We start from the raw sequence: 144,179 nt of genomic DNA on the forward strand, positions 1-144,179 counted from the left end.
CAAGCATCCCAGCCCTGGTCCATAGACCAGTTCGCCGCCCAGCGATGACTGCCCGACCCTGCGCACCCAGACCTCAATGCTCACCTGCCGCCACCAGCGTGTCTCCAAGAGGGCTCACCACGTGCCGGACCAACCTCCTCAGCCGTCGCAGGATTTGGCGGCACAGGTCCCCAGCGCATCCTGCTGCACCGTGCCTAGGAGTCATATCTGTACAGCTAGCTGCCTTTGGCGTACACGCGGACCAGCCGAGCTCACAATTCAAATCAGGTCTTGATTGCCAGGATGGTGTATCGAGGCCTACGCATCATTGCAGGCTGCACACCCACTCTGCTCTGGTGGCACTAACTCATTGCAGCTCAAGTCATCGCCACGTGGCTGGAGGTCCGTGTTGGCCGAAATGCCTCAGCTCCCACCAACTCTGTGCACCTCAAGTCATTGCCACATGGCAGGAGGCCAGTGTCGGGCAAAGTGCTTTGGCTGCCACCAACTCTGTGCAACTCAAGTCATCGCCACGTTGCGGGAGACCCATGTCAGCCAAAGTGCCTCGGCTGCCATCATAATAACCACAGGGATACACCCAGATAGAGAGTGGAAATGGCGTCGAGCACATGCGCCCGGCCCTTTTTATTGGCAGGGTTACATGTCCTGTGATGCCTGTGCTGCATGGGTGTGGTGTGGGTGTAAACCAGCCGTGAGGGAGTGGCTGTGGCATGCTGACAACAAGACCTGTGATCAGCAGATCACTACAGGGAAGACCTGGGACATGTAGCGTTGTAGTTCCCTCCCTCTAAGCGTAGGCGGAGTGGGCTGGCTGAAACGCGCATCCTTCACAAGCTTTACCAATATGGCGGTTTGAATCCGCACACCCACCGAGATAGGTACACAATGGGTGCGCGACTCCACTTTTTCCTCAAAAAAGATATATATATATTAATATTTAAGAAAACAGAAGACATTATATTATTTTAATAACAACCAAAAAGAATTACAAAAACTATTTTTAGGATATTAATGTTACAAAATTTCACAATTTTTTTTTCAAAATTACTGAAAAACCATAGGTTTGATGAACATTATAACTCGAAATTAGCATTTACAAAACCTTTGAAATTCACTGAAAAAACCATAGATTTCAGGCACGTTATAGTTAGAAATTAGCATTAAAAAACCTTAAAGATGCTCCATAGGCTATGTCAACGTACTCTCCAACCACTTACGCTGCCGGGTCTCACTGCTGGGGACGGAGTGGCGATTACTGACCTAGCTGAGCTGGCGGCGAGTTTTGCCCGCTACTTTACGGAGCAATATGCTCCGCAGGATTGTCTATCTGCGGATGAGGTCGCTAAATTTGTTGATGACTTACCTCCGAGGGCGGTCTCGGATGAGACCAAGACAGCGCTAGACCTTCCCCTTTCGGCGGAGGAACTGGGAGACGCACTGGGACAGCTCAACACGGGGAAGGCACCTGTGCCAAGTGGCTTCCCGAGTGAATTCTATAGGAAATTTCAGCTCCAACTGGGGTCCCATTACCGGAGTGCACTGGAGGCGGCGCGAACACGGGGTAGGTTGCCATCTGACTGGCGTCATGCCGAAGTTGTGGTCTTTCAGAAGCCGGGCAGACCCCCAGACAGACATGACTCTTATCGCCCAATATCCCTGCTCAACATAGAGGCTAAAATACTGGCTAAGGCGCTGGCGAACCGCCTACTCCCATATGTGACAGACCTGGTCCACCCGGACCAGGCCGGCTTCATGCCACATAGGGCGACGCGGCACAACATTCGACGGGCACAGGCGGCGGTCGATGCCATGGGGGCTACGGGGGAACGGGCGGCTCTGCTACTAGCGGATATAGATAATGCTTTTGATTCGGTTAGTTGGACATACCTGTTTGCGCTCCTGCCTCGTCTCAATCTAGGCCCGGTGTTTATTTCCTACATCAAACTACTATATACCGATATCACAGCATCGGTGCGGGTCTCCGGGGCGGTCTCAGAAAGGTTTCCGATTGGCCGGGGGACCCGACAGGGGTGTCCACTCTCCCCATATTTATTTGCACTAGCTATGGAGCCTCTGGCCTCTTGGGTGCGCATTGACGCGCAGATGCGGGGCTTTGAGTGGAGTGGGAACCTCACTGATAGAATTGCATTATATGCAGATGACGTCCTCTTCTTTCTTACTGATTTACACAGATCGGGTCCCGAGTCTTGGAAATTATGCGTATTTTCGGGGAGGTATCGGGCCTCTGTCTAAACCCGCGTAAGTCCACTCTGTGGGTGTTGGGTGGCGGGATAGTGGCAGACCCCTGGGCGTCCGCATTGCAGGTAGCAGCCGGGGGTTTGAAGTACCTGGGGGTGTTCCTCTCAGAATCCGTAGATATTGCCTGGGAACGTAACATGGTACCAGTATGGGGGAGGGTCCAGACGGACGTGAAAACGTGGTCCCGGATGCCCCTAACTATTTTTGGTAGGTCCGCGATCTTCAAAATGGTTGCGCGCCCGCGCCTTTTATACCAGCTGCAAAGCTACCCACACATAATTAACCCCCAGTGGTTTCGGCAGGTCAACTCCGTCTTAGGCCGTTTCCTGTGGGCTGGGGGTGCCGCCAGAGTGGCGCTGCGGACATGCTTCCTGTCCACGTATTGTGGTGGTTTAGCCACGTCGGACCTATTGTCCTATTATCAGGCCTCCCAGTTACTGGTACTCAACGAATGGTGGTATGGGGACAGAGGAGACCCAGCATATGCCCTGGAGCGCTCGCTGATGGGGGACAACACACTCCATACGATCCTGTACTCGGCTAGGCTGCGGTGGACCCTGCCGTGTGCCACGCGAGTTGTCTTTGCTGTGTGGCGACAGGCGCTGCGTCGCATGGGCTGGTGGGGTAGATTAACGGCGGAGACTCCGTTGTGGAAGAACGGGCGACTCCCTGCGCTGGCCTCGTTGGCGGGGTTTGATGGCTGGGACGCCATTGGGATCTCGTCATTGGGTCATGTGCTGACCGGGGTCACCCTCAAATCGTTCCAAGAGCTCAGTACTGAGTTCCATATGCCCAAGACCCAATTCTTTCGGTACCTACAGTTTCGCCATGCGCTGGCGCCTAGCATCGCTAACATGGAGTCGCTCCCGGAATTTAGCCCAGTTGAAGCGAAGGTCTTCATGGGAGACCTTGGAGATAAGGTGTCCCGAATATATCAAACGCTGGTCACTCACTGCTCCACCACCCTACTGCCCCTTAAGGAGGCCTGGGAGGAAGATGTTGGTCCCCTGGATGAGGATGACTGGAGGGAAGCCCTGGAGTCCCCACGAGGGGCTGCCATTGCGATACGACTTAGGCTGATCCAATTCAAGTACTTACATAGGGCCTATTACACCCGGGAGCAGCTGTGGAAGGCGGGACTGATTGGGTCTCTGGAATGTCTGCGCTGTGGAGCTGCAACAGGTACGCTGCTGCACACTGTGTGATCATGTGCTGGGCTGATCAGATTCTGGAGGGGTGTTTGGAGTTGCTTGTCAGAGGTATTGGGGTGGGATCTTCCCCGCACCCCTCGATTAGGGTTGCTCCATGTGTTGGAGGGTGTAGGCGGAAATATATACAAACGCCATCTGTTGTTGCTGGGACTTGCCAAAAGGGACCTAGCCCGAGCATGGAAGGGAGAGCGAGCCCCCCCCCCCCTGTGTGCATGGAAGGCTGGCCTAGACTACTTTATGGGACTGGAACGCCCGATATTTGAAGGAAGAGGATGCCCCCGTAAGCATTTTAAGATCTGGAAGCGGTGGGCGGAATATAGGGGGGTAGATACTGGACCCCCCAGTAGAGCAAGAGGAGGAAATACGGGTGGAGGATGCCTCACAGGCCTAGGACGTGCGTCATACCTAGCACATTATGACCAAGTATTGAATGTTTTTTATACTCACGTGCATGGGGTTAGGGGGGGATAAGGGGTGGGTAGAAGGGTAGTTGGGTGGTTGGGGTTGGTGGGTGGAGGTGGGGGGGAGTTCTTGTCTTTCCTCTTTTTATTGATTGGACTTTGCACTAATGATAAAAACGTATCATGATGCTTGGTGGTGACCTCCTGACTGTGGAGAGCCACGTGTCTGGTTTTTGCTTAATCACTCAATAAAATTTGTTGTGAAAAAAAAAGAATCTTAAAGATTCACTGAAAAAAACATGGGTTTTCAGTGACGTTATAGTTAGTTGGACATTTCTCTTGTACAAAACCATAGAAATTCCCCTGTTATAGTTAGTTCAGCTAACTATAACCCGCGCCCCCGCAATGCACTGCTGATGACGTCACATATTACATCATTCATGGCATGGTCTGTGACATCACTGATGACATCACTGACAACATCTCAAATGACATCACTGATTACATCATCCATGTGGAGATCTTATCCATCTCCTCACACTCTAATATAGCCTTTGATACATCCACTGTAAAATACAGACTGCCATTTTCGAAACCATCGACAGAACAATACCAGTTACTACATACACACTCACTGATTCCTAGGTCTACACACACATCCACTCATTCACCCGTACAATCCCTCATACATGCAGTTACTCATCAATACAATACTATCACAAGCTCTCATACACCTATACAGACACTCACACACCACACCTCATCCAGAGTTACTCACACACCTAGTCAGTCATGCAAAGAATCAATCACACTTCCATTTACTGAGCTATACATACACCACATCACCTATTCAAAGAGAAACACATGCATACTTACTCTCAATCACTGATACAAGAAAACACACACATCCATACAGCCACTCTCACAATCACTGACTCTCATGTATAGTCATTTATTTACTTCAACTTTCACATACACTGCCTTTTACATATGTAGTTACTTGGACATGTAACACTGAGACATCCATTCACTTACCAACATACCCAAACACACACTCACCCACCCATACAGCTGTTTCCACATGCACTCTTGAAACCATTCACACAGTGAATCAACCACTCAAACATCTATGCCCAGACACGCACCTCCCACCCACCCACACACACACTCAGGCACCCATACAAATAGTCAGGCAACCAATCGATAACCCATATAGACACTCATGTAGCTACTGACCAACACATGCAGCAGCTTATACAACAACAGACAGACTAATACAGACATTCACACAGTTTAGTCACTAACCCATGCATTTAGTAAGACACATGTAATCACTCAAACAATCAGTCACGCACCTACTAAATTCTCCATTCAGACACTTATACACCCACTCATTCTTCAATTCACCTTGACATATATATAATACAAATTCAAACTTTAAAGAAAAACACAGTCACTGGATGATGTCATCAGTGATGTCATTTGAGATGTCATCATTGATGTCATCAGTGATGTCACTGACTATGTCATGAAAGATGTCATATGTGACGTCATCAGCAGTGCATTGTGGGGGCGTGAGTTATAGTTAGCTGAACTAACTATAACAGGGGAATTCCTATGATTTTGTATGAGAGAACTGTCCAACTATCAATAACGTCCCTGAAACCTATGGTTTTTTTCAGTGAATATATATATATATATATATATATATATATATATATATATATATATATATATATATATATATTCACTGAAAAAACCATAGGTTATACACCATATATAGTTAGGAATTAGCATTTAAAAAACCTTATTTTACTCACACAAAACCAATGAAATTCCATATATAGTTAGTTGTACTAACTATATATCGCGCACCCGCAATCCACTGCTGATCATGTCACATATTACATCATTCATGACATGGTCAGTGACATCACTGATGACATCACTGATGACATCTCAAATGACATCACTGATGACATCACTGATGACATCTCAAATGACATCACTGATGACATCACTGATGACAACATCCAGTGACTGTATTTTTCTGTAAAGTTAAAATATGTCTTACATATTTAAGAATCAGTGGATGTATAAGTGTCTGGATGAAGGATTTAGTAGGTGCATGACTGACTGTATGAGTGAGTGGTTAAATGTGTCTCACTGAGTGCATGGGTTAGTGACTAAACTGTCTTAATTTGTGCATCATTATGTCTGTTCTTCTGTAAACTGCTGCATGTGTTGATCAGTAGCTATATGAGTAACTATATGGGTTATTGATTGGTTGCCCAAGCATTTGTATGGGAGACTGAGTGTGTGTGTGGGTGGCTGGGAGGTGTATGACTCTGTGCATAGATGTATGGGTTCAAAAGTGCATGTGGAAACAGCTGGATGGGTGGTTGACTGTGTGCATGAGTGTATTGGTGAGTGAATGGATATCTCAGTGCTACATGTCAAAGTAAGTACATATGTAAAATACAGTACATGTGAGAGTTGACATATATAAATAACTGTGCATAAGAGCCAGTGAATGTGTGAGTGGCTGTATGGATCATTGTGAACTTGTATCCAGGATTGTATAAGTGAGTAAATATGTTTTAGTATATGTTTGAATAAGTAAGGTGTGTATAACTGTATAGTTGTGAAAATGGAGGTGTGATTGATTCTTTGCATGACTGACTAGGTGTGTAAGTAACTCCATGGATGAGTGACAGTCTGTGAGTGTCTGTTTACACTGAGTGTATCTAAGGTTATAATAGAGTCTGAAGAGGTTCATCGTATTATCACATGAATGATGTCATCAGTGATGTGATCAGTAATGTCAAATGAGATGTCATCAGTGATGTCATCAGTGATGTCATTTGAGATGTCATCAGTGATGTCATCAGTGATGTCATTTGAGATGTCATCAGTGATGTCATCAGTGATGTCACTGACCATGTCATGAATGATGTAATATGTGACATGATCAGCAGTGGATTGCGGGTGCGCGATATATAGTTAGTACAACTAACTATATATGGAATTTCATTGGTTTTGTGTGAGTAAAATAAGGTTTTTTAAATGCTAATTCCTAACTATATATGGTGTATAACCTATGGTTTTTTCAGTGAATTTTCAAGGTTTTGTAAATGCTAATTCCTAACTATATATGGTCTATAACCTATGGTTTTTTTCAGTGAATTTCATTGGTTTTTTAAAAGCTAATATCTATAGCTGTAAAATGTATTCTTTAAATCCAAAAATATATTTTATATGTTTATTAATAATTTTTTGTAAATATTTTTTTTTGTTTCGCTCCCGGTCCGCGCGGAAAGCTTTCCGTTAGCTCAAATTGATGCCGCGACCCGGTCCGCGAACCGGTAAGAAATCAACATAGTGACGGTATCGCGTTGCCGCGTAATGCGTCTTGTGACGTACCGCGTTAGCGCACCCGGAAGTGCCCCGGGGCGCGGACCGAGGCGCGAAACGCAGCTCCCCGGAAGCGATCCGCGGCGCGTCGCGAAAGCGCGACGTATCGCGTTGCCGCGTAATGCGTCTTGTGACGTACCGCGTTAGCGCACCCGGAAGTGCCCCGGGGCGCGGACCGAGGCGCGAAGCGCAGCGACCCGGAAGCTAACCGGGGCGCGTTCCGCAGCGCGTAACATGAGCGTGAGAGGTCATGTGACTTGTTAATAAAACTTTTCATTGGTTCATTTCACTTTTGGTTTCATAATGATGTAAGGCTAGGTCAGGTGACCTAAAAATAACACTTTTCATTGGTTTAGAACTATTTTTTTTCCCAAATGATGAAAGCCCCCCCCTTTTTTCTCACTCTGACTTTCAACTTTGAGAAAGGAAGACCTGATCATTTGCTCTGATTAAAAAATGGCTTCAATAGTAGCTTCAGCTTCTGCACCCCCACCACCACCACCACCATCTCCTCATAGGAAGAGAGGACCACCTGCACAGTTTATTGGAGACACAGAGGAGGAAGAGGAAGAACAAGACGGAGAGGAAGAAGAGGGACCACGATTTGTCAAAGAGTTACCCCGGGTATCTCATCGCAAAGTTAGCTTTATCTGGCAATTTTTTTCCATTCCACCAGGAGAGAAAAAAGTCAATGCACGCTATGCTACGTGCCTTATCTGCCAAGAAAAGTTATCCCGGGGCACTAATAAAAAATACAGCTATGGAAATCACACGATGCACCGACATATGCAGAGGTGGCATCCAAACAACTATAGTCGTGCAGAGATGCGTGAACTACAACAGAACCCCCCAACTTCGGTGACAAGAACATCTACTGATATCTCTCTCACATTTGGAGAGGCCAACGAAACAGTGCCAAATATGAAAAAAAATTTGTCCATATGAAGCTGACATGCTTATATTGTGGCACTTTAATTTCATGCGCAAACATGAGTCTGAAATTAATTAATTTGGCTTTCGAGAAACACCGATGCTCCAAACGCAGCAAGTTTTAAATTTTTTTTTTGCTCCTGTTGAGCCTTTTTCAATGCCTCTTTCTGTTCTTTCCCTTTGAAAAAAAACAAAAAAACAAATAAGTGTTCAAAAAATACAAAAAAAACAAATAATGTTCAAAAAAGAAAAAAAAAATATAAAACAACAAAAATATTTAAAAAAAAGTTCTTTTCAGAACTACCTCCCCGTTATTAAAAAATTGCTAGAATGTTTAGCACTCTGGCAAGCTCTATTTCTTTTGGTTCGCTTCCCGGTTAGCTTCCCGGTACGCGGACCGGGAGCTAACCAAAAATGTTTTTTTTTTTAAAATAGAGTAAGTATAAGGAAAGTAAACAGAGAGTGATGTTAAAAGAAAGACAGCTATAGGGACTAAAGAAGAGATACTGTTTAATAGATCTATTTACCGAAGAAAAGACGGAAGAGGGTATAATTGTGAAAAACAAAATAGATAACGAAGTGAAAGAAAAAAAAAGAGAGTATAACATTAACAAAGAAGAGTTTCTTGGAGAATGTGAGTGAATGTTCAAAATAAGACTAAAACATGAAGAATAACAGAGAGAAAAAATAGAAAACAGAAAACAAAAAATAACAGAAAAAGATTAATTGAAACAGCAAAGAAATGTAAGTAACATAGAGCCATATCATCAACATATGCAATAAAAGTTTTGCAGCTTTTATTGGCAGAAATGTGTCGCTAAAGCTGCTTTTGCGGCAGAAAACTGCCACTAAAACCACTTTTGCACCAGTTTTCTGCCAATTAAAAGAGCAATAATTTTATTGGCTGTGTTCATAATATGCCCCTTAGTGTGCTTCAACTACACAGAGAAAGCATTATGAACAAATAGTGATACAGTGATCAGTCAAAGACACTAAGAGTAATAGAGACGGAGTGAGTGAACAAGAGTGAGGAACTATGAGAAGAGAGGGACTGAGAAAAAGAGTGGAAGGAGTTGAGTAAGTAGGTAATAGAGAAAGGAATGAGGGAAGTAGCAAAGGCAGGAAACTGAGGGTTAAAGAAATGAAGCAGTGGAACTAATAGAAGTTAAATGTGATAGAAATGTAACGAAAAGAGTACAAAACATTTACCTTATAATTGTCGTTAAATTACTCACTTTTTGTTTTTATACTTTCAATCTGTGAAAGAGAGAACAAACATTTGAAAAATATTAAAACATGTATTTAAAAATTACAAAAGACAAGGGAAAAGATTGAAGGACAAACAGTTTTTCAACAACTTTGACACTTACAGAAGCTTCTGCTTCTCCAGGCCCCCTACACAGTCCTAAAGATATACATTTTAAACTAACAGTATCTTGATGCAGATGAAGTGAGGCCTATCTTAAAACATGGTGCATCTTTTGCATTGCTGTTGTCTCAGAAAAGTGTCGCAAGACACTAAAATTTTAAATGATTGCTTCAGGATGCCAATAAGATGTGTCCTATCCAGAGGTTTGTTTGAGGTGAGGCCTACTCAGGGTTGCAGATGAAATTTCGAGTTGTTGAAGAGAATAGAGGACATAATACATGTGAAGGTCTACCAATGAAGTGAGTCATGTCCACTGCACTCTTGAACAAAGTCCAAACCTCCTATGTTTCCCTGGACAGACCTAAACTTGATCTGCACAATGTGATTCGTAATGATAGGAAACACAGGTGATGTAAATGAAATACGTGCAATTTATTTTGCTCATTTCACAATCACATCACTTGTGTTTCCTTTGCTTAGGTATCTCATTGTGCAGATGTAGTCCAGCATATGAAAGAATACGCAGAAGTGCAGCACTGCATGCAACAACTTTGACACTTACAGAAGCCTCACCTTCTCCATGCCTCCTACACAGTTCTACATATACATCATAAATGCAAACAGTACAGAATTAATTATACATGTTAAATGGTTTATTTTTGCTGTTCTCAGAATGTATCAAAATTCACTAAAAACAGTGACTTGAAGGTATTCATCATATAACAGCGGGGAAAAAAAAACACAATCAAAATGATTGTGTTTAAAAAACCCATACAACATAACAAATCAGAATTCAGAACTCCTTAAAGTTAACTTACTTTCCATGACGTCAAAGGATGTCCTATGAACAGCTTACACTCTGTTGTGCTGTTATTACTTTCAACCCGCCACTTTCTGAAAGAAAATCTCCATCGTTTTTAAAAACATGTTACATGCAATAAATGACTTCTTGCTCTCTACCACAAGTTTCCACAAGGCCAAATCTTGTCAGAGCCATTTATAACTCTTGGATTTCTTGTAAGCCAATCCCGTCATTTGGCATTTCTGCAACTTTCAGAATTAAAATGTTGAAGATCATTTTCACAATCCTGGAATAGTAATATCTTCCCCTTCTTGCTCAGTCATGTTCTACATTTCCTATGACACTGATACTGCTTACTATGAAGCATACTTACACTACCTCTATGAGTACTACAATTATTTAATTCTCTACATCACTTTTAATCACAAAGCAATGTAAAACAGTAGACAGCATTGCAGACTTACATTCCCTCTACTCTATGTTTTGATTGGCTGCTTCAATTAGCTTATAAAAAGAAATAGTTTTTCTGAACTCATTCAAAGTGCACTTATTTCTCCATGACGTCCAGTCTTATGGTTAGAAGTTATGTCTCTGAACTACACTTATCCTCAAGGCCAAATTGTGTAGGAGCCATTAGAACTTCTTGAAATTCCACAGAGCACATCCCGAGATTATTTCCCTAAAATTTTGGTTTTAAAAACACCAGGTAAGAGTTTTTAAGGTCATACGGCAATTTTTTTTTAAAAATTAAAATCATTGCAGAATGACCAGCCATTTCTAGACTTTAAATAAGCTGTGTAATGTCCTGATGTTATTGAAGGGCCGTCATGATCTATAATTGCTGCAGTTACAAAAGTCCTTCCTGATATTGACAACTGCGAAGCTACAAATTTTTTAATTAAAGTTGTCAATTTTGTTCCATCAGGCCTACATCGTTGGAACATTAAAATGACATACTGGCCATATGTTCGTATAAATAATGTGGACATCATTTCAGATTTACATTGGCTACACTCCATGTTGTGATCAGCTGCTTTTACTAGCTTATTAAAGAAGACTTATTTACTGTCTGGCAAAGTTAAATATATAAATCTTTCCGAGTCTACACTAGTAGTACTTGATACCATACAGTTCCCGCAGTCATGCTGCCATTGATAAGAAAGCCCAAACAGCTGATCTACATCTACACCTTCAGCATGCAATACATCAAGCATATACATTAAAAACTCCTGACAATCTTGCTGAATATTTTGAGAGAATTGTGTTTGGCCTGAACATCTGTCTAACAGATTTCGAATTTCAGACACACTTTCTATGTTTGTTCTATCAGTGCTACATTTCTCTAACACAGAATTTAACAAACTGCAAAATCTTTGATCAGAATTGACCACAATCTCTTCTTTTACATTTTCTAGAGAAAACAAAACCTTAACCACTACATTAGCATAGCAGTTGACACCAGAACTGTTTTCAAATTGAAAACCAACAACATCTTCAACAGAATCCTTTTTGTTTCTGCTTGTAATTTTAGGTTCATCGACTTTTCGTCTTTTTGCTACAACCTCCCCAGTATTGGTCACATTTCTTCGTTTCCGGCCTACCACACGTTTCTCAAACAAAGGATACTGAGGCAAATGTGGCGCATACTCTCTTCTTAACCTATTGTATTCCTTAACACAATCTAGATCCGCACAAATGTTTGTGACATCACACTCAATCAAGTACAATCCCGATAAAGTTCTAACTCGTGACAATGCCACATATGCCATACCCTCCTTGAACACAGAACTGCCAATATTCACCAATGCACAGTCTACACTTAAACCTTGCGATTTATGGATTGTCACCGCATATGCCAAGCAAACAGGAAACTGCTTACGGCGAACATATAAGTCTTTTACAAGCAAAAATCTAGCAGAGCAACGACCAATTAGCTGTACTTCCTCAATGCCATCAAATTTAATTTTTAAAAATTCAATTCCATCTCTATTTCTGTATTTTACAAAATCAACAACATTACCCATTGATCCATTTACCAGACCTCTTTCAACATGTAAATTCCTTCTTAAAATTATACGGCAGTTCAAGCACACATTCAGAGTCTTTTCAAAACCTGCAGTTTTAGATATACTCTTCTCTAATGAATCCAATTTTGTTTTCAGATTCTCAGACAAAATTTATTTATTTTTATTTATTTATTTTTGATATTTATAAAGCGCAGCATATACCCTAGGGCGTCTTGGCGCTGAGAAACCAGATACTTGTGGTAAAAGACGAGGAGTTGGAGAGGTCATTGATCGAACAGCCAAGTTTTTAAGAGCTTACGGAAGTGAAGGAGGGAGGGGCTCTGCCTGATGTTTAGGGGTAGAGTATTCCAGAGCTTTGGGGCTGCCACCAGGAAGCGTCGATCACCCCAGGATACTGTCTTTGTGCGGGGAATAAACAGTTGGCCGAGTGTGGCTGAACGTAAAATTCTGCTAGGTTTGTACGGTTGCAGCTGCTCTTTCAAAAAGTGAGGTCCTTGATTATTGAGCGCTTTGAACACGATACAGAGGGACTTGAAATGGATTCTGTTTCGAACGGTGAGCCAGTGGTAATCCTTTATGCTTCCAGATATTGATTCATATTTTGTTTTTCCTGACAGCAGACGTGCTGCTGCATTCTGGATAGTTTGCAGTTTGGATATGACTCTAGATTGAGCGTTGAGAAAGAGTCCGTTGCAGTAGTCCAGGGCCGAAAATACTAGGGAGGTGACCAGAGTTTTGATGGCAGAGACCGGGAGAAAAGGTCGAATTTTCCTGATCATCTTTAGTTTTAGATGTGCTGTGGAAACTGTTTTATTGGCGTTATCCATGAAGTGTAAACCTTCATCGAAAATGATACCGAGGTTCCTAACTTTGGCAGTTGGGATGGGAGGGGTACCAAAGGCAACTGGCCACCAACTTGATGGCCAGGCTGGGAGAAGAGGTCCAAATATGACCACCTCAGTTTTATCTGAGTTTAATTTGAGGCAGTTGGTGGCCATCCATTCTCCTATGTCGATAAGTCCCTTCTTAAATTTTTCGGACACTTGATCTCCATCACCTTTGATTGCCAGTACCAACTGGGTATCATCGGCGTAGGAGGTTAGGCTCATCCCGTGTGCTTTGATGGTTTTAGCAAGGTCCGACACATAAATGTTAAAAAGTGTCGGACTAAGGGATGAGCCTTGAGGAACTCCGCAGGGAGATGAAAGTTGTGCCGATTGATATGGGCCTAAAATGACGGCCTGCGTTCTTTTGGCTAAGAAGGAGGCAATTAGATTTTTGGCGGAGTGGCAGATTCCGAATCTCTCGTCACGATCAACCAAAATCGTGTGGTCGACCGTGTCGAAAGCCGCCGATAAATCCAGCAGTACCAGGATAGCTGTTCCCCCCTGATCCCGGATTACCCTGATATCATCGGCGGCCTTGATCAAGGCTGTCTCTGTCCCATGGTATTTCCGGAATCCAAATTGCGTGTCATCCAAGAGATGGTGTTTCTCAATAAATTCAGAAATCTGAATGTTCATGGCTTTTTCAATCACCTTAGCCATGAACGGGAGACACGCGATGGGCCTGTAATTTTTTAACTCATTTTTATCGAGGGAAGGTTTTTTTAACAAGGGTTTTAATAGGATGTTTTTTAAGGGGTCTGGATAAATGCATGCAAGTAGGGTGGAATTACATACTTGGGTAAGTAGTGGGATGATAGAGTCCATTACCGGTAGAAGCACTGAAAGTGGACAGGGGTCCAGGGCCGATCCTGATTTAATGGTGGACACTATGATTTTGATTTGGTCCATTGTAACTGGTTGAAAGCTGGGGAACGTGTTGACTGGAGATAGAATCCGGGAATTGACTGTCCTGGGGAGTGAGTTTGCCGAGAATGCCTGATAGATTTCATCAACTTTGGTGAAGAAAAAAGAGGCTAGGGAGTCACATAAAGATTGTGACGGGGGGAGTGAGATCCGGGGAATTGCCTGACAATGATTTTGTAATTTGGTACAGTCGTCTACTGGAGTTTTTGGATTTTTGAATTTGGTCAGTGTAGTAATCTTTTTTTGCCTTTGTAATCATGGCTTTATAGAGTGCCAGAGATTCCTTATAGGTTGCTTTACTAGCTGTATCGTAGGTTTTCCTCCATTGTCTCTCCTTATTCCGGTTCATTTGCTTTTGTGCCCTTAGTTCTTCGTTATACCAGGGGGCAGTGGATTTAGATCTGTTTTTAGATAATTCTTTAGTCGGGGCTGATTGGTTCGTGGCCGAACCCAGCCAGGAGTGAAATTGAAGTAGTGCTGAATTGGGGTCGGCAGATAGTATTGGGCAAGTTTGATCCAGTTTTGACCTTAGAACATCCAGATTGATGTTTTTCCAATCTTTAAAAGGTTTATGATGAATGGGAATGGGTTTGTTACCGCAGCTAGTTTTAATAGTAATAGTGGCAAAAATGGCATGATGGTCAGTCCATGACATGGGTAGTATGTTGGTTATTTGTAGGCCTTCTAAATTGGAAAATATGGGATCCAAAATGTGACCGGCTAGGTGAGTGGGGGAAGTGACCCGTTGTTTTAACCCTAGTGTTTCCAGATCGGAAATTAGGGTAAGCGTGTCCGTTAGATGGAGTTGGTCCAAGTGAAAATTCAGGTCACCTAGGACCGTAAATGCACTTTCAGTGGCGACTGATTCCATCATTGTGTTAATACAGTTGAGGAAAGCTGTTTTTGATCCGGGGGGACGATATATCAGTATTCCTTTGAAGTTGAACAAAGGTGATAGTTTGATGGCAAACTGCATGGCTTCACAGGATATAGATGGGATAGGAATCGTTCTGACAGGATATGATTCTCTGGATATTATAGCTAATCCACCCCCTCGTTGTCTAAATCTGTCCTGGCGGTATGCTTTGTAACCATCCGGTACTGCTATAGCTAAGTCAGGCTCTGAAGAATCATCGGTCCATGTCTCAGTGACAAACAGAACATCCAGTTTAAAGTCAGTAATGAGGTCTGAAATCTCTTGCCTATGCTTAACAAGTGAGCGCGCGTTGATAAGGGCAATTGTTCTAACAGCTAATTTTCCATTCCTTGCAGATTCCGTATTTACGACAGGTAATCGTAAAGGTATTGTATGGTTGCAATGGGGGCAGTAGGAAGCAGACTGGCTATGTAATCCTGAAGGTTCTATTTTTGTACAGCGAGTGTTGGGCGCTGGCTGAAGTGCCAATAGGTCATGGCTTGTGTATGTCCTGTCGGCATCAGGCGTTGGTCGGGCAGGGGTTGTGGCCCTGGGCCCGGTCCCGGCGCGGACGGGCGCAGACGGGCTTGCCTTAGGCGCGCCTTCGGCGCGCAAACGGCGCTCCCGCTGCGCTCGTCCGCTGCGCTTGCGTGGAAAGCACATTTGGGGAGAGGGGGGGGTGGGCGTGGCTTAGTGGGTGGGCGTGGCCTCGCGCTAGCGATGGCGTCCGTGAATCAATGCGGGGACAGCGCTAAATCCGCTGTATGTCAAGTGCTTGAGAGATTTTTAAAAGCAGAGAAGATCTCTGTTTAGAACACAAAGTTTTAAAATATGAGTGAGCACAAAGTAAACAATTTAACACAACGAGTCGCACCACCTCCGGCTTCGGCCTCAGAGGTCTTCAGTTTCTATGGGAGCGCTAGCAATCAGCGCTATTCATAGGCTGAGGGGGTGGGCGTGGCTTAGTGGGTGGGCGTGGCCTCGCGCTAGCGATGGCGTCCGTGAATCAATGCGGTGATTCGCAAAATAATTGTTGATCCCATATGCTCTACTCTGTCAATAGCTTCCAGTTTCACAATCTCTTGCTTTTCTAAATGCAACATTTTGTTGTTGAATTTGGCACATTCTGCAAGAGTTGGTATCAAACATATTCCAGATTTCTTATCAGTAATTTTCTGAAAAATATTCTCAGGCACAACATCTTGTTCTGGATATAAATTTGAAATTTGACAGTAATCGTGCATGTAAAGCTTCTTTCCCATGCTCGGTCACTTTTCCAATTCTAACATCTTGTAGAATAGTCTTGTAAACTTCATCCTTCGCCTGACGCATATTTTCATGCAGTTCAGCATAATTGAAGTTTAACCATATATTGACGTTGCCAATGCTGCCTAGGCACTTCCTGGTATCTTCATGCGTGAGCATTTTGAACACAGGTTGCCCTTTCACTGGTGTCAGCTGCAAAAGATCTCCGAAAACAATGATGTGTTTGCCACCAAATAACACATCATACTCTGTTTTGAGAACTTCTTGCATTCTCAAATGCACAAAGGCAAGCATGACATTGGAAACCATGCTTACTTCGTCAATGATAAGAAGTTTCATTTTCCTCAAGATTCTTGAAACTTCAAAACAAGCATCTCCAGATAGCTTGTGATATTGTAATTTGTTGTCATGCTCCACTGGCAGCATCAGTAAACGATGTAAAGTAATCCCTTTAATGTTATGTGCTGCCAGTCCAGTTGGAGCGGTGACAACACAAGACAGCGATGACTCTGTCCTTTCCTGCAAATAGCATGAAATTGCTTTAATGAGGAAACTTTTTCCAGTTCCCGCTTCTCCACTCACGTACAGTCGGACAGGCTTCAACGACGTACATGAGCACTCTTTCTTGTCATGACTTAATCCATGATCAATTTGCATGGTAACTTCGTCATATATTTTCCTCTGCTCAACGTTTAGTTGTCTTTCCAACTCTTCTAAGTTAACCGCATCCTCCTGAGCATGTGCCATGGCTCTTTCCACTTCATTCATAGCAGTGGCAGCTTCATTTTCGATAACAGGTCCTCCTAGTGGATCCTGACTCAATGAAGCAGAACTCTGACTGTCCTGAGAACTGTCTCTGGCAATCTCGGCTGCAATCGTTGCTTCCTGCTCAATTTCCGCATTCAACATTTCTACATATTTGGGAAAAGCAGGACATTCTATGGTCTCCTTGGCAGCATTGAAAGAGTCTTCGTAACAGAGGAAATCTCCAAGCAGTTCCTCTTCTGCACGCCAAGGCTTGAAAAGTTGCAAAAGTGCTAAATAGAAAAACTCCTTTTTTTCAGGAGATTCGCCACTCAATTTTCGATGGTTTACCAAGTGGCATTTTCTTTGCTTGACCAGACATCCCTCACTTCCTATTACAGCATACACTCCTTTCTCAGTATCTTCTTTGATGTTCCTCTTCAATATGTAATTTTGAAGAACCTCATACAGACAAACATTGTCGAGGTGACTACTTCTATTTCGATAATATGTATCCAACATGTTGGTCTTCAAAATGTCGGTACTGTTTGGCTCCTTTTCCGCCAAATACTCAATTTCCCGCACAGGTTTCAGAACTCGATTACGCGTTGCAGCAAGACCAAGACTCGCCCAAACAATACTCCTGGACTTGGCATAGAGACTTGCTGAAGACAACCGGTCAGAGCATTCATACGCTCCGATTTCTCGATGCGACAACATCTTCAGACTGAAACTGTACAACTTCTTGCTGAGGCTCTTTTCATGGGAAATGTCCTCCCACATATCCTTCAATTCTGTCTTCTCTTTTTTGGTGATGTAAGATGTCACATACCGAGCCACAGCCATACAGTTATCAGCCACAAACTGTATATCCATGTTAGCATTCCACATGGACAAAATCACCGGGTTGTAGTCGTTGATGTACTTGGACTCTTCGTTCCTCTTCAAATTGTATGTGTTTTTAGGTGATTTCTTCATCACATTATGTTGCAGCGAAGACATCAAACTGTTTACTCTTCCTTTAGAAATCACCGGTCGTGGAAAGCCGAAACGACATTTGGTGTAGAACTTGTCCTTGTTTCGGAATTTACGACGGCAGTACTTTCCACATCGATGGCTTTGGAAACGCAGAACTTTTTCTCTTAGGCTTTTCTTCTCCTTTGCGTTTGGAACAGCACACGTAGAATACTGTTGGATGAAACTCATCACTGAGTCTTCTGGATCCGTTCCAAATTTAGGTGCATCCTTGATCCACAGCAACATATGTACTTACCTAAGAATACTCCTGAGGCGAACTAGCCGGGAGCTGAATTGTTTTTAAACCTGTGATTACTACTGTGTTTTAATTTTGTACTTTGCACTCGCTCAAAAGCTTATTTGCACATTGTCTTGGTCACTGCAGGTCGGCGCAGGATAGCAGAACGCTTGCTGTCTCTGCCCGGTCCCGATTCTTGCCGCCATTCCCTGCTCGAGGGTCACGCCCACCTCGGGTGGCCACGCCCCCCCGCCAGAACGATATAAATACGCGCTGATTGCAAGCGCCGCTCCCACTTACCTGAGAATACTCCTGAGGCGAACTAGCCGGGAGCTGAATTGTTTTTAAACCTGTGATTACTACTGTGTTTTAATTTTGTACTTTGCACTCGCTCAAAAGCTTATTTGCACATTGTCTTGGTCACTGCAGGTCGGCGCAGGATAGCAGAACGCTTGCTGTCTCTGCCCGGTCCCGATTCTTGCCGCCATTCCCTGCTCGAGGGTCACGCCCACCTCGGGTGGCCACGCCCCCCCCCGCCAGGACGATATAAATACGCGCTGATTGCAAGCGCCGCTCCCACTTACCTGAGAATACTCCTGAGGCGAACTAGCCGGGAGCTGAATTGTTTTTAAACCTGTGATTACTACTGTGTTTTAATTTTGTACTTTGCACTCGCTCAAAAGCTTATTTGCACATTGTCTTGGTCACTGCAGGTCGGCGCAGGATAGCAGAACGCTTGCTGTCTCTGCCCGGTCCCGATTCTTGCCGCCATTCCCTGCTCGAGGGTCACGCCCACCTCGGGTGGCCACGCCCCCCCCGCCAGGACGATATAAATACGCGCTGATTGCAAGCGCCACTCCCACTTACCTGAGAATACTCCTGAGGCGAACTAGCCGGGAGCTGAATTGTTTTTAAACCTGTGATTACTACTGTGTTTTAATTTTGTACTTTGCACTCGCTCAAAAGCTTATTTGCACATTGTCTTGGTCACTGCAGGTCGGCGCAAGACAGCAGAACGCTTGCTGTCTCTGCCCGGTCCCGATTCTTGCCGCCATTCCCTGCTCGAGGGTCACGCCCACCTCGGGTGGCAACGCCCCCCCCCGCCAGGACGATATAAATACGTGCTGATTGCAAGCGCCGCTCCCACTTACCTGAGAATACTCCTGAGGCGAACTAGCCGGGAGCTGAATTGTTTTTAAACCTGTGATTACTACTGTGTTTTAGTTTTGTACTTTGCACTCGCTCAAAAGCTTATTTGCACATTGTCTTGGTCACTGCAGGTCGGCGCAGGATAGCAGAACGCTTGCTGTCTCTGCCCGGTCCCGATTCTTGCCGCCATTCCCTGCTCGAGGGTCACGCCCACCTCGGGTGGCCACGCCCCCCCCCGCCAGGACGATATAAATACGTGCTGATTGCAAGCGCCGCTCCCACTTACCTGAGAATACTCCTGAGGCGAACTAGCCGGGAGCTGAATTGTTTTTAAACCTGTGATTACTACTGTGTTTTAATTTTGTACTTTGCACTCGCTCAAAAGCTTATTTGCACATTGTCTTGGTCACTGCAGGTCGGCGCAGGATAGCAGAACGCTTGCTGTCTCTGCCCGGTCCCGATTCTTGCCGCCATTCCCTGCTCGAGGGTCACGCCCACCTCGGGTGGCCACGCCCCCCCCCGCCAGGACGATATAAATACGCGCTGATTGCAAGCACCGCTCCCACTTACCTGAGAATACTCCTGAGGCGAACTAGCCGGGAGCTGAATTGTTTTTAAACCTGTGATTACTACTGTGTTTTAATTTTGTACTTTGCACTCGCTCAAAAGCTTATTTGCACATTGTCTTGGTCACTGCAGGTCGGCGCAGGATAGCAGAACGCTTGCTGTCTCTGCCCGGTCCCGATTCTTGCCGCCATTCCCTGCTCGAGGGTCACGCCCACCTCGGGTGGCCACGCCCCCCCCCCTCCTCCCTCTACATAACATGAGTATCAGTCGGAAGCGCAGCGGACGAGTGCAGCGGGCGCGACGATTGCGCGCCGAAGGCGCGCTTAAGGCAAGCTCGTCTGCGCTCGTCCGCGCCTCGGACGCAACCGAGGCAACCCTCCCAGCCTTGATTTCCCCGCCGGTCGCCCCCCCCTCCCACATCTGGCGCGCGAGTCCCTTCTCCGTCTTCGAGACTTCGCACATCAGGGTCAGTTGTCTTTTCTTGACACCGCCTTCCCCTTGCAAGAGTTCACCAGTAGGGGCCTTCTCACATGTGGCCTCCTCAACGTTAGGTCACTACCAAAACATGCCAGTGAAATCCAACTGCTTATCGACGTCCATCATCTTGACGCACTATTCCTAACTGAGACCTGGACGCATGCAGACTGTAACATCGACCTCGGTCTGGCCTGCCCTCCAGACTTTAAAATACTGCATCTCCCCAGGCCAAAGGGCCGTGGTGGGGGAGTGGGCGTTATATACCGAGCATCCTGGTTGACTACTACTCTGGATATTGACCCGGTTGCCGGAACGGAACTTCTTGGCGTTACTATTAACTGTCACTACGGGGACACAGTAACGGCCATTATCTGCTACCGCCCCCGGGGGCTTTCAACGCCCAGCAGCAACAATCGCTACTTACTACTTTTTCTAACTTGGCATCCTCCCACCGCAAACTGATCATTCTCGGAGATTTTAATCTCTGGCCCAACGGCAACCTGGATAATGCTCTGCACAACCTAGTGCTCTCCTGCGAGGGAGTTGGCCTCTCACAACTGGTTAACAAACCCACCCACATTGCCGGGCACCAACTGGATTTAATTTTTGCCTCTTCCCAGTTGGCTCACCTAGGCGACATCCTGCCCTTGTGTTGGACCGACCATGCACTTGTTAAATTTCACATCTCTTGTGATAAAACCTCAAGGCCCCTACGTGGCACTACTCCAGAGTTTCTGTATAGAAACTGGAAAGCCCTTGACACACTCAGAGCGGCGGGCTCTGTATTCAATGTGGAAAATAGTTTTTCCCCCAACAATTCTGTTGAGAACAACTTCAAAGCCTTCTCTTTAGCAATCACTTCCATCGTTGACTCTCTTGCCCCTCAGAAGAGAGGCAAGGTCAAAGGCAGAGTTCCTGCTCCTTGGTTCAACGACTCTCTCAAATCCCTTAAACTAGCTTGCAGACAATCTGAGAGGAAATGGAGACAAGGTTACTCCGAGTCAAACAAAGCCATCTGGAAAAGCCATCTCCTAGCATACAAAACTGCCATTACTCAGAGCAAAGCCAACTATTTTTGCTCAATGATTAGTAATGCCCCCAACAGCTCCAAAAGCATATTTCAGATCCTCAGAAACCTTACCCACCCTGACTGTGCCTCTACAACTACCCTTCCTACCCAAGCCCTCTGTGACAACCTTGCGTTGTTCTTCAAAAACAAAATTGACACCATTATTTTTAATCTGAACTCCTCCCCCCCCCTAGGGGGCCCCATTACATCTAGATCCGGTACTAGCGATCCCACCCCGGTGCACTCAGATTTTCCTTTCAGGAAAAAGCTCCGGGAGTTTCCCCCTATCCCAGCTCCAGAATTTGAAAGGCTGGCTCTTGGGATCACCTCCGGTTCCCCCCTGGACCCAGTACCTCCTAAAATTTGGAAGAGTTTTGGTACCGACCTCTTTGACACACTCCGCAGGATCTGTAATCAATCTCTATACTGCGGACTTGTGCCATCCACCTGGAAGGAGGCCCTTATCACCCCATTGTTAAAAAAACCTTCCCTGAACCCTGATTGTCTGTCCAATTACCGGCCTATTTCCCTCCTGCCTTTTCCTGCTAAAATTGTGGAGCGCTGGGTAAGCACCTGTCTCTCCACCTACTTGGAGGACAATCAGATCCTGGACAACTTTCAGTTCGGCTTTCGCCCTGCCCACGGGACCGAAACAGCTGTCCTGACAGCTATGGAGGACCTTCGTATGCGTGCAGACAGGGGCCAGGCAGTAGCCTTGATCCTGTTGGACCTGTCTGCCGCCTTCGATACGGTCAACCATGGGGTCCTGCTGGAGCGACTCCAGGCAGCGGGGATTGATGGCACTGCCCTTCTCTGGTTTCACTCCTTCCTTCGGGACAGGAGACAGGCGGTATCTCTTCCCCCTTATCAATCTACGTTCTCCCCTGTCCCCCACGGGGTGCCCCAGGGCTCCTCCATCAGCCCCATTCTTTTTAATGTGTATCTTAGACCTCTGATCACGTTAATAAAGGCACACGGGTTAAAAACAATTAATTATGCAGACGACACCCAGCTCATTCTCTCTTGGGAGGGAGAAGACTCTACCCCCCTGGCAGCCTTTCATGACTGCTTAAGGGAGACGGCTGGGTGGCTACACATTAACTCGCTGCAATTTAATTCCTCCAAAACGGAGGTTCTGTACTGTGCGGGAAGCCACATTCCCCGGCAATTCCCCTGCGATTTCTGGCCCCCGGAATCGACAGATAAACCTCGGCCAGTTACATCGGTTCGTAATTTAGGGGCCACACTGAATGAGAAAATGAACACTGAAACCCAAGTTGCAAAAACGGTGGGAACTTGCACAGCTCTCATACGTTCCCTACGCAAAATTATGCCATTGTTACCCGCTCAAGCTCGGGAGCAGATAGTCAGGTGTACCATCCTCAGTCGCCTGGACTACTGCAACGCGCTGCTACTTGAGTCTCCAGCTGCCCTGCTTGACCGACTTCAAAGAGTTCAGTCGGCCGCAGCCAAACTAGTTCTAGGCTGGACTAGGAGAGCTTCCGCCACAGCGGCCCTAGCTGAACTACACTGGCTTCCGCTTAGGCAACGTGTGGCCTTCAAGTCCCTCTGCCTTGTGTTTAAAGCGCTCCACGGAGCTGGACCTAAACCTCTGCAGGCTATGTTCACATGGTATATCCCTTCCAGATCTCTACGCTCTGCCTCGGCTCGCCTAGTGATTGTTCCTAAATACAACAAAGTCAGGACGGGGGGCAGATCTTTCAGAGTCGCAGCGGCTAAACTGTGGAACAGTCTTCCTCCTGATATCCGTCAAATATCACAGCTCCTCCCCTTCAGGAAACGCATCAAGACGTGGTTATTCCCTTAGAAAATCCCCTTCCCCCTTGCTCCCTGCTGTTGTTCCCCTGAGGTAAGAGTATTCGCCAGCGCCAGGAAACCTGCAAGGTGTCAGCCGCGCTCTACAAATGAAAAAAAATAAATAAATAAAATAAAATGTATATGAGGAGCACCTCTTGCTTGGTACTCCTTTCTCCAGAAGAAATCCAACACCTCTCCAAGAGGTGGATTCTTCTTATTCATGATGAAAGACATCATAGCTTCAAATCTATGATTGAAGTACCTACATACATTGACTGGATCCAAAGAGCACAGTTCTCCGGGTGTCTTGAATTCGATGTTATCTACGTTAGCATTTGCCTCTCGTAGAAATTCAAGTAAGTCTTCCCAGCCATACTCGGCACAGCTCAGAGTGAGGAACCATGTGGGAGTACCTAAGTTCCTCAGCATACATTTTAAATCACCATGACGACGGTACCAGTACTCATTAGTACCACGCTGACACGCCATGAGATTAATCAGGTGAGAATCCAAAATACTGTCTTGGACATTGACTTTATCCATAAAGTCACTTGCCGAGATGTTTTGCATGTGTATACCACTTTTCAAGATGTGGTTCACTGCATATGACAGTCCAGACAGATCGCTTTCAAACAGGAGATGAAACAAATAAGGAATGCATTGTCGAAACCTAGCATCTCCTGCATACAATTGCAAAGTTCGGTATTCAGAAGCAGGAATTTGATGAGGTCGCTCATCATATCTTCCTCCCTGACCTGTTGGAAAAAGCTGTGGGAAACACCGAGCTTCCAAACTTTCCTCCCAAACACTAATGGGACTCCCTTTGGCTTGTTTCATTTGAAACAACTCAATAGCATTCCCCATGACTTCCTTGGAATGCAAAGGATGAACACTATAATGTTCATATATTTCTTCACTAGTAGAGGGTTCTACTTTCTCAATTTGACCAGCACACAAATCGCTATCCTCTTCCTCACTTACTTCCTCTTCTGCAACATATACATTCTTATAGTATTTATTATTTTTTTTCCAAATACAATGTTGCCTTTTTAACTTTCCTAACATCTACTAAATCTTGCCATATTTTCTTATTCTTTGTCGGAACCCCATTAACTAAGATAACCAGAGGTTCCTCTTCCACTTTTTCTACTCCAATTGTGTTAATGTTTTTCTTCAAATCTAGAGGCAAATAAACAACTCTTCCCTTTAATCCTCTCTGTAAATCTGATGAAGGCAATTTCCCTGTCTTTGGCTCCATTCTTACAATAGCCTGAAAGGGATGGATACTTTGAATCAAAATAGATTCATAAGTATTTAAATCCTTCAATTCAGAAGGAATCTCAACCAATTCCAGATTATTATGAACTGCTCTAGCAGGCATCTGGTTTTGATTTAATTTGCAACAACAATAAGTACACACACGTTGATCCAATCCCAAATCAAAACAATTTTCTACCATCAAGTATGTTGCGAAATCCTTCCATTCACTATTATTTTCCCTTTCACTTTTTTCATATAAATCCACTAACTTAGTCTGATTCTTATAATAAGTGCGTCGACAACACACACAAGTGAAATTTGGCCTCTCACTTGATTTGACCTGAAATGTGACAATTTCCCTCTGGAAATTATCTGTACTGGAAACCTGTACACTATCTTCCACATTACCCGCTTCTTCTTCGTCAATTTCAACATTCTCCTCTTTACTTCAAAAGTAAGAAAACTCAATTTCTTCACATATATTCTTCACATCTATTTCAGAACCATGCAAAAGAGCAGCACATAATTGTTTAAGCATAATTGCTGGACTCTTAGCATAATACAACATTCTAACTAATTTCCTCACTTTATTATGATGCACTGCTAGCATCCTGAAATGATGAAAAACACTCTGGCATACTCTCCTGGAAAGACAAGCCAGTGAATGACCATGCAAACCTGTCACTTCTCTCACTCTGCAAGGATCTAATTCTTGCAACAACCTTATTTTCTGCTTCAAACTTTTCTTATTAAATGACCGTACAAAATCACAAAACAAATTGATGGAATCCTGTCGCACACTACAAATACTACTACACTTCCAGGTGTACACAGGACCCTTAGCACGTCTTCCTAAAACCTCATTACCTAACACCTCTTCTGCCTCTGTTGTCACAAGTTTTTCTTTTTCAACTGGACAACCATCTTTCACTTCATAAGCACGACCACTGGTGTCAACTGCATGCACCAAATCATTATCCTGGAAATAACTCTCCTCATTAAAAAATGCCTCACAGCTTGAACTATGCATCCATTCTCCAGAAAAAACTTCACAAAAATTACTACGATTAACTATTCTCTTCCATCTACTATTTCTTTTGAAATCATAAATTGCCTTGTTTAGCTTCCTAATTCTATTGATTATCAAAATAAATAACTTACGTTTAATTTCAAATGCCTGATTAATAACTTTCTCAACTTTTTTTTTTCTCTTATAAAAAACCACTTTCTGTTGACCTTTCTTAATATTTTTTAACAAATTGCCAATTATCCTGTTGCGGAACATTCGTTTACGAATGTCCCTAAACTGTTGTTTCCTTCTACTATCATGCACAGAGTTATCTCTTGCTCTAGCAGTAACATTTTTGATTGGCCTTTCCTTTCCATTTGAATTGCTTCTCTTTTTATGGACTGAAACATTTTCTGTAGTAATATTTTTTTTACTACACATATTTCTTATGAATGTTTTTGTACTCTTACCCGGTGCTTTCTTCGTGACTTGACAAATCTTTTTGTTAGAGGACTGCTGCTTCTTTTGATTGGCCTGCTGTCTTTGACGTTTTGCAGCCTTTCTCTCTCTTTCTTTCGTTGGCATGGTGAAATGTTGAAATGATCTGCAGTTGAATCTGTGGTAAAATATATTAAAAAATGTTATTAACCACTATTACCAAACAGTAAATCAATAACAGTGATCAAAAACTTAACACACTACTTGACATTTTAAATAGAAGATTTTTTAGTCCTTGGCAAATTTACAATACAGAAATAGCAGAAAAGAAATGGAATTTATATTCATGTTACCTGTGCTATTTTATATGTGAATCTGATCTAATTTTATGAGCATATTTTAATATTTTATTGAAGACACTACACATAACCTGTTTTTGAAGGTGTCTTTATTTTTAAATTAAACGGTTTACACTTTTACTTTTTATTTATTATAAATTTTAAAAATAAATGTTTATAGTTCCATAGGCTCAAGCAGGTCAGCTTCCCACCCTATGTCATATCATTCGGACAAATCTGCATCCTCATCACGCTCTTCTTCATCCTCAGGATTTAAATTATCCAAGGGATCAACATCCACTGATGTTTCAATTACAAGTTCAATGATGAGGTCAAAATCAACTGATTGCAGATTGTCGCTCATGTTGATGTTGTCTTTATCTTTAAAGAAAGATAACAACAATGAGATGTTGCAGAGTAAGAGACAAATCTCAGAGATTATAATAGTAAAATTGTTTAACAAGAGTAACATTTTGCAGCTATTATTTAGCCATGTCCAGCGATGCTGAGCAGGTGAAGCCTATGTCTAATTTTTCAGTGAACAGGACTCATCTCTTCTTAACCTTGGATAAGCCTCACCGACTCTGTGTCCCCTGCACATACTTAAATGTAAGGGGGCAGATTTATGTTAAATGGCACATCCCCAGGCATGCACCAGTTAACGTGCACCGCTGCTCTGCCACCCATGGTGTGCCGTATTTACAATCAGATAGGAGAAAGCTGCGTCAAAACCCTGCGCCTGCTTTAAGCAGGCATTGGTCTTGACGCAACATTGTGGAGATGGGGCACCCCTGAGCCTTGCTTGAGCTGCATCGCACTTGCGATACAACTCCAGCAATGCGCCACCTTTACAGCACAGATACGTCACGCATCTGTGCCATTTTTGCCCCATGCTGCGCCGCATTGTAAATGCAGCACACCATGGGTGGCGGAACAGCGGCGCAGGATGACTGGCACAAACCTGGTGATGCGCCAGTCATCCTAAATCTATCCCTAAGCTTCTTATCTTGTTACAGATGAACCGCCATATGTACCATCAAACTATTTTGCATTTCCTAAATACCGAATTTTAAGGAATAAATAGCAATTCTTTACCATTCCTAATTTGCAATGAGCAAATTGCTAATTGCAAATTACCCATTCATTTCCATGGGCTAGGAGGCTCATAGGAATGAAGGTGCAATTTGCGATTAGCAATTAGCTCATCGCAAATTAGGAATTTTTCCAAGGGTGCATGGGTGTCTCAAGAACACCCTGCTGCACCCCTGAAAAAGAAATTTGGGGGCATATGGCGCACATACATGCCCTAAGGGCATGTATTGGCGTCATGTGGCACCTTTTGTTTTTTTTTAAAAACATGCTTTTTGAAAAGAATTCGCAAATTACCACCAACTAGAAGTTGGTGGTAGTTTCCAAATCCTTAATGTCATTTTTTACATATTTTTAGTTTGATACATTGCATTTAAGTAATCGCAAAATTTGCAAATCCTTCAGTGCAATCGCAAAATAAGGAATAGCAAATTTTGCTATTCCTTATTTTGCATCAAACTTGTTTGATACATACCATTTGTCTAATTAGCATTCGCAAAGGCTGAAATTTGCAGAATTTTGATCTTTGCGAATGGTAATTAGCTTGATACATATGACCCCAAGTGAGGCCTGTCTTGCAACATGGTGCATCTTTTGCATCACTGCTGCATCGGTTTCATGTTGCACGTTTTTTTTACACCATGACACATCTGCCTAAATGCATCAATTTGTAATTTTCTCGCCTCATAGCAAATCTTTTGCACCGCCACTGCATCATAAAACTGACGCACAGTGGCGCAAAAGAGACATACACCTATCATAAATCTGTCTCTACCATTTTAAATGATTAATCCAGGATGACGATAAGGTGTGGCCTATCCAGAGGTTTGTTTATGGTGAGGCCTACTCAGGATTGCAGATTAAAGTTACGCTTGATAAAGAATACAGAGGAGATAATACATGTAAAGGCCTACCAATGAAGTAAGTAATGTCCACTTTATTGCGCCAGTCATCATAAATGTATCCCTAACCTTCTTATCTTGTTACAGATGAACCACCATATGTACCATCAAACTATTTTGCATTTCCTAAATAGCGAATTTTAAGGAATAAATAGCAATTCTTTACCATTCCTAATTTGCAATGAGCAAATTGCTAATTGCAAATTACCCATTCATTTCCATGGGCTAGGAGGCTCATAGGAATGAAGGTGCAATTTGTGATTAGCAATTAGCTCATCGCAAATTAGGAATTTTTTCAAGGGTGCAGGGGTATCTCAAGAACACACTGCTGCACCCCTGAAAAAGAAATTTGGGGGCATATGGCGCACATACATGCCCTAAGGACATGTATTGGCGTCATATGGCACCTTTTGTTTTTTGGAAAAAAATGCTTTTTGAAAAGAATTCGCAAATTACCACAAACTAGAAGTTGGTGGTAGTTTCCAAATCCTTAATGTCATTTTTTACATATTTTTTGTTTGATACATTGCATTTAAGGAATCGCAAAGTTTGCAAATCCTTCAGTGCAATCGCAAAATAAGGAATAGCAAATTTTGAATTAAGGACATTTTAAGTCATTTCCACATGTGCAGTGTTTTCAAATTATGATTTGAAAATCGTTTTTGGGGAAAAGGAATGGTTTGCAAATTTATGACAAGGACATAATGGTGTATGCTTCTCTATAAGGCATTTCACTGTCTCTGATGTCATTTTTCCCATATTACATTATAAGACCTTTCCCCATGGAGCACATTCCTTGTAAATATGCTCCCACCTGTGCATGGTGAATTTAGATTTTGACTGTTTGAGTCACATAGCCATGTTAAAAGTGACCCAAAAAAATTGCAAACGCTTTAAAAAAACACATTCATGTGTCTTAAGCACATTTTAAGTCATTTCCCCGTGGACAGTGTTTTGTAAGTGGCGCAAAAGAGGCATACACCTATCATAAATCTGTCCCTAGCATTTTAAATGATTAATTCATGATGACGATAAGGTGTGGCCTATCCAGAGGTTTGTTTAAGGTGAGACCTACTCAGGATTGCAGATTAAAGTTACGCTTGATGAAGAATACAGAGGACATAATACATGTAAAGCTCTACCAATGAAGTATGTAATGTCCACTTCATTGCGCCAGTCATCATAAATGTATCCCTAAGCTTCTTATCTTGTTAGACATCAACCGGCATATGTATCATATAACTATTTTGCATTTCCAAAATAGCAAATTTTAAGGAATAAATAGCGATTCTTTACCATTCCAAATTTGCGATGAGCAAATTGCTAATTGCAAATTACCCATTCATTTCCATGGGCCAGGATGCCCATATGAATGAAGGTGCAATTTGCGATTAGCAATTAGCTCATCGCAAATAAGGAATTTTTCCAAAGGTGCAGGGGTGTCTCAAGAACACCCTGCTGCACCCTGAAAAAGAAATTTGGGGGCATATGGCACACATACATTTTAACAACATTCCATTACCTCAAAAACGATTTTCAATTCTTAATTTGAAAACACTGCCCACAGGGAAATTACTTAAAATGTCCTTAAGACACATGAAAGTGTTTTTTGAAAGCTTTTGCAATTTTTTTGGGTCACTTTTAACATGGTTATGTAACTCAAACAGTAAAAACCAAAATTAACATGCACAAGTGTGACCATATTTACAATGAATGTGCCCCACGGAGAAAGGTCTTTTAATATAATATGGGAAAAATGACATCAGAGACACAGAAATGCCTTATAAAGAAGCATACACCATTATATCCTTGTCATAAATTTACAAAGCATTCCTTTTCCCCAAAAACGATTTTCAAATCATAATTTGAAAACACTGCACATGAGGAAATGACTTAAAATGTCCTTAAGACACATGAAAGTGTTTTTTGATTGCCTTTCCAGCATGGTTGGGTCACTTTTAACATGGCTATTTAACACAAACATTCAAAATCTAAATTTGCCATGCACAGGTGGGAGCATATTTACAAGCAATTTGCGCCACAGAGAAAGGTCTTACATTAAAATGGGAAAAATAACATCAGAGACAGTCAATTGCCTTATAAAAAAGCATACACCATTATGTCTTTGTCATAAATTTAAAAACAATTCCTTTTCCCCAAAAACGATTTTCAAATCATAATTTCAAAACACTGCACATGGGAAAATTACTTAAAATGTCCTTAAGACACATAAAAGCGTTTTTTGATTGCCTTTGCAGCATGTTTGTATCACTTTTAACATGGCTATGTAACACAAACATTCAAAATCTAAATTTACCATGCACAGGTGGGAGCATATTTACAAGCAATTTGCGCCACAGAGAAAGGTCTTACATTAAAATGGGAAAAATAACATCAGAGACATTCAATTGCATTATAAAGAAGCATACACCATTATGTCCTTGTCAGAAATATTATAACCATTCATTTTCCTCAAAAACCATTCTCAAGTCATAATTTGAAAAGACTCCACAGCTCCTATGCAGAAAAACACCCTGTCAGTACTAATACTTCACATTTTCTCCAATTACATTTTCTCAAAGAAACAAAATCTATTTGTAAAACACTTGAGACAAAGCAACATTTTAAAAACACAACTTTCTTCATAATTTTCTCCTTAAAGCACACTAATCTCTAAATAAAATTAAAGAAATATTTTCTCACCTTAGCAAATACTTTGAGTTTGAAAACAGTCTCAGAAACACACCAATTTGTCTTCAGCAGAGCAAAAGGTATGCACTCCAGAGTCTGCAGCTATCAAAAGCACAGAAATGCTGTAATTCTTCACACATATCTCTCATGTCACCCAATCAAAACTCTTCCCTCACTTTTTTTCAAATGAAAACCCTTCCCCCCTCTGCCATTTCATGCCTTTTCTGCATAGCAACCACCTCTTGGAAGACCTCTGGTGTTTGCAAGTTCACACAACAATGTTGCAATTGAACTCTGAACTCTCAGTGCACCTGCGTATCCACTGCAATCTTTCATTTAATGATTATTTCTTGACCACTCAAAATACATCTTTCAAAGAACTCATCCATGCACCCTAACTTTCTGTTTTCAGCAATCAAAAACCACCAATCACTGTTACTGCTTCATTAACACAGAAACTCCACAGTTTTTTCATTTTAAACTCTCATTTTTTCAACTGCCATTTCATTGCCACACTTCATCTGACTGCAGCAGAACCTTCTCTCACCATGTTTTCTGTCTGGATTGTTGGACATAGTTATATCCACTGGGCTCACAGGTATGCTGAGAACAGAAATTTACCTAACCTCAATTTACAAGATGTGGAAATTAAGTGGTTTGGCCACAGAGGATTAAAATGTCACCAATTGATACCATTGGTGAAAACCTTTATGCATTTGCCCAAACCTGACCTGTTAATTGTGCACTGTGGAGGTAATGATTTGGGCACTTTGACTGGGGTAGGTCTGGAAATGCTTTTAAAGGACACCTTTGAGCAATTGATGGCACTTTTTCCTCAGACTGCCTTGGTATATTCAAATATATGCCAAAGACAGAAATGGAGGTGGTCAAACCAATTTTGTCCACAAATTGAGTAGTCGAGGAAGCATGTAAACAAATCTGTTTCAGCTTACATGAGAGACCATGGAATGGGCTCCATGTACAACAATAACTTGCGTTACTACATGCAAGATATCTACAGAGGAGATGGAGTTCACTTCTCAGATGAGGGCAACAGAATTTTCACTCTGAATTTAAGACTGTGCATTGGTACCTACTTATAAGTACCTAAATGTACCATAAACCCAAAAGCTCTTCTCAGAGCTACATTACATCTGATCACTCACAATTATTATTTTACTCTAACTTTTTTCACTAATTTTCAACAAAGTACGCTCCCCGGGGCGCTACCCGGTACGCGAACCGGGAGCTAACCTCGCGAAATTTTTTAAAAAAATGTTTTTTTTTCGCACATATAAGCCTCCTCACCCACCCTCACAAAACCTAGGGGGTCAAGATAAGTCTACCGTGCCCCCTTCTACCCATTCTGAACATTATTTGCCCTCCATTTTGTATCTTAATTCGACCGAAACACAAAATGGTGGACTCCTGTAACGCTTAAGGTTCGCGAACCGGGGCGCTCAACAGTTCGCGTACCGGGTCGCTCCCTGGGAAGCGCACCATCAAAAAAGGTGGGAAAGTAGTTTACAGAAAAACCACTGGAGACTATTTCACCAAATATAGATTAGCTCATACTACATACCAATCCCTACCATTTTCACAAATTTGATTGGAATTCCATTTAGCCATTTAGCCTGTAGACCTCTCTTAATACCCTGAGGTAAATTACTTCTCAAAACACATCTGAAGTGTTGGAATTGACAACCAATTAAAATGTTACTTTCATTTTCTACTTTTTTTACCTGACATTTGATTGGTTATGTACCTGAATATATATAAAAGAAGAGAATGAAACACAGCCATTTTGACTACCTCTTCCTGGTGTACATTTCAATTGGATTTTCACTAATCACTTCAACTTCTTTCTAAAGGTAAGTTGTTATTTTAAAAACTGAACTATATTTTGCACTATCAGTTAATATGGTAAACTTTTTCTGATAGTTATATACTATCCCTCTGTAGTAGTTATAGATTTAGATAGACTTCTCTGTTATGGTTATGGATGGAGTTAGGCTTCTCTTTTATAATTATGAATTTACTTACGTTAAATCACATACACTTTTTTATATTCCTACTTCCACTCTGATACTATACACTGCCCAAAGATAAATTCACTGATAAAAAATGCCTATCTAAAATTAATCCCAACAGTGCCCTATCTCTACTAATATATATTTTTTTTATCCAAATTTCAGGCAACATGAAAGGCGAACAGAAAGTTTCATTTCAAATTGTCCTGCAAGAGAGCAGCCAAGAATTAATTGATCCAAATTATATAGAATTTATGGATGAAACTTGGGACCAAGAACTACTGCAATGTGTGCAAGCAGTGGATGACCTCCTTCAAAATGAGGACATTTTACACCCTCATAGATTACAAGCTATGTTCAATGAAAATGACGACATTTCAGACAGTGAAATGTTAGAAATGTTATTAAATTTTGAAACACAATCACAATAATAAATAATTGCTTAAAAAATAAAAAAATTACAAAATTATCAACAAAACCAACAATCAATTAACATACAGTATTTGAAAAAGTCTATCATTCATTTTTCATTGCAGTACGCTGCCCAGAACGCTTCCCGGTACGCGGACCGGGCGCTACCCACGCAAAAAAAACAAAAAAAATTATTTTTTTTTTCCCCGCGGGGCCCTTTTAAAACCTCCACATTAAACCTAGGGGGTCAGGGAGGATCTACTATGCCCCCTTATGGTTATTTCCCCCTTTGTTTTGGCCTCCTTTTGTCTCTCAATCCTACCGAGAGACAAGATGGCGGCCGCTCCGGACTGTTTAGAATGTTGACAGACACCGGAGAACCAATCAGCTTCGCTACGCGAAGTTCCGTTACGCGTAAGGTCCGCGAACCGGGGCGCTGCCCGGTCCGCTGTTACAGATATATATCTTTTTTTAAACGTTAATTTCTCAAAATCCACTGGAGCACATATATTGAGACCTACAAAAGGCACATCGGGCTACCAGTCCCTACAATTTTGCCAAGTTTCGTGCAAATCCATTCAGCCGTTCGGGCTAAAAGTGAGGCCAACCGCCCTATGGAAAACTCAATGTTAAAAACACGTTTTGGGACCCCCCTTTTTTCTCGGCCCCCCCTTGACGAACCCCCCCCCAAATTTTCAAGGGCTGCGCAGAAACAAAATGTGCCATTTTCCTGAAAATTTCAGCCAATTCTGTCCACAAACGCCAAAGTTATTAGACATAGAATTTTCAAAAATCCCATAGGGAAAAAATCCTAAGTATATATACCTACTGGCGACCGCCAGTAGGTAATATATATATATATATATATATATATGATCCATCACCAAACAGCCGCCGCCGAAAGTGAAGAGGCCACAGCCGGAGAACCAGTGGGAACAACCTTTATTCAGTCCACAGCAGGTAAGGAAGTAGTACACACCAGCTATCAGGCGAATGCATTTCGGCTATGGATTTAGCCTTCCTCAGCGCCACGGGTGTCGGTGTGTCGGATGTCGGCAAAATTTAACTGACAAAATGTCACGCCCCACCTGATTAGACCAGCTTAGCTCCACCCCCAAAGGCCCAAATGCCAATCGCAAATGTCTTTTGGTAAGTCACATTGGGTGACTACCATTCCCAGAGTGCATTGCTTTGTCACTGGAAAACGTTGCGTCGGGATGAGAAAGCGTCACCTTGTTCCCCAATTTGTTGCAGACGAATATGCTGTCCCCTCCGGTCTCCAACCGTCTCAACCTGCCTTTTCTGGTGTTCAATAGGCGGGGACGAGGCAGACATGCATGCCCAGCCCAGCGTAGAGCTGAATGACTCCAACGCCGCCGTAATTTGCACCAAACCAGCAGGTGGACTCTGACGTGTCCCGGTACCCCGGGTAATTTCCAAAACACTGCCGAAGCAGCAGCCAGCAAAGTCAGAGCCAACTTGGCGAGACGGGGACCTCTGTGCGCGGTACTGGATTCCGCGCTGTAATATATGATCCATCACCAAACAGCCGCCGCCGAAAGTGAAGAGGCCACAGCAGGAGAACCAGTGGGAACATATATATATATTCAAGCACAAACAGCCCAAAGGGGAGCGCTCTTTCCCACAGCGGGTGCCGGGGACGGGCTTGTCCTCCTCGATATTTCCACTCCAAAGGTTCCTTAAAAAACGAAAACACCGCACTCCAGCAGGGTATGCTATCTCAAAGATGTATTTCATGCAGGTAAACACCATAGACCACCACCAACGCGTTTCAACACAATTCTGCATAATTCTTAATTTTTTGCCAATGCAAGTAAATTATAGTTTTTGACCTTCACTGTAATTACTCTTACTATGCCGCTATTAGTCACCTCCTAAACTCCTTCCGCTGTGCTCATCTCCATCGCCTGCTGCTTGATGTCACTCGCGGTCATCCCTTTGGTGTCTCTCTCATGGCAGAGCATCTTAACATGAATGGTCCACATCCTTTTCGTTGCCGGGCTCCTGACAGCAGCGGTTCAACTCACCAACATAAATAGTTAACACGATCCTCCGTGGGAGTTGAACACAGGGCGGGTACTTTTGATGGCAGGGGGTGCTACCGCCTTTGTTCCACAATAACTACTGATTCGGAGCACTCACAGGGTAATTAATTTGATTTCTTTAATGCAAATGCATTTCGGCATTGGCCTTCTTCAGTGCATAGAATTCAATACAAAATGAGCACAGCTTCGCAATATTTAAATGTTTCAAAATGTCTCTTGTTGGTGGGACTGTAACCAATCACTGGACGGCATCTCCAACGTCAGGGATACCTGAAAAAACGTGAAGGCATCAATGTCCCATAATACCTCATAATTCTTCATTTTTTGCCAATGCAAGTAACTTATAGTTTTTGCCCTTCATTGTAATCACTCTTACTATGCCGCCGTTACAGTGACCTCCTAAACTCCTTCTGCTGTGCCCATCTCCCTCGCCTGCAGCTTGATGTCACTCACGGTCATCCCGTAGGTGTCCCTCTCATGGCAGGGCACCTTAGACTTGTATAGTCCACATCCTTTTGATTGCTGGGCTCCTGACAGCAGTGGTTCAACTCACCAACATAAACAGCTAATATGATCCACCCTGGGAGTTGAACACGCGGCGGGTGCTTTTAATGGCGGGGGTGCTACTGCCTTTGTTCCACAACAACTACTGATTCGGAGCACTCACAGGGTAATTAAATTGATTTCTTTAATGCAAATGCATTTCGGCATCGGCATTCGTCAGTGCATAGAATGCAATAAAAAATTAGCACAGCTTCGCGATATTTAAATGTTTCAAAATGTTTCTTGTTGGTGGGACTGTAACCAATCACTGGACGGCATCTCCAACGTCAAGGATATCTGAAAAAACGTGAAGGCATCAATGTCCCATAATGCATCATAAATCTTCATTTTTTGCCAATGCAATTAATTATAGTTTTTGCCCTTCACTGTAATCACTCTTACTATGCCGCCATTACAGTCAGCTCCTAAACTCCTTCCGTTGTGCCCATCTCCCTCGCCTGTTTCGTGATGGCTTGATGTCACTTGCTGTCATCCCTTAGGTGTCCCTCTCTTGGCAGGGCACCTTAGACTTGTATAGTCCACATCCTTTTGGTTGCCGGGCTCCTGACCAATGGCGACTCCTCCATAAGGGCATTTGGGCGTCGCCCACTGCTTTCTCGCAGTGCGAGAAGCAGAAACGTTATGTTTATGGTTCTCACACTGCGAGAAAGCAAAAGTGCCTGGTTGGAGGCAGGATCGTGGGCGGTCGTGCTCGAGGACAGGGGGAGTGGCTTACCCACTGTTATGGGTACTGACAGTTTGATCTGCCCCTGGAGCCGACCAAACTGTTAGTACCCACAACAGTGGGTAAGCCACTCCCCCCTGCCCTCGAGCAGACTACCCACTCTTCCTTGTTTTCTATGCAGGAGAAAATGGCGCGGCTGGGGCGCTCTCCCCTGCGCCTCACCAATCACAACGGTGCCATTGCAGCATTGTGATAGGGGAGGGAGAGAGGCTGCTTTTCCTTTTCTTGGTGACTCGGAGCTGCAGGCAATGACGCAGGACCGGACGGTGGGAGTCGGGAGTCGTCGGACCCATACAGAAGCTCAGTAAGTTTTATTTCATATTTTTATGTTACTAAACCCCTCCCGCCTCCCCACATAACGAGTCAACCCCATTTCCACCCCCCCACCCGCAATGCCGGCCACCACTGCGTATATGTGTGAATGTGAGTATAATGTGTGTGTTTGTGCGAGCAAGCGTGTGTGTGTTTTGGACAGGGGTGAGGGGCACTGCCCCCAAGTAGACATGGAATTCCCTTACAAAGTACCAGAGGAGGACACCGGTCTTGTGTATACACAGCGCACATAAATGTGGCAAACTGAGAGGAAGCTCAAATGCTCTTCATAACAGCGAGTGGCTGAGGTGAGTCTTAATAGTTACCTATTTTGCCTCAGAAATAGGAAGAGAAGAGAGAACATTCAAAAGTAGAGGCACGGTGCGTTTGAAAAACGGGATGGATGTAAGAAGAGGGTGCCTTACCATGCAGTAGGTCAGTGTTACAAAGTAGGAATCTTCAGGAAGTCAGGTAGTTGATTCCAAGTAGTAACTTTATTTGTAGGTAAGTTACAGGAAGCTTAAGGTAAGTCAAGATGGTAATTAGGCTATGAAGTATGCCCCTGCTCTAAAACAGGATGAGTAGCAATCACTACACATCTTCCCCTTTATACCTTTATTAAAACACAACTAAAATGTACCATGTACATATAGCACCAGGAAAAGGTTACCAGAGTACAAAGGAAAGAACGCAAGAACGGAGAATTACAAGGAAATAAGAAAACAGAGTAAATAAGAAGGAAAAGCAAGAAAAGCATGCCTTAGGGATGAAGCAGCACGTGGCACCTCTGTGCCCCATGGAAGCAGGCAGAAACATCACCCGGCGCATCTTTTCTTCAGAGCAGGCACCCACCATGTCTCTTGGCAGCGCAGGCTAGGTCCTTGTGGAGCGCACCGAAGCCGCCCCCTTCAGATAGCATGTGTCCCGAGTCACCGGTGCTAGGGCAGCCCAGGTGTGCCTTGTCGACTCAGAGGTGGGAAACAGCCCCTGCCTTGGCCTCTGCGGCCCTTTATATCCAGACAGCAGGCTACAGTCAGCTCTTTTTGGAGCACCCAGATGTGTGGGCCAGGGAGCCACTGGCCCTGCACTACCACTCGATTCTCCTTTGCCAGAATAACAAAATACCTTTCTGTAGCTTAAGGTTGGTGAAATAACATTTTCCCTAAGGTAGCCACGTGAGAGGTAATAATGAAATTTGCTTTCTAGATAGGCTGGTGCTTTTCACGGCTCTTTCACTGGCAGCAGCAAGCCGAGATTGCAGGTGCAGAATAAAAATAATAATATGTCATATAATGCCTAGTAGCAGAGGGGGATCCCTATCTAACCACTGTGACAGGTGTTGCAGACTGAGATGTGGGGAGTGGCTATAGGTTGACGTAGTGCCGGTCCAAGCTGATTAACACCAGCACTAGGTTTGCTTGATGGAGTTGAGCAGCTAACACAGCAAATCTCTTGCTTACCACTGCAGAGTGACATTTATTTATTTATTTATTAATTATTTATTATAGAGTTTTGTATAGCGCGAACAAGACCCGTGGGTATCAGAGCGCTTAACATAGAGTAGGTGAAAGCATAACATATATATTAACAGTTATAAGAATCACAGATATGAGGTAGATGAAATGTAATCATTCTTGACACATGTGCCATTGTTGTTAAAAGTGAGTTGCAGCTCCAATTATATCAAAAGCAAAATATATACACATAGGTGAGGTAGATAGTTATAAGTCCCTGAGGGATGCGGTTATAAGGTCATTTAAAGATAACGTTTGGAGATAAATTTATGGACCGTTTCATATCCTAGAATTAGCAGTCTTTATAATACTGATTATTCTTCGCCTTCCTGATGTCATAAATGTTCTGAAATAAAGCAGCAATAGTTCAGGGCAGTGATCAATGTTCTTCTCTATTTATTGTATTTGTTCATCAGAAGGCTCTTCACTTCCCGCTTGAATGTTGCCACATTTTTGATCTTCCTAATGGTTGGAGGGAGTGAGTTCCAGATTCTGGGGGCAGCTCCTGAGAATGCTCTGTCATAGGTTTTTTTCTTTCTGAAGATGGCTGGTCGTAATAGCAACTCCTCAGCGCTTCTAGCTGGTCGGTTACCTCCAGACAGCTGAATTTTCTTGGCTAGGTATCCTGGGGTGTTGTAGTGGAGCGCTTTATGCGTGATACATGCTATCTTCATTTGGATTCTGGCTTCGGAAGGTAGCCAGTTTAAAGCTTTCAAGTGTGGGGATATATGATCATATTTCCTAGATCCGGTGATAAGTCTTGCCGCGGCGTTGAGGCAGGCTTTTAGTGGGGCTGTGGACGTTTTTGGTAGGCCAGCTAAGGTGGTGCAGCCATATTCAATCCTAGAGATAACCAAGGATTGGATTGCCAGTTTGAGATCCGGCTCTGAGATGAATGGTTTCAGTTTTCTTAAGTAGTTCAGGTGGAAGCGGGCATTTTTAGCCATTGAGTTAATGTGGGCTTTCATGTCCAGATTCTCGTCTAAAGTGATTCCAAGCGATTTAGCTGAGTTGACTAGGGTTGGGGTGCAGTTAAGCGCAGTCACGAGTTTCGTCCATTCCTTTATTTCCGCCTGGCTCCTTGGTGGTGAGATTAGTAGGAACTCTGTTTTGTGAGCATTTAGTTTCAGATGATTATTAGTTAGCCATTGTAGTGCCATTTTTAATGTCTCGTTCATTAGTTCAATGTCTTTAAGGGATGCGATCTTTATGTATATCTGCGTGTCATCCGCATACATGTGATATGATATCTGTGATTTTTGGAGAATTTCTGTAAGTGGTTCGACGTATAGGTTAAACAGATCTGGGGATAACGTCGATCCTTGAGGGACTCCTATTGAGATAGGGCATGGAGGTGAGATAGATTCGTTGACCCGGAATCGCTGTGTTTTGTTTTGTAAAAAGGAGTTGAACCAGTTCAGTACAATTCCCGACAATCCCATCCTGTCCTGCAGCCTGGTCAGTAATGCTTCGTGGTTTACCGTGTCAAACGCCGATGACAGGTCAAGGAGAATCAGTAGGCATGCTTGATTTTGGTCAAGTGCCTGTATCGCATCATCAACAATATGGAGAATCGCTGTTTCCGTGCTATGTCCTGTTCTGAATCCTGACTGGCATTCGTCAAGCAAGGAGAACTTGGTGATGTGTTGGCTGAGTTGGTTCTGGACGCATTTCTCAATTAACTTGGCTAGTACAGGGATATTGGTCACTGGGCGAAAGTTGTTTGGATCTGAGGTGTCCGCTGAGGGTTTTTTGATTATGGGTGCGACTTGACCTGTTTTTAGGCAGTCAGGGAGGATCCCTTGTGATAGAGAAGCATTTATTATTTCGGTCCATATTGGAACTAAAACGTGGTTGATTTCTCTTAAGCACTTTGCCGGAAGTGGGTCTTGATAGTGATTGTTTGGTTTGATTTCTGAGAGCGTCTTGGCGATCATGTGCTGGTCGTACAGTTCGAATGTATCCCAGCTTGCCTTGTTTTTTGCATTAGTACACTCCGTTGAAGAGACGGTATCGCTCGAATGCAGTCGTTCGATGGGAAGGTTCGCCACGGCGTTTTTGAGCTCTGCTTCTAGCGATTTAGCCTTCTCTGTGAAAAATGTGGAAAAGTCATCGCAGTTTAGGGATGTTTTTGTGTTCTCTTGACCGGTTTTGGCTAATTTGTTCGATTGTTGCTTTAGTATTTCAAAGAGTTTTTGGCATTGTCTAGTTCAGATCTTATGAACTCCTTTTTTGAGTTGATGATCTTTTTGTTATATTGGCTTCTGATTATTCTGAGGGCTTTCAGCTCAGGGGATGAAGGGTGTTGTCTCCATTTTCTTTCGGCCATCCTCAATTTGCGCCTTTCTTCATTCAGTGTCTCATTAAACCATGGATTTTTTGTCTTCTCCGTGACTCTTTTCAGTTTTAATGGCATGGTGTGATTGACGATATTTTCCACCGCAGTTATGTAATGATCGGTCAGCTCATTGACATTTTTCATGTTGTTCGGTGGCTTTAGGTCACTTTCACAGCTTTCAACCAATAGCTCCATATTTGCTTTTTTTGTGTCCCGCATCCATTTTTTGGACTGGAAGGGTTGTCTGGTTCTGCCTTTTTCCACTATGGGTATCCCGAATATTATAGCATGATGGTCAGACCAGTCGCATGGAGTTATGGAGAGGATAGTTGTATCTTTGTTCCTTGAGATAATCCAGTCTAATGTCGCTCCTTTCGAGTGTGTGGGTTGTGTGCACGTTTGGGTGAGGTTTAGTTCGACGAGGAAATCTTTAAGCGTGTTGACCAGTTTATCATTGTCGTCCTCCCAGTGTAAGTTGAAATCGCCTAGAAATATGTTTTTGGTTTCGCTGTTAGAGTTGGCCGTTATAATCTCTATTAACTCCTCTGTGAACTTTGCGTTATCTCCTGGTGGGTGGTAAAACGTATGCATGTTGCATCTTTGATTGTTAGTATATTTTATATTAAGACCCAGGTATTCGCATGCTTCTAGAGGGTCTGCTTGAATTTTTTGACCTCAATATCTGATCGATAAATGCAAGCTATACCTCCCCCTACCTTTTTAGGTCTATCCAGTCTCAAGATGTTATACTGAGGTGGTACTAAGAGGTCCAAGGTTGGGGATGAAGATTCCGTAAGCCATGTTTCTGTGAGGACTGCCAGAGCAATGTCCTTGTTAATGATTAGGTCCGCTAAGTCCGATGCATGTTTGGTTGCCGACCGACAATTGAGTAGAAGACATGTCAGAGGATTTTCTTTGTTACTAAGGTTCATATTTTCGGATTCAGTTGTTGTTAGCTGTATGTGTTGTAAATTGTGAGGGTTAGATGCTCTATCCTTCTTTCTCGATGTTCTGTTGTAGTCGAGTGGTACTGTTTTAATTCTTTCCTCTTCCATGCGGTTCAGTGGTTCATATGTTCGGATTAGTGCCAGAGTTTCCTCCTTTGACAAAGATTTTGTCCTGTCTGGACGGTTATCTCTATTTTTTGCAAGCATGATAGTCTCATTACTGTTTCTTTGTGAGGAGTGTCCGAGGTTTTGGATATGTTCGACCTTTGAGTGAATGCTCTCCGTCATTGTCCCAATTTTTTCAATCGCCTGTAAAGTATTAATAGTGACTTGTGTCAGCTTGCTCACTAGTTTCTGAAGTTCCTTAATATCTCTCTTGTTCTGAATTGATTTCTTAGGTATGTGACATTGCAGGTGACATCCATCGGCAACAGCAGGGTAGTAACCAGCAGGTCTGCCATGGTCATGCGAAGGATCAGTACGCAGATTTGCGACTTACGGCGCTTCCTCTGGATACTACATAGCACTGCAGTATGACTGGAAGCTGTGGCCAGGAAGAAGAACCAAGTGATAGTCACACAGACTTTGGCAGCAGAAGTGAAGGCTGGCTCTCCAGGGGGCTCTGGCAAGCTGGTGAGTGATGAAACACTGTCGTTCTGGAAAGGGAGGTTTCTGTGGTTGGTGACATATGGCACATCGCGCATGACATACAAAACAAATATGAATAACATTTTTATAAGATAGAAGATCAGATGTACATTGGCAAAAAAAAGGCTAATACATTATCATGTCTACTATGTAGTATTTGCATTTGTGTATTCATATGTCAAATAAACTCTAAGGTATCCTATACCACTTGTAAAATGCACACAAATATTAATATTGATATCCTATATTGGTCACTCTTTATTCTACTATGTCAAGTACATTTTCTTGTTTGATCGTATTAAAAAATTGAATTATTCATCAAATAATTTACAAGCAGAGAGCTTTGCAAAAACCCACCAGGATGCCTGCAAATTGAGCACATGAATGTGTGCAGTATGTGTGCTCCTGGCTCCGCGCTGCTCTGAGAGTGCTGTTTGCTGGTCTACATGTTACCGTAGGAGGAATTAAAGGCTGACAGACGTGGTACATGGTTTGATGTAAGCGAGTGCAGACTAACACCTGACATGAGGGTCTCTTAAACAATTTGGGATAAAGTGCTGCATAGACTGCTGTTTCTCAAAAAACACACACCTTGATATATTTCAAGAGAAGGGCCAGATACATCTTTTGCTGCACAGTAGTGCGTTGCTATTCGAATGTGATAATTTGTTGATCTACATGTGGCAAATTTTAGTACCTAACATGTAAAATCTTTTTGTTTAGATTTCGTGGGGGGTGGAAGCTACATGCTTTTAAATGCCTTTACACGTCGATATTTAAAGTAATCTAAGAGAGCATTCTTCAGAGGGGATAATGTACTGAAAGGGCTGGTGTGTGGTGGTCACTGGCGAGATGTGAAATGTTGTGCCTTTCCATTGTCACTTTTGTACTTCCAGGTGTGGCCATTTGATTATCTTGCATAATATATGGTACTGATTCAAAAAATGGCAAAGAGGACCCCCCGAATCCCCCTTGTGGCGGTCGGGCACACTCTCTAGGCCTGCCCACCACCAGGTACTCACCCCAAACGTTTACGCCCCCGCCCCACCTTCAAATGTCACCAGCCACCACTGCTTCTGACAGCAGCGGTTCAACTCACCAACATAAACAACTAACACGATCTACCCTGGGAGTTGAACACGTGGCGGGTGCTTTTAATGTAATTTGATTTCTTTAAAGCAAATGCATTTCGGCATCGGCCTTCTTCAGTGCATAGAATTCAATCAAAAATGAGTACAGCTTCACGATATTTAAATGTTTCGAAATGACTCTTGTTGGTGGGAGTGTAACCAATCATATATATATTCACTGAAAAAAAAGTAGGTTTCAAGGACGTTATAGTTAGAAATTAGCATTTAAAAAACATTAGAAATTCACTGGAAAAAAACACAGGTTTCAGGGACGTTATAGTTAGTTGGACATTTCACTCGTACAAAACCAGAGAAATTCAGGTGTCATAGTTAGTTGAGCTAACTATAACTCGCACTCTGCAATGCACTGCTGATGACGTCACTCATTACATGGTCAGTGACTTCACTGATCACATCACTGATGAAATCTTAAATTACATCATCCAGTGACTGTGTGTCAGTAAAGTTTAAATATGTTTTATATATATATATATATATATATATATATTCCATATGACGTTGCTCCCAACAATAGAAGGCGCCACACACAGACGTGTTGAATTCCTTTTTATTGCAAGGCTTGCAGAATTCCTAACAGCGCAGGTTCCAGCTTATACTTTCGCCAGTAATCCAAACGCATTTCGGGAGTCCGTCTCCCTTTGTCAATGGTTTCGGCTTTCAAGGAGGTGAGGCAGCAATGTCTTGCATCGTACTTGCGATGGGAATTTAAGTCCCGCCCCAATTAGCGTATATGCACATTGCATTGTGGTCTTCGTGGTTCAATTCTCTTAAAGTAAGTGCCACACTGTTCTCCGTATGGTTGTTTCTACCTTGGTAGGTTGTTTGTTAACCTGCAAGGTTTGGGCTCTGCTATTTTTAGTCCAAGCAAATCCGGACATGCCGTTCCCAACGCACCTCATAGTACACGGTGCGGGACCCGCTGATAGTGGTGGGGCGACTTCGCGACCAGAGCGGGCCGCTATATACTCCATATGATGTTGCTCACAACAATAGAAGGCGCAACACACGGACGTGTTGAATTCCTTTTTATTGCAAGGCTTGCAGAATTCCTAACATCGCAGGTTCCAGCTTATACTTTCGCCAGTAATCCAAACGCGTTTCGGGAGTCCGTCTCCGTTTCTCAGTGGTTTCGGCTTTCAAGGAGGCGAGGCAGCAATGTCTTGCATCGTACTTGCGATGGGAATTTAAGTCCCGCCACCAATGGGTGAATATGCACATTGCATTGTGGTCTTCGTTGTTCAATTCTCTTAAAGTAAGTGCCGCAATGTTCTCCGTATGGTTGTTTCTACCTTGGTAGGTTGTTTGCTGACCTGCAAGGTTCGGGCTCTGCTATTTTTAGTCCAAGCAAATCTGGACACGCCGTACGCAACGTACCTCGTAGTACATGGTGTGGGACCCGCTGATAGTGGTGGGGCGCCTTCACAACCAGAGCAGGCCGCTATATACTCCATATGACGTTGCAAGCATACTCCCAGTGGGGCGGGATTTAGAACTTTGAATCACTTGAAATTAGTATGCTCACTGCTCCCTCCCCCATATCGCCGAAGTCAGTGAACAAGGAACTTTTCTGAAACGCGTTTGACAATTAAGGCGCACTTTTCACGCTCGAGAAGGCTGTTGCAATCCTCCTGCTGCCATCCAAGTAAAGAAGGTTAAGTAACGTTGTGTGGGTGTCTCCTACTGTTGAGCAGTCTTCGTTTGGAGTATATAGTGGCCCGCTCTGGCAACAGAGATTACCTCACTACTGCTCTGGCGGGTCCTTGTGCTTTGAGATAGGCACGCTACAACGGAACAACTTACCTGTTTAGACTGGCGTGAAATGAGCATAAGGCTGCATCTGTCCCTGAAAGCGACCCGACGGAAAATATATTTTGGGAATATGGGAGCTAGAGACATTCACTATGGATTATGACGGTGCAAAAAAAACTACAGTAACCATAATGCCTAGCAAGCATAGCCCAGTGGGGCGGGATTTAGAACTTGGAATCACTTGAAATTAGTATGCTCACTGCTCCCTCCCCCATATCGCCAAAGTCAGTGAATAAGGAACTTTTCCGAAACGCGTTTGACAATTACGGCGCCCTTTTCACGCTCGAGAAGGCTGTTGCAAACCTCCTGCTGCCATCCAAATAAAGAAGGTTAAGTAACGTTGTGTGGGTGTCTCCTACTGTTGAGCAGTCTTCGTTTGGAGTATATAGTGGCCCGCTCTGGCCACGGAGATTACCTCACTGCTGCTCTGGCGGGTCCGTGTGCTTTGAGATAAGCACGCTACAACGGAACAAAGTACCTGTTTGGACTGGCGTGAAATGAGCAGAAGGCTGCACCTGTCCCTGAAAGTGACCCGACGGAAAATATATTTTGGGAATATGGGAGCGAGAGACATTCACTATGGATTATGATGGTGCAAAAAAACCTACAGTAACCATAATGCCTAGCAAGCATACGCCCAGTGGGGCGGGATTTAGAACTTTGAATCCCTTGAAATTAGTATGGTCACTGCTCCCTCCATCATATCGCCGCAGTCAGTGAACAAGGAACTTTTCCGAAATACGTTTGACAATTACGGCACACTTTTCACGCTCGAGAAGGCTGTTGCAAACCTCCTGCTGCCATCCAAATAAAGAAGGTTAAGTAACGTTGTGTGGGTGTCTCCTACTGTTGAGCAGTCTTCGTTTGGAGTATATAGTGGCCCGCTCTGGCCACGGAGATTACCTCACTGCTGCTCTTGCGGGTCCGTGTGCTTTGAGATAGGCACGCTACAACAGAACAACGTACCTGTTTGGACTGGCATGAAATGAGCAGAAGGCTGCACCTGTCCCTGAAAGCGACCCGACGGAAAATATATTTTGGGAATATTGGAACGAGAGTCATTCACCATGGATTATGATGGTGCTAAAAAAACTACAGTAACCATAATGCCTAGCAAGCATACGCCCAGTGGGGCGGGATTTAGAACTTTGAATCACTTGAAATTAGTATGCTCACTGCTCCCTCCCCCATATCGCCGAAGTCAGTGAACAAGGAACTTTTCCGAAACGCGTTTGACAATCATGGCGCACTTTTCACGCTCAAGAAGGCGGTTGCAAACCTCCTGCTGCCATCCAAATACGGAAGGTTAAGTAACGTTGTGTTGGTGTCTCCTACTGTTAAGCAGTCTTCGCTTGGAATATATATATATATATATATATTTATATATATATATATATATATGAACACAGGTTTCCACGAACAGCAAACGGACTCAACTGCAGCCGCAATACCGCCAAGAAACAGGAGACCCAGATTTCTCTGTGAGTGATTTTTATTCCGCAACAGACAGCATAACGTTTAGGCCTTGGTCACATGGCGCCTTAGAGGGCGGCGGCAGAATTTTAAAGTGCAAGTGCTAGTGAATACGACATTTTCATTGGATGTCATTAGGATGTACAATAAACATAGTCAAAATACTAAACATTTTCTTTGTGCAACGGGCAAAAAGTATTGGGATAAATCCCCATAACGGTAATATTTCACATAAAGGACAAACTGTCATGAATCAAACTGCAACTTTTGTTGATTGGCACATGCCAAAACTAAATTCAGTTACATAAAGTAACCTAGATTAGTGCAAAAAATAGCAAAATAAATAATTTAGCTATAAATATCTAATATATGTAAAATATATGAAATATGCACGGCATGTCCTAAAAGCCGGCCTAAAATCCAATTCTTTGTATATAAAAGAATGAATTAAAAGCAATACTGTTAAGATGTACACAATATATAGTTGAATATTAAATGTTAAAACAGTCAACCAACATCTCATTCAGTGGCCATCACGCAATGATTCAACAACAAAAACATTATGTATATGCCCAGTTTTGCAACTTTGCATCCTATATTATGACACCAGAATAAATAAGTAAGTGAAAAAATAAAGTGCAAATAATGTCTCGATGATGTGTGAAGTAAAAGGTAGGGTATGTGATCAATGAATTGCATCATCTTTAAAAACACCTACCGAATACTGGTTACTTTTTTAAGGAAAATTTCTTTTTATGTCAGATTAAAACTATGTTGAACCATAGATTTAAAAAAATATACATAGGATTTGTGTTTGAGAATGGGATGTTAATCAGACTGATCCCAGTCTGCCATCCAAACACAGATAGTGGCGATTTTTTCAGTTTTACAGATGGTTTAAACACAAAAAACAAATTCTTGCAGCAAAAATAGATGGTATTACATGAATTTCATTTGCTTGCAAGATAGTGTTAAAAGATGACGGTAACCCCATAAACCTCATAACATTCAGATTTTAAGGAATTTTTACCTTAGAGACAGGTATAAAAATCTTCTGAGGCATTAAGTCCCTGAGGTGCTTTGCTGTCCAACTCCAAGATGTATCTTGTTTCCAAAGCTCTGAGTGCAGCATCCCTATCACCTCCTCTTCTAAGAGGACCCACTGAGTCAATGGCATAGTACTTCAGGAGAGCACTGTTGTTATTGTGGTGTTCCTTGAAGTGACTAGCCACTGGATAAGAAGAGTCATTGGTATTGATAGCCCTCAAGTGTTGGAGTACACGTTTGTGGACTTGCAGTTTTGAGCTGCCCACATATCTTAAGCCACACGGGCACTCCAACACATATACATATATATATATATTTGCCTGGGTGTATTGAAGAATGAGTGGGTGTATAAGTGTCTGAATGGATGATTTAGTAGGTGCCTGACTGACTGTATAGGTAAGTGATTAAACGTCTTACTAAATGCATAGATTAGTGACTAATCTGTGTGAATGTCTGTATCAGTCTATCAGTTGGTGTGTAAGCGGCTGCATGGGTTGGTGAGTAGCTACATGAACAACTATATGGTTGTCTGAGTATCTGTATCGGTGCCTGAATGTCTGTGTGGGTGGGGGATGGTGACTCTGTGCATAGATGTGTGAGTGGGTGATTCACCGGGTGTTTGGGTTCAAGAGTGCATCTGTGAAGAGCTGTATGGGTGGGTGAGTGTGTGTATGGTTGTGTTGGTTAGTGAATGGATGTCTCAGTTGTACATGTGTGAGTAACTACATATGTGAAAGGCAGTATATTTGAGTGTTGGAATATATAAATGGCTTTATGTGAGAGTGAGTGATTGTGAGAGTGGGTGTATGGATGTCTGTGTGATTGTATCACACATTGTATAAGAGAGTAAGTATGGGTATACAACCTTTACAACAAAACTTTTACAACGACCTACCATTACAACGCAACTTTTACAACGCAAACTATTACAACGCATTGCGCTGGGGGGCGCTCTAGGATAGGGAATAGGTTAATTTACTATCCAATAACCTACCCTACTATCCACGGGGACTGGAGTTGGAATAGTAAATTAAACTATTCACTATCCAGCACCCCAAAGCGCTATGCGTTGTAATGGTATGCGTGGTAAAAACCGCGTTGTAAAGGTAGGCGTTGTAAAAGTATGCGTTGTAACGTCATACATCCGTAAGTATGTGTTAGTATCTGTATGTATAAGTGAGGTGGTATGTGTATAAATGTATAGGTCAGTAATTGGGTGTGCGATTGATTCTTTGCATGACTGGCTAGGTGTGTGAGTGACTCTATGGATGAGTGGCGGTGTGTGAGTGTCTGTATAGGTATAGGAGTGCATATGATAGTGCTGTATTGATGAGTGACTGCATGTATGAGTGATGGTATGGGTAAATGAGTGGAAGTGTGTGTGCAGACCTAGGAATCAGAGAGTGGGTATGTAGTAACTGGTATTGTTGTGTCTATGGTTTCAAAAATGGTAGTCTGTATTTTAGAGTGGATGTATCAAAGGTTATATTAGGGTATGAGGAGGTGCATTTTATCACGTGGATGATGTCATTCGTAATGTCATTTGAGATGTCATCAGTGATGTCACTGACCATGACATAAATGATGGTATATGTGACGTCCTCAGTAGTGCATTTGTGGGGGGCGCAAGTTATAGTTAGCTCAACTAACTATAACGGCTGAATTTCTCTGGTTTTGTACGAGTGAAATGTCCAACTAACTATAATGTCCCTGAAACCTGTGGGTTTTTTCAGTGAATTTCAAAGGTTTTTTAAATGATAATTTCTAACTATAACGTCCCTGAAACCTGTGGTTTGTTAAGTGAATTTCAAAGGTTTTTTAAATGCTAATTTCTAACTATGCCTACATAGGAAGGACAAGTGCATAAAGAGGAAGAAAGGTGCAGAAAGAAGCGAGAGAAATGCAGAAAGAGGCAACAGAAGTCCAGAAAGACAAAGAAAGGTGCAACAAGATCCGAGAGATATGCAGAAAGAACCAACATAGGTGCAGAAAGCGGCCTTGTTGCAAAGTCATCCTGTGCACCCAACTTTTTGCTGACTGGTACTGGTGGTAACTGACTCTGACTAACCAGGCCCGGAGCCAGTGCTATGCCAAAAGACACTTTGAATACAGTGAAAACACCTACATACATTAGGGTACATTATGGGTTTGGGTATCCCTGTGATTGCCATGCCCTCCCCTGTAAGGCCCTAGTACATAATAGGGCAGGGGCATTAAAACTATCTCTAAGTCAGAGGTGCAGAAAGAGGCAAGAGAGGTACAGAAAAAAGAAGCAGAGGTGCCGAAAGAGGCAAGAGAGGTGCAGAAATAAGCAAGTGAAGTGCAGAAAGAGTCAACAGAGGTAAAGAAAGACGCAAGAGAGGTACAGAAACAAGCAAGAGAAGTGCAGAAAGAGGCAAGAGATTGCTGAAAGAAGTAACAGATGTGTAGAAAGAAGCAAGTGAAGTGCAGAAAGAGCCAACAGAGGTGCAAAAAGAGGCAAAAGGAATACAGAAAGAGGTAGGAGAGGTGCAAAAAGAGGCAAGAGAGTTAGAGAAAGAGTCAGGAAGGTTGCAGAAAGAAGAAAGAGAAGTGTAGAAAGAGGCAAGAGAATTGCCGAAAGAAGCAACAGAGGTGTAGAAAGAAGCAAAAGAAGTGCAGAAAGAGGCAAGTGAGGTGCAGAAAGAAGCAAGAGCAGTGCAGAAAGAACCAACAGAGGTTCAAAAAGAGGCAAGAGGGGTACAGAAAGAGGTAGGAGAGGAACACAAAGAGGCAAGGGAGGTACAGAAAGAGGCAGGAGGGGTGCAGAAAGAAGGAAGAGAAGTGCAGAAAGAGGCAAGAGAATTGCTGAAAGAAGCATTAGAGGTGTAGAAAGAAGCAAGAGACGTGCAGCAAGGGGCAAGTGAGGTAGAGAAAGAAGCAAGAGCAGTGCAGAAAGAACCAACAGAGATACAAAAACAGGCAAGAGGGGTGCAGAAAACGGTAGGAGAGGCTCACAGAGGCAGGAGAGGTACAGAAAGAAGGAAGAGAAGTGCAGAAAGAGGCAAGAGAATTGCTGAAAGAAGCATTAGAGGTGTAGAAAGAAGCAAGAGACGTGCAGCAAGGGGCAAGTGAGGTAGAAGAAGAATCAAGAGCAGTGCAGAAAGAACCAACAGAGATACAAAAACAGGCAAGAGGGGTGCAGAAAGAAGGAAGAAAGGTGCAGAAAAAAATAACAGAGGTGTGGAAGAAGCAAGAGAAGTGCAGAAAGGGGCAAGTGATGTGCAGAAAGAAGCAAGAGAGGTGTAGAAAATGGCAAAAGAACAGGAGAAAGGGGCAAGAGGGATGCAAAAAAGGGAAGTAGGTGCAGAAAGAAGCAAGAGAGGTGCAGAAAGAAGCAAGAGAAGTACAGAAAGAAGCAAGAGAGGTACAGAAAGAGTAAAGACAAGTGCACAATGAGACAACAAGGGGGGGCAGAAAGAGACAACAGGGGTGCTGAAAGAAGCAAGAGTGGTGCATAAATAGGCAATATAAGTGCAAAAAGAAGCAACAGAGGTGCAGAAAGAGGCAAGAGGTGTGCAGAAAGAGGAGAGAGAAATGCAGAAAGAAGCAAAAGAGGTGCAGAAAGAGGCAGGGACATTGCAGAAAGAACCAATAGATGTGCAGAATGAGGCACAAGAGGTGCAGAAAGAGGCAAGAGATGTGCAGAAAAAGGAATAAGGGTGCAGAAAAAAGCAAGAGAAGTGCAGAAAGAGGCAAGTGAGGTCCAGAAGGAGGCTAGAGAACTGCATAAAGAGGTAAGATAGTTGCAGAAACAGGCAAAAGGGGTGCAGAAAGAGGGAACAGGTATGCAGACAGAGGCAAGAGACGTACAGAAAGAGGGAAGAGGGGTACAGAAACAGGCAAGAGGGATGCACAAACTTGCAGGAGGGGTGCAAACAGAAGCAAGAGCAGTGCAGAAAGAACCAGCTGAGGTGCAGAAAGAGGCAAGAGGGGTACAGAAAAAATCAAGAAAAGTGCAGAAAGAAGCAAAAGAGGTGCAGAAAGAGGCAAGAGAGGTACAGAAACAGGCAGGAAAGGTGCAGAAAGAGGCAAGAGGGATAAATACATTTGCAAAAGAGCTGCAGAAAGAAGCAAGAGCACTGCAGAAAGAACCAACAGAGGTGCCGAAAGAGGCAAGGGGGTACCGAAAGAGGCATGAGAAGTACAGAAAGAAGCAAAAGAGGTACAGAAAGAGGCAAGAGATGTGCAGAAAGGGGCAAGAGGGGCGCAGAAGGAAGCAAGAGAAGTACAGATAGAAGCAACAGAGTTGCTGAAAGAGGCAAGAGTGGTGCAGAAGAAGGAAAGAAGTGCAGAAAGAAGCAACAAAGCTGCAGAAAGAGTCAAGAGAGGTGCAGAGAGAGGGAACAGGGATGCAGAAAGAGGCAAGAGGATACAGAAATTTGCAAAAGAGGTACAGAAAGAAGCAAGAGCAGTGCAGAAAGAACCGTCAAAGGTGCAGAAAGAGGCAGGAGGGATGCAGAAAGAAGTAGGAGAAGTGCACAAAGAGGCAAGAGGGGTACAGAAAGAGGAAAGAGGGATGCAGAAAGAGGGAAGAAGGGTGCAGAAAGGAGCAAGAGGGGTACAGAAAGAAGCAAGTGAGGTGTAGAAATTAGGAGAGATTTGCAGAAAGAGGCAAGAGAAGTGCAGAAAAAGAAAGAAATGTGCAGAAAGAAGCAACAGAAATGCAGAAAGAGGCAAGAAGGCGCAGAAGGAAGCAAGAGTGGCTTGCACACCTTTAGTACTACTTTAACAACCACATTTAGCAATAAGTTCTAGGTTTGCAAAGGGCCTTCCACCACACTGTAACACTTGTTGCTGCATTTTTGGTAACATTTGTGTCGGTTTAGCTAGAAACAAGGCTTTATTTGTTCAAATCTGCAGATTAGGGAGCATATAAAGGATTATGTGGCTAATGCGGATAAAGTATAATTGTGCAAAAGTTGGTGCAGCCAAACAGTCGCATAATTCCAGTGGCCCTGCTCACAACTCTGACTAAGTTCGCAAGTGCTCCTTAGTCATTCCTTCTTTTTTGTCTCACTGAGTTCATAGTTGAGCTTCTTTGGAAACAAGGAAGACTAAACCTGAGGTTACCACTCCACAACAAAGACTACCATACCACATAATTACTCTCCATAAAAAATAATCCCACTTTACATAATTCCTGCACACTAAATACCACATACTTTCTATCCACATAATTTCAAGGCACAACTTACCACATAATTCCACTACACACAACGTACATCCACTACACTACAAAACACATTAATAAAAAAACGATTACATTTACCACACCAATAGCTCTAACTCTCGCAAGTGCAAAACCTATTGCATTGCAAACACTTCTTTAACTAATAGACTGGTTTGCAGAGTGGTGAAGAAAGGGTGCTGGGCCTCCGACCAGGGCTCAGGAATTTTGCTGCGTAGGACTTACAGGAAGTACCAGGAGGGCATCTTGGCCCCCAAAGTCCCTCAGGAGTAAAGTGGACTTCATCTCCCATCCTGTAGTCTGCTAGGAGACGCATTTGCAGAGTGGTGGAGAAAGGGGTGTGTGACCTCCAAAGACGTCCTAGTAATCCCACTGTGTGGGACCTACTGGAGGTAACAGGAGGGGTAGTTGGCCCCCAAGGACAACCTTGGGGCCAACTACCCCTCCTATTACTTCCATTAAGTCCCACAAAGCAGGATTGCTAAATTCTCAAAGCAGGCCAAGCCCCCTTTGCCCACCACTCTGCAAACGCCCTTCCTGGCACACTCTTGGATGGGGATTAAAGTCCACTTCGTTGCTGAGGGTGCTTAGGGGCCAACTAGCCTACATCTTACCTCCAGTAAGCCCCACATAGTGGGATTGCTGAGATGTGGACATAGGCCACGCCCCCTTTCTCCACCACTCTGCCAACGCACCTCCTGGTGCGTTCTAACTTGGGGTATTAAGCCCCCTTCATTCCTGAGGGTACCTGTGGGCAAACTAGCCCACCAGGTAGGCTCCACACACCTGGAGGACATCATCGACCCCACCAGCAGTGTGCCAAGAGGTGTGTTTGCAGAGTAGTGTAAAAACAGGTGTGGCCTTGGACCACCTCTCTGCAATCCAGCTGTGGGGCGCTTACTGGAGCTGCCTGGTGGGCTAGTTGGCCCCCAGGGACACTCAGTATTATTTTTATTTTCTGGGAGGGGGCTGCGTGGCCCCCCTTCCCTCTCCCACTTTTTTGGCCCCGGGGACGCCATCCCCCAGGACCGGGCAGCCTTGTTTTTTTTTTAAACATTTTTGGGGAGGGAGGCCGCATGGCCCCCCTCCAGAGGCCAATTATGGCCCAGAGACCCCATCCCCTGGGGCCTGGCCAGCCTTTTTTAAAAATAAAACATTTTATGGGAGGTTGGGCGGAGTGACCCCCACCCGGGCCACTTCCAGTCCCGGGGACCCCATCCCCCAGGGCCTGGCACTCGTGGGGGACTGCGGGGGACCTTAATGCCGCCGCGGTTCTAGCCAGCTTCCCACCTCCTGCGGGAGGCGGCATTGCTTTTGGGCAAGGGGAGCTGCTTACATGCAGCTCCCCTTGCCCAAAAGCAATTCTGCATCACTTCATGAAAGCGAGAGCAGGTTTCCTGATCCCGCTTCAATGAAGCGAATCAGAGTGTGCTATCCCGCCCTGCCATAGCAAACAGCAATGTCCCGGGGTGAGCACCCTGGGACATTGCAGGAGCCAGCCCTGGGGGGTGGCGGTCCCCAGTGCCATAAAGGGCTCCATGAGAGGGGCCGCACCAACATGTAACTAGCCCCAGGGAGGTGGTGGTCCCGGGGCCGTGGGTCCACAACAAACCCCCTTCTTTACATGTTCGATGCCCCGGGAAAGTGGCAGTCCCCGGGCTTTGAGGGGCCCGCGAGGCCCCCCCACCCAATTCTAATAAAGCACCGGGGAGGAGGCAGTCACAGGGGCTTGGGGGATGCTTGTAAGGCCCGCCCTTATTTAAATAAAGCCCCGCAAAGGTGGTGGTCCCCGGGGCTGTGGGGGCCACGTGCCCCGTTCATAAATTATAAAGCCGCTGGGAGGTGGCCATCCCCAGGGCTGTGGGGCCACAACAGGACCGCACACCATAAGTTAGAATTGCCCCTGGGACTTGGCCCACCCAGGGGCTTTTTAACAAATGAAGCGCGGGATACCACGCTTCGTTTTTGTTTTATAATTTTGGGTGATTTTGGGTCTGGGGGTCCTTGTGGGACCCCCTGAGCAGGCCTACGTGGTCAGGGTGTTTCTACCTTTTACATCTGCAGAATATTTCAAGGTAATGTTATTCCCAGAATGTTACCGCCTTTAAGTAAAACTCCAGCTTGGTGGCCCAGGGAAAATCATCTTTGGTGTCCAGAGTCTCCTTAACAGAGACTCTCAAACTGGAGACCAAATACTCCTTTAGTGCTTGACTCTCAGGGTAACGAGGTGGAGTAGCTCAGGGAAGGGAGCTGCTGTTGGCTACAAACTCAGGGCTCAGCAACGCACAACAATAACCATAAATCTATCCATGTATAGGTAGTGTGTTTTCTCTAAATTAAAAACTACCTTAAAGCACACACATCTAAATACACTACACAAAATCACAAATACATATAAAATTCAGTTTAGAAACCTGCAATCAGATACTCTTACGATTCATCAGAGAGGTTAACTAGCTTCATAAACTCTTTGGCCCACATGCATCAAGCATTTTTGTAGTCGCAAACGGTGCGATTCCTTAAAATCGGCCGTTTGCGAATGCAAAAGTGCTTTTTGGGATGCATGAAGCAATTTTAGAATTCGTAACATGTTTGCGAGTTCTAAAATTGCGGGTGCTTTTAAGAAGTCGCAGATGTGCGATTTCTTAAAAGCAATGCATCATTTAATTTAAAACTGTAAATTCGCAATTAGGGTGCCAAATTTACCGAGTGGTTGAACCACTCGGTAAATTTGGAAAAAGTGTTTAAAATGCTTAAAATGTTTTTTTTTCAACATTCATGTTTCACACACACATGTCCTTAGGACATGTGTGTGTGAAACATGATGCGAAAAATACATTTCAGGGGTGCATGGGGGGGTCCTTTGGACCCCCCCCTGCACCCATGAAATTTTCAAAGTGCCACTCGCAATTCCCATTGACTCCTATGGGCCTTTTGGCCCATAGGAATCAATGGGAATTGCGAAAATTAACTTAAGAATTCGGTATTCATTTGGGATTCGGTAAAAATTGCGATTTTTACCGAATCACAAATGAATACCGAAAATAATGATGCATAGCATTTTGCACTTCTTAATTTGCGATTCCTTATTTTTCGCAAATTAGGAAGTGCAAAATGTCACAATGATGCATGTGGGCCCATCTGTTTCCATTGTCTGCGATTTCCATGTAAGACTTTGTGTGCCTGGACGTCTTAACATGGTTAAACATCAATATATTTGTACAACCCTAATACCTTTAGCATAAGCTTTTCATAATAAAAAAGATAGGTCTACAGGTCTTGTCGTCTGAGATGGCCGGCCAAACTGTCATGTATTGAGAACAGTGCACACCACTTCTGTGAATTCCTGTTATCCCCCTGGCCCCGCCCCTAAGACTCCGGGACAGTGACACAAAATAAAGCTATAATAAATCACGGTTTATTATCATTTTATTTTTATTTTCTTTGGGCTGCTGGAAGGGGGAAGAACGCTCTTCTGCCATACCGGAGGAACCACCGCTGCTTGGTTCAGTGGGAGAAAGCATAAGCAGTAGAAAGGAGAGGGGCTGCCATGGTCCAGTACACCCTTATTAATGACCCCAGAATATAAATAGGACACAATATCGACGGCAAAATGTTGAAACAAATGTCAATTTGCTATACCTAACTACCCATTTATGTACCTACATGGTCCATATATCTTCAGGGTACCTAGATGTGGAGTTGTTAATATTAAATCTATGATTCCCTATCTGCAATTCTTTTTTGATATTTTGTCCCTCGATTATCTGTCCTCAATATTCTTGTACCACGATATTCTGGGATCGATATTCTGTAGCTCAGTCATCCAGGACAGGTTGGCTCTTCTCATGGAAGCACACTTTCCCTAGCCTCCCCTGCGTGAGCAAGCAATTCTCAGAAGGAATTCCACAGAAGAAAGATAACTCAATGCAGGACTGGTTGCTGTGGGCCAGAGTGACAAGTCCTGTGGCTGGCAGGACAAAGCATGTGAGACAGCATGTGAGACAGACTTCGAGGAGGCTGCAACTGGGGTCTGGCAGCGTAACCTGACGGCTACTTCTCGTCAGCAGGACTCGAAGTACCAGGAGCCCCCTTGGCCGCCCACACCTGTATCGGGGCTTGAGCACCGCCCCTTGCTGAGGCCTTCAAATGACCTCGCCGCACCCGCTTCGCGGGTGCCGCAGCGTCAGGAGGTGCTGTTTGTTTGTATCACCCTTCATTATCGACACGGAATTGCACGGGTATATTAAAGAACATTGCCCGCACGGACCACCACTTCGAGCAGGCTGCAACTGGGGTCTGGCAGCGTAACCCGACGGCTACTTCTCGTCAGCAGGACTCGAAGTACCAGGAGCCCCCTTGGCCGCCCACACCTGTATCGGGGCTTGAGCACCGCCCCTTGCTGACGTTGCTTAACCTTCCACTTCCTCCGCTGCGCGGGAACGCGCGGGAGCGTCCCGGGAGAAGCCCGGGACAAGGGCGGGACCGTCCAAGGCTGTCACAGGCCTGAGAAGGCCGGGCTGGGCCATCCCCCTAACGTGTCCCACAAGCTGGTAAGACCTAGCGAGGGTGATCAGGACGGACATCACCGACTGATATATTATACTAGTGTATATGGGGGCATATCCTGCCCCACTTGGGTAAGTCTTTCTCTCTGATAAACTGATCAATATGGCCCATCAATCTGGGAAGGGGAGAAAGATGGCAACTAACACAATAGGGGGCAGTATCACAGGGACCCTAGATAATTTCATCACCAGAGCAGCTGTCGTGTTAAAGCGCGAAATAGCCTTCACAGAGAAGCGGCTACCCCTGGAACTTCTGGGCTCAAAGCGGTCCTCTTTGGGCGATATTAAGAACGCTGTAACACCAGAACAACCAGACACCAGGAGAATCAGTGGGATTAGCTCAAGAACCTCATGTTAAGGTCCAGATGGGTGTATCTCCATTACCTCCCTGAACATTTCATCAGGCAGTAGCTTATTATCTGAGGATTTCCAGCCCATTGTTTTAACCACTAAGAATGTACAGGCTGTCGCTACCCTGAAAAATACAGCTTCATGCCCTAAACAAATGGGTAAAAGAAAGAGGGGAGGGGGCCGACAACTAGGAAGACAACAGAAAGTACCCAAAACAACAAATAAAATGGTTAAACCCCTTCCTTCCAAATAAATTAGAAAAACTAATGCACCCGCTACCCGAATGACTGCACCACCAAAATCCACATCCAGCATTATGTCTCAGCCTCTCATACACGCCACACTCATACCTAGCGATGTTGTATGTACCATATCTCAAGTGGAACAGTTGTTTAAGTCATTTATGCTCCCACTTATCAAGAAACTGAACATAATTATTGAGAAAATGGGAAAGTTACACCAGGCTACTGCAGGAAACACCCACATGTTGGAGAGTCTATCATCTAGCCTGCAAATTGGGGGCTCTTATATAAACCCGAGCAAACAGGCTATAATTCCACCACCTATGTCTTGTCCAACCCCAATTACCGTAGTTAACGAGCAGAGGAATACAACAAATAAGGAGTATGTGACGGAGGGAGGTAGCCTTAATACACTGGGGGACACAGGTAAAACAGCTGCCGTAAGGGAAAATAGCAAACCTCGCAAACAGAACACTTCTTTATTCACACAGGCTGAGGGGAAAAGAAATCTGGCTAAAACTACAAAAAATGTGGATATCCTCCCCATTATTGACCTACCCCCGCAATCAACCCCGCTGGTGTTAGTACTGGGTAATGTACCACCTCTTACTGAGGGAGTCAAAGAGGAATACAGCCAATTGAAAAACAAGGTTATCCACTGGCTGTCCCGTAACATCACAGAAGGACATACGGCAGGGCATAATGTCATCATGGCCCGACGGGTGTCATGGTTGGGCAGGTCGAGAAAATCTAGAAATGGAGACTGCGTCGCGATTAATTTCAATAGTCCAGCACCCATAGAAAGGATACTCAGGGAAGTAGAGCATGGTGGGGAGTTCAGGGGCTCGGGTATAGAGATATTACCCCTAGGTTTGTTCTACTGGATATCGACCCGAGGCCGACTCGACACCCGGAATGGGGGACACCACGTTAGGACACCCTACCACAGAGGACACCAGGGAATGGGCCCACTACTGTCGAGGCAACCAAGGGAACCTTATTGGGGTGGATACGGGTTTCCCCCACCTCTAGAGGGAATAAACAGATACGCAGCACTCTCCGGTCTTAACGACTGTGATTGACTGTGCGGCAAAAATGTAACCCCTATCCTCCCCAACAGTATCATCATATCCAAAATTAATCTTCCCCTGGCTGACAGTTTAGTGCCTGAGCCTGTACCTGTGGGAGTTAAAATAGACAAACTTGCGCCCTTTACAGCTGATGGGTATCAGGAAAAAAAATTCCCTGAAATATTATTGTCTGATCCTCCTCGGGTGGTTACCTCGGGTATCAAAGGGAACAATCAAGCTCACAACGTACTTTCATGGAACATCGCGGGGTTGGCAGGAAAGGTCACTGAACCCATGTGGGTGCAGTTCGTCAGTAAATTCTCACTAATATGTCTCCAAGAGACATGGCTTGTTAATAGTAATTTCGCACTGGAGGGTTATAGAGCCTTCTTTGTTCCAGCGATTAGTGCAACCAGTGGTAGAGCCAGGGGTGGTTTGGCAATCTTTGCATCGCTGGCCCTCAGATGTAGTATCAGGGCTATCCCTTTTGATAATAGAAACATCCAGGCCATCTCTTTAGGCCATAAAGATAGTACCCTCCATGTGATACATTTCTATAACGCTATTCACAAAGATGAGAGTTGTGGGATTGCTAAGCTGAATAATTTTGTCAAAAAGGGCTGCGGCTCACAAATAAAGAACCTGCTTATTGCAGGAGACTTTAATGTACATCCTTGTGGTGACCCTAAGTCCAATACCATGGGGACACTGGGTTGCCCATTGATAACGGGACTCCACTTTGAGCACACTAGACAAGGTAACGCCCTCAATGATATGCTTGACGAGCTAGATTTATCCTCTGCGCTGAGTTTTGCCCCACCACTTAGCGAACAAAGGCATCCCACGTTTAAAGGTAGAGGCTACGGTTCATTTATAGACCACATCCTATTGTCTAGATCTATCGTACCTCTTCTCCAGGGTTTTTCCATACCCCCAAGTAACAAGTACGCACAGCGATCACAATCCTGTCTGTGTGACCATAGGAGGGAGTATAATGAAAAAAAAGGGACAAGCACAAGGAGGTAACACTTTATTACCAACTGACGGAGAGCGGCGGATTTAATGGAGCCAAGTAATCCCGTCTCTCTTTCATTACATACTTAAGGTTACTTGTGCGGCAGAATTTTCCTGCTTTCTCCACGATGAATCTACGGCTACAGGAATACTAAAATCCTTTGAAGGGATCGCAACTAAAGTGGGAGGCATGTTATCTGCTCAAGGGAGAACTAGCATGTCTAGTGAACCAAGATGGTTCTGTCACCTATGCTCAAAAGCTGCAAGAGAACTCAAGGCAGGTTTAAAAACTACACCTTGGGACAGATCCTTGATTAGAATATTGCGGAAAAACCTCAAAAACGCCCTGACCAAACGTAAAGTGGAAATGAAAGAAGCACTATGGAGGGAGCTCCTAGATCCCGTGACCCTATCTAGTAGCTCTAGATTTTGGAGCACCATTAATCGATCACCTTTTTATGCGGAAGGGGTCAAAGAAGTGGGCTCCAACATCACAGAGGAAGAATGGGTGTCCCATTTTGCCAATATATTTAAAAACACGTCCACATCGTCAGTCATCTCCGATAAGATCCCAGGTAATGAAGTAGTGGTGTTCTCTTTGAATGAAATTGAGGAGGGTATTAGCAACCTTACAAATAAAAAGGCCCCAGGCCCGGACGGAATCCCTCCGGATCTTTTTAAATCTAATCCCTCTTTTTGGGCCCTGATCCTGACCGCAGTGGGTAATGCCGCGGCCAAGGAAGGATGCCCAATATCCTGGGGAGTCTCAACAATCGTACCAGTTTATAAGAAGGGGGATCGCAACTGTACGATAAACTACAGGCCTATCTCCCTGATTGACTCCATTGTAAAGGTCATAGGGGAGTCATTCTAAAGAGATTGAGTACCTGGGCGGAGGAGAATAAGATCATCTCGGACATCCAGTATGGGTTCATCCAGGTCACTCGACAATGGTTCAGTGCCTAAATCTCTACTTGATCCTAGGTAAATACACCATCGCTCGCCCCGGGACCATCTACATGGCCTTCATGGATCTTTCCTCGGCTTTTGACTGCGTCAACCGGGGAAAGTTGTGGCAGTCCATGGAGGCCATGGGGGTGGAGCGTTACGTGGTGGACTTCTTGAGGGATCTCCATAGAGATACTAAGGCCAATATTAGATACACAACAGACCTTAAGGTATCCAGGAATTGTAATACCAAAAGGGGGGTTCGGCAGGAGTGCATATTAGCCTCCTTCCTTTTTAATCTTTATATTAATAACCTAGAAGGAGTTTTGTTAGACACAGGGGCTGATTACCCATACGTGGGTCGGCGAGGACTACCCGTCCTGCTATATGCGGATGACGCAGTCCTCCTGGCCCACACCCCTAAGAGTTTACAAACCCTACTTGATGCATTCCATGGATTTATGACCAAGCGAGACCTGGCCATAAACAACACCAAATCTTATGTGATGCAGGTAGGGTCTAGACTCAAAAGACAGTACCCTTTTGTGGTAAACGGAGCCAGAGTGCCGAATTGCTTAACTTTCTCCTATCTGGGTGTCCTTTTAGATCACCGGCTCAACTGGGTAGCACTTTTAAACAAGCATTTACAATGCAATGGTCTCGGCATTATTAAAGTTAGAGCTATTGGCATTGCTCATGACATTATTTTTATTTATGGTTTTGTTTTGAAAACATAAATAAATGGCATTGTCATCTACAATGCCAATAGCTTAATCTCTTGCAAATGCAAGAACTATTGCATTTGCACCCACACACAGAGCAACACACACAAAGTCACCCACACACACATACAGAGCCACCCACACAGAGTCATTCACATAGAGCCACCCACACACACAGAGCCACCCACACATAGAGCCACCTACCAAAAAAGCTACCCACAGAGCCGCACAGAGAGCCCCCCCACACACACACACAGAGCCACAGACACAGAGAGCCACAAACACACAGAGAACAACACACACACACAGATGGCCCCACACACGCAGAGAGCCCCACACACGCAGAGAGCCCCACACACGCACACAGAGCCCCACACACATGCACACAGAGCCCCACACACACACACAGAGCCCCACACACATGCACACAGAGCCCCACACACACAGCCCCACACACACAGCCCCACACACAGAGCTCCACACACAGAGCCTCAAAATCTGAACGAAAATGATCAGCGCTGCCTAGAAGCAGAGCTCACTTTGAACGTGTTGTGGCAGAGACAGTGCGACGCAGGCCTCAACCAAAAAAGGAGTAGGTGATTCCCCTTTTTCCGGAAGTCGGCTCTGAGAGCTCACTTCCCGGCATGCGGGACATTGCTCAATTTTTGGGCTTTAGGAAATTTTTTCCATTTTCTTCCTCCTTCCCCGCCCCTACGAAACAACTGAAAATGCGAGCATCGAGGAAAGTTTGGGGAGTATCACGTTTTCACATCCTGCCTTCCCAGGAACCTTGTTTAGTATTGGGGTTGCCAACGCCAGTTCTCGACCCTCTTTCTCCTTGGGGATTGAAAGTTGTTACTCCCCTCTCTTATGATTATACACATGAAAAAACAGTTTTAGCACAAATTCATGGAAATGTTAAAAAACGGTAAAATCACAAACCATCTTGTTTTAAACACTGTATGTATGCACACTACTCTCTAAAGTATACAGTCTTCTGATAAAGGGGCACGTATCAAGGGTTCAGTTTTTTCCTCTTCTTCCTTTACAGTTTCATAAAGCGGAAAAAAAATAAAGGTCTGTTTGAGGTGGGCTGGTCCTGTCTGAGTAAATGCACCCAGAATATGTTGGAACACCTATTGGCAAAGCCAATAGGTCTCAATATAGCTGACATTTTGGCGTAGTCAATGCTTGTTTTGTCATGGTTTTTATAAAACTTCATTTTTGAGGCACTGACGGACATTGGCCAGTATAAAATAGAAACACTGTTTAAAAGCAAAACTAATAGTATTTTTATCTTTGGCCTCCCCAAGCGCACACTGTTATATAGCTGACCCTGGAAGTGAAGAGAACTACTCTTGTCAAAGTGCAGAATAGCATTGCACTCGGCGACGGGAATAATTTTTTTTCAACAGTCATCATGAGAGCAAAAATATTCTGCTCCTGTTTGTGGTAAATAAAATATTACCCTGGCATAATTTCTAGGCATTAACAATTAGCATGTATCAAATGAGAGGCAGAGAGTCCGTGGTGTCCAAGTTAAAAGGGCTTTATTCCAATAATTCGAGTTAAGGGAGAATCTGTTCCATCTCCACTGAGGATCAGGAAGGGTCTTCTAACAATTATTTACAGAGAACAGTATATATACTTTTTACTCCTTGTACATAGGGAGCTCGAGGCAGAGCAAGACAGAAAATGAGATAAGAGCATGTAGGCGTACATGAGGGTGTACACTTGATGAGTTATATGTAGGTGATAGGTAGGTGTCATAGGTGGGTGGTACACAGAGGAGGAGTTGGATAGCTAGCTGGAACTATGCCCTACTTGTGTGTGCAACTTGAGCATGACGTGCAATTGACGTGTAACTGGGAGGAGAGTTGACTTTCAGCCAGTAGAGAGATCTTTAGTGTCAAGGCGACCAGCACGTCTGGTACTATCTGATATCTTGAGTCGGGGATGTATTATCTGAAACAAAGGTTGCTCATCACTAAAAATCAGAGAAAAGGCATATATTTCTTTGTGCATTGCATGGGGCTGTGAGCTTTCTACGGAGGCAAGTACTGTGATTTACTTTAATGGAGACAGAGAGGCTAGGCCCTATCTTTCGCGGACGGGATGTTTACCTTCTTCACCAGACTGAAATGTGATTCTGTAATGCAAGCAGATAACTGTTATTCATAATACTGTCTTGGCAACCCTTGCTGGGCTTCTTTCGGCTGAGCTAGAAGCATGCGAGGTCAGAGATACGTAACTGCAGCCTTCAGTGTGTCAGGAGTCATGAAAAACCCTTAATTCAGAAAATGGCTCAGGCTGAACCACAAAAAGGGTTCATTACGATATTTATTTAAAAGTGCACAATGCAAATACATGGGCCTTCATGTTAGCTTAACGTTTGGGAGACTTTGATGACTGGCATTCTAATGCAGGACATGAATGCAGAGGCCTAGTGATTCAGGCCACTACAAGGAAATGCATGGATGACATGCACATCCATGTAACATAGGGTATACGTAGGGGGCATCTTGGAAAGGCAAAATTTCATTTTCCTCATTCCCTCCTTGTCCCCTACTTAACCCTTCAGGATACATCTATATTCATGAGACCGTATAGTTGATCATACAGCATAATTTGTTCGTCATTAACCCTTTGTATACGTGGATGGGGAACACAGGCAGTTGCACACAGGCCGCAAATGGCCGGGCCACACTGCAGACAGAGACAGCAACCAAATATCATAAGTAGGATCATTCCTAGGAAGGACAACACTTTCCATCCCCAAGCCGATATTACACCCCAGAGCCAACTGGACCAAGTCCATATGCCTGGGTCTTGATGTATGACATGAGCAATCTTGTGGAGCCTTGTTATCGCTGCATACACAGATGGCGCGTTATTTGGGATGAAAATGCAGCAAGTGGAGCCAATCACTCTACAGGCTCCGCCCCTATCCGCCAGTATGACGTCTAGAACGAGGCGATTTTGAAGAACAACAAGTCTCATAGCAGACTGTTCCTGGGTCAAGTTCGCCAGGGCAGATGCAGTCACATTCACAACTGTTTCAAGAGTCCTTGTTAACTTGCGTATCAGTTTACTGTTTTGGACGGGACCGACAAAGAAAAAGAATCCTTTGTTGAAATCTGTATATTGCTCCCAAGCTGTTTCAGTCTGATCAATCCCTGCGGAATCTGTCTCTCTTTTTTGTCTAACATACTCTAGTCGGGAATCTCGATGATAATTGGATGGGGCTAGAAAAACGGGTGGAAGCAGGAACGCTATATAACATGTCCCACCCCAGTCTAAGGGCAGATGTACATAGGCTGTCTGACCGCAAATGAAATAGGTATGGCGTGATGTTTTGAAAGAAGAAAGTCCTTTATCATTAAACTCTACTACAACTTTACACTCGCTGTGTCCCATATGTACTGAGCCTTTTTTATTAACACATAAATCACCTTTTGCTGGCAGGACTGAAATAAACGGTGGACCTGTATTTTGCTTGGGCTGAACATTTAACATTATAAAGTTAACGGATGCATTTCCCTGCTCGTACTCTTCATTCTCTAGATCGGTTCCTTTCCTTTGGGGGAATCCGTCTTTGTCTGGGAAACATGCCTTATTCATTACTTTATTCAAGTTTCCATATATCCAGCCACCTGGATAAGCTATGTACTTTCTATCTATTGAGGTCATTAAAGCAAACCATGCTCCACATGAACCATTGTGTGAGAACGGTAAAGGATAGAATGGCAGAACTCCCTTCGTTTTCTGATAAGGGGGCAGTTGGCCACATACCCAGCAATCAGTTGCATTGCTGGTCTGGTGAGAATGGTGTAACATACGAATGAATGTATTGTTACGCAAGGCAAGTCGATATGACAATTGATGAGGTGGCAATTCACTAAATGTGTGCTCTATGGTGCTGTTACTGGAAGAGTGAATATGTGAGGAAATAGGAAAGAAAACATGTAGTAATAAACGGACACATATCACAATGCACAGAATAAAAAGAATGATCAAAGTAACTATACATCTACTGCGTAATAGCTTGCAGTATTTTGCTTTCATTTGGGTTTTCTCACTATTCTCGTCTGTGATCTTATACATGTCAGAAATCTAGTCTAACCGATTCACCACCTAGTGGACTTAGACAATTAAACTACGTCTGACTTACTAGATCTTAACTTAGATTTATACTCCTGCTGTGGAGTCTTTTCTAGCAAAGGCGGCGCAAACGGCGCAAAGTCTGTATTGTCCTTATTGTCTGTATTGTCTATAGTCTTTAATGTTCCAGATTGTCCAAGATATTTTTTTCAATGCTGCGCGTGGATCCACCCCTTGCGTCCTTCCACTTTCACTCCGGTCCTCGTGGTTAGTAGCACCAACTTCGGTGTCTTCCAACGCGGCTCAAGGGGGCCTGAACGATCAAAATTTCGGACACAAATGAAATCCCCAGGGACAATGGCGTGTTCCTTGACCTGGGTGTTGTCAGGGAAGGCGGCAGCAACCTGTGAACGACAAGAAAGTAGTGCAGACATCAAGGAAGCCAGGTAATCTGTCAGCATGTTACTGTCAACATCAGTTATTCTTTTAGGCATAGGCGTACCCCACATATTTGGCGGTCTACCGAAAACCACTTTGTACGGAGATAGGCCTGTTCTGGAATGAGCTACCATACGCATGTAAAAGAGGGCAACCGGCAAGGCTACCATCCAATCCACGCCTTTATCTGCACAAATCTTTGCGAGTTTTGTCTTTCTACAAGGCCTGCTGTTTCAGGGTGTCTTACACAATGAAACTTCCAATTATATCCTAACAGAAGAGACACTTGTTTCATTAATTCAGAGGAAAATGGCTGCCCGTTATCTGAATAGATGACACGGGGCAATATCTGGGGAAGAACTTGCGCACCAATTGCCTGGCTGTTGTCACAGCAGTGTAATCTGGAACTGGATACGCTTCTGTCCATCTAGATAGTGCACACACTACTACTAAGACATACTTGTAACCTTTACATCTGTCCATTTGGATATAATCCATCTGGAGGACCTCAAAAGGGTGGTCAGGAGGATGAAATCCGCCTTGTTCCACCGGAATGCCTTTACCTGGATTGAACTGGCAACAGATCATACAAGTTCGTACTTTCTGTTTCGCTGCTGCACGCAGGTGCTTGTTAAACCAGATGTTCTGTAAGCTGTCTAACATTGCCTTCTCTCCCAAGTGTGCTGTACTATGTGCTGTGTTTATGATTACTTGTACCATAGAGTCTGGAAGAAACCATCCTTGTTCAGTCCATTTCTTTATCTCATCTGCAGTGGCATGTGTCTGTATGTCGAGTACATCTTGAGTGGGATCCCTGACTGTCATACATGTTGTCAGTAATGGTACCTCTGTCCTTGTCGTGTCTGTTGGTGTCTGGGCTGTAAGTTTAGCTGTTCGGTCTGCCAGGTCATTACAATGGTGTCTGCAACTTTGGTGTGAGCTTTACATTTCAGGATAGAAATGGCTGTAGGTAAATGTATGGCTTCTAACAGGGCTTGAATAAGCTGGCCGTGTTGAATCTTGGTGCCATGGGAGGTCAAGAAACCTCTCTCCCTCCATAGTACCCCGAAATCATGAACAACGCCAAAAGCATATTGTGAGTCAGAATAAATGTTTACTTTCAAGTGCTTAGCTCTTATGCAGGCTTGTGTCAGAGCGATGAGCTCTGCTGCTTGTGCTGATAGTGTGTCTATTTTCTGTGTCTCTATGACTTCTGTAGCAGTGGTCACGGCGTAGGCTGCTACTAATTCTCCTGTACTCGTTCTCATGCATGATCCATCTACATAGAGTGTTAAGTCTGGGTCTGGAAGTGCAATATCTGTCAGGTCTTGTCTTGGTTTCGTCACTATATTCATTACTTCCACACAGTCATTAGGTGGTGCATTTACTGTACATGAGGGCAAAAGTGTTGCAGGGTTCAGAATATTACATCGTCTGATCTCTATGTGTGGTTGAAATAATGTCCGTTCATATCCTGTCAGTCTTGCTACAGTCAAATGTTGTGGTATGCATGTGGTACTTGTACTGTCAGAGGGTGACCCAACACTATTGAGTCACTTTGTCTTATGGCTAGGGCTGTTGCTGCAACTGATTTCAGGCACGCAGGCAGAGCCTGGGCCCACTGGGTCTAGTGTACTAGAAAAATAAGCACACGGCTTGTGTTTTCCTGCTTGATCTTGTGTGAGGACAGATAATGCTGTTCCATCTCGTTCAGTTACGAAAAGCATAAAAGGTTTACTGTAACATGGAGTCGCTAAAACTGGTGCTTGACATAATGCTCTTTTTAATTCCTCAAATGCCAAGGTGTGTTCTTGTGTCCAAGGGAGGACAGTCGGAGTGGCTGCCTCCTGTGTAGTTAACTGTATGAGTGGTTTGGCTAGATATGCATACTGGGGAATCCATTGCCTGCAGTATGAAGTGAGGCCAATAAAGGCACGTACTTCCTTTTGTGTCTTTGGCTGTGAAAGGTTGGCAATGAGCTGTATACGTTCTTGTGTTAGCTGTCTAACCCTCCTTGGAAAGCAAGTGTCCAAGGTACACCACTTGCTTTTCACAGAATTGCAGCTTTCAAGGGGACACTTTGTGTAAATGTAAACTGTCAGTGATGCATTTTCGCATTCTGGTTCAGATCGTGTTGTAATTAGGATGTCGTCTACATACTGTATCAGTGCTGTGTTGGAAGGCATGTCAATACTGTCCAGCTGTCTTTTTAATGCTTGACTGTAAATGCTAGGACTCATTGCAAGAGCGAAACTCCTGCCAATTATTCTGTTTACACTACGAGGGAAAACTATTCATTTGCAAGCATGCACTTTCTTGAAGTCAATGAAGCTTCCAGTGTTGACAGTAAGGAAGAGCAACTTGACCCCCACCTTATATAAACATTTCTTCCGCGGAAAGGAATTGGAGTATGGCCAATCATAACAAGACAAGCACTGCTCGGCTCTCCAAGAGGGAAAAGCCCTCCCTTCACAAAATATCTCTCTCTGGGCCAGGCCACCTCAAGGTCGAAAAACACATTCTGTAATTCAAAACATATCTGCACCCAGGCCACAGGGCTAACCAACATTCTCTAACTTAACTGAAGCAAATTTAAAACGTGATAAAAAGCATCCTAAAATCAGTAATTAATAAGGACTTATTTTTTTTTCTTTCGTAATTTAGACACATGCTAGCATTTTAAAATAATTATATCATAAAATATTGATACTAGCTGCAAAGGAAAAAAGAAACAGAACAATATGGCATGGAAACACACCACATTTTACTTTTTGAAAATAACATGTGAAACACCATAATTTTGCATTGCATAACCAAGATTTTCATAATTAAGTGTGCAAGCTCTTCTATTCTACCTATTAAAAGGGCCAGATTCATCTTTTTAAAAAAAAAACATGTTTTCTAATTGAGTGTATTAACTGTCACACGCTATTCTAAAGGGCAGCTTGCATTGGGAAATATAATGTATATTTAGTAGAACACAGTTCTATTTTTAAAAAAAAACACACGGTTGCATTACACTAATTAAAAGCACATTCTATGATGGGTCTGTGTTATAGTTTCTTCTCAACCGTGCCTTTGAAAGGAACCCTCAGCCGTGAAAACATTAAAGCACCCTCAGTGCAAACCCTTATCTCAATCCGACTTATTTATTTACAACTTACCGACCTCTGAGTCAAACACATTAAATCAAGTGTTCCAAGGCAAACCCACAGGAATACGTGGATAGAATGTTAAATGAACACTTCTATACTCTCCATGCAAAATGTTACCATTTCAGTCAGCAAGCTGACAAAGCACATAGGCAGACCCAGCAACCAATGAAAAAGTTAAATCAAACCATCATTCATCTCACCACTCACTGACTTTTAGTGTCAGCTCACATAACCATGCATGTTAAACAGCATGTTAAACCAAATACTGCCGTCTCAATACAAGATATTAACCCTTTGGCAGCTGAAGCACAATCATTCCCCAATGACTGCAGTACATGGGAAAGTCATGAACTAATTTCTCCACGTTATCACATAACACGTACGCACATCTTCAAAACGTTTTCTCCAAGCACTTGAAAGAGATCCAGCTCTCTCCTGCCTAACGTAATGATAACATGCTCTGCACAAACCATAACCACATGGCGCTATTCACAAGCCATATTCACAAGAAACTCAATAAGTTATAATGATGACATGCTCTTCATAAACCATATTTACAAGGAGCTATTTACAAGGAACTCCACGGTAAACTTATCTGGCCGATGGGGGCAGAGGGAAATCTGCATTTACGTAGTCCGGTGCGGGCTCTTCTAGATAGGAGGAAATAAAAGCCTCTGATGCTGTCGGCTTTATTCTACATACTCTAAATGGTACAGGTGGTGGCGTTCGTGACCTACTGGGACTTACTGAGGTGGTCACTCTAGCTAGTTCTTCTGACAGGACGGGATAAATACCATTAATGACGGCATTTCTTTCTCTGTCAGTCTGTTCTGTTTTGACCCGTTCCCCCTCCTCCCGTAGTTCTTTTTCTTTGGCTTTTTCCCCTGCTTGGCTAGTTCTATCTGCTTTATTCAATTCTTTCTCTATCCTCCTATGTGACTCTTTGCGCCACAATTCAATGGCATCTTTCTGAGAGGGTCTTGACATCTTTTTCCATAGCGCTTCCTCTACTCTCATAATGCATTCAGGATCCCATGTTCCCGAGACAGGCCATCTATATTTCTCCTCCAAGTCCTTTGTATAGTCTACCCAGAAATCCAAAAACAAAATGGCGTCTAACCCATGCTTATTATACATATAATGACCAGGTGTGTCTCTAGGCGGGATGTTAACTGACTCTTCTAGTATACCTTTTCTAGTCCCTATCTGACGATACTTCGAAAACAATGGCATGTTTGAAACCAATATTCACAAAAATAGACTGAAACAATCAACAATCATTCACACACAAACAAATATTAAACACTAAAACAGTTACAACCTAAACTGATACAGAGAGCTAAACATGTACTTGAAAAACTTTATGCACTGAAATACAGTACAGCCATACCGGTCTCAGAAATGAGACACGTCTTTACCGTGCCCACGTTTTACCGTGGACCCGTCTTGACCGTGTTCGTGTGAACGAACACGTCTTTACCGTGCTCACGTGAATGAGACACGTCTTTACCGTGTTCACGAATTAACGTGAACCCGTCTTGACCGTTTTCACGAATAACGTGAACCCGTCTTGACCGTTTCCACCTTTTACAGTGGACCCGTCTTGAACTTGATGCATCCCCCATAGTGGTACTCACCGGGAAACAGAACTTGAAGGCCTCGGAAACTTGATACTACGCTTGCGCCTTGGAACAGGTGGGCCTCGGAAACCTCGGACCTTGCTCTCTCACGGGTGGGCTCTGGTTCGGATGATCCGCAATCCTCACCGCCTCGTGTGGACGCCTGGTCACAGTCCGTCTCCTCCGTGGGCCTGAGGGAGTAAGCAGGAAGTCCCGCTGGTGCGCACTTTGAAGTCCGTCACGGCTGTAGAAGGGGGCAAGAGCTGTACCTACGTCACCGGCGCGTGGGGAAAGGGATAGTCCCTGTATTCGGGCGCCAGATTAATGTGGTAAATAAAATATTACCCTGGCATAATTTCTAGGCATTAACAATTAGCATGTATCAAATGAGAGGCAGAGAGTCCGTGGTGTCCAAGTTAAAAGGGCTTTATTCCAATAACTCGAGTTAAGGGAGAATCTGTTCCATCTCCACTGAGGATCAGGAAGGGTCTTCTAACAATTATTTACAGAGAACAGTATATATACTTTTTACTCCTTGTACATAGGGAGCGCGAGGCAGAGCAAGACAGAAAATGAGATAAGAGCATGTAGGCGTACATGAGGGTGTACACTTGATGAGTCATAGGTAGGTGATAGGTAGGTGTCATAGGTGGGTGGTACACAGAGGAGGAGTTGGATAGCTAGCTGGAACTATGCCCTACTTGTGTGTGCAACTTGAGCATGACGTGCAATTGACGTGTAACTGGGAGGAGAGTTGACTTTCAGCCAGTAGAGAGATCTTTAGTGTCAAGGCGACCAGCACGTCTGGTACTATCTGATATCTTGAGTCCGGGATGTATTATCTGAAACAAAGGTTGCTCATCACTAAAAATCAGAGAAAAGGCATCTATTTCTTTGTGCATTGCATGGGGCTGTGAGCTTTCTACGGAGGCAAGTACTGTGATTTACTTTAATGGAGACAGAGAGGCTAGGCCCTATCTTTCGCGGACGGGATATGTTTACCTTCTTCACCAGACTGAAATGTGATTCTGTAATGCAAGCAGATAACTGTTATTCATAATACTGTCTTGGCAACCCTTGCTGGGCTTCTTTCGGCTGAGCTAGAAGCATGCGAGGTCAGAGATACGTAACTGCAGCCTTCAGTGTGTCAGGAGTCATGAAAAACCCTTAATTCAGAAAATGGCTCAGGCTGAACCACAAAAAGGGTTCATTACGATATTTATTTAAAAGTGCACAATGCAAATACATGGGCCTTCATGTTAGCTTAACGTTTGGGAGACTTTGATGACTGGCATTCTAATGCAGGACATGAATGCAGAGGCCTAGTGATTCAGGCCACTACAAGGACATGCATGGATGACATGCACATACATGTAACATAGGGTATACGTAGGGGGCATCTTGGTCAGGCAAAATTTCATTTTCCTCATGTTGAGGGTGTCTGGAGTGCCCCATTTTTTTTTTTTGGGGTGGATACCTGATGTGGAAAGTTACGGAGCCCTAAGCCAAACTACCTTGAATAACCAAAAAGTGCTCTGCACTAGTGGTGGAAAGCCCCAGCAGTTAAAGGGTTAAAATGAAGAGCTATTACTGATATCACCTGTAGTGTTGCTCTCTAAAGGATCCCCTTAGGACTTAGGCACTTATTAATGCTACAGATGTGGAGTGGGGGTATACAAGCCTCGGCCGACAGTCCAGGATGGCAGCCAACTTCTTACGCATTCCATTTGAAGGCCTGCCCTTCTTTCTATCCTTAAATGTGCTTAGAGCTGGATGATGGGACAGCTCGAAGTATTTAACAAATTCACAATCCTTTATATTTATTTTTCTCCTGAAATTGCCCTCTTTGCAAGTGTAGCCGGATCTGGATTGAGTCAGAAGCCATCATTGGTTTGATGGAACCAGTGCAGGGAGAGGAGGCCTTGCCCATTGTCCACTGCGTGACCCAGAGTGGTAACTTCTATGAAGCACCAGCTGTCTTGGTACGTTGGGGTTTGATGCCATCGAACAAGAGCCTTAGGAATAGCTCTTTATTTTAGAAGTTTTAAGTGCGTCCCTCAAACCGATTTCAGGGTGCGGTAATGACTGACCTATATTAAAATATTCTACTTAATCGCTAACAGAAGAATGTTTTGCCTCAACTAAGCGTTTTCGAAAAGTGAAACAAATTTTTAAAACGATTGAAGGCCTAGAATTTACTGAACTCTACAATCGATCCAAGTAAATTCCACTCGACACTCCCAGAACACCCAGGCGCTATTTATGCTCATTGTTTACCTTGCTAGTTTTATGGTGTGGCCTGAAGACGGGTAGATATGATGGGACAGCCAGGGAAGCTGTAAAAGGACAGCAGTGATGCGTGCCTGTTGCACAAACAACCTGTCTGGCAGCAGACTGCAAATCCCTCTCGGAGGAGGGAGTGAAGCAGGAAGTGTAGAAATACCTTTCACGGTATCTGATCTGGTCGGCACCAGGGTTTCACTGGGCTGGCTTCCTCCACCTAATCTAAGCCGACAGGGTTGATTCTTACAGGATTACTGGCGATATGTATTGCAGCATTTAAAGTGCTTACGAGTCCTATGTGGTGGTGAAGCGCTCGCCCTGCATGCGAAGTAAGCTACACCATGCGGTGTGTGGTTGCAAGTGCTGGGTGGTTATGAGCCTGTGTGGGGTGCTTTTTGGTTTGTGCGTGAGTGACTAGAGGTACTCTTGTCTTGGGGTGGAGGGTTTAATAGTGTTTGTGCGTACAGGTGTGAGGTGGAGGAGACGCAGTTTACATTGAGTTGGCTTTATTGTACTTTAATTTTTTTTTAAATTGTTTTGTAGTAAAAAACACCATAGAACAAGCATGTCAGTATCAAGCAACATTCCCACATCCCCAGCGTCTTATTCCTCCCACCTCCCCCCTCGCGTAGAATCATAGTGCCCTCGTCTATATGTTCATTCAGCGTGCCTCTCCAGGTCTTGGCAAGCAGTTCTCCCCTACCCTGGATGCCGCCCGCCTCCACAGCAGCCCTCCCTCTAAATGCTCGTGTTCTGTTAAAGTCCTCCATCCAGTCCGTGATATTTACGCCATTTGCCCCACACTCTACAGAACTTCTTAGGGCATCCTCGTACTTTATAAGTAACCCTTTCTGCCGCCATGCAAAGGTCCATGCCCCTCCTCCATTCCTCTATCTGTGGTCTATCCGGAGCTCCCCACTTTTTGGCTATATCTCTTTTGGCTACTACCTGGGCCAACACTAGGAAAATTAGCAAGGGGCGGGCTAAGTCCACATCGTTAGTCATTCCCAGGAGTATGAGCTTCGGGTCAGCTGGGATGTCTGACTCTAGTACCTCCCTTAGCTCAACGAGGACCTCTTCCCAGTATGTCTGAATTTGTGGACAGGATAAGATAGTGTGTAGAAAATCTCCTCTATCGTGGCCGCACCGTAGGCAGCTGGGGTCGGGTAACTTTCCCATTTTATACAGGCATACCCTATCATAATAGGCCCTGTGCAAGATCTTAAATTGGATCAGGCGGAGACACAACTTTATAGCCACCTCCCTAGGATGCATCAGTATCACCCCCCAGTCTACGTCATCCATGTCCCCTACTTCCTGTTCCCATGTGGCCCTCAGTCCCTCCAGTGTGTTCGGCCTGTTGTTCATAATAGTTTTGTATGTGAGGGATACTGCTTTTTCGGGTATCTTTTCTTGAAACAGTCGGCCCTCCAAAGGCGCATATTCCGGGAGAGCCTCTAACCGTGCTCCCTCCGCCCTCCATGCATGCCTAAGTTGCATATATCTAAAGAACTGGGAGCGGTGGAGCCCAAAGTCTGTTTGTAATGCGGAGAAGGGTTTCAATGTCCCACGTCAAATTACGTCCCCTAGAGTGGAGATGCCAATGGCGTCCCAGCCTTGAAACCCCTTCAACTTGCCGAGTTCTTGCAGCCAGGCACATTGCCACAATGGAGTCTGTGCCATAGGCCTGTGTTCCCATTAAATGGCCTTTGTCGCCCTTTGCCCTAACGTGATTCTAGTGGCTGGTAAGAGCCTTGCCTGCCCCTTTCCCCCATAGATATAGTGTAAACAGGTGTGCGTAACCCTTTCCAGCGCGTAGGTGGGGTGGGAGGCCGGTGCGTGTATCCAGTCGTTTATGGGGGCCATGTGTTCCACCCAGTAGTAAGCTTCCAGATCTGGGAGCGAAATACCTCCGTCATATTGGTGCCTTTGTAGGGTCGCCAATGCTATCCTATGGTGTTTTCCCAACCAGAGGAACGATCTCAGCTCCGCGTGTATTTCACAGAAAACCTTATTGTGCATGGGGAAGTATTCGTTTTGAAATGCATATAAAAATCTCGGGAGGGAAACCTTTTTAAACATACCTGCTCTTCCAAGAATCGTTAGGGGGAGCGATTGACATCTACTGGCGTCCGCCGCAAAGTTACGCATGACCCGGCTAATGTTTCTTTCGTATGAGATGTCAGCTTCCGTTGTAATAAATATTCCTAAATACATAAATCCGTCACTGGTTGTCCCCGAGGGTCGTAGAGCGTGGACTTGTGCCAGTTTATTTGATAACCGGACCTAGCTCCGTAACGGTCTAGTTCGGCAAGCAGAGCCGGTACCGTGGCCTCCGGTTGCGTAATATGTAGCAGAACATCATCTGCGTAGAGGGATAGTTTTTCTTCCTGCGTCTCTAAGTGTCCCAACCGGAATCCCCGGATCTCCTCATTCTGCCTAACTGCGCAGGCCATCACTTCAATGGTCAGGGCGAACAGTGGGGGATGCCCCCTGTCTGGTTCCCCGTTGTATCGGGAATGCTCTGGACGTCGTCCGTTAACTCTGACCCTAGCGCTTGGGCTTGTGTACAGCATCTGAACTTTACTTCTATACCGGGGTCCAAATCCCATACGTTCTAGCACTCCCTCTAGGAAGGGCCAATGCACAGCGTCAAACGCCTTTTCCGCGTCCAGGGACAAGAACCAAATGTAAATGTAAATGTATTGCGACTTATATAGCGCACGTATCACCCAAAGGCATCAAGGCGCTTGCCTTGGGAACCCGTCCTGGCTTTTCCCTTTGAGATAACCCCTACTGGGTATCCCCAGGGTGAAAGCCAGGCATCCCGCAGTGGGTGGGCCGCCGTAGTGGAGATTAAGCAACTATTGCCCAGAGTTGTAGTGTAGGACCCCATGATTAGAATAGGCACCGAGGCGAGAATTATCGAGTCTGTGCACATTTTTGGGCTCAGGACCCTGCCGCGTCGGGAATTGAACCCTGGTCCCGGGCCAGACCTCTGCATCAGGGTCTGCCGCTCTAATCAGTGAGCCACACTCCTCCAGCCAATTGGGCACCGTCCTATTCCCCACCTCCCAGAGCCAATTATGGGTCCTCCGTATATTATACTTAGTCGCTCTTTCGGGGATAAACCCCGTTTGGTCAAGATGAACTAGTCCCGATATGACCCGCCGCAGTCGCAGGGCCAGAATTGTTGCATACAGCTTCGCCTCCACGTTTAGGAGTGATATGGGGCGATAGGATGCGCACTCCTCCGCCGGCTTTCCCTGTTTGTAAATTGGGACAATCGTGGCCTGTCTGAGGTCGGGCGGGAACTGACCCTCCTCTTCAGCGTCCTGGAATAGGGCCAGCATGTGACGCGTTAGAAGGTCTGCCATTTTTTTGAAGAACTCTGCCGGGAACCCATTCGCTTCAGAGCAAGCCGAATTTCCTCCTCGGTTATGTCCGCCTCTAGATCTTTTTGATCTGTTTCCTCAAGTGACGGGAGAGCAATCTGCGACATATATTGCATCGCATCCTCTTTCGTTCCTAAATCACGTGCCTAATAAAAGTCGGCATAGCAGTTCGCAAATGCCTCCGCTATCTGTGTGTCCGTGCACGCCCAGTCCCCATGGCTGTCTCTTACTTTCTCCACCCATCTGTCATCTTTTTCTTTCCTACTAAGCCAGGCCAGGAGCCTCCCCGATATGTCGCCTACATCGTATATACGATGCAGGGTCGCTAAAGCCTGTGACTTTGCTTCCCCTGTTGCGACCTGTCGGTATTGAACTTGGAGATCCGCAAGGCGTCTAAGCGTCTCCGGTTCCCGGGTGTGTAAATGTTCATTTTCCAGTGCCAGGATCTGTGCTTCCAAAGACTGTATCTCAGCCTGGGTCTTTTTTTCTTTCTTCTGCTAGTCTACACTGTGCACTGGCTCGTAGGAACACCTTGAGCGCCTCCCATAGGACTACCTGGGAGTCCACCAAGTCTATATTCTCTGCTAGGTACACTTTTACATCTGCTCTCAACCCCTTCAGGATGTCCGGGTTCTGTAGGTCCCAGGCCGACAGTCTGAGTATTTTTGGTCCCTTTCTACCGGTCCTGCCGACCGTCAGGAGCACAGGCGAGTGGTCCGAAACCCCTCTAGCACAATACATCCGATATCTGTATTGTCTGCCGTGCCATGAAAATATAATCCAAGCGAGAGTACACCTTATGTGCTCCCGAGAAGAAGGTGAACGCCTCCGCGTCAGGATGGAGCCATCGCCAGATGTCAAGGTGACCCAGTGTAGTCATGGATTTGGCCAGCGGGGTCACCGTCTGTGGTCTGTCGCGCCCTCCTGTTCTGTCTAGCACAGGGTTCCTTACATCATTAAAGTCGCCCCCAAGGATTTGTATTGTATCGGAAGTATAAAGGATGATGTCTGAAACCCCGGCCAGCGTCCTAGCTTGTAGTTTGGGTGGAGCGTAGGCCGAGACAAACGTATACTCCTGTCTCCCCCACCTTCCCTGGACTCCCACGTATGTGCCCTGCTGATCCTCCCATACTTGTGCCACTTTCATAGGCGGGCGTTTCTTAATCAGGATTGCCACCCCTCTGGAGCCTGAGGTAAACCCTGCATGGGCGAGGACTTTGTATTGCCCTCTTGCGAGGAAGGCACATTTAGTGCCCTGCAAGTGGGTCTCTTGAAGGAGGACCACGTCTGCCCCGGACCTCTTCAGATAGTTATTAACCAGGCCGCGTATGATTTTGCAACCCAGACCGTTTACGTTCCAGGTCATTACCTTAAAGCCTCCCCTGTATGATGTGTCCCGGTCCGGACTACCCATAGGCGTATGTGTGGAATACGGGCCGGCGGTGTCTCACATCTTGTGGTGGAATTTGTCGTGCTGCATGTGCGTGTGCTTGACTTGACATGTAGTAGAACAGAACCCCCCCCTTTCGTCTCCTGCGATATTTCTGTCATATCCTGAGCCTTTTCCCGCCCGCCTTTCCCTCTCCCATCCCCCCTCCCATCCCCCAACTTCCAGTAACTAATAATACCCACAACTTTTCCCTCTCCCCCCCTCCCCATCACCCCCCCCCCTGCAGCCTCAGCCTCAGCTTCCTCGGAACCCGGACTACTGGTGGAGAGGGTCTGTCGCCCACCCTTGGATCCCCCCCAAAGAACTTATCATTGCACCTTACTAAGCAGGCTGGTTCCCCTCCCCCACCTAGTAAACCTGCGAAGGCAGAGTGCATAACATAAATATCAATCGTAGAGAATAGGTAAAGGGGTGTGTATAACTTGCGTTCCCCTTCTATGGCGAGCTGCAGTGTCACATATTAGTCCTGTCCCATCTTTAGGAATGCGAGTCCAGCGTTTCAGTGTCCAGGTCTTCTGTGAGGCCGGTTGCCTCCTGCTCCATCTCACGTATCGCTGTAACCAGGGGATGCAAGGATTGTTCAACCACCTCCTCGTCTTCCGAGGTTCGGCCACCTGTGTCTTCTTCTTCCTCAGTGCCGTTTCCGCCAGCCTGGCAGCCGAGCCTAGACCCAGACGTCGCCGTTTTCCCCGCTGATACCGCCTGATTCAGTCTCCTCCGCCCGATGTGCTAGAGCTTGGATATGGGGTTGTTTGTGTGCGTCTCCTGATCCGTGGTTTCTTAATTCTTGGGTCTCTTCTCTGACCCTACGGCCTTCTTCCACCGCCCCTTGTAGTATGGGACGTTCTTCCAGCCATTGCCACGCCTCTTCTGGTCAGTTGAAAAAGTGCGTTTTTCCTTCAAAGATCACTTTTAACTTTGCCGGGAAGAGCAGCATATACGTTATGTTCAGATCTCTCAGTTTTGCTTTGATCGTATCATAGGAGCGTCTTTGTTTCTGTACCTCTTGGCTGTAGTCCGGGAAGATCATAATGTTCGTGTTTTCCAGCCGTAGTTCCCCCTTCTTTCTGGCTTCCCGCAGAATGAGATCTCTGTCCGCAAAATTAAGAAAGTGTGCAATGATCGGTCTGGGCCTTGCCCCTTCCGGCAGTTTCGCCAGTAGCGCCCTATGCGCCCTTTCAATGACAAAACAGTTCGAAAAATGTGCTTGTGGGAACGTAGTCGTCAACCAAGAGTAGAGAAAGGCCCCCATGTCCGTCCCTTCAATGCCTTCTCTAAGGCCTACAAAGCATAGGTTGTTGCGTCTCGCTCTGTTTTCCGCATCATCAACCTTCCATAATAGTTGCCGGTGCGACGCCTGAAGTTCTGCCATGTCCTTTTGGAGTGTGGTGATGGAGTCCTCCGCCTCTCCAATTCTTGTTTCGGCCGTCGTCACTCGTTCTGTCAGTTTCCGAAAATCTTGGGGCAAGAGGAGCACCTCCGAGCCCACCTCGCCTATCTTGACTTCCAAGGCTGCTCTTAAGTCCTGTATATCAGTTCTAGAAGCTTGTATCGCCTCCAGCAGCATTGCAGTATCAGGGCGTGCGCCTGGAGCCACTGGAAGCGCCTCCTTTTGTGATCGGGCCGTGGCATAAGTGTCCATAGTCTCTTGCCGGGCTGGCCTAGCCACTGGATCCTTTTTCCCCATCTTGAGCGTCCTCAGGCGTATCTCAGCACTGAACTGGCCCTTCTTGTAGCTCCCGCCGACTATATGACTGCGCCGGAGGGGAAGCGCGCAGAGAGGCAGGGGCTGTCGGGTCGGTTGCGGGGGGCACCCGGTAGTCCCGGACAGGGGGGGGAAGGGGGATGCCCTCCTCAGACTTTATTCACAGTACAATGGAAGCTCACATGCGCTGCTCACCCGCCCTTGTCCCAGCGAGCAGAAGTGTTCCTCTAAGGGTGGGGTGGACAGATTGTGGGTGTCCCCCGTCAGCCGCGCTGTCTGGTCCTCCCTGAGCACCGGGACCCCCGAGCCGCAGGGCACTCCGTATGACTCCTATGGTTGATTTAGCGCTTATGTTCCGTGGGAACCCGAGGGCGACGCCCCTGAGTTGTCCTTGAAGGTCGCCCTATGCGTTCCAAAGTAGTTGTTGGTACCGCGAGGGCCGTGCCCCCCCCCCATAAAAACGATGTGCTCCCCAGCCAATTTACTCCTTAGGGCACAGTTCTCCTGTTGGGTGAGGTGTAGCTGCGTCTCCATTATCCGCCGTGTGACGGCGCCCACACAAAATCGATGTCCCAACAGGCCACAGTGTGTCTATCCCACGCCGCAAGGCTTTAGTCCATCACACCCTCCCAATTGTCTTTAGATCGGCTGAGGGCGCGATGTGTAGGGCACCCTCTACGTTGATCCGGCAAATGCAAACGTTTTGCCACCCGGGACTCCGGCAGAGCCGCCGATAAGCTCAACGGGTCCGGGTACTTTCTTAGTCCTCTGTAGGGGCCCACCTCGCCAGTGCGTCTCTCAAGTCAGGGTTCCGCCCCTGATCGTCTCACCTTCAGCTCTGCCGGCCCTCGTTCGCCTCAGCGCCTCCACCCTGGGTCCGCCCGGCCGCTGCTCGGATGTCGCGGCCGGCACCGCTACTGTAGTGCGCTGCCTCCCCTCGGCCTAGCAGTTGCTCTCCATAGCGGGATTCCTGCGCGTCTCCACGGGGACGCCCCAGACAGCAGTTCAGCGTCCGCGGGGCTACAGCAATCAGGGCACAGCCTTGTTCCACTGCGTCTCTCCTTCCGTTCGTTTATTCCAAGGCCAGACGCTTCCAGTCTTCGGGTCCGGATCGGGGACTACTTTTCTCCCTAGGACGTCCGAGTGTAGCCGACCGCCATCTTAGCAGAGTCAGTCTGCGCCAGCGACTCGCCAATAGCAGTTTCGGCCATTGTAGTGGCAGGAGTCGATGGATTCTCAGCCTCCGTGGATCCCATGCACAGGTCAGTCCTGCATTTGCCGTTTTCGGGTGTCAGGATTAATGTGAATAGTCGGATTTATTGCAGCTCACCGGGAGCTCCTCTCAGGCATGTCTCACCCGGCCATGTTGTTGGCCACGCCCCCCGGCTTTATTGCACTTTAGAGCAACCAGGCTATATATACTATGCACGCCCCACCCGGAAGTAAGCCAACCACTGGGGGCCAGGGGGTGGGGGGGGCACGAGCACAACGAGCAACAGGGGGGCGGGGGGGTGAGAAAAGCAAGCGCAACGAGGGTCAGGGGGTGGGGGGCACGAGCACAACGAGCAACAGGGGGGTGGGGGTGAGAAAAGCGAGCGCAACGAGGGTCAGGGGGGTGGGGGGCACGAGCACAACGAGCAACAGGGGGGCAGGGGGTGAGAAAAGCGAGCGCAACGAGGGTCAGGGGGTGGGGGGGCACGAGCACTACTAAAACAAACCAGCGCGTGAAAAAAATAAACGATGAAACATACAGGCATAGCTTATTACCTTTTTGAAACAAACACTAGCAAAGCCAGTCAATCGAGGTTTGTATGAGACCAATGAATTCCCTATCAAATTGATTAAACGAGTATGAGCACAGGGGATTTCCTCCCCTGACAGCAAGGCCTCTCAGCTGCCAGCACGCAGGTCTCCCCGAGGAGCGCTCCACACCACCACGTTTCTCCGAGGCAAAGCAGAAATGCCTTGGTGAGACGTGCCGCCATTTTCGCGATTCGGGGGCGTGTTTTTTTGCTGAGTGATGGATGACGTCACTGATTAAAAAATGCAAAAAAACACGCCCGCAAATCCGCTCAGGCCTGGGCCAGAACCGAGTGACGCCCCTTTCCTCCAATGGCTGGCCAGCATTTACGAGGCCAGCCAATGGAGCAGAGGGGCGGGTTCAAGCCCCATACAAAACAACATAAAATCTTCGGCTCTGCCCACTGCTTACGCAGTGCGACGGTAGCCTCGACCTAATAAAAAAAGGGGTGAAGTCATCAGGGCAAATGCCGCATTATTTGTATTTACCACTAAAATGGGTAACCGACCTGTGGCAGCACTGCTAAAAATGTATCAAACCAAATGCTTAACTATAGCCAATTACGGGAGTGACTTATGGGGATACTCTGGCCTCGAAGGTCTTCAGGTGACTGAAAACAACTTTTTAAAACAACTACTGAGCGTTTCTGAAGGGGACAGCGAATCTGTCAGTCCATGAAGAAACCGGTATGCCGTATATAAGTGACACCTTGGCCTTGCGTCCCCTGACCTTCTGGCTTCAAGGTTGGCTTAACAAGCACCTTGGCCTTACATATAACCTTATGAGAGAGATCCTAAGCTTAGCCCACATGATTAAAATCCCATGGATTAATTATCTAAAAACTTGTTTTAGCGAGCTGGGACGTTCGGACTTATTTATAAAACCTGAAGGTATTACTAGAAAGGATATAACACTCGTAAAACACTCTTTCATTTTAAACAAAACAATGGAAAGGGAGGAGAAAGAACTGTTGAAGCCCAGTGTACGGTTGCACTCGATGCTTAAAACCTCCCTAGACATGGAACTATATTTAACTTTGCCAATACCAGCATACGAGCGTTCTTTACTTAATAGGTTTAGAATGAATCTCTTTAATATTTTATTAGCAGTACCAAGGGGAAGCCACAAAGGGAAAGTGTTAGCATCCTGTGGCTGCGACAATAAGTCTCTTCAGGACTTGCTTCACTCCATGTTCCTTTGTAAATACCATGAAATGCCACGAACCCTTTATTTAAAACCTATTTTAAAAAAGTTACATTTTGTGCAAGTGATAGAGCGCGCAGGTCACCGGGCCAATAATTTTACCATACACGATTCGGGCACATAAACTTCCAATTTATCATATACATTAATTAGGTGACCTTACACTCTACTACCAGTAACCCTGATTCCTTTCTTATTTATTTCTACTGTACCCGACTTACCAATCCACCGTTACGGGTACCTATGACCACAATGGATCAGGGAGCTAGCTGTAAAAGAAAGCCAGGCAACACAATACCAACTTTTCTATTTCTTTGTATTCATTAAATGACCACAGATTGGAGGGAGGAGCTACGCTAGCAACCAAGATGGCCGCGTAAGCTCCCGGCTCCGTCGACCTCCGCCAGCAGCTCGTCTATCCTGCTATTCATCCTGAATTCGCACCAGACTCCCGGGTTCATGAAGTATTTCTGCTTCTAAAGGTGTAATCCCGAGGTTTCTATCTTATCGGATGCCGAAGATATGCCGTGTTCCCATTCTCGGCCTAACACCGTGTGGAAGCCGGGGCCTCGATTTCTAGCTCATCCGGGCTGGAGTTGATCAACAACGGCCGCTGGACCTGGACTGAGCCCGGTCCCCCTAAGTGTCTCGTAACCTGTTTGTTTTCGGATGGTGGCATCGTGACCGGTCTACACCGTGAACACATCAGCGTATCGCGCCGTCTGCCGTGTCCGGGGGTCCAACGCCCGGAGACCCTGCTGGCTCCCCGGGGTTGACGGCCCTGGGCCCTCGCTACCGTCGACGGTGTCGATCTTCCACGACGGAGAGCGCCCACTGTGATCCCTGGATCTGCGTGACCTGCTGCCCAGGAGAAGCCGGCCTCCGGGGTACGAATCCAGCTCTGCCTCTTCGTGAGAGGAGATGGGACGGACGGAAGGTACGCCATCGCTGCAGGCCGTTATGGCCGCCATTGAGGCGCTCCATTCACAGTTCACCACTGTATTCCGGACACTGAGCGTGCAAGTGGACGGTATCTTGGGACCGGTCTATGACTCTCCGTTTAACTTTCATCTATCGGTGGTACCAGCGGTGCAATGTACGCCTGAGATCGAGGTCCCCGGGCATGACCCGGATTTACTGTGCCTTGTCGACTCCCAACTCACAGCCAGCGAGCCCGTCTGTGTCGCCAGCGTTCCCTGCTCGATCCTGCTGCCGCCTCATTCAGATATGGACAATCTTCTGAGCCGCTACAAGTTCCTCAATGACTGTTGGAAAGACTTGACATCTCCGGACACTTTCCTTCGCTCGTTTTGTGAAAATCGTGAACATCTTTCCTTCTGCCGATCCTGCAACACCAAGGTGAACTTTGCCGATTGTTTTGCATTTTCAATTGAGATGGTGGTTCGAGTGGCAAAGACTCTCATGAAGTACCGTACGGGCCAGGGTTGAACTTGAGGGCTTGGGTTCGATACAATAGCTTGACTCAATGCCGGGATAGTACCTATAACGTGACGGGAGTTGGGTGGTGTTTTGCTATACTCCCCCGATTGGTTTGTACATTTGCTATATGTTGGTTTGACTATATCTCGGGGTGATCGCTTCTGGCGGGGGGTACGGGAGACCGGGGGTGTATTTGCCTTCCACGATTCTCCTCCTCCATCTTTTCCCTTCCTTGGGGTTAGTTTAGTGGGCGATAGGCACGCTGCTAGTGGGGTTAGGTCGTAGCCATCTGCAGGGGTGCAGGGTGGGGGGTTGAGGGTGGGGTTTTTTATTTTTCCTTTATTTTGTTCTATGACCTTCTGTGTCCCTTTTCCCTTCTTCACAAGAGATGTGGCATAATCTCCTGATTGTTTAATCCTCATATCCGGGTGTCGAGTGTTCGATTCTTGTATTCTGTATTCTGGGTGGGCGGGATCCGATGATGTTTGCTCAAGGCAATCTGTACCGCATTGTTTTATCTCGGCTCTAATTTGATATTGATGTCTCCCAGATGCCTATAACTGTTGTGTATTCTCTTATTTGATCTGACCGTTCACTGTTATGATATGTTCCATCGAACGATGCCCGATATGTATATTTCTACTCTTGTGTTATAATTAATAAAAATATATATATAAAAAAAAAATGACCACAGACTACTGGGAAGTTTTAAAGGTTTTATCTAGAATTCAGATTCGGAAAGCATACAGTTTACAACCAAAAGGCAATCAATATTCAAGATAACAAAGAGCACATAACCATAGAGAAAGTAAATATGGGCAACCATTTATGAGTCTAAATCAAGATAAGAACAATAAAATATGCTAAGCAGATTTCAAGAATAGAACTCTAACATGTATAGCTAGAGATGGGGCAAACTCAGGCACAAACTAGAATTTCTACTACTGGGAAATACTTCAAAGGTTGGATGAGGAATTTGTGAATTCTATATTTCTATAGGAAGGGTGAAAAGTGAGCACGCTACAGTTCTAGCAACATTACTACAATCAGTTTGCAGGAGAAAATTATAAACCACATCTATAATTCATAAACAGTATGGAGAGAATGTGCTCCAAAGGTGGGGAAACATAGAAACATGCTACGGAAAAATAAATGTATGACTTCTCATTTAATAGTTTGCGGAAAGCATGGAAAATTAACATATGCAAAGGTATGTCTTTATTGAAGCAAAGACAGAAAAATAGAAGGTGCAGTATAGAGTTTCAGCGTCTATATTTACCTAGAATGGTGTGAAGACCAACCCTGGCCACGGATCAGTCAAGGACAGGAAATACCCCCAAGGAAGGACAGTCATCAATGGGACAGCAGGTGCAGAATGGACACCCCAGGACAGGACAGGAAAACCAGATTAGGATCAGGACAGGACCACCAAGGAACGACCAGCACCCGCAGTTTGGAAGCAACGCCTGCGCTCCACCCTCTCTGCAGCTATCAGCCAGAACCCCGATTGGGTTAGCGAATTCCCCAGCAAAGTGCTCCGCCAGCACTTAAGGTTCAGTAAAACCTCTTGAGTCTACGGTATATTTCGGACAGAGTGCTCCGCAGCCCTCTTTATCAGTCACCTATTGAGTGCGTTGGGTCAGTGACAGGTCAGCTATTCAGACAAGTCGGACAATTTCTTTAGCTAAACCTAGGCTAGTTATACTGTTTTTGGGTCAGTGTACCACCCCCCAAATGTTGCAAGTGTCAGAATCCCCAATTTCGATTGGTCCCCAAGTAGGATAGGTCAACACACCAATCATGTCTCACTTCTACAAGCTCACATTTACATACTCCGGAACCGCCTCTTTGAATTTGGGGTTCCCATGACCTATTCTGCAGAATACAATGAAAGAAATACATTTGTAACAATTGCAATACAGTTCGACTTCTTCGGCTGGGTGAAGGTGCATCTTCCCAGGCACGTTTTGGCTGCCACCTCTGGTTGGCACCCATTCAATGTCACTGGCCGAAGTCTGTCACGCGCAGTAGTGTACTTCAATATGGATTCCCGAGCATCCCATCAACCCTCAATACCGCGGTACATGAAAAGTAAGCGAAAACAAATTAAAACAGAAATAAATGAATTCACTGTATACCATGAATAGCTACTCTATACCCCTTTACTTAAAAATATACTACGGCATTACGGTTTAGTGCAACAGACAATGACATGAAAACATCAGTGCAAGCCTCACCATGTGAGTACACAGGCAGCCATTTTAAAAGCAAGTGCGCAAGCGCAAAGTTTCCCACCAGAACTGCAAGTGCGTCACGTCACGTGAGTGTGGCTAACGCATGCGCAGAAAGAAACCCCGCAAGCAGCAGCCATTTTTAGTTACGAGTGTTATTGAGTTAATAAACACATAGGCAAGCGTCTCTAGGACACCCCAATGTCAGAATGAAGGGAAATTAGTAAGACGAACAGGTTGAATTACATGGTTATAAGTTATTTGAGGTTCTTGAATCCAAGCAAGTCGCGTAATATGTGAAACCTTGCTCCATCAATGCCCTCTTTGATGATATTTACTATCATCACAAACTAATGGAATCAGATGCCAACTTTTCAAACTTTGCGCATTTCAATCTCTTCCAACATTCGATTCAATTTTTCCTTAACTTCTTTATTAGGGTGAGAATTTTTCACCCTTTTGTAAATCTGATTATTCAGTTCCTCCAATTCAAGTTCATCCACACTCCTTTTCACACCTCTCTTCTTCACAGTGTATTTCTTTTGGTGTTTGCGACATTTGCAACAGACAAATATGAGGAATATGATAAACGCCTATTATGGCAATTGGCATCAGTACCTTAAACAACAAACCTCTACCTAATTGTGCAAACCAATGACGTACAGCAGAGAGACCATCAGTAAGTCTCTTCCAGGCACTGTCAACCTCCAGTGGTTTAAGTTCTTTTTCCAAATTTGTAATATTCCTTACATACCTTTGGATTCCTACACTTTTGTCAGGTATGTAAGTGCAACAATGTTGCGCTTTCAACATTCGGCAGATTCCGCCCTCTTTTGCCAATAGAGTATCAAGGGCAAGTCTGTTCTGTAAAACCATAGATCTGATCGCAACCATTTCGGTATTGACCATCAGGAAACCTCCAGCCATATCGGTAGATAACCGATCTACTACAGTAGACAATTTGAAAAGTCTGTTCGAGTTCAGAACCACTCCCACTGCAGGTATTATTGCGCTAAAAATATCTCCTACAATCTCTCCAGCAGTTTCTCTTCTATTGCGTACTAATTGGTTAGTTTCTTCATTGCTTCCAGTGATTTTTCCCACATGGTATATCTTTGGAAAGACAATACCAAAGTAGCAGCTCCCGTACCAATGGTCGGGCAATTTGAAGTAAGCCTTGTTCCCACAAATAAAATAGATTCCGGGAAACACAGGCTCTGTCCCATCTTTGAAACCCCAACCTCCAATTACTTTGTAATTATGCTCACATTCACTGGAACCGATGAAAACATTGTCATTTCCCTTTTAAGACAGAGTTTTCCCTTCTTTTCGAAGTCAAGGAGCATAACAGCAGTAGCTCCACCATTTGAGGTGCTCCCTATACTTTCTGCCCATTTAGGAACTTTATGGTTCCTGTCTTTGGCTTTCTTTTGAAAACTCTCTCTGCTTTTCTCTACCATGTCCAGAAACTCTTTTTCCTTTTCATGTAAAGAACAGGTCAGGTTATTTTTATGTGCATCATCTATATTAATTTTCCCTACAGTTAGGAAATAATCACTCATAAATTTAGCTACGTCTCTAGTTGTCTGTACAGGGTTTAGATTTCTTCGAACAGGAAGTTCAGAAAATGTCACGTCATAGTTTGAATAGTAATACTGTAAAGGTCCTCTTTTGTAAAATAAGCTAGTCAGTATACTACAAGAAATTCCATAAGTCAAGGGCAGGTGATGATTTGTCACGCCTTCAGCTACAGAAGTAGGTAGCTTCATGCAGACATAACAGTCGTCTATTTCCATGGTTTCTACATAGTGCAATAATAGATTTGCGAAAACGTTTAAATGAGTCTTGTTCTTAATCTTGTTGAAGTGTAATGCTTCCTCATCTGGTGCTTCTAAATTTAACTGTCTCCGTTTCAGGCTCAGTGGTTTGTCCAATGTGTCTACTCTTCGTGGTGTAATCTTAGTGTGTGTTTCTACAGTGTCGTCAGGTAAATTATTATTCGGGTACAAACTTGGGTTTTTACTCATCAAAGAAGGAAGAGTTACAGTCAGTCCTATCCAAAGGATCAGTACTATTACTACACTACATACACATACTTGGCAGCACGTTTTACAACAACTACGTCCAGGTCTTCCATTCACACTTAAATCAGACATTTTTGCTTAGAAGAAGTTCTCAACCCCTCTTTGTAACTTTGCACAGGTAGCTTACACTGAGCAACTTCAGATTGGTTCGTCTTCTTCAGCAGACTGATCAGCTGTCTGTTCTTCGTCACTTTCGTCAGTTATATCAAGATCCTCAAATTCCTCCAATATCAAATAAGTCCGTTCAGGATCCTGATATTTTTCGTTCAGTCTTTTTATTCGATCACTTCTTCTTTTGGAGCTTTCTCCAGCTTGCTCTGCTATACGGGAACTTTTCCTCCTTTGCTCAAGTTTTTCTTCTACTGTTTTCAGTCTTAGTCTCAGTCTCTTAATATATCTTGGTTCGATATTTTACTTTTTCTTGAGTCTTTTAGCTGGCACTGTGATTTGGCTTTCTTCTAATGCTCTTTTATTTTCATTTGTTTGTGGCACTTCTAGTTCTGTTTCTTCCCTTCCTGTCTGACTAGTCCCAGGTCTTGTCTCTATTTCTTCTGCCTGGTTACTAAGCTGGCCTTGTTCAGGTGTATACTGGATTTGACTTTTGGGCGTTCTGATTTCTGTGTCCTGAACACGTTCGTCTATTTCTATCTGGTCCTGTTCAAGCACTTCGAACCCTTGATTTTCTTCTGCCTGAACTTTTACTCTAGTTCCTGTCTGTCCCTTTTCAATCTCAGGAGTTTGTGGAGGTGTGTCGATCACTTGCTCTGTCCCTGTCTGATCTTCTTCTCCTTCAGATTTGACATGGATCTCGATAATCTGATTGTCTTCTCCTATTCCTGTCTCTTCCTCTCTATTCCACTCTCTGTCTGCGTAGGTTTGACTTCTTGTTCTGATTGGATCATCAGTCAGGTCGATTATGGGTATCCACTCATCTTGACTGGTGCTTGGTTGTTCGTCATCAGCTACTTCAGGACCATCGTCTGGAGACCCCTCAGCTGGACAACCTTCAGCGTCAGTTTTCTCATCTCTGATCACCTTCTTGGCATGGTTGGCATGGATCCACTTTGGAACGCCGGCACACTTCACCGCTGTCGTGGTCACCAGTATCACTTGGCGTTGTCTTCCCCACTTCGGTGCAAGGCAAGTTGAACGAGTATGCTTCTTGAGTACAACCCAATCGCCTGGAACCAAATTATGGACTGGAGTTGTTGAACTGGCGACGGCGTCTTCCCCAATCTGGCGAGAGATAGAACGCACTTGGTCACCCAGTTGCTTGCAGTACTCAAGTACCAAATCATCAGAAATGCTTATCAGTTTGTATCCTGGTACCCATGCTTGTCTCATCACTCTTCCCATCAGGATTTCATGGGGGCTCAGGCCTGTTTTTCGGTCTGGAATACTTCGGATTCCCATCAGAACAAGAGGTAAAGCCTCTATCCAGGTCATGCCAGTAGATGCACACATCTTCCCTAATCTTGACTTGATAGTGCCATTTACTTGTTCCACCACTCCAGAAGCCTCTGGACGATATGCACAGTGCAGCTTTTGTGTAATCTTGAATGCTTTACAGAGCTGATCGATTACCTCATTCTGGAAATGCCCACCTCTATCTGATTCAATTGTGACTGGAACCCCGTACCTAGGTATTAGCTCTCGCAGTAACAACTTGGCTACAGTGATGGCGTCATTCTTTTTGGCTGGGTAAGCGTCCACCCATTTTGAAAACAGGCAGACAATGACAAGGACATATCTCATTCCTTTACAAAGGGGCAACTGAATGAAGTCTATCAGTAATCTTACAAAGGGACCTCCTGATTTCCCAATTTTTCCCAATTCGACGACAGTTCCTTTCCTAGCGTTGAACTGCTGACATGTTAAACACCTCTGGCAGAGCGACTCTGCTACTTTCCTGAACTTCGGGTTGTACCATGTTTGTTGGAAAACCCAAACCATGGCATCCCTACCAACGTGTGAATCTCCATGTATCAATCTGGCCATTGAAGCAATCAGATGTCTAGGCAACACAGGCATACCATTTGGGCCCACAATGATACCATCCGCACTTCTCTGACGACAACCCAGTTTCCTCCATTTTTCCTTTTCCTTTGATGGCGCAGCATGCTGCCAATCTCTCAATTCTTCCCATGTAGGCACATCCTCAAACACCATAAGTTGGCAGCTGTTTCCATATCCCCCCAATTTGATGTTTACAGACATTCGATGTTTGGCACAATGTTGGGCCACTTCATCAGCATATCGATTTCCTACTGTCACATGATCAGTGCCAGATTTGTGAGCAGCACATTTGACCACTGCCAATTCTTTTGGTAACTGGATTGCATCCAGTAATTCTTGTACAACTTTTCCATTTCTGATAGGAGTACCTGAAGAAGTCAGAAACTCCCTTTGTAGCCACAATTGGCCGAAGTCATGCACAACCCCATAACAGTATTGACTGTCAGTATATACTGTTATTCTTTTATTTTTTCCAATTTTACAGGCTCTTGTCAATGCAATCAATTTGGCTACTTGTGTAGACTTCACGTCAAATAAACAGGACGCTTCTTCAATGCGTTTTACTGTGACTACAGCATAAGCAGCACTTAGGCCTACAAGTTCGTGTCTCATACACGAGCCATCCACAAACAGCTCACTATCTTCTACTGGCAGGGGTACTTCCTTGATGTCTGGGCGTGGTTTAGTACTGAATTCTGTCAGGTCAATGCAATCATGCTCGACCTCTCCCTTCGCTTCTGCAATTATTGAGTCTGGTAGCAGGGTAGCTGGATTCAGGATGTTACACCGAGTAATGACTACATTTGCAGCACCTACGGGAATCCTCTCGTACTTAGTCAGCCGACTAGGGGTGATACTGGGTTTTAGGTCTGGTCAGTAAAATTACAACTGCATGTGGAACATACACAGTTACAGGATGTCCCATAACAATGGATTCACTCTGTTCTAGACTCGTGCAAGTTGCAGCTACTGCTTTCACACATCCGGGTAATCCAGCAGCCACTGGATCCAAAGTGGCAGAAAAATATGCCACTGGACGTCTAGTCAAACCATGGGCTTGGGTTAGGACTGACAATGCACAATTGTCTTGTGTATCACAAAACAATGAAAATTCCTTAGAATAATCAGGCATTCCCAAAGCAGGGGCTGTACACAGGCATTCTCGTAATTTCGTGAATGCTGTCAAGCTTTCCTCATCCCATTCTACTGGGTCCTTTGCTCCTTTCTTGGTCATTTTTATCAAAGGCTTTGCTAGGACTGCAAATCCCACAATCCATTGCCTGCAGTAACCTACCACTCCAAGGAACATTCTGACTTCTTTCTGAGTACGGGGTAACTGCATGTTTCGAATTATTCTGACTCTCTCTGAAGTAACCTTCCTGATACCTTTTTCTATCTGGTGCCCCAGATATTTTACTGACTTGGTACAGAACTGAAGTTTGTCAGGTGATAATTTATGTCCTCCTTCACCTAGGTGATTCAGTAAGGCAATGGTGTCAACAACACAATCTCTCTGACTCTTAGACGCCACCAAGAGGTCGTCTATATATTGCACCAAAACAGATTTTCCAGGTAAGACTAAAGATTCAAGGCACTTTTTCAGAATCTGATTAAAGATAGAGGGGCTTTCTGTATACCCTTGAGGGACGCGATTCCAAACGAACACGTGACTGTCGAATGCAAATGAGAAAAGAAATTTGCTGTCTGGATGCAATGGGATCGAAAAGAATGCATGACATAGGTCTATCACGGTGAACCAATCAGCATCCCAGGGAATCTGATACAGGATTACTGCTGGGTTCGGAACAATAGGACAGCAAGGAACAACGATTTTGTTTACCTTTCTCAGGTCCTGTACTACCCTGTACTTGCCACTAGGTTTCTTGATTCCAATTATGGGTGAGTTACATGGACTGCTCATCACTTCTTGTATGATGTTTGCTTCTAGCAATCTTTTTATTTCATTGGCAACTCCTGCTCTCACGTCTGCACTCATTTTGTACGGCTTGGTATTGGGGTAAACTGCATTTTCTTTCATGGCTATTTTGATTGGGGCTACATTTGCCATCAAACCTACATCCTTTCCAGTAAAGTCCCATACTTCTGGTTTCACTGTCTTTTGGAGTTCTTCAGGTAAATCTTGTATAGTCAGTTGTTTAATTTCTGAGTCAGGATTAATTAACATTAATTTGTATATTCCATCTTCGTCTGGGGTTTGAATTTTGACGCCCTTTGGTGTACAAAAGATGGTACAGTTCATTTTACACAGCAAATCACGTCCCAGTAAGTTTACTGGACTGGTATCACAAACTACAAATCTATGCATTTCTTTGAAGTTTCCTATTGTGATCTCCATGGGCTCAGTAACTGGGGTACTAATCAATTGATTAGATACACCCACTACTTGGATTGCTTCTCCCGAGAGGGGTAGGTTTGGAAAGTCTGCTGTTCTCACAGTAGAACGGGTAGCACCAGTGTCCAACAGAAAGGTGACATCATTGCCTTCAACCTTTCCTTCAATGTATGGCCCTGACTGGTCTACCGGCAAGGAGGCGCCAAGCACGCACTCCTCGTCCTCCCCTCTCAGGCCCCGTCAGTATTGGTCTTCACAGAGAAAAGTATCATTCAACAAAAATTGCGAAGTTGCTGCATTTCTATCTTCCTTGCCTCCCCAGATCTCTATGTCATCACCCTGCGGTGTTTTTCCCTTATAATTTGGTTTAGGTGCACGAGGCAATTGACTCGCCTTTACCTGTTGCTGGGTCTTTCTTGGCCTTTCATTCTGCGTCTGTGGATTTAAATCAGGGGTTTGAGGGTTATTATTCTGTAAATATGGACACTCGTCTCTCCAGTGCTCGATTTCTCCGCACTGGTGACAGGGAAATTTCTTTTTGGCTTCCTCCCGACTCATTTTTACTCTGGGCTTCCCTCCACCCCAGAACCTTGATTTTGGGAATTCTTATTCGATTTGCCTAATTGCTTTTCCTGCTGTTCTGCTAGTTTTACTTGTGCCCACATAACCTTTTCCTTCAGGGCCTTTCGCTTGTCAGCCATCTCGTCTTCACAGTACTTTGCGTACCGCAAGACCTCATCCATTTTCTTAGACTGCCAACAGATTTTATTGTCTTTGATCCACTGGCAAATTTCGGGTCTTAAACCGTTTACAAACCTGTAAATGAAGTGGGTCATATCCTTCATCTCGATGTTATCTATACCACTGTACGTTTTAAACACCTGTAACAGTCTTTCATAAAAGGAGTGCACAGTCTCATCCCTTTCCTGCGTAGTTCTATCTATTTTGGTCCAATCAGTTTCCTTTGCAGGCACTTTTCCCTTCAGGTGTAACATTACCTGTTCGTATTTTCTCATTACCTCTTCCGAAGGAGCTCCTGTAGTAGGGTTCCTCGGGTATTCTTCACTAGGCCAACCAATGGCGATTTTGCATTCCGTCCACAAGTCTACAGGAACCACTATATCGAAAAACCCATCCAGGTCTTTCCATAGACATTTTTGTACCTTTACAAACCTCTCTACCTGCCTGTACCAGTCCACAGGTTTCTCGCGTAACTTTGGAACGTCATTGGTAAAGGACACAATATCCTGTCTGGACCATGGAACATGCACATATTTCCCACCTGGCACTTCTCGCATGGGGTATAACTGTTCTGGCTTGTCGGTTTCTTTTAAAACAAATTCAGAAGACGTCTGTTTGGATCTAACCTCATCTTTTTTCTTTGCCCACCTGGCTTTCCATTTTTCCAAATCTCCCCATTTTTGCAACACGTTCAACAATTCCTTGATCTGCGCTTTTTTCCCCAGACACATTCATATTCTCTAGGTCTTTGTCTGAAAACTCTGCCCTGTAGGGTTTTTGTAGGGGCTTGGATTTGGAAATATTTATTCCCATACTAGCTGCAGTGTCTGTTAATTTTTCATGGAGTACTCTGGTATTACGGGTAAGACTTTTGCAGATAAACAGTAGCTCTTCCTCAGAGTAGGTATTTAATCTGTCTAACCCCACGTTTCCTGTCATCAGTTCTTCCATTTCTATTCTTAGTTTGTAGATGTCTAAAGGTTTTGACTGAGGAGTTTGTCTTTCTAATTCTCGACTCCATCTTTCAATTTCTTCAGGAGTCACCAATGTGACACTCTTGGTACCTGAAGTCGATTCCATTTGAATCTCTCTAGTATTGAAAGGATTATGTCTTTTCTGCAACCTTTTTCCTGCATCCCTAATGGGCAAATCCATTAAGGAAACCTCAGACTCGCATTCACTCGTCTGATCGTCCACAATTAAGGGCTCTTGTCTTGGCTGCGCTATAGTTGGGGTAATAATCGGAGTCTTCGGACTCCCTTGGTTATTCCCATATAAAGGAACAACCGGTCCAATAGTTACTGGGATTGTCAATGCTTCAGGGCTTGTATTTAGCTGGGAGATTTTCTGAATTATCTCGGTTCTTTGTTTTGCCAGAGCCTCTCGCTCCTTTTCCTCCAATAACCTGTCTAAGGATTTTTCATGCAATACCTGCGGAGTCAAAGTTGGAGCATAACTCGGGGCAGTAGGGTGTGTCATACTTGGTCCTTCACCATAATTAGGTTTCGGGAACAAGCTTCCTGCATTTGCGGGTCTTGTTTCTTCCTCACACAGAGGTCTCGGACTAAATTCCCTTTCCCCTGAGTATCTTGATTCTCCAAAAAATGGCGGTCGGGGACAGATATCCCTAGCACCTATGGGTCCTAGGCCCTCGTTATGAGAAGGTACCTGACAGCCGTCTCCTACATCTACAGATCTGGCCCCTTCCTGGGGAGGAGGTCTTCGAGAAGCATCCCCTACGCTAGAGGATCTGGGCCCTTCATTATAAGGAGGTGGATTCTTCATGAACAGGTCCTCCAAATAATCATCATCCGATTCCCCACTATTTACCCAGTGCTTGGTCTTTTCTGCCTTTTTCTCCCCCACAGAACCACCCATCGACATCATTGGATATAGTCCCTCGACTATCATATTCTGTCTCCATTGTTTCATCTTTTTATCTCGGGTTTCGTGTTTCAATTTCGGATACCATTTGGTCAAACCTTTATCCATACGGGGATTGTCTCTTTCAAAAGCCTCTATCTCCCATTCCTCTAACGCTTCGTACTGTGTCAATCTAGGTCTGGGATGTAAATCATTCATTCGGGTTCTCAAATTAAATAAAATTCTGCCATTGAATGTACCCTCTAACGGAAAAGCCAAAACTCCGTCATCCTTTGTGTATTCCGCCCAGTTTTCCAACCATTCACACGAGTGGTACCCTTTATCAAACATCATAAAAGATGCGGGAGTATTAGGTGGTGGTATGACAACACCTTCTCTAGTTTTATTCGGTTTGTCCTTTTTGAAATAATTCTTCACTTTGTTTACAAGGGACAATTTTCTCTTATTTCCGTACATAATGTCGTATCTATTAGTCTTCCACTTATCTTTTCCAAACCCTAGGTATCTTGGATCAGGTCTAGTCTCCGGAGTATACGTATGCCACATATACTTCCCTGTGAGCGACTTTGTTTACAAAATCACTCCCAATCTAAGTGCGTCTTTTATTTCCGTGCGACCAACGAAGTGCACGGTTTCAAATAATCTCGACCAATGGGTGCGCGGCCTTTTCGCGAGACAAGTTCTCACGCTTCGGCACTGACCCCTCCTTTCCAATTCCAGCTCTGCTACACACCCGCTGTGTCTACCAATCCCAGCGCGGCACAGAGTGACGTCAGAGCAGCTCCGCAACTGACTCCCTCCCTCACAAGGTAACGGAAACTTACTTTCTCTTTTAAAGTGCAAGTGCTTTAGTTATTTAACAACATAAACACATTCGCCACTGTACTCGAGTGTCTAGAAAGGAAAGATTAAGTTTTACTGCAAGTAAACCTCTTCTGTCTACTTTTCATACACTACGGATAGGTCCCTTCTGCCTACCCTTCACTCAAGCATTAGTGAACCTGCTACTCCTTTTGACTCATCCACTTCTTTTCGGGATATATACAGAGCCTAAAGTTTCACCAGCGAGCCCCTTTGCTATCACCCAAGCTCCGACGAACCTGCTACTCCTTCCGGTGTGACCCTTACTAGGTTATATCACAATAGAAGTTTTGCCAGCGATCTCGTTGCTATCATTTATCCAAACACACATTCAGAAAACCCTAATCAGTGCTTCCAGTTCTGCCTAACCTGCACTAATTTTCCTAGAGTAAGTGGCCTCACCACGGCGTGGATTCTCTTCACCACCCGCTATTCAATTCCCTGGGGATTCCAGACAAACATCAAACATTAACTAACGAGTGGATTAGTACATGTATCAATATAACAATAAGAAAAATAATTTAAAACATTTCATAATTTTCAAAGCAAAAACATTTCACGTGGTTGATCAATTCCACAGTACCAAAATTATTCAAGGTTAGCAGCAAAATTTTATAGCAGCATCCGACCTACCTAGCTACCTTAACTAGTCCTACCTAACTTTAACTAGTCCCTAACCATAGCTCTGCTACCAGAAAATTACTGATAGAGCGCGCAGGTCACCCGGCCAATAATTTTACCATACACGCATCGGGCCCATAAACTTCCAATTTATCATATACATTAATCAGGTGACCTTACACTCTACTACCAGTAACCTTGATTCCTTTCCTATTTATTTCTACTGTACCCGACTTACCAATCCACCGTTACGGGTACCTATGACCACAATGGATCAGGGAGCTAGCTGTAAAAGAAAGGCAGGCAACACAATACCAACTTTTGTATTTCTTTGTATTCATTAAATGACCACAGACTACTGGGAAGTTTTAAAGGTTTTATCTAGAATTCAGATTCGGAAAGCATACAGTTTACAACCAAAAGGCAATCAATAATCAAGATAACAAAGAGCACATAACCATAGAGAAAGTAAATCAGGGCAACCATTTATGAGTCTAAAGGAAGATAAGAACAATAAAATAGCTAAGCAGATTTCAAGAATGGAACTCAAACATGTATAGCTAGAGATGGGGTAAACTCAGGCACAAACTAGAATTTCTACTACTGGGAAATACTTCAAAGGTTGGATGAGGAATTTCTGAATCCTATATTTCTATAGGAAGGGTGAAAAGTGAACACGCTATAGTTCTAGCAACATTACTTCAATCAGTTTGCAGGAGAAAATAATTAACCACATCTATAATTCATAAACAGTATGGAGAGAATGTGCTCTAAAGGTGGGGAAACATAGGAACATGCTACGGAAAAATAAATGTATGACTTCTCATTTAATAGTTTGTGGAAAGCATGGAAAATTAACATATGCAAAGGTATGTCTTTATTGAAGCAAAGACAGAAAAATAGAAGGTGCAGTATAGAGTTTCAGCGTCTATATTTACCTAGAATGGTGTGAAGACCAACCCTGGCCAAGGATCAGTCAAGGACAGGAGATACCCACAAGGAAGGACAGTCATCAATGGGACAGCAGGTGCAGAATGGACACCCCAGGACAGGACAGGAAAACCAGATTAGGATCAGGACAGGACCACCAAGGAACGACCAGCACCCGCAGTTTGGAAGCAACGCCTGCGCTCCACCCTCTCTGCAGCTATCAGCCAGAACCCCGATTGGGTTAGCGAATTCCCCAGCAAAGTGCTCCGCCAGCACTTAAGGTTCAGTAAAACCTCTTGAGTCTATCGTATATTTCGGACAAAGTGCTCCGCAGCCCTCTTTATCAGTCACCTATTGAGTGCGTTGGGTCAGTGACAGGTCAGCTATTCAGACAAGTCGGACAATTTCTCTAGCTAAACCTAGGCTAGTTATACTGTTTTTGGGTCAGTGTACCACCCCCCAAATGTTGCAAGTGTCAGAATCCCCAATTTCGATTGGTCCCCAAGTAGGATAGGTCAACACACCAATCATGTCTCACTTCTACAAGCTCACATTTACATACTCCGGAACCGCCTCTTTGAATTTGGGGTTCCCATAACCTATTCTACAGAATACAATGAAAGAAATACATTTGTAACAATTGCAGTACAGTTCGACTTCTTCGGCTGGGTGAAGGTGCATCTTCCCAGGCACGTCTTGGCTGCCACCTCTGGTTGGCACCCATTCAATGTCACTGGCCGAAGTCTGTCATGCGCAGTAGTGTACTTCAATATGGATTCCTGAGCATCCCATCAACCCTCAATACCGCGGTACATGAAAAGTAAGCGAAAACAAATTAAAACATAGAAATAAATGAATTCACTGTATACCATGAATAGCTACTCTATACCCCTTTACTTAAAAATATACTACGGCATTACGGTTTAGTGCAACAGACAATGACATGAAAACATCAGTGCAAGCTTCACCATGTGATTACACAGGCAGCCATTTTAAAAGCAAGTGCGCAAGCGCAAAGTTTTCCTACCAGAACTGCAAGTGCGTCACGTCACGTGAGTGTGACAAACGCATGCGCAGAAAGAAACCCCGCAAGCAGCAGCCATTTTTAGTTACGAGCGTTATTGAGTTAATAAACACATAGGCAAGCGTCTCTAGGACACCCCAATGTCAGAATAAAGGGAAATTAGTAAGACGAATAGGTTGAATTACATGGTTATAAGTTATTTGAGGTTCTTGAATCCAAGCAAGTCGCGTAATATGCGAAACCTTGCTCCATCACAAGCACGTCCTTCCCTTTTCTATTTGCAATTGTTAAAACTTGACTGTATCCCCTTTGTGGCCAGTTTTCTAAAATGTGCAATGAAATATAGAAAATGTTTGGATTTTTAATTGGATATAGTGTTTTTATGGTTTTTATTTATCTAATTTTAAAATGGCCTTTAATGACGCCCTCCCCACCATGTCTACGTTGAAATTAAATTACCATTCTCGTCTTGACGAAGGGCAATGTATATTTTGTGTTTTTATTATGTGTTTGTATTGTATTCTGGAACGTGTAACTTTCATGGTTTCTCATAATGCAAACCGAATAAAGTACTTTTGAATTTGAATGTGAGGCAGCCTATGTACAGCCTATGTAGGCAGGCCACTTCTTAGAACCTTTCCTCAAAAGTCAGACGCTCATCCAAGCTACAGATGGCTCATTAACCCTGTACTTATATCTGAAACCAAATGAACCAGCCCAATCTCTGCCCCACTTCCCTACCCCAGGAAGGCATTCTGTGAAATATCTAGATGGTGAATTCTTCATAAGATAGAGCACATCAGCTCCTGGTGTGTCTCTGCTCGCACTGGCCTTCTTTGTTTCCTCCAAAACATCAAAAGGGCCTTCTGCTGAACATCAGAGACATGAGTCTTCCCTGGCCCTATAGCTCAAGCTAGGATTTTCCCTGCCCTAAATAACAAAGAGCGAACAGTAACACCTCCGGAGATATCCTAAACACCTGCTCCAGAAGCAGAATCGTAATCTTCCTGGACAGGGCCTAATGTCAATGGGGTCCTTTGATATGCCAGCTTGTCATCACAGTAATTAACTCCATTCACTAAGTCAGCTCAAAGGTGAATTCCATTAGTGACTAACTCAGAGGGATTTGCTTTCTAAACAATAGAATCCAACTATGGTTAAGAAAAATGACATTAGATCTGGATTTTGGTCACACAAAAATACAAACAAGGCCACGACTCCGGGCCTTAAAATATGGGTTAATCAAACGTTATAATGTAATACAGTTTAAACTTAAAGTACACACACATTAAAACACCACCGACTATACATTCTACCCAAAAGGAAAGGTGATCGACTTTCCAGTTACCAAATGAGTTTTGGGTCCACATACAATTTAGGGTTGGTCCTATCTGTCAGAGTGATTCTTCTCTGCAGATTGCAAGCCAAGTCACCAGAGTTCCCTGCTCTTTTTCAGCCTACAAGGGCACAAGCATGTTTACGTGTGAGCAGTCCGATCAGTTCTGTTTACCATAGTTTTTGCAACAAGGGGTGGTGATGGACAGAGTCTCTGAATTAAGCAGAGTACTCTCACCCAGTCAAGAGATCAGGGCTAGATCCAACACCGTTTTTTAGCTCATTGCACCATCCCAGTTTCAGAACCTGGCTGTATGCAAATTAGTCTGTCCCTGGCCCAGTGCATCATGGGAACAGGGCAGACCAGACTACAAAAGCCAATTCTTACACTGGGAAGGAAACAAGCTTCCGGGGACCGGTTTCTGCCATTTCAGGCGTCTTCGGCCCGGCTTGCTTGAATCCTGATGGTGCAATGAGCAAGGGACTCACATCTGAGTATACCCTTCCACGCTTAGGGTGGACAAAATTATTTACAACAAGGGGTGGTGATGGACAGAGTCTCTGAATTAAGCAGAGTACTCTCACCCAGTCAAGAGATCAGGGCTAGATCCAACACCGTTTTTTAGCTCATTGCACCATCCCAGTTTCAGAACCTGGCTGTATGCAAATTAGTCTGTCCCTGGCCCAGTGCATCATGGGAACAGGGCAGACCAGACTACAAAAGCCAATTCTTACACTGGGAAGGAAACAAGCTTCCGGGGACCGGTTTCTGCCATTTCAGGCGTCTTCGGCCCGGCTTGCTTGAATCCTGATGGTGCAATGAGCAAGGGACTCACATCTGAGTATACCCTTCCACGCTTAGGGTGGACAAAATTATTTACAACAAGGGGTGGTGATGGACAGAGTCTCTGAATTAAGCAGAGTACTCTCACCCAGTCAAGAGATCAGGGCTAGATCCAACACCGTTTTTTAGCTCATTGCACCATCCCAGTTTCAGAACCTGGCTGTATGCAAATTAGTCTGTCCCTGGCCCAGTGCATCATGGGAACAGGGCAGACCAGACTACAAAAGCCAATTCTTACACTGGGAAGGAAACAAGCTTCCGGGGACCGGTTTCTGCCATTTCAGGCGTCTTCGGCCCGGCTTGCTTGAATCCTGATGGTGCAATGAGCAAGGGACTCACATCTGAGTATACCCTTCCACGCTTAGGGTGGACAAAATTATTTACAACAAGGGGTGGTGATGGACAGAGTCTCTGAATTAAGCAGAGTACTCTCACCCAGTCAAGAGATCAGGGCTAGATCCAACACCGTTTTTTAGCTCATTGCACCATCCCAGTTTCAGAACCTGGCTGTATGCAAATTAGTCTGTCCCTGGCCCAGTGCATCATGGGAACAGGGCAGACCAGACTACAAAAGCCAATTCTTACACTGGGAAGGAAACAAGCTTCCGGGGACCGGTTTCTGCCATTTCAGGCGTCTTCGGCCCGGCTTGCTTGAATCCTGATGGTGCAATGAGCAAGGGACTCACATCTGAGTATACCCTTCCACGCTTAGGGTGGACAAAATTATTTACAACAAGGGGTGGTGATGGACAGAGTCTCTGAATTAAGCAGAGTACTCGCACCCAGTCAAGAGATCAGGGCTAGATCCAACACCGTTTTTTAGCTCATTGCACCATCCCAGTTTCAGAACCTGGCTGTATGCAAATTAGTCTGTCCCTGGCCCAGTGCATCATGGGAACAGGGCAGACCAGACTACAAAAGCCAATTCTTACACTGGGAAGGAAACAAGCTTCCGGGGACCGGTTTCTGCCATTTCAGGCGTCTTCGGCCCGGCTTGCTTGAATCCTGATGGTGCAATGAGCAAGGGACTCACATCTGAGTATACCCTTCCACGCTTAGGGTGGACAAAATTATTTACAACAAGGGCTGGTGATGGACAGAGTCTCTGAATTAAGCAGAGTACTCTCACCCAGTCAAGAGATCAGGGCTAGATCCAACACCGTTTTTTAGCTCATTGCACCATCCCAGTTTCAGAACCTGGCTGTATGCAAATTAGTCTGTCCCTGGCCCAGTGCATCATGGGAACAGGGCAGACCAGACTACAAAAGCCAATTCTTACACTGGGAAGGAAACAAGCTTCCGGGGACCGGTTTCTGCCATTTCAGGCGTCTTCGGCCCGGCTTGCTTGAATCCTGATGGTGCAATGAGCAAGGGACTCACATCTGAGTATACCCTTCCACGCTTAGGGTGGACAAAATTATTTACAACAAGGGGTGGTGATGGACAGAGTCTCTGAATTAAGCAGAGTACTCTCACCCAGTCAAGAGATCAGGGCTAGATCCAACACCGTTTTTTAGCTCATTGCACCATCCCAGTTTCAGAACCTGGCTGTATGCAAATTAGTCTGTCCCTGGCCCAGTGCATCATGGGAACAGGGCAGACCAGACTACAAAAGCCAATTCTTACACTGGGAAGGAAACAAGCTTCCGGGGACCGGTTTCTGCCATTTCAGGCGTCTTCGGCCCGGCTTGCTTGAATCCTGATGGTGCAATGAGCAAGGGACTCACATCTGAGTATACCCTTCCACGCTTAGGGTGGACAAAATTATTTACAACAAGGGGTGGTGATGGACAGAGTCTCTGAATTAAGCAGAGTACTCTCACCCAGTCAAGAGATCAGGGCTAGATCCAACACCGTTTTTTAGCTCATTGCACCATCCCAGTTTCAGAACCTGGCTGTATGCAAATTAGTCTGTCCCTGGCCCAGTGCATCATGGGAACAGGGCAGACCAGACTACAAAAGCCAATTCTTACACTGGGAAGGAAACAAGCTTCCGGGGACCGGTTTCTGCCATTTCAGGAGTCTTCGGCCCGGCTTGCTTGAATCCTGATGGTGCAATGAGCAAGGGACTCACATCTGAGTATACCCTTCCACGCTTAGGGTGGACAAAATTATTTACAACAAGGGGTGGTGATGGACAGAGTCTCTGAATTAAGCAGAGTACTCTCACCCAGTCAAGAGATCAGGGCTAGATCCAACACCATAGTTTTTGCAGCTCACAATCAATCTGCACTGAGAAGGACAGTGAATGAGACTTCATTTGGGAGTCTCAAGCCATTCATTTGTATTGCAAAAACACACCAATACACAGATACATTGGAAAACAAAGAAGAGCAAAAGTTATAAAGCAAAAACGAGAGTATATAAGTAAATAATATTACAGATTTTAATCGTCCCTGCAGATACTTTCAAAAGAGAGGCCATGTCTTTGTTTTCAATGTTGTGGCTTATATAAGATTTCTTCATATTTCTAAAGTAAAAGCCATTTGAAACCATTGACCAAAATCAAATTAGCTACTTTTCACCCCCAGAAAAACAAGCCTCAAATATCAGAAAATAAAGATGTTACTTCTGTACCAAAAAAAAGAAGCTGCAAAGCAAATACACTGTTGTTATCAAGGCTGGAATGAACTTTGTTCCACAGTTTTACAGTCAGTACTTAATTTGAGCCACTGGATTCAGGTGGGCCAAATGTCACTCGTTTTGGGGGGACTGACACCTATTTCCCTCACCTGAGTAAGAGAGAGAGAGAACACTAAAGGGGGAAAGAAATAGGAAGAGGAAGAAGGAAAATAGTGACAGAGAAATCAGGGATGAAAAAGAACCTGCAAAAGCGAGGTGAAGGGGCAGATAATGTCTGGTGGAGCATAAAAGAGGCATGAGGAGGAATCAAGACTACCAAGCACACTGACCTCTGATAGCACCTACTGCAGGCTCCTCGCTGAGCAAAGATTTGACTAAAATACTCCCATGGTATAATACATCTATACTGAGATGACAAAATAGATGTGTGTGAGCTTGGCGCTGGAAGGGGGCTCCGCAGTAAAGGGCAAGAGGCGGGTCTTTGTGATAGAGGGTTTTATTGTGGACAACAAAAAGTCGGAACAAGTCTTTCTTGACACCGGAGTACGCCTGGGGGATCGGCTTCTGGACCGTCTTCTCCTCCGAGATTCTGGGCGTGACGTCCTCCTGTCGTCCGACAGGCTCCGTCGTGCTGTTGGGTCTCTCCGATCCGTCGTGGCCCCTTTTGCCTCCCGGGCTCGGTGACGTATGCAGAAAGAAAAGAAAAATACAAGGCTCTTAGGAGGGTATTCGGCACTGCATCGGCCGTTTTACCGGGTAAGGGAGTGAGGGAGTTATCACCAAACACACGTGCACCCTTTTCGCTCTCGCTATGCCTCAGGGTGTCAGAGCGGATACGGGCTCGAGTGAGGGGCAGAGCCTGTGCTCAGTGTACGGGGAAAACCAGGGTGACCTGTCAAACATGCGGCGCACCTCCCCGGTGTCCCATCAAGCCCCGGAGCCGGTTACGCACCTGCGTAAGCCACGCACCTCCCCTGGGTGAGTGGCTGGGCGATAGGTGGGGTCGTTGGCCTCCTGGCGCTCGTCCTCCGGGTCCGGTCGTTCTCCCTCCTGCCGAGTCTCCGTGCTCGTCCGTCTCTCCGGCTTGCTCTTCGGAACCGCTCTGGGTGTACAGACACACCGGGCTTCTTGGGTCGACTTCCTTTGACGAAGTCCAGTCGCTCCAGGACTCCACCCACTCTTCTTCCTCTCCTGCGTTAAAGGGCCAGCACTGCTCTGCATCCGGACCATCGGGACTGTCTTCCCAATTGCCGTGAATGCTAGTCTGTTGAGGGATAGAAGAGCAGTTACTAGGGACAGTAAGCGGGGGCACAGGGGTATGAGGGGGGTCGGTATCCAGGACGGGAACCCCGGATCGGGACACCCCGTTACAATGTGTCAACGTCTGTGAATCCTTACATCCCAAACCCTCCCCTAACTTACCTTTCCCTCCCACACCTTCTTGCTCCCACCCCTCAAACACCCTATTGTCTCCTGCGCGACCAGCTCTCTTTTACACATCCTCTCTCCTTTTCATGTACTATTCCTCACTTACACCTTTACTCTCTTACACTCTTAATCACACAAACACACTCAGCAAGCAGCAACGGCTGTCTTTTTTACAATTGTTATCCACACGGGTGGTCCCTGAGGGGGAAGGGTAGCCCTTAAATTCAGCAGCAATTGCTATAAAGAACCCTTCTTACAAGTTAGGTTTGCTACGTATTTCATGCATTTTATTCTCATTATAACAGAAACCATACTTTCAAATAAGAACTAGAATTCCAACAAAATCGGTAAAAATAACTGAAAACAATGACTAGGTGCTTCTTATTCGTGACGGCACAGTGCAAGTGAATTAAGTGAACATAAAGTGCGCAAGTGCTATTGCCAATGGCAATATATATATATGTGACTGATAGGGACAATGGGCCAGATGTATCAATAATCCGTTTTGCTATTTCTTAATTGTGAATCCTTGCAATTCGCAATTAGAAAATAGTAAAACAGCATACATGAAAGTGTTGTGAACACTTTCTGCGTTTCCTATTGGGACGCAAATTACCTACCTCATGAATATTAATGAGGTAGGTCCCAATTTGAGATCCATTAGGAATCGCAAAAATCACAGGGATGGTGAGCTGCTGAGATCAGCAGATCACCATGTCTGTGATTGCTTTTAAATAAAGCAATCTTTTTTGTTTGAAAGGAAAACGAGACGCTTTACAAAAATGAAAAGTTTTCTTTTCATTTTAATAGAGCAGGCAGTGGTCCATGGGACCACATCCTGCTCCTAAAAAATACTTTTACAACATTCACAAAGGGGAAGGAAGGGGCCCCTTCCCATTTGCGAATGGGTTATCACCTACTTGAGGTAGGTGGTAAAATTTGAATGTTTTGTGATCACATTCACAGTCACAAAACATTCATACATACCATTAGGATTCGCTATTTGGAAGGTATGCCCTAGACACACCCCTTCCAAATAGCGAATCGAAAACCCATTTTGCAATTCAGTAAAAGGTTGCCGAATCGCAAAAAAGGGTTTGCTACATCTGAAAAGCATTTTTTGGGTTCGCAAACAGCCGATTCTGCGAATCAGCCATCTGCGAAGACAAAAAATGCTTGATACATCTGGCCCAATGTGATGTTATCCACAACGCTTATAATAGGAGTGTCAAAATCCACAATCAATTAAAAATCAATCCACAGTAGAATTTGTCGTTTTGACCCACAGTAGAAAATTAATTTGCAGAGGGTCATCATCAGGACAGAATATTGTAGGAGGCACCTAAAATGAAAGAATCATGTATCAGTTGTTGAAGTTATGCTATGTCAATTATAAAAAATATTGTTAGAGGAATGAGGTACTCGTGACCTTCCAGAAAGATTGTGGCAACAGTCATACAATCTTGGAAGTGAATAGAAATGAAGGAACTTCAACCTGCTTGCTTTGGAAGGAGCAAGCACAAGAAAATGACGGACGGAGTGCTAAAACTCTTGAGACACTCACCCCCAGTCACAGATTTGGGTTGAATCCATAATCATTCTTTAGCTCACTTAGCCACCCCAGTTCAGACCCAGCCATATGCAAATCAGTCTTGAGCCTGTGCCTCATGGGAACAGTCCAGCCCGGACTGTCAAGCCAGGTATTCCCTGGACGGGAAACAAGCAGTACTTGTGAGAGTATAGGGAAAGTGCTGAGCTGGTGAATAGAAGTCTGAAAGAAAGCAACAGAAACATTTTGAAGGCCATCACTATCAGCAGCATAGCCTCAGATAGAAAAATAATTTTGATCATATACTTCTCTTACTGAAACTTTTTCTTGTCTAGGCCTGCCTTCTATACAATCTATAAATTCACGACAGTTCAAGACTCCGGAGCTCCATTTTTTTCACATTTACCTTAAACTCCAAAGAATTGTCTTTCTTAGATTTTGGAATTTTTGCGTGGTACAATGCCCTAAAATCAGAAGATTCTGTGGTACGAGTTACATTAAGAACACTAGAAATAGAATATACAAACTCTCTGTGCGATAACCTAGGCTGTCCTGGCAGAGGTTTATAACCTAATGATAGAATTCTTCTGTGAGACTGGTTCGGGTATTTATAATCAGCTCAATATTCTCTGCATTTCTATGCTTCAGACACTTATAAGCATTATATATACACCATTAGAACATTCATCTGCTATCCCTCAGAGAATCACTTTATTGAGAGACACATGGTTGGTGCTTTTTATTTTTCCACTCTGGTTTTGTCATCAGTTTTGCCCCTCCAACAAAGCCACACAGTTTATCCTTTTGGAATGTGATGCCATGAGGAACTACCAATTCCATGATTCTATGCGGCCTCAGTACTACTATGATGTCACACTCCATGCGTAATTACGTGGTGTATGATGAGAGGTACTGCCCTTGAGGAACACACAACATGGAATAGCACAGCCTCTCCATCCACGAGACATGCACCATTATGGCAATGAGGACATAAGTAGTAAGAATGGAGTGTGTATGATGCATTAGAGCAAGCCCCGTAATGTGTGCTTTTAGATGTTTGGGAGAAGTAACAATGCCTTGGCAGCAGATCACTCAATGATAACATGTATTATACGAATAAATAGCCCTTTACAAGCTGTTGATACCAGAGGAGACAACGAGCTAAGTTTGCCCCTAGCACAAGCTATCTGTTTAGCAATGCCCTCATCGAGTTTATACAAACAATAAAATCAAGGTTTTTACCATAGAAAATATATAAGGATGAGAATTAAGGTGTAACATACATGAGGTGTCTGGAGATAATGCATACCATATTCTCCTACATTTTGGCCTGAAGCAGCTGAAATTTCATGGTAATCTTTCAATGCAAAACACCACTACTCTTGTTTTCCACACAAAGGCAATGGACCTTTGCCACCATGTGATGACTCTAAAGGAGACTTACATAAACATGAGCAAATCAAATGCAAATCAATATTTAAGGCAATAATGAGAGTTGTGAGTAGTTTTATAGGGATTTAGTTTCCAATGAAAATTAAAGGTTCTCTAACTCTTCATTCATTAGTCAGATATCAATCAGGTTACAGAATTGAAAATTAGGAAAAAACAGAATCAATACAGAACATATGGAGCATTCAAAATACTCCATAAATGAAGAAATCCCTATTTCTATGGAAAAATGAGGCATAAATGTCAGTCAGAACTCATAAAGAGTTCAAGAAATATAATGCAAGAGTGGGCTTAGCTTGGAGCTAAATCAATAATTAATAATTGCAAAATCTACCATAAAGAGAAATAAATGCATAGGCCAAATAAGTCTTTGCAAAACCAGTTAATCAAAGCATAAACTTGGGGTTCTTGGGCAAAAAGTCTACCTCTAAATCTGCCCTCGTACAGCTGATTTCTGTCAGAACACAGACTGGAAACCACTAACCTTGGAGCCAGATGCAGCAGGAGCAAAGTTTGATGCTATTTAACCCTATCCCTTGTCATGGAATGTCCTGAGAGTATACAGCTAACGCTCAACAGGAAACACCAGTTTGGGGGAAAGGGAAAAAAGTAACAAAAGAAACAATAAAGATGTGGCTTTGGAAATACACGATGAATACTGGACTTGGAGTTGTAGGTTTCAGTCCTATGCTCACCACTCCAACAGTCTAGCCGCAATCATCCCAAGGAAAACCCCATAAAAATCCAAAAAGAAACCAAAGAAAGTAATAAGCACTCCTAGCCTGTGAGGTCTCTGTGCTACAGAAAGGAAATACAAGAGTACTTAGCTGGCTGGCTACAAGCCTGCAAACGAGAATGTCTCCTCTTCAGCAGCAGTGATCAATCCTCAGGTGCCAAGGGTAGTTCACTAGCGAGTTCGTCGATGACAACTAGGTATTGCTGTATGAGAAATGCTGAATCAATACCTGTGTAGAAGCGTTCCAGCTCTGATACACAGAAGAATTCAGGGTCAGAATCAGAGCTTTATGCAGGACTTTTATGTGAGCTCCAGCGGGAATCTCGATAATCACATGAAGCGTTCATGAGCCTCCTAACATCTTTTCAAATGGGCCCCAGTGCGTTAGACGTGGAAAAAGATATTTGAATAATAAGCGCTGCACTGTGGCTCTCGTGTGCACTCCAGCACATTTAAAAAAGAAAGGAACTTCGAGCCTCTCAACGGCTCCGGAACGAGCTCCAGCGCGAAAGCAACAAAAAAGGAAATAATGTTCGTTTCAGAGCTGCTAACGAATGCACTCTAGTGCATTTAGCAACAGAAAAAGGAAATGTTCATTTCACATCTGCTAACAAATGTGCTCCAGCAGGTTTAGCAGGAAAATGACCGTGGACAGCTGAAGGGGGCAAGGAAACTAAGAAGTCTCCAACCAGAAGGAGCCCGCAGCATGGCGTGTCGATGCAGGAACTCCATCAGGCTGTCTTTTGATTATTGACAAGCACCGGGCTGCTTGTAGGCGGTGCTTAAGTAGGCCCCGGATTACAGCTACCATGTGATCCTCCCACCAGGTATTATGGGAGTTGTAGTTCTAAACACACATACGCCAGCCTTCCATATGTAAGTAAATGCTCTTCCCTGCTGCCTACGCCTATTCATGACAATTTCTTCTCCTTGTGCTGAGCTTTATTTCTCTGTCTGCCAGTCTGTGTCTTTTCACAGAAGCTGCCCATGGGCCCCTCATTCCTCTGCAGAAGTGTGTGATTCTGCAAATGTCCTGCTAAAAAAGAATAAGTACACAGCTCATCACAACTATTTTCAACAAAACATGTGACTTGGACTTCGTGCTTTGTCCAATAGGAGTTGCAGAAAGTTTCACATCATCAATCAGGCGAGTTCTTGTGACACATTTTAATTTGCTCTAAATTATTTCATCTCCTCTTCCTACTACAGAAACAATTTATTTCAATGTATTTAAGCTAAACAGAAAATTTTTACTCCTGCAAGTAAATGTTTTTTAGGCGGAAACTGTGAATACATTTTACAATAATTATTTTACAATAATTAGTACGAAGAAAATGTGCGCTTTGCAGGCAGTTTCACTCTACATTATGAAATGAATAAAGCTTTGTTTAAACTACTGAATACTGATAAAAGCAAACTAAAAGTGCAAATTATAAGAAAGGTCTTCCATGAAGAAATAGAAAGGGGAAAGGCATGCATTCCATTCTATCTTTAGGTCTTGTGCTGAGACTTCCCAAAGCAAACTAAATCACAAGCTGTGTATTTCAGCTTTCTTCTACACTTTTAAATGTGTGTTAATTCAGCACAAATGTATATGCTATTTTTAAAGTTCAAAACACATTTTCCATATTAAATGTACATCCTATAGTGAGGTCAAATCCAAACTAAACCCATTTAAATCAACCATGAATTAATTGAGAATGGTTTCACATGATTCATTAGACTGAAAGCATTTGACCAGGCCTCATTCATTTTTTCCACTCTACATGCACCGAATGTCTGCGTGCCACTTTTTAAATGCAGTTTATGTCTGAAACTCAAAGCAGCTTTTGTCATTTAGTAATGCCTAAATCTATACGTAAAATTTTAGCGCCATCAAGCCCGATCATTAGCAACTATGGACTAATGATGTATTGTTTTTACTCATATAAGTGTGTGACTATAGAGGGTGTCCCTCCGTCATGACCATCATGACATGATATCCTTTAGACAAGGTAAGTTGAATGACAAAGAGTGCTTCTATTCACCTCTCCTCGTGTGTCGTGTTGATTTGCAGTGTCTTTATGTTAGGAGTCACTTATGGAAACACCACCTTCTTGAATTTCTTTCACATCAGGGTGCATGTATAATTAAGATGTCATGTTTATGTTCCCCCAGGTTTCATCAGTGACACACGTTCGCCCTGTAAGACCCTGTATGCCCAAGCAGATGTAGTAACTAAGGAAGATCTTGATTTCAGTCCTGAAGTAGGCCTCTGACCTACATGGGCAAAGTAACAGGCCAAAGTGATGATGATGAGTCTTAGTACTCAATGGACACCACCCTTTTCACATTTGGTACATGTACTAATAAAAAGACATGTCTTGGGGTGTATTCTTAGGCAATTTAAAATCCTGGGGGCATATTAGCAAGGGTGATATCGCCGCTTTAGCAGGACTTTTCCCCGCTAAAGCGGCAATATTTTTATCGCCCTATTAACAAGCTGTCGCTAAAAGCAGTTAGCGACAGCTTGTAGGCAAAAGCTACAGGTTTGGGGCCCGCTTTGCATGTAAGCGATATTTATCGCTAATGACATGCAAAGTGGGCGTGCCCAACTTGTTAGTGACTGAAAGCAGTCGCTAACACAGCTATTGATATTCTCCACCATAGAGCCACCGAATTAATCCTAAGAATCCATAAGTCCATACTGGACTTAAAGCACCTCCTTCACATCACCGAACTTTCCTTCTCAAATCTCCGGCTCTCGCAGAACACGACCCTCATCCTCCCAGCCAAGCCACTCCTTCACCCTCTCCCACTATCCCTAAGACACTTACGCCCCCGCAAGCAACCCTGCCACCTCTCAGAAGAAGAAATTAAGGCGCTCCTCCCGACCTACAAATCCACCCCTGGCATGCCTATCCCACCTGACCTCACAGAAAAAGAAGTGGCCGTGACAACCCTATGCCCATCAATCCTGAAAGAAGAACACCCTATCCGCTCGGTGGCAAACAACCCCAACAGATCTGCCACTCTCCGGGTCAGAGGGGTGGTCAATAACAACCTTGCTAGAGTCCCCATCTCTGCATCTACCCCTGACACTCACTCCTACCCTTCCCTAACCAGCCTTCTAATAAATTGTTGATCAGCAGTAAAACATGCATCTGATGTCACCGACCTCATCCTTAGACATAAATCGGACTTAGCGATCCTGACGGAATCTTGGCTCAAGGAATCCTCCTCGCCCTACCTAGATCTCTTAGTTCCACCCAACTACAACATCGTAAGGATGGACAGGCATTCAAAGAAAAAAGGGGGTTGTATTGCCTGCATCTACCGCTCTAACCTCCCCTATCAAAATTATCTCTATTGACCCATGTGATTGGTCAGACCATCACACCATCCCCTTCCTCCTGCCCAACTCTCACGAAGCATGGACACCTCAACTCGTGATTCCCAAACGTTGGGTTAGAGACACCAAGAACCTCGATCACGGGAAACTAGCAGCGCGTTGTGAGACCGACCTCCCCCCCTCAGTGCACCTCGGTCGAAAACCTAGTGGATCACTACACCTCAACCATATCTGACATTCTCGATGACCTGGCACCACTGAAATTAAAAAGAACCCAGATCAAGGACAGGAATCCCTGGTTCAGCGGATCCCTCAACAAGGAGAGGAGATCCCTTTGACAAACTGAGCGAAACTGGAAACAACACTCATCAGTAGCCCATCTAAAACTTCTCCGCCAGGTCAGAAATGCTTATAACAAGAAAATACTCAACTCTAAAAAAGAATTCTTCAAAACCGAACTCGATAGTGCCAAAAACCGACCTCGCAAGCTATTCGACTTAGTCAAAAACCAATCCAACAAACTAGCGAAACCACCAAGGAAACACCCAAACCCCTAATATCAAGCGAGGAATTTTCCTCCTTCTTCTGTGACAAAATCTCTGCCCTAGGAAATGAACTTAATTCTGCAATTCACCGCCAAAATCAAAATTTACCAGATCCACCTCCTCTCCACATGCTATCTTCCCATACCTCACCCAAAAATCTAGCGCAATGGTCCAACTTTAAATTCTATGACGGACACTCTATCTCGAAAATTCTAGCTTCCTTAAACCCGAACAACCACTTCAATGATCCTCTCGCCTCTAACTGCCTAGCAGCCGCTTTGCAGGCTATCATTCCCTCCTGGACCTCAATAATCAACGCCTCCCTCCAGCAGGGCTCTATTCCTGACTCACTCAAGGCGGGCCAAGTTGTCCCTAAACTAAGAAAGCCTACCTTGGACCCTGCCTCCACTGAGAATTACAGACCCATATCCAACATCCCACTCCTTGCCAAAGTTCTAGAAAATTGTGTACAACAGCAGCTGAGCCTACACCTTAATAACTTCCACCTGCTAGATGACTTCCAATCTGGTTTCAGACCTCGACACAGCACAGAAACCACCCTCCTCCACATCGTGAATGACGCCCTCCAAGCCCTCGACAAAGGCAAAACCTGTCTCCTAATCCTCCTAGATCTATCTTCTGCCTTTGATACGGTTAACCACGAAATCCTCCTTGAACGACTCAAACTTAGGATGGGGTTAGGTGGCACCGTTCTTGAATGGTTTAGATCCTTCCTCAAAAACCGCTCTCAGAGAGTCCTCATCAACGGCAATCTTTGCACCCCCTCTCCGGTCACGGTTGGAGTTCCCCAAGGATCAACCCTCTCCCCTACTCTCTTCAATCTTTACCTCAAACCACTCACCGAGGTGCTACGTTCCGCCAATACCTCCTACCTTATGTACGCAGACGATACACAGATCTATATCAAAATCTCCTCCTCTGAGGACATTCACTCCCTGAATGAGGCACTAAAGCTGACAGTCCATTGGCTCACCGCCAACCAGCTGAAACTCAATGCAAATAAAATGGAATTTCTCCTAATATCCCCACGCAAAACCAACCCGGAGATCCAGGAATGGATCAAGAGCATCACAGCACTAAATTGCCCTCCCACCATTGTAGACTCTGCGAAATCCCTTAGAATAACCCTCGACAGCAATCTGAACATGTGCAACCATATAAACTCGATGGCCAAGATGGCCAGGTTCCACCTGAGCTACCTAAGAAACTTAAAACCCTTCCTTGAGGTTTCCGACCTCAAAACGGCAACCCAAGCTCTAGTCATTTCCAGACTAGAATATGGTGCTCCACTCTCGCAGGGCTTCCCAATAACTCCCTGGCCCCACTGAAAGCCTGCCTCAACACCGCCGCGAGGCTCCTAACTGGCTCAAAACAATTGACCACATTTCTCCCCACCTCAAAACTCTGAACTGGCTTCCCCTAGAGGCCTGAATCCAATTCAAACTGGCCTGCATCACTCACAAAGCTCTCTACTCCAATTCCCCGGCTTTTCTCGCCCATAAACTTGTGATATCAGGAGGAGTCAGAAACTTCCGATCTGCCAAAGACCTATTGCTGCAACCAGCCCGCTTCTGCAAGAAAAAAACCTACAATTGGGGCTTCTCTAGGGCCACTCCAAGAATCTCGAACTCCCCCCCACCCGCCATTAGAAGACTTCCGTCCTTGGCACACTTTAAAAAGGAAACCAAAATCTTCTTAATGGGCAAATACCTCGTCTGATGACTACTTCTCAATCACCGGAGCGACTTGTTTCCACCCTCCTCCTTGACATTATCTACTGCTCTGCAAAGGACTCCTAATACTGCACCCCTGAATATCCCACCTAAGAGTTGAGACTGCAGGCCTTCTGTCATAAGTGTCTTCCTATTGCTATCTTTTTATCCTGCTTGTAGCCTGAACTTTAAACTGTTTGCTTTTTTTGCACAGTGTATAATGTATCCCCCTTCTTACCTTAAACTGTGTGCTTTTCTTGTATAATGTATAATGTATACCCCAACTTACCCTACTGTTTCCCCTCCCTTCCTAACGCTTTGTATGCCACCCTCAAACCTGTAAAGCACTCTGATACCCTCACGGGTCTGGTTCGCGCTATATAAAACCTTAAAATAAATAAATAAATAAAGATTAAAAAAATCATGCTAAGCGCGATTATTGCTAGAACCTAACGCCTGCTCAGACCTTGACTTAACCTGTATATCCAATTGGAGGTGGATATTCAGGTTAAGTCCCCATTAGCGTAAATGCCTGAATATCACTGGATTTACAGAGATATTCACCCATTGAGCCGCTATAGCCGGATATTTTACCGCTTTTGAGATAAACGTTGCTAATAGCACGTTATCTCTGCGATAATATCCGGCGATAAAAAAAATGCGCTAAGCGCATTTAGCGATAATTATCGCTATTTGTTGCTAATATGCCCCCTGGATCCCTTTGTCTTTCCTATGTCACTTTAGCAAGTACTCCCTACATAAGGAGGCTGCTTCCATCTAGGCAGTACTGTCTTACCAGGGCGAGTATCGTTAGCTATGTTGAAGCAATGCAGAAAAGAGTGGGTGAGGTTTCCTTATTTAGAAATGCTGGTTCCTGTAGAAATACATGATTAAAATGCTGATATAGGTCGTTTCACTCATTGTAAGATGACTGCTCTTCGTTTTGTGTTCACAAAGTAAGTGTAATCTATAGATATAAAAACGAAAGTATGTCTGTCTGTCTGTCTGTTTGTCTTTTATGCATTACTACACCATTCATCCGATCGCCATGAAACTTTGGGAAGTTGTTGAGTACACTCCCATGAAGGTTTCTGACATACATTACTTTTAAATATCGGCCCCCCAGGGCCCTCATAATCTTTCAAATACTGATGTATGCACAAGACGGAAAAACAAAAAATTGTGTATCCACAAGCACTCGAATAAATAGAATGAAAACATCATTCATCCGATCGCCAGGAAACTTTGGGAAGTTGTTGAGTACACTCCCGCAAAGGTTTCTGGCATAACATTTTTTAAAATATCGGCCCCACCAGGGCCCTCATAATCTTTCGAATACTGATGTACATACCAGACGGAAAAACACAAAATCGTGTATCCACAAGCACTCGAATAAATAAATAGAATTAAAACGACACTTTGAAATGTTTTCCATATTAAAATGAATACGTTTAAATAAAAATGACACAACGTAAATTAAATGCTATCATAACGAGTTTCCTTGAATATCCTTTCTTCGGAGATCGCAGCAATGCGCGACGGGTAAGCTAGTCATTTATAGTCTACCTGAATTTCATGGTACAGAGTTATTCTTCTTCCACAATCATAGTGCGCAGGGGCGTAACACAGGCCCCCGCAGCCCACGCGGTGCGGGGGGGCCCTCACGCTCCAGGGGCCCCCTGGGTCCTCACTCAGTGGAGTCAGCAAGGAAGCCTCAAGTCGGTGCGCGCACCATTTAATTCATGATTGAAGTTCGATCATGAGTTGAATGGTGCGCACAGTTTCGCACGTCGGGCCTCCCCATAAATTGAATATTGTGCTCCGCCACGTCACGGCCAGCGGCCTCTTCTTAATGAAATGGTGCCGTTGGCGCCCCGTGTGCACGCCGCACGCCCTGGCTGCTGGGCGACGCGCCTGCACGGTTTTCAGGTTGGGACAGGGTCTGATGTCGTGACCAATGAACTTGAATACTGGTCATGTAGAGCGCACAATTAAAAGTGCGCGTGAGCCAAGATACGATCCCAGGTCAGACCCAGCCGCCACGCTACGCTGAGAAGGACGGTCCGAGGTCCGTCGCTGGCCATAATTTACATTATTTCCAGGCCTGAGTCATGCCTGACTAGCCTTCTCTTCTCTGCTGTTGCCCGGCCCGCTCGCGCCTATCTGAAGCTGCAGAGACCAGGCCAGGGCAGGCCCAGCCCTCAGGTCAGGTGAGTCTGCGTCCGAGCCTGGGCAGGATTGGTCCGTGGGAGTTTTGCGTTTAAGAAATGATCCGGCCTGCGGGAAACCCGATTTTACACATTTCCCAGTAAAGGTTTTTTTCTGCTGTGTTGTTTAGCAGTTTCTTAAGAATCGCCGTCTCATTGAAGTTATTGGCTGCTGAGAGTTTCAGAATGTCACAAATAGCACTCTGTCTGTTTACTAGCAAAAATAGCACGTTACACTTTTATCACGGACACTAGTATTCACTTTTCTTTCTCTGACTGGTAACGTTAGAGGATTTTATAAAGTGAACCATCTGACACATCTTGCTGGGGAACAGGGAGAGTGAACGGAAGTCTGTAGGATGTCAGATTTTTCTAACAACAATATTACAATTTATATAAATTAACTTGTACAAATATTTATTTTAGCAGTAAAGCACAATTGGAGCAAATTGTTTCGGAATTTGGAAGTGTGATGGAAACAAATATTTCATTGCGATTGAAGCCATTCAAATTCTTAATGTGCAAATTGTAATTGCATTTATGTAGTGTTTACTTCCCCATACTATGCGTCAAACCGCTTTTTGGTGAGTAGCATGCTACTCTGGAACGCCTCAAGGATTACTGGTGAATTTGTATAGTGAAATTTGAAAGTAATTTAAGTGGTGGAAACGTTAGTTATTTGGATTGAGAAGGATAGTGATAGATATTTGCTTAAACCCACACATTATCCTTTGTTTGTGTGGAAGACTGCATATCAGTGGGAATTTTGTGGCTGTTTCAATGGAAAATGTGCGATCCGTAAATGGCAGTCCGCTACCACACAATGCTTTAATAATATATTTGTGACTTTGTGCTTTAAAATGCACCAGCGACAACATACCACACCCTTCCCACTCTACTGCTGAATGGCTATGGCTAATTTGTAATACTTGTTTTTTTTGCGTGGCGCTTGATTTTTTCATAATATCATTGACTTCAGAGATATAACACTGCTGGCAGCACACCCATTCTGAAAATTGTTCCAGCATGACTGGATCATAGTCTGTACAAGCTTCTTCTATTTTACATAACGAAGTCTGAAAAACAGCTAAAAGTCATGTGAAAGTGCAGTCTTAGACATTTGGTGCTTTAACCAGTGTTAATGTTCATGTTAAAGTGCAGACTCTTTATGGAAACCTTTTCTCAAGTAATTGATAAAGTATAGTCAGCCAAGAAGTCCATCTTCACTGTGTATTAAAGGCAAACTATGTGCCAGTTGGGACTCCTTGCATTAAACTGCATTTCTACAACCCCCCATATGTGTTATAATGGTGCTTGTACAAGCACATTCTCTCTGTCCTGCATAGATTTGCAGTCTGATATCAATTTCATCTGCATCTTAATTAAAGTGCATATTCTTTAAAAGATTCTTCCCATCCTTTCTCACGCTACATTGTGTACATCAGCATCTCCCAATTTTCTGTCCATGTTTAATGTCCTCTGTAATAATCTCTTTTCTTTCTGTGTTAAATAAAGTGCTACCAATAAAGAAGGGTTCCTTTTGGTTTGAGAGAAAGTGGGGACCCAAGAGGAGGGTGATATGTTCTGCAAAGTGATTTGTCTTAATTTTTTTTAATTGAAGGAGAGCATACCTGAGAAGGCTGCCCTGCTGGTGGTTTCTGTCCTGTACTTCCTCCTTTCTGGTTTGGATATACAATGGCTACTTTTGTGGAGTTGTCCTGCTAGGCTCTGTCGGCGATATAGCCAGGGGTGTAACACAGGCCCACCGCATTCCCATGTTGCGTGTGGCCCCCAGCTGCAGGGGGGCCCTCAGCACAGTACTCTGGTCTGAGCGCTCGGTGCACTTAAAAGCAAGTCAGAGGTGAAGCATACCCATTTGTTGGACTAGACTCTTATTATAGTTGGGGAAACATTGTAGGCTAGTATTTCAAAGTGCTTCTCGTGCGTGATGAAGAACTAAAAGGAGGCCCCATTAAATAACTATTTGCCTAGGATCACAACATTTTGTGAAGCAGGGAAGCTGGGATTGATCCCAGATTTTTCTGTTTCACACTGTACAATTCAGCCACTAGACAGGTATATTATCTGACTTCAAAAGTTAATTAATGCTTTGCCCTTAATTCTTGGAGGACGAGATTATAGCATGGGTGACAGGTGGAATCCACATTTTTTGCAGTTTTATATAGCGCTAACCTTGCCCAACGACATATGCGTGCTTCACAACATTCACAGAACGAAGGGATATTTTCCAGGAAAAAGAGATTGCTGAGTTGAGGCCTGGATTCGAACCTGGTAGATCAATGTTAAATGATCGGGACAACAGCTGTACCCACTTAGAAACATCACAGTGGCTTGCCCACGTCTACACAGTAGGCCTTGTTTGTGTTGGAATGTTTAGTTTCTTGAAAAGTTGAGTGCAGAACTGTCCTTTTCGAGCTCAGACAGTTCTGAAAATAACATGCATGTTCAAAACCTTCCTTTAGTCAAGCTCTGCAAACTCCTTTATATCAGAAAAAAATTATTTTGCACACTAAACATAATAAAACATACTTTAATTTGCATGATAATATGAGGGGGAGAGGGGCCGATTAGAGACGTGATGTAGCTACACTGGTTGAGCTCAGAGGGAGTTTTCCTCTATAGTCTGTGGTGGCTGCAGTGGCAGGCGGGCGGCTCAGTCTGGCACTTCGGTTGGAGGCTGGCAGGACAGGGATCATGGTAGGGAGGGGCAGCAAAGCAAAATGGTTGATTCCAGGGGAGCCGACTTGCTTGCTTTTCTGGGCCATTGGTAAAATCCTGCTGCGGGGTTCTTTTCTTTAATTCCTCAATCTCCTGCCAGTACATAACACAGCTGACAGTAAACGCCCTTGCTTCTCTCTTGGGTCCACGTAGATAAAATCAGTGGAGACTGGAGTCATGCAGGTCTGAAAAAAGCAATAGTAAAAGCCCACTACACGCTCCAACATGGTTGCTCCTTCCGTAAGCCCCTGCCCGCCTATCCCAATGGCCAACAGCAGCTGCAGAGATAAGTGACACACCGATCTTTCATGGTCTCTATAGACCATCCGCGTCCCTGGTCATTTACTTTAATGGCACTGCTCCAGACACACCCTGGGCCATTGTAAACAACATCCAAAAGCAAACCTGTACCACAAAATGAACACCCACCACTCCCACTGCTATTTCATCATAGGCCAAGCTTATGCTTGCATGGCGAGCAAGACCTCGGCCAGCCAACACACTGTAGGATAGTGGTCTTCAAACTTTTTAATCCTGCACATCCCCCCTCCCCAGTAAAGAAATAAAATTCATTGGGCCTCCTCAGATTTGTCACAATTATTCTATTAACCCTTTAAGTGCTGCCGTCGGCCAACGGTCTTCACGGGCACTACCTCCCCAGTGCTGCGTGCGACCGTTGGACGTCCAATTCAGCACTGGATAATGGACAGCGCAGCACTGGGGAGGTATATTTACAAGCTCCTAAGGTGTTAAATTGGCATTGTTTAAATATGTCTCGACTTATTTAAACACAAGACATATTCAAACATTGCAGTCAAATTCTGCTACCTTTTTGCCAGCTAGGATATAAATGGCAAAAGAAGCTAGTGATCGCCCATTACACAGCGGCTGAGTGCAGCTAATTTTTCCCCACCGCCTAAAACAAAGCACTGCTTTCAACATAATTCTTCTGTTGGCCAGAACCTGCCCCCCTCCTCGGATTACTTGAGGACTCTTCCCCCAGTTTGAAGAAGCCTGCTGTAGGAACATCACAAGCTATTCGTCCAACCCAACATCCCAGTGGCATGACATAGGCCCCTGCAGCTCCCTCTCAGCACAGTACACTGGCCTGAGAGCTCCTGATTGAGCCCGGTGGGGGCCCCCTCCATGTACCTTGCAGGGGGGCCCCCTCAAGTTTTGTTACGCCACTGGTGCCATGACCTTCGGATCGCTCTCCATTGGATTGTAGTGGCTGCTGTAACTTTATCACTTCCCTCTCATGACCCAGATGTGCCAAACAAGGTATGACCGATTTCTCTGGGTGGATAGTGGAAGGAAGGAGAGGCCAAGCATCCAGCAGTTACCAGATTAGACAGTTTTTATGCGATTCGAATTCAGAAAGAATACATTATATGCATTTACTGTTCATGGTTTTATTTATGCTGATGCTGTGGCAGGGTTGGAAAGTGACTTCAAGGAAAGGGACTAGGATAGTAAGTCTAAATGGGGGCCCCAAGGATAAGTTTGATTGGCTTCCATGGGTATAAGCCGTTAACTGAAGAGGACATCCTAATTTATGTCAGAGGGTTGGAGATGTGAAATAGATCTCAACCACACCTGGCACTCTGCAAATCCCCCTGGCAGCGATGATCAGAACTGCCAGAACCCAAATGAGTAAAATGGAAGAGCGTGTGATGTCCTAAGTGTTTTCTTACCTCCCTCCATGGTTTGAAATGACTCTGCAGTAGGCGCAGAGTAAAGGGGCTGCCTTTTTCCTAGTCCATGGTATATGGTAACTCTGATTTAGGCAGATGTAGGGCAGTGTTTTACTCCCCCCCTTTACTGTAGCCAGCCTTCCTGCCTTGGACAGGATCAAGCTGCCCTTCCCTACCCTTCCATGGAAAGAGCCACTCCTGTAGGAATCATGACTGAAGGGGCTGAGCCCAGCCCACCTTCCACAGGATGAGCAACTCCTGCAGGAGTCTGGGTTAAAGTGGCCAGAGGAAGCCCTTTAAGCTATCTGACGTGAGTGTTGTGAGATCTGCCACAACAGGAAGTGGGAGTAGGGATTCATACCATGTCCCTCTAGCCCCCTCAAGGGGATACCCACTCATTACATACAAAAGCAGAGTCCAGAGTCTTGCACGTACCTGAAGGAATGGAAAGAGTATACAGAGAAGCTCAGCCCTGAATGTAATGAGAAAATAAGCAACTGGAAGCAATGAAGGTGGAAGAAGGGGGGACTGTAACCATCACCGGACAGTGTGGTCACCTGACAGTGTGGCGTCTCAAATGACTGACTCTTATTGGATTGCAGTTGGTAACTCTCCACGATGAGATTGATCAGAGTGGACAGGTGCCTGACCTTATTGTCACCTGTTAAAAGTCCCACATAAATGACAAAATCAGGAGCAATTCTCATAAACAAGATACAGAAGGCCCTGCCCTTTCTGCCACACACAGAACCTAAGTACAGATGCTGGAATGGCTGCCACCAACTAGACAGTGATGAACTATATACTAAGAATTCTAACGTCTGCGGACGTTAGGGACAGATTAATATTAACCTATTTATTATAGTAACTAAGTAGTAACTAGTTGTTTCTGTTATATATTTTTCTAGTCTGCATTGCTATAATTTGTAATATTTTCTGATTGCTATTTGTGATTATTTGTTCTGTGTGGTGTTGTTTGAAGTACGTGTCTTTGCATTGCATATTGTGGCATGGGCAATGTTTTGAGAATAATGGAGAATGTTTATGCAGCGTATTGAAGTGAGTGTAGTCTTCTCTTTCCCTGGCAAGGCTGACAGAGCATGTGCATCATAGTCTATCTTGAAGGAGTGCAGGTTTGCTGATCGCTTTCACCTAGGCAGACAGGCAGTTTCTTTTATCTCTCATCGAGCAAGCTTTGGATGAATGCCTTTTTGTTGTGGGTTAGCCTTTGGTTTTGAATGTGTATACTGTTCTTGGGAACTATGGCTTCACTGTGATAGATTTGCTTTTTTTCTTTGGTCTTTGTGACTTGTTTTTGATCCTGGGAATCTTTTGATGATGGTCAATGTGTTTTGAATGGGTTACTGAAGGTGGTTTATGTGAAATAAAAGAAAATAGAATGTATTCAGGAAAGGCGAAAAGACCTAGAATTGAAAGGGTGGGTTCACTCCACCTAGTACTTTGACTGTTACAATTATGAACACTTGAGGCTTTGGAATAGAGCCCCTCATGGAGGAAACACATTTCTAACTTCCTAGTCCCACCCATATTTAACACCCCTTGACCCTGTCAAGTGCACTGCTCTGTCTTCCTAGCCTCTGACATCCCTTCCTTCCTTCTGTCTGGCAGAACTGAGAGGATAATTGATATTCTGAGTTAGGGGATTCCCTATTCTTTTTCACTTCCTTTCTCTGTGAATCTGGTTATACAACAGACTGCAAAATCTTCTTGCTGAGATATCCCTGTCTTGTCAACTTACTTGGAGGGAATTGCTCTGTACACTGAATTACGCGGTGTATTGTACATCTGAGGTGGGTACACTTGGAGGTGCTGAATGAGACTCCACCGTATGATCCTACCTGACACGCCCAGCACTGCACCCCTTCAGAGGACTGGTCCACGCACCAGGTTCAGGTTTCCTCCCCCTTGTGAACACTGCATGCTTGCTGGGCAGGCTGGGTCCTTGCCACTAAAAATTATACGATTCACTTGACCCTCATGAAAAGATGCCCCTGTATTCCCATATGCCTCTCCTGCCTGAAGCCTAGAGGAGAACTGGTCCTGTTGTCACTGCTTTGTTTGAACAAAATATATCTTCTTCATTACTCCTCTCTGCTACAATACCCCTACGTATTCAACAAGAAGCCTGGAGTGTTTCCCTGAACCAGTACGTGAGCAATGTGCTACTTGCCTCTGGTGCCTTGGACGAAGGCAAAGGGTGATTGAATTTACCTACACTAGCCAAGAAAGGACACAGAGCATCTAAGGGATGTATGACATTACAACGCATGCTTTTACCACGCATGCTTTTACATCGCAACTTTTACAACGCATGCCTTTACAACGCATAGTGTTGAGGGGTGCTGGATAGTGAATAGTTTAATTTACTATTCCAACTCCAGTCCCCGTGGATAGTAGGGAAGGTGTTGGATAGTAAATTAAATCTATTCCCTATCCTAGAGCGCACCCCAGCGCAATGCGTTGTAATGGTTTGCGTTGTAAAAGTTGCAATGTAAAAGCACTGCGTGGTAAAAGTTGCGTTGTAAAGGATGTTTCCCATCTAAGAACAAACCTGACTACCGACTTCGCATTTATGTTATAGTTCATGACATCACTGCCGGTGAACGATCCATATTCTCTAATCATATCCAAGCCTTCATTCACAGTCACATCCAACTTCGGTAACACAAAAGCTTACGTCTCTGGCCATAAGCTGGCTATAAGCTGGCTATTGTATATAATTGGTTTTTACAGTGTGCTGATTTGTTTAAACATTACAGTATCTCACTAGAAAAAAAATCCCGAACGATTTTCTTGTCTAAGGAATCAGTGTAAACTTTTATTTCATTAGAGATTGTGTGGATTGTGTTCCAGTATTCGAGTGCCAGGCTACTTTAAATATGTCACTCTGTCTTGACATGAAAACATTGGGGTGTGGTTCAAACCCATGATGACAAGAAAAGTGCATTGCTTTTTACTGATCTGCCTTGAGTCCTGTGGGGCTGCCTCATTCTTGGTTCAAAGGTCTAAAAACAATTGTTTTAAGTTTATATGACGCTGCGACTGAGCCTCATGTTATGAATGTATTTTTGCTTGTCACCAAGACATAACATTTGTTGTCTGTTGTCCCCATTTCAAGGTGCAGTGCACTGAATGCTGATTCACTGAGTCCTAGTTCTGAAAAAGATTAACTTTATTACCGTCATTACTGTCGCGTTGTCACTGCTTACCTTTCCAAAGTATGAAAGGTAATAAAAACACAACTTCTTCTCTTGGTAAACTATGTTGATACGTTTGTATACTGGAGGGCTGACTCAGCCTGCCACCCTTCTGAGGTTGATAACTATAGTGCCATTGAACCGGGTAATGGAGCAACCTGTCATTTACTGTTCATAGAAATAGCACGAGTGTGCTATTGTGAATAAACAAAAAATTCTCTTGGGCACACTTTAGGTCTCATACATGTTTGTTATGCAGAAATAAAGCAATATCCCTACCCAGCAAGACAACGCTCTGTCTCACCTAGCAACTGAGCGTCAAATGCTAACCCCTTCCCTAATTTCCACACCTTTAATACAATTTCTTCATGTAGGCGATTCAGCTGTATACATGTGACAGCAACCAACGCTTTATAAAATAGTGCCAACAGTTGCCTGAGTTCCTTGTGAGAAGAATTAAAAAGTAGCTCAACAAGAGATACAACAAATGAGATCCTCGGATGCTGAGATAGCTTAATTGAGAATCCTTTCTCCTTAGTGTCAGGCATGGAGGCAAGGCTGGGTACATCAGAGGCGCGAGAACTCACGCACGTTAGTACGACATAGGCATACAACATGGCTGCTGTTTATTCTACTGGTCTTTTAGGCAAATGATTTATACATTCATCAGAAAACAGCAAACGAAGTTCACACTATAAAGTAATTCATAAATGTTTTCCAAAGAGGTTATTATCTATACCCAAATGTGCTTCCAGCAGGTGTCCTGAAATGAACTGTCCTTTGGTAATGCTCTCACAGGTCATTCTGAAAAATCTGCTACCTTGTTTCCATTTCTAGTGGAATTTTTGGGCCTTTTCCCTGTGTCCCTCATGACCACCTGCAAGATTTCAATGTGTTGCAGAATCAGGCCTATAGGCTGGAAGGTGGATGTTAAGTAAACAGGGATACCTCCGTTATCAGTACAAACTCTGGAGGCATTAGGAAAGGAGGTTGCTACTGTAAAATGTTATTGCTTAACTTAGCTCATCCCTACTAGGTTTTTGAACTTCTGTGCTAAAGAGGAATGATCAAACCTATTGAGAAATTAAACCTGGGTTTGCCAATGTCTTTCTTCTATCGCCCACAAATGTTGCAGCCCTGTGTTATTTGTTAACCATGCAATATTAAGGCATAAGTACCCACTCCTATGACTGTGCATCCCAAACTATGCGGTTTATTTAAAAGTATCCTGATAATATTTTACAAATGTTGCCCATGAAAGTACAATTTCATTATCTGTGTGAATTCTAAAGGTGGGTTGGGCTAAATCTCGGAGTTGGAGCATGTATAGGACTGGTAAGGGGACCTCATTAGAGACTTGTTTCCATATCTCAGAGAACCCTTATGTTTGAACTTGGACAATTTCCTTCTCCACACCATCTGGAGCCATCAGAGGGATCTGAACAATAAAATGGTGTTATGAGAAATTAACTGGTGAGGAGTATGTAAACAGAATAGCTTGAGATGGCCTGATGCACTCCCCTTGAGCATCCTCTGGACTGAAGTTTAACCTCTGGAATAGTCATAGCCTTCTTAAGATTCCAGTTAAGAAATCCCATGACTTTTCCTTCCACTTCCCAAGTGCCCCCTGAACTGGATGGAAACTTGTGCAATAAGTTACTTTCCTTTGGATTTCTGCACACTCTCCTCCGAGGTTTTCAGTTCCTTCACTCACCGATGAAAGAGGAACCATGGACCAAAGTTCAACTGTAGCCTGCCATAATCTGGAGATGGGTGGTTGTCAAAACACCATTAATGAAAGACAACATGGATACCTGCCTCTCACGGTAAAAAGGCCCTGCTTCTCTGAATCTTCCAGCAGCAGTGTGAAGGGGCTGTCCAACTAGGGACCGGCTTACTACATCATCTTGTGCAGGTAATGACAATGGGCTCATGGCTCAAGAACAGTTTGTGGCATAACAGGTAGAATGGAGTAATGGAGTTACCTGGCCACTCTGAACTTCTACGGGCTTGACTGGTCCTCTTTGCTGGAGGCTGACTGGATGATCATGTGGATGTGTATGGGCTGTGAAGGACTGGGTTCTTTAAGGCCCAGCGGTGCCAGGGAACAACACCTGAAACCTTCGTGGGTTACCTGCTCTGGCATACAAGTGACAGAGACACGGGACACTTCCTTTGGCGTCAAAGATCAGCGTTTATTACTGCAGGGATACAGAAATCGCAAGAAGTACAACATAGTGTAGGTTCTGAGAGTCTGCTTCAAATTGCAAAAGGGAATCGCTCCTTTTATACACATTTTCGTCATTGCTCGACATACACAACAAAAGGTTACAACTCAGTTCCCACAGTAAACTTCAAAAGGATTGCATTCATGTTTTCAGAAGCCCGGAACATGATTATAGTAACATTGCCGGTTCCCAACTGTAAAAGCACATCATCTCGCCATAAGGCACATTCCACTCTAGTTGTAAACAGGCGAGAGAAAGAGACAGGAACAGGTGTAAGAAAGACAGACAACCGTAACAGAAGAGTGTGGGGGCAATATCGGAAGCGTGATCACAGGATCAAAGGACTCAAACCTAACATGTATAAAGCTGAAACAATAGACCAACACGGCAGAATAAGCCTCAAGCTGAGCCATCTGCCTTTGCCGTGTCATTCCCCCGGTCGTAAAGACGACCCCAAAGAATATTCATCTTCCGCCAGAGCTTGGGAAATCCCAGGGTCACGAAGCGGGCATTGTCCCTTCGCTGGCTACGTGAGGGCAAGAAACAAAATGGATGCCGTATCTAAAATGGAACCCGAGGGTTCAGATGAAAAAACCCGTAAAGGAAACGAACCCGTCTAAGTAGTGTAGCGTAAACGCATACACCTACTAATCTCGTCATTTACGGTTCATAGATACCAAACTTGTCCATATCCGAGAATGCCCAAAACGTCGTAATGATTCTCACGGAACCTCAGACGCTCCTTTTGCCCTCAGGTAGGCAAGCACTAGTCGAAATCAGAATCAATTTCGATATTCATCAGATCATTCAGGTGTTGTTGAAACATCATCCTATCCATCAATGTCTCTTCGGTCACAGATGGCCTTCTTATACACGTTGTAGCACAAAGGCCACATAAGGCAGGACCACACTGCACACAAAGACAACACGTGAACAGAAACGCTACAACGACTCCTATGATCATCAGAAGCTTCCAACCCCAAGTTGACATCAGACCCCAAAACCATCCTAGAAGCGTCCAATCTCCCTCGTCCACGTGTATGGACTCCGAGATTTTATGCAACTTTGAGATGGCTTGATAAACAGTTGGAGCATTATCAGGGATGAAAATGCAGCAGCTCGAATGGATTACCTTGCACACACCACCTCTATCTGCAAGTACAACGTCTAGAACCATACGGTTCTGTAGCGTCATAAGTCTATCCGCTTGAAGCTCTGCTGTCAGGTTACCGAGGGCACTTGCAGTGATATTAGCAGTCAATTCCACCACACGAGTCAACTGTCTCAAGTTCCTACTATTAACCATAGGACCCCAAAACGGTAGGAAACCCTTAAAGAAGTCTCCTGCCTCTTGACTGGCAGTGTCCTCTTTACTAACGACGCCTCTCACAACTCTAGTCTTGTGATAGTTTGAGGCAACCGTAAAAGTTGGTGGTAAAAGATTCGCGATATAGCAGGTGCCTGAAAAGTCACGAGGCAACCACGTATAAGCACGATCATAACACACAAAATAAGTACCCTTGGCAGTCAGGAAGACAGGGGAAGAGAGCATCGGTAAGACATACGTCTCCGTACAAGCACTCTTCCCAAGCTGAGCTCTTGGATTTTGACCAAGGCCTTGCAGACAGAAATGGCCGAGATGAGGTACGATCCAAATCGGAGATGAGCTTTTAAGCTGTCTATCATTTACTAACATACTATACTCAACCTCACTCAGAACCTTGTAAGCTCGCACCTCTTCCTCTGGGATAATTGTTGCATCAAAAATATCTTTATCTAAATCAGCAATCGCTATCGCCAAAGGCTTGTGGTACGGGCCGGGACTAAGGTCTGTGGAGCGAGGCTCTCGACGGGGGTAGGAATCTAGTGCACTACGGAACATAGTTTGGAATGCTCGAGCTGACCCCTGGGTGTTGTAAGGAAGAACCAAATACGGAATACCTTTATCCATAGTAAGTGGCATTAACCCACACACCCAACAATTCGTAGTATTCATCACCAACTGATGCTGATGCAGGAGTTGGACAAAGGAATTGTTCATAAATTCCGCACGTCTGGCCTGTTCATGTTGAGGCAGAAGATGAAAGGAATGTGGTGAAATAGTGGAAACAGAATTTAGGTCAAGTGAGAAGGAAACGGGTGAAATGGAAGGCAATAATAATTGAATCCCAAAGTACACTCCACCCACTAGTAGCATAGAAACAGTCAAGAACAACATAAAAACCTGAAACAGAAAACATTTCGTTCGAAACATCTTATGCAATTTGGATCTTTGTACCGCCATTTTGTCTATGTCCGACAGCTTAGAAAACTCCATCCTCTAAAAACCGTCCGTGACGTTCTTGACGCACTTCGTTCTGAGTAGCGATTATCAATTCCCAGGAGTTCCCAGAAATTGACAAAAGGCAATCGACCTAGTGTCAGAAACCTGCTAAACAGAAGGAGGTACCCGCACGGCCCTACGGTCAACCCAGATGGTAGGTCTAATCAATTTATCTTTTAATTAGCATAAGTCTCCTAGCTGCAAGGAAAAAAAAAGTATACACACAATATGCAAAATCATAACATTCATGGCAACTGTAAGGGGTAACGTGAATTCAAAAATAAACAAATGCATTAGTCTTTATTGCGCGATCGAAGAAAATATCGAGTCTTTCCAGGTCGAGTTTGCTCTTCAAATAACGGTTCTGATGGCAAAACAGTGTTCGATTGTTCAGGTAACAGTTCAGAACTTGAACTCTCCAATGCTGATGATAACGGTATTGTTTTCGATGATTCGACAGGGATATCTGATTGAACTAAATCGTTCCCTACAGGCTGAGCATCACTAAATGGTACATAGTACAAAGGGGTCTCTGTTTCAGTCGAGGCGACTCCTTTCTTCATCCATGTGTCTACTGGCAAAGGAAGCGGAACCTTCTTGGTGTGGGTGGCATGCACCCAGTGCTTTCTTCCTTCCAGTCGAACTGCAGTCCTCGTCGCCAGTAACACCTGGTGGGGTCCCACGAATCTAGGCTCAAGATTGCGTTTTCGTCCAAAATTTCAGGTAACGACCCAGTCGCCAGGTTGGAGCCGATGACCAGGACCTTCTGTTTGTGCCGGTAGAGCCTCGTAAACCTGTTGGTGAATCAAACTCAATTTAGCAGTCAGATCATGAAGATAGTCAATCAACATTGGATATTCAAGTCTGTTAAATTCCTTAGGCCTTGGGACTCCCCAAATGTTCGCAGGACGGCCGAACACAATCTCATATGGGCTAAGCCCTACTCGAGAGTGCACAGTCGCTCTGGTCGATAAGAGGGCTAGAGGCAAAGCATCTGGCCATGATAAACCAGTCGTGGCCTGGATTTTGGCAAGTTTCAGTTTCAGGGTACCATTGTATCCTTCCACTAAACCCGCCGACTGAGGATGATTAGCACTATGGTATTTTTGATGAATACCAAGGCCACTGCATACACTTTTCATCACACTTCCCACAAACTCACTTCCGTTATCCGACCATACAATCCGTGGCATGCCATACCTAGGGAAATACTCTTTGAGCAACACTTTTGCTGTAGATAGGGCAGTATTATCTTTAAGGGGGTAAGCCTCAATCCATCTAGAGAATGCACAAACTACAGCCAAGACATACTTCAGGTTGTTGCATCTCTCCATATGGATGAAATCCAACTGAATAATTTCAAAGGGACATGTAGGAGGGGCAAAATGACCAGGTGGAGTAGGAGTGCCCTTGCCAGGATTGTACATCAAACATATCATGCAATTCTTAACCACTCTCTCCGCACACTTAGTAATTCCCTCATTCTTCCATACTGGGGACAACAACTTACATATGCCTTTTGCGCTAATATGTGACGTGCCATGAGCCATGGTAACAACGGCAAGCACATATGCATCCGGTAACATCCATCTCTGCCTTTCTGACAAATCAACCCAACATCCATTCTCATCTAACTTCCCCGTGCTTTCTTTCCACTAAGTCTTTTCCATCGCGGTAGCCTCATTCTGTATCTCTTTCACACTCTCAACTGTGTCTTCACACATACCAGTCTCCGCTGGCCATCTTACTGAACTCGTAACGTACATTCGATTTGTCAGATCTCTAGCTGTCTCCTTAGCAATCTCATCCGCAAACGCATTACCGCGGCCAACATCATCTGTCACTTTCCGATGCGCACTGCATTTGATTATTGCCACCTGTTTAGGCAATGTAAGTGCACCCAAAAGGTCATTCACAAGTTGTCCATGCTGTATCTTCGTGCCATGCGACGTGAAAAACCCTCGTTCTCTCCACAATCGACCAAAACTGTGCGCTACGCCAAATGCATACTGACTATCGGTAAACACATTCACCCGCTTTCCTCTAGACAACACACACGCTCTCGTCAACGCGATCAATTCAGCTGCTTGGGCCGAATTCTGACTCAATCTCGCAGTTTCCACAACCGTACTCAACGTCACTACAGCATACGCAGTCGTCGTATCACCATTCGGCAACTTGAAGCACGAGCCATCAACATACAAAGTACCATCGGGATCTATCAATGGAGTGTTTTTCAGGTCAATGCGACCCTTCGTCTCTTCTTCAGTTCTCAAGTAACAATCATGTGGTGCTACATCATCTGATTCCATGTTGATCGGCAACAATGTTGCTGGGTTCAACACATTACAACGCTTTATCCGTATATGACTTGCCAAAAGTGTCAGCTCATACCCAGACAACCTTGCGCTCGCCAGCTGTTGAGTTTTTGTTTGGTTCAGAAGAGTGTCAACTGCATGCGGAACCATCACCGTAAGCATATTATCCATGACCAAACCTGCGGACTGTCGAATGGACACCGCAGCTGCTGCTGTTGCTTTCAGACAACTCGGTAATGCTCTAGCTACTGGGTCTAAGGTTGAGGAAAAATACGCACATGGGCGTTGTTTGTCGCCAAATTGTTGCATCAAGACACTCAACGCACAACCATCCCTCTCGTGAACGTACAGTGTGAACGGCTTACTGTAATCGGGAGTACCTAACACAGGAGCCGAACACAACGCATCACGTAATTCCGAAAAACTTTGCTGACACTCTTCAGTCCAAGGCAAAGGAGTCGAAACATCATCCTTGCACGTGAGAGCTAATAATGGCTTCGCTAATAATGAAAAATTTGGAATCCATTGTCTGCAGTATGACGTAATACCTAGAAAGGCACGCACATCTCTCTGAGTTTTTGGCACAGTCATTCGAGCAATCGCTGCAATTCTTTCTGGGGTCAACCTTCTCCCTTCTTTTGACAATAAGTGACCCAAATAGGTTACTTCTTGACAACAATATTGCAGCTTAGAAGGTGACACCTTGTGATGTAAATCACATAAATGCTGCAACAACGACACTGTAGTGGTTCTGCAAATAACCTCGGTATCAGCAGCCACTAATAAGTCATCAACGTACTGAATCAAAGCTGCACCCGTCGGTAATACAAATGCATCCAGTTGACTTTTAAGGGCTTGACTGTAGATCGATGGACTCTTACAATAGCCCTGTGGTGCGCGTTTAATTCTAAAACTGCGACCACCTAGTGAGAATCCGAATAGATCTCTGCTTTCCTCAGCAATCGAAATGCTAAAGAAAGCATTCTTTAGGTCAATCACCGTGAACCAGGAGGGAGAAGCTGGAATTAAGGTCAACAAGGCCGTGATATCTGGCACCACAGGAAATTGTGGGACCACGATCTTATTCACCTCTCTTAAATCAATTACCAAACGGTACACAGGAGGTTTAGATGGATCAGTTAATTTCAGGATGGGTAACACAGGACTATTAAACACATTTCCCCAAGTTTCTTCAATGACATCCTTTTCGATCAGGTCATAAACGATCGCTAATAGCGCTCGCTCACCATCAAGAGAAATACGATACTGAGGTATACGTGGTAATCGCACATTTGATTTCAACTGAACCACATAAGGTGGAATGTCCAACAAACCCACATCATTGGGGCCTGTGGCCCATAGTGACGCAGGAAGGGAACTCAGTTCCGGTGGGAACTTATCGATTGATAAGTACATAGGAGAGATTATTCTCTGACCTAATGTAAGCTCCACTCCCGCAGGAGAGCAGTACAAAGTCGCATATAACCGTTTTAACAAATCCAAACCCAAAAGATTCTCGCCACAACCAGTGGAGAGAATCAAGGGAGCATCCAGCTCACAAGGACCAATCGTAAGGGGCAAAGGGCTGGAGACAGGATTGCTAACAGGGGCGCCAGAGAATCCAACGGAAACATTCGTTAAGCCGGACAAAGGTGCGCCAGGGAGTTTTGAATGCATGATGGAACTTTTTGCTGCACCAGTGTCCAACAGAAAAGGCTCAACTACGCCAGATGTAGCAACTGCGACGTAAGGCCCTCTCTGATCAACCGGAACTGACACTACTCCCTCTCTTTGTCGGTGGCTGTCCTAGTAACGATCACCTGCCTCAATCTCATGTCCAATGTAATAATCGTCCACATGGTACTGTGCCGATCTATCGGACCTCGCATTCCGCTGATCAAAACAATTATTCGCATCCAACGAAGTAGGAGAGCGCTCATTCTGATTCTGAGAGTTACCACAACCTCTACCTCGAAATGCCTGTTGGGGACCACCACGTCCCCCTCGAGCCAGAGCATGATTATAGCGATCACGTAAAGTGGGACAATTAAATTTGATATGTCCCTCTCCCCTACAATATGCACACTGATTATATCCAAGCATAGATCTAAAGTCAGAGGAGTCAGAGCGTGACTGCATCCTGGAAGACTGTGCCTGTGGCCGATACTGCTGTTGCGAATCATTTTGATTTGAACGCGGAGGATACGCTTGTTGCAACAAAACCTTCGTTTTAAGCTCCTTCGTTTTCTTATCTGAACGATCACTTTCTTCTTTTTCCCTATTTTCGTAGTATTGAGCCGTCGCTAGTATTTGAGCAGTGGTTGAAACGGCCCATGCACTTTCTGAATTTTTCAATTTGTTGCATAATTCAGGCAACAAATTTAACACAAACTTATCAACAAATAACCGCTGTCCTCCCTCCGTACTCATGTCCTGACCACTATGATCGATGAATGCTTCCTCAAATCTAGTAAAGAAATCGGAGACACTTTCGTCTTTCTTGTGCTTACAAGCCGACAATTTGTCCCAATTCACCCTCATCGCTGGCATAAGCGTTTTCATGAGCGTAATGATTCTTTGGGGCAAATCCGTAATTAACTGCTCGGGCTTAGCCCCACCAATTTGTCGTCCATCAGCCGCTAATAGCGTAGCCCAATCACCACCCAACTCAGCTAAATGATTCTCTTGGCGGATTTTTGCCCAAATCGGTTGCGGTACAATATTACCAAACAACATGTCGATGTCAGCAAGGTTCATAATAGAAGCATCCACCAGTTGGGATAACTCCTTATAATAACCTGCCGGATTTTTGCGTGGATCAGGCAAGGATTGCTTCACCTGTAAGACTTCTGATTGCTTCCATGGGAGGTGTATCCAAACCCTTTGAAAATACGGCAGAACCACAGGATTAGCGTTCGGATCCCCTGGCATCCAAACTGGCGGAACCTCTCTCATAGGATACTGACCGGAGTTCGCTTTTGGAGTATCGGAATCGTCATCAAACGACACCCGAGAAGGCACTGTAGACCTAAAGGCTAATAATCGCTCTAATGCACGTCGTACATCTGCACCTACGATCATACCATTCAAAAAACGACTCTGAAGTTCGGTCATTTCGGGCGGTACATCATCTAAGTCATCATTATCCCACTCTTCCTTCAAGGAGTTGCACATTTCTTCAAACACAAATCTCTGTGTTGGCTCATTGAACTGAGAAAATGTATCAAAAACTATGCGTGAGGTGTATTTAGCAGGGTGTCTAATCCATCTACGCGCCATAGTTTCTAACGTCGCTCTCTCTCTTCCACCAGGGATTTGACTTCGTCTCTGGGGAGTTTCAGAGACATCGGATTGAAGTAACGATCCGGAAAGTGGGGAGTAGAGGGTAACAACAGAGTTAGGGATACGATTACGAACGGAAGGAGAAGAGGAAAAAAGAACAGGAGCAACAGCATTAGAAGTGGTTGTAGGATCAGTGGGGGTAGCAGGAACAATAGACTGAGAAGGTACAGGCAAAGAAGCAGTAGGAAGAGGAACAGGTAGAGGAGCAAGAACAGGACCAACGACAGGCTGACCAGTAGCCGCCAAAACAACAGGAGGGGGAACAGGAGGAACTACAGGAGCCGTAGCACCCTGTGCATAAGGAGGTGGTGATTTCATTAAATACGCTAACAAAGGATCCTCTTTCGAGTCTTCTTCCTTTTTATCGAGATTTGACGAGAACACCGGATAACATTTATCCGCCCACATGTGATGCAGTCTAACTGAAACTTCCGTTTCTTTATCTGCTTTATCTTGATGGTGACATTCTGCATCTTGCATTATCGTAATGATACTACTTTCTTTCTTATTTTTCTTAAGCTGTTTGATTTCTTTCTGCCTGGCCTCTTTGCGCCATAACCGAAAGGAATTGAACATAGCCAGCCTAGATTTTCTTTTAAACAGTTTCGCTTCGAGATTATCTAAAATTTTAGTGTCGAAACTTCCATGTGATGGCCAACTAAGGTCACCGTCATTTTTCATATAACGAATCCAATATTCATTATATATAATAGGGCCCACACCATGTCGACTATAGACCTCATATATCGGAGTTCCAACTGGAGGTATCGGACACGAGTCCTCCAACCGGGAGTCCATACTGTGACATTTAAAGAAACCAAGGAAACCACTATGGCCAGGCATCTTGCACGCTAACCTAGTATCAAACTTCAAGGGTTATCGAAGTATGAAATCTTCGTGAAATACAAAACCCTCGGTTTTTGGCAATTGCAACTGTCAAATAACAACTAAGAACCAACAACTAAGAACCACAAATGCAATGGAACCATGCAAAACGACTAAGCACCAACAACAACCAAGGATACTGGGAGCGGGGCGTGGCCAGCAACATGGCCGACTAGACGTGCCTTGCCGGAGCTCCGGCCGAGCAGCACGATTATCCGACAATTCAGATCACCCATGGGCCCTAACACATGCCACAACGGAGGACCGACGTCCTGATACCCGGCGGAATCCCCCCAGCGATAGTGCGGAGCTGTCTCTACCGAGTGCCAGACATTTCAACCCCAGAAGCTCCCCGGCGGCCATGCTGACGACCGCGGCGCGCGGTGCAACGCGGCGCCCCTAGTGCCTCACCTTCCAATCCTGCCCCACAGTGCCCGGCTACTGGGGGCGCCGGGACCCCCCGCCCCCCCCCTGGCGACCAGGCGGGACCGGGATTCTGCCGCTGGAGAGAGGAGGGTAATCCGAGGCGGGCGAAGCCGACCGGCCGCCTACACCAAGATGGCGGCCGACGGAGTGTGAAGCGGACGAGGCAGGCGAGAAGTCCCCACCGCGACCAACCCCAAGTGGCGGACGAACAGGGAGACGCAGACAGACCGCGACGGAGGTGAGCCCGGGGCACAGGAGCCGGGAGCCGACCACGCAGGAGCCGGGAGTCTGCCTCTGACTTGCACTCGGTGCCCGCCTTTACCAACATGGCGGCCGGGCTGCTTTGTCACCCAGTCTGACGGCCACTGTCGAGGGTGTGTGCATGAGGGGCGAGTGCCACTTGGAGAGAGGAGACCTAGATCCCCCCGGTGAGGAGGCAGTCTGCTGGGGCCCGGGGAGAGGTCCTGCCTACGCGACCCCATCCTACACACGACGACCACCAGACCACGGTGAGCAGCCAGGGGACCCTCAGGACTGAGGCGAGAGAGGTGCCAGGGGACCCGCGGGAGAGTCTCTGCAAACGGGGCCGCCCGGAGTGACTTCACTGCCACCCGCTGCCCGGGGCTGGGCACATCTGCGCCGCAGGACCCGGAGAGGCGCGATATCAACATGGGGAAAGGTGACCGGACTTCCGGGGCCTCGAAGCGGGGCCCCATGGACGACTTCACCGCAACGCGGTCCGGGGCGGCACAGCAATCTCAGCAGAACGGCGCACGCAACGACACGGCCATGCTGCTGGAGGCCATTCAAGCGTCCAGAACCGACATTCAGGCATCTCGGACGGCCCTGGAAACAAAGATTGGAGAGGTGAGATCCGAGGTGACGCTACTACGGCAGGACTTCCGCAACTTGTCCGAGAGGGTTACGGTGACCGAATCTCGCTTGACCGACAATGAGGAGGCGATTACAACACTTAAGAAGGATATGGCGGAACTGCAGGCCTCTCATCGCCAACTGCTGTGGAAGGTGGATGATGCCGAAAATAGATCCAGGCGCAATAACCTTCGCTTTGTGGGCTTTAGAGAAGGGATTGAGGATGGGAACATGTCCGCCTTTCTCCTGAACTGGCTGAAAACTACCTTCCCGGCGGCACGATTCTCCCAGTGCTTCATCATCGAGAGGGCGCATAGGGCGCTCCTCGCCAAACCTCCGGAGGGAGCGCGGCCGAGACCTGTCATAGCGCGCTTCTTGAACTACGCGGACAGAGACCTGATCCTGCGCGAAGCCAGGAAATTGGGGGAAATCCGTCTGGAGAATACCTCCATCATGATTTTTCCAGATTACAGTCAGGAGGTCTCGAAGCAGCGGCGCTTGTTCGACTCGGTCAAGGCGAAGCTGAGGTCTTTGAACATTTCTTACATGCTCCTCTTCCCTGCCAAACTCAGGGTAATCTATAAAGACAAATCCATCTTCTTTGCCCACCCGGAAGATGTGTGGCAATGGCTCGAAGAGAGGCCCATTCTGAACAGCAGAGAGGCGGCAGGCCGAGCTGCTCTGGACAAGACGATCCGTGAGGGGCCGCTCTGGGAGGTGCCGAAACCACAGCGAAGGGGTGCGCGGAGGGTGCAGAAGAAAGCCCCGGCGACGCCATACCGCACGCGAGACAAGGAGGGTGAAAGAGGAAACAGGTCGGCGTCCCCAAGCAATGACTTGGTGGCGGGCTCGAGATTCAGCTGCCTGAGGAATAGAACCCGATCCGAAGGCGATGAGGTGGAGGACTCGGAAGCCCACATGTCTGGAGGAGAAGGAGACATACCAATGGACAACTCGGACCATCCGCTGATCACGGTAATCCAGCAAATGGAACAAGAGTCTTCAAGCCAAGGGATGAATACGGACACTCAGGACTCACATTCGTAAACCTGGCTGAAGGGGGATCGGAGATGATGACGTCTCGGCGAAACGGAGCAAGCAAGTTGACACGCACCCCCCTACTGTTCTTTAAGTTCTCAGTGTTAGTTCTTGTTTAGCGTGGGGAGGGATGTGCGGGAGGGCGACAGACCTTCTCCCTTGGATAGTTCAGGCCCGGGTTGGGATGCAACTGGAAGGGGAGGGAGGTGGGGAGGGGGGAGCTGAGGGGAATTGGTTCCTGTATTACCCCCGGTTGGGGTCCACAAAGGTTATGGGGGGGAGGGGGGAACCCGTTCAGGAACAGCAGAGACACGCCAGCCCACAGTTGATGACATCCCTAAGTCACGGTCCCACCCAGGGAAGGTTCAGAGCAACACAATGGCAAGTACACTAGACGCTACACCCACGGGTGACACAGGGTTCACGGTGCTAAGCTGGAATGTGAACGGCCTGGGGTCGAAAATTAAAAGAGGTTTAGTTAGTGCGTACCTCAGACGACTGACACCAGACGTCATCCTCCTCCAGGAAACGCACCTTAGAGGGAACCAGTGCGCATTTATTGCGCGGGGAAGATATACTGTCCTGGCACATGCAGGATACACGGCAGACTCCAGGGGGGTGGCGATCCTTATAAAAAAATCGGCGCCATTCACGATTACACGCACTTGGTTAGACCCTCAGGGCACATATGCGGGAGTCCAGGGGTTGTGGAAAAGACGTAGGTTCACGATAATATCAGTGTACGCCCCACCCAAGCTGCAGGCTCCCACACTGAAGGCGGTTGCTAATATCCTACTGGACACGGCTGACACAACTCAAGTAGTGGGGGGGGACTTTAATGATGTCATGTGCACCACACAAGATAGATCGGGGACTTCACACCCAATGGGATCCACAACTGCCCTAGCCCGGCAGATGAATACCCTCGGCCTCACCGACGTATGGCGTTGGCTCCATCCAACACAGGTAGCCTATTCCTTTTACTCCGGGGCACACAAGGTCTTCTCCAGGTTGGATTATGTTTTTATGTCTAGGCAGGATATCACGGTTGGAGACCTAGCAGAATACAAGGCGCGGGGGATCTCCGACCACTCCCCCCTATTAGTGCAGGTGGGACGAGACAGAGGGGTGAGGCAGTCACAATGGCGATTAGCGGCATGGGACATCCAAACCCCGGAAATACTTAAGGGCGTGCGTGCGGACATACGGGTGTACATGGCCGAAAATGAGGGTTCGGTGGGCTCTGGTGTTACCCTCTGGGAGGCAATGAAACCAGTCCTGAGAGACCGCATTCAAACTAGGCTGGGAGAGGCTAGGAGGTCGCGCCAGGGTCAGGTAGAGAGTGAAGAGGTCTCCATTTTAAATTTAGAAACGGAGTATCACCAACAGAAGGGTGAGGCCCGCCTCAGGAAATTGATTGACGCACAGAGACGTTACAGGGAATTAGTCACGGATGAGGCGCGCACTCAGGCACTGGCGACGTTGCATCGACTATATGATGTCGGTGACAAGTCGGGCAAACTTTTAGCCTGGCTGAGTAGGAGGGAAACTGCAGCGAGATGGGTGGATAAGATCTCGTTAACAGGGAACAGGCAGGTAAACTCGGATAGAGACATAGCCGAGGCCTTCGCGACCTATTACGAGGACTTCTACAGGGCTAGGGACCTGGGCGACTGTGAGGACGCCCAACGCTACTTAAGTGATATGGAGTTGCCGACGTTATCCGCGGAGGCTACTGCAGCCCTGGAGGCGGATCTGACGCTGGACGAAATCTCTGAAGCTGTGACGGCGTTGAAACCGGGGAAGACTCCCGGGCCCAATGGCTTCCCGGCAGAATTTTTTAAACGTACGGCGGATCTGTTGCAGCGACACGTGAAGAACCTCTTCACGGACGCATACCATGCAGGGAGTTTTCCTCCGGACCTGGTCTTGGCCACTATTATCCCAATCTACAAAGAGGGCAAACCCAAAAACGACTGCTCCTCCTACCGCCCAATCTCCCTCCTAAATACGGAGACGAAAGTACTGGCCACTATCCTGGCTCGACGGTTACGACAGGTGATAACGGAGTTGGTGCATATGGACCAGTCCGGTTTCCTTCCGGATAGGGCGACCAAATTGAATCTCCGTCGCACTCACAACTGGCTACAGGAGGTCCGTGAGAGAAGTGAACCCCACTGGTTCCTCTCATTGGATGCGGAGAAGGCATTTGATGCAGTCCACTGGCCCTTTCTGATGGAGACCCTCCGACGTTTTGGGATTGGTCCCAAATACATGCAGTGGGTCCGGCTCCTGTACTCCAACCCGAAGGCGAGAGTGCGGATCAATGGAAGGTTGTCCCGTGAGTTCCCCATTGGTAGGGGTACGCGCCAGGGCTGTCCATTATCCCCCCTCCTGTTTACCCTTACGATTGAGATTTTAGCGACACGGATTAGACAGAATCAGGATATCAGAGGTTTTAGATGGGATACTATTGACGACACACAGGAAAAAATATCTCTGTATGCCGACGACGTACTATTGTTCGTGACCGACCCAGGCAGGACAATTCCAGCACTGTTCGGGGAGCTAGGCGAATTCGGGGCGAGGGCGGGACACACGATCAATTGGCACAAATCGGTCCTTTATGACCCACACGGCAAGGAGCGTCATGAGTGCCTTCCGGGACAGCTTATTCATACGACAGACGGCTTCCAATACCTGGGCGTATATATAACGCTAGATAAGGCACGCTCCTACACTGCAAACGTGGCTAGGATAATGGTAGAAACAAGGTCAGAAATGGACAGATGGAGGCAACTCCCGCTCACCCTATTGGGTCGTGCCGCACTATATAAAATGGTCCTACTACCCAAGTTTCTCTATGCACTCCAGAATGAGTATTATCCCCTACCATTGGCGACTCTGACTAAAATACATGCGGACCTGCGCGCCTTCCTGTGGCTGGGAAAACAACCTCGTGTGGCCCTCACCACGTTGCAGCGCCACCAATATAGCGGGGGTATCTCGCTTCCCAACCTGGAGGCGTACTATTGGGCGGAACACCTCGCCCCGATCAACGAGTGGCTCCATGCGGCGGCCGATCACCCCACCTATGCGCTGGAAAGGTCTCAATGGTCACGCAAATCTATATTGCATTACCTCTATGGGGAAGCGGTAGGCCAGCACTTCCTTCCCGCCACTAAGATAAAGCTGACAGCGTGGCGTAGGGCAACGAAAAGAATGGGTTGGGACAAGAGGGTCACTCGTCAGACACCACTGTGGTGCTGCAAGTGGCTAGGAGAACTGAATAAACTGAAAGGTTTTAGGAGGTGGGATGACATAGGCATCTCCACGGTAGGGGACGTGATTGCAAAAGGGGAATTAAAGACCTTTCCGGCACTCAGAGCAGAATTTGGCCTACACAACACTCAGTACTACAAATATTTACAACTGAAACATGCATGGAGCGCACAAAACATTGCACTGGCAGATCTCCCAGAGTACGCACCACTGGAGGGTAGACTGCTGCAGGAGCAGATACAGGGTGGGGCGATATCCCTAACGTATAAGACTCTAACCAACAATATGCTGGGTGACCTGCAAGCCCTACAAGATAGATGGGAGGCGGATGTGGGGGACATGGAGGATCTAGACTGGGAACTCGCCCTCATGCACCCCCGTGAGGTAGCTATTAAGTCCAGACTCCGCCTCATACCATTTAAAATACTGCACAGATCTTACTTTGATAGGGTACGACTCTTTAAAATGGGTAGGATACCAGACACAACATGCCTTAGATGCCATCGACACACAGGTGATTTCTTCCATACACTATGGGGATGTGAAATAATTCAAGAATACTGGGAGGAGGTGTTCCGGGAACTGGAGGATGTATTGGAGGTGGCCTTACCACGCGACCCTAGACTGGCATTGTTGGGTACGATCACAGATGTGGACCTGCCCCGCCCCTTGACTATCTTTCTGGTACTGGCCTTAGTAGTAGCAAAAAGAGACATCGCAAGATGCTGGGGAGCGCCCGAAAAACCGAACATGGAAGAATGGCGGAGGGGATTGGATCTGTACATGGCGGCGGAGAGAGTTACTTATCGTGCACGGGGCTGCCCCAAAAAATTCAGGAGAATATGGGCTAAATGGAGACAATTCCATGGACTAGATTGAGACCCTGTGGACTAGTAAAATGTGGGAGGGGAACACCTGGACGAGATGGTGTGCACAGTGGGGACTCATGAGTGTTATGTGACTACATTAATACCTGTTCTTGTGTGCGAGATTGTCGGATGAGACATGTCTAGAGAGGGAGGGGACCAAGGGGTGGGGGGGGGTGTGGAGGGTTGGCGGGCGGCTGTTCCGGGGATTCTGTTGGGTTTTGGTTTATTTGTTCTTACTCTTGCTAGTTTGAAAGCGAATCTATTACTGCAGGGTATGATATGATGTAATTACTGAGAAAAGTTGCGTTCCTGGCGGATAGGGCGGAATGTTGACACCCTACCGTCTGTCTGCCTTTTTCCATAGCGGTGATACTACTGATGCAACAATAAAAAGAATTTAAAAAAAAAAAAAAAAGGATACTGGGAGCGACCCACAAATACTTAACTGAGAACTCAATGGCGTCACCAGGAAGGCCCGTCTGTCGTCTCGCCGTACAAAGGACTACGCCAGGCGCCAAAACAGGTCGACAGTCAGAGCATCGGTCCGTCGCAACCGTCAGGAGGCAGGGATCTTCGCAGGAAAAGTCTTCGGACCACTTATTTCGACAACAGGATCGATGAAGCGGGGTGCACCTTTCCTCGGAGATTTCACACGAAGTTCCTCACGATCGTCAGGTTTTGGACCGGTACCGCTGATGTCGCCCCACGTTGGGCGCCAAACTGAAGGACTGGGTTCTTTAAGGCCCAGCGGTGCCAGGGAACAACACCTGAAACCTTCGTGGGTTACCTGCTCTGGCATACAAGTGACAGAGACACGGGACACTTCCTTTGGCGTCAAAGATCAGCGTTTATTACTGCAGGGATACAGAAATCGCAAGAAGTACAACATAGTGTAGGTTCTGAGAGTCTGCTTCAAATTGCAAAAGGGAATCGCTCCTTTTATACACATTTTCGTCATTGCTCGACATAACGAACAAAAGGTTACAACTCAGTTCCCACAGTAAACTTCAAAAGGATTGCATTCATGTTTTCAGAAGCCCGGAACATGATTATAGTAACATTGCCGGTTCCCAACTGTAAAAGCACATCATCTCGCCATAAGGCACATTCCACTCTAGTTGTACACAGGCGAAAGAAAGAGACAGGAACAGGTGTAAGAAAGACAGACAACCGTAACAGAAGAGCGTGGGGGCAATATCGGAAGCGTGATCACAGGATCAAAGGACTCAAACCTAACATGTATAAAGCTGAAACAATAGACCAACACGGCAGAATAAGCCTCAAGCTGAGCCATCTGCCTTTGCCGTGTCATTCCCCCGGTCGTAAAGACGACCCCAAAGAATATTCATCTTCCGCCAGAGCTTGGGAAATCCCAGGGTCACGAAGCGGGCATTGTCCCTTCGCTGGCTACGTGAGGGCAAGAAACAAAATGGATGTCGTATCTAAAATGCAACCCGAGGGTTCAGATGAAAAAACCCGTAAAGGAAACAAACCCGTCT

The sequence above is a fragment of the Lissotriton helveticus genome, chromosome 4_1, assembly GCF_964261635.1.
Source record: "Lissotriton helveticus chromosome 4_1, aLisHel1.1, whole genome shotgun sequence".
NCBI lineage: Eukaryota > Metazoa > Chordata > Amphibia > Caudata > Salamandridae > Lissotriton > Lissotriton helveticus.